Source organism: Tenrec ecaudatus (genome assembly GCF_050624435.1).
Source record: "Tenrec ecaudatus isolate mTenEca1 chromosome 2 unlocalized genomic scaffold, mTenEca1.hap1 SUPER_2_unloc_16, whole genome shotgun sequence".
Taxonomy (NCBI): Eukaryota; Metazoa; Chordata; class Mammalia; order Afrosoricida; family Tenrecidae; genus Tenrec; species Tenrec ecaudatus.
This window is the reverse complement of record NW_027457576.1, coordinates 592,165-736,343: the sequence shown is the minus strand read 5'-3', so window position 1 is coordinate 736,343 and position 144,179 is coordinate 592,165.

Genomic DNA, 144,179 nt, shown 5'->3' with positions numbered 1-144,179 from the left:
TGTATTCTGTAAACCTTCACCCAACTCACAATAAAGAGATTTTTTGTCAGCCTTGGAAACCTATGAGGCAATACTATTCTGTCCTATAGGGTACCCATGAGTTGAAATCAACTCAGTGGCAATGGGATATTGATACTGATGCTTTCTGCCGATTCTAAAAAATAGGGTTATTAGCAATTATTGTGGAAATAGCATGAATGAGACTATGTAAATGGGGTTGGTTACAGATAAATTCTTGCAAATGTTAAAGGATAAGTGATTGAGGATGGACTTACCCAAAAAGAGAAAATTATTGCAAGACTTTGTTCCAGGGATAAAATAAAAATAGGTTTCCTGTGGGTAAGACTTAAGCCTATAGATATGGAATTTAAGGAACTGGTATTCCATGATGGTCACCTTCCCGACACAATCACTCAAGACAAAAAGTGGGTGTATAAACAAATGAGGTGAAGAAAGCTTATGGAGCCTAGCTATCAAAAGATAAAGAGTCTAGGGTTTTAAAAACTAGAAGGTTCACAAGTGGCCATCTAGCTTAGAAGCAATAAAGCGCACATGAAAGAAGCACACCAGCCTGTGTGATCACAAGATGTAGAAGGGATCAGGTATCAGGCATTAAAGAACAAAAAAATCATATCATTGTGAATGAGGGGGGGTACAGTTAGGGGATCCAAGATCTATCTGTAGGCAACTGGACAACCCCTTACAGAAGGGTCGCTGGGAGGAGATGAGCCAGTCAGGATGCAGTGTAGCAACGATGAAACATATAACTTTCCTCTCATTCCTAAATGCTACCGCGCCCACTATCATGATCCCAATTCTACCTTACAAACCTGGCTAGACCAGAGAATATACACTGGTCCATATAGGAACTGGAAACACAGGGAAACCAGGACAGATGAACCCTTCAGGACCAGTGCTGAGAGTAGCAATAACAGGAGGATGGAGGAAAGGTGGGGTAGAAAGAGGGATCTGATTACAAGGATCTACATATAACCTCCTCCATGAGGGAGGGACAACAAAAAAGTGGGTGAAGGTAGATGTCGGACAGTGTAAGATAGGACAGAATAATAATTTATAAATTATCAAGGGTCCATGAGGGAGGGGAAGGGGGAGGGAGGGGAAATGAGGAGCTACTACCAAGGGCTCAAGTAGAAAGCAAATGTTTTGAGAATGATGATGGCAACAAATGTACGCAGTGGATGTATGTATAGATTGTGATAAGAGTTGTAGGAGCCCCCAATAAAATGATTCTTTTTAAAAACCTCAAAGAGCAAAACACACTATGGTTTATTATACATCAATGATACTTCAATAAAATTACATAAAAAAGGGGAAAAAGAAATGGAATTTAAGGTAAAGAAAGTATTCCCTTTGAGGACCATATTGCAAATATATATTTAGGCAGGCAATTAGATAAAGACATTTTAAGTCTGGGCTTCTATACCTGCCATCTGTCTGTTATGAATAGTATAATTAGCAACTAGATTCTCTCACACAAAATCAACTCAATATGGTATTTCTGGTCTGACCTCCGTGGTGTTCTACTCTGCTTTGATGGAGCTCATCATATCATGACTCTATAACAAGATTGAGGAGTTATTTGCATTCTTATGTGGAAGGTAAATCTGTTTGGCCATTCTGTTAGACTAGTTCATTTTCTTTCCTACCATCCCATCTGCCATTTTAATTCAAAACAAGGAGAAAAGCATGTATGTGCCTTTTGAGGAAGGAGAAGATTTTGGTGTGGAAGAAATTCTCTTCTAGACTGCAAGGTAAGTATTTACCCCCTCTAGCCCTGTTGGAGGAGGGGAAAAGGAAGAGAGACAAGGCAAAGAGAACAACATAGTTAGTTTCATGCCTCCTTACTTGACCTGGGGATTGAGGGGAATATCAGTGACTATGGACCTGTTGTGCTCCCCATTTGGAAGCATGAAGAATAGAGGCTGCCAGGCAGAGCAGCCCTCTGGAAAGTCACTGAAGACAAACATATAGAGAGTGCCATCAAGTCTACTGTGATCCATGGAGACCTTATATGAAATGGAATGGAGTGCTGTCTGACCTTGCACCATCGTCACACATTCCTGAATGTTGAAGTCCATTGTTGCAGCGATTAGGTCAATGTGCCTCAATAAGGATCTCCCATGTCCCTCTATTTCATCAAATATGATGTCTTCCTCTAGCAATTGTCCCCTGATAGTGTGTCCAAAACACATTAGTCAGTCAGTGTTCTCTTGTGATCCATAAGGTTTTCTTTCAGTAATTTTTGGAAGTGGACTAGCAGGCCCCTCTTCCTTGTCTGTCTTAGTCTAGAAGCTTCACTGAAACCTGTCCACCATGGGCAATCCTGCTAGTATTTGAAATTCTGGGAACAGAGCTTCCAGCACCATAACAATACACAAACCATTATAGTACAACCAACTGACAGATGAGTGGAGGATATCTATATCTATATATGGAGAGAGAGAGAGTAAAACTGGCAATGCAGTCTGATTAGGCAGTATTCTGATAATCTGCTGCTAACAGAAATTATCCCCACAAATAACATCTTAAAGTAATGATAATATCAATTTTGCTCACAAATCTGCAATCTGGGCAGAGCTCAGCGAGGACACTAGTTTTGGCTTCATCAAGCATTAGCTGGGGTAGCTCAAAGGACAGAGGCTGCAGCTCTCTTAAGACTCACTCCCTCACACGACTGATACTTCTATTGGTTGGAGCTCAAGAAGAACCCTCTATGTGACATTTTCATTTGGCTTGGTCTTCCTTGCAACATCCTGACAGGGTCCCAATGGTGAACAACCCAATACGACCAGGTGGAAGTCACAGAGCAACACTTCTGCCATAGTCAAAGGCCTGCCAAGATGCAAGGAAGAGGGAAAGCAGGCCCTGTTTCTGGAAAAATGAACACAAATTCATCTTGTAACAAGAGAATGTGCGATGTGCAACATTAGGACAGTCATCTTTGAAGGACACAACCTGCCATGAGCCAAGATACAGAGACAGATTTCTACGAAAACGAAAGGGCAGGACTTAGACTTAAAGATAAAGCCACAGACTTCATAGGACAAGAGCAATAGGGAGACAAGCAAAGGAAAGCTCTAGGACGCAAGCCTAACATGGCTAAAGATAGGGACAATGTCAGGACTGAACTGGAAGCAAGCAGACACCTGTGCAAGGCAGAACCCGTGAAGTTGTGAGTGCCTTCAAAGCTAAGTCAAAGTACCTTGGGGCGTGAGAAGGGAAGGAGCAGGAGAAGGAATTAATGGGTAGGTTTATGGAATTTGTAAGTCTGGAGACAGAGCATCAGGAATAGCTGGGTTCTGGCACTCAGTTGAGACCATCAGAGTTTGAACCTTTTCCTTTCAGAGCTGTTTCCTTTTGAGTTTCACGCAGGCTTCCTGATGACAGCTGTAGTTTTATCTAGAAGCTCAGGAATTCTATTAGAGAGAGGCTCTTTTCCTTTCTAATCATTGGTGGTACTATCAGGTAAGCATTGGATTGCTAACTGCAAGGTTGGCAGTGCTACCCTACCAGCTACCTCATAGGGAAAAAGATGGAACTTTCTGCTCACATAAATATTTACAGTCTGAGAAACCCCACAGGGACCTTCTATGATTCAAAATGGACTCATTGGCAATGGGGCAATTGTTTCTGGGGCATTTTTTGGGGTTAGATATCATTAACCTAGCATGAGTCTCATACTGAGTCTGACCCAGTCCCTTTGGACAGAGGAAAGTCATGCCCTGACTAGCCAGGCCTGGAGCTGGCAGATTGGGTCAATGCCAGCAGTAGCATGGAGATGGAGCATGGTGGAAGAGTGATCCCAAAGATACAAGCCATGTGCTGTGAGTGGAAGAAGGGCAAATGAATGCTGCATTAATTAACCAGTCATTGACAAAATGAGGTTGCATGACAAATGGCTCCAAAACCCAGCAGTTCAACAAACAGCCCAACCCCTTCCCTCCCACACACACAGTTCTTAAAATTCAGGATCAGGGAGATTAACTGGAACTTTGAACTTGGCACTTCAGGGCTTGGAAGAGGTGACAGTGCATGTAAAGGCCTTGGGGCAGGAGAGATCTTGGTGTGACTGAAAGCCCAGAAGAAGACTAATTTGTGGGAGGTGAGATAATAGGAATGGAGTTTTCAGTGAGCATTTCCTTGAGAGCCTTCAAGCGAAAGCGATTATTCTATATTCATGTTTTAGAAGTAGATCTCCACCCATTGGGTAAAGCTTTGGGTATTGGATTGGTGTCGGTATGCAGGAAAAAAATAAATGGGCTTGTTATGGATTAGGAACCTGTGGTAGTCACCTAATCTTGTGTCAAGTTAAGGATTAGGAGTGTAGGCGTGGAGTTTAGGCTGCCAATCTGGAGAAAGTCAGTGAGACTTTTATGTGGGCATAGCCTCCTTCTGAGAACTCTGAGAAATCTGGTACTTCCTCCTTGGAGGTGGAAGACACCTCTCGCTCTCTCTCTCTCTCTGCTACTCCTTGGGAGACATTGCAGAAGGCAAGCCAAATGGATGCGACCAGACCTCTGAAGCCAAAGAAGCCTCAGAGAGATCGCTGCCAGCACTGAGATGCTTACAATGCCACTGGATCCACAAGACTTTCCACCCATTGGCCTGTGAGTATCCTGCATTCAGCATCACTGCACATGTTTTATGGGTCTGAAAAGGAATTTATAGATTGGTATCAGACATATGGGCTAATATCAGACTTATGGATTTGATGTGCACTGGGCTGGGACGTTTGCTTAATGTACAATTACTGTTTGATATAAAACTCTCTCTCTGGATTTATAAGGTAGAATTAGACCAGAACATGTACTCTGGTACAGAGAGGAGCTGGAAACACAGGGAATCCACGACAGATGATCCCTTCAGGACCAGTGGTGAGAGTGGCAATACCAGGAGGGTGGAGGGAAGGTGGGGTAGAAAGGGTGAATCGATTACAAGGATCTACATAAAATCTCTGCCCTGGGGGACAGACAACAGAAAAGTGGGGGAAGTGAGATGTTTGACCTGTAAGATATGACAAAATAATTTATATATTACCAAGGATTTATGAGGGAGGGGGAGGAGGATGGTAGTGGGGAAATGAGGAGCTGATACGAAGGGCTCAAGTAGAAAGCAAATATTTTGAGAAGGATGAGGGCAACACATGTACAAATGTACTTGACACACAATGGGTGGATGGATGATGGATGGATGGATGGATGGATGGATGGATGGATGGAATGACTGTGATAAGAGTTGTATGAGCCCCCAATAAAATTATCAAGGGTTCCTAAGGAGGGGGGAGTAGGAAGGGAGGAGAAAAATGAGGAGCAGGTGCCAGGGGCTTATGTGGAGAGCAAATGTTTTGACAATGATGAGGGCAATGAATGTATAAATGTGCCTTATAATGGATGGATGGATGGATGGATTGTGATAAGAGTTGTATGAATCCCTAATATAATGATTAAATAATAGGGAAATGATTTTTAAAAACCACCAACTCTCTCTCATACACATGCGTCTCCCTCGATTTTCCTCTAGCATACCCAGACTAATACACAGTTCGCCCCTGTCCTATAGGGCCGCTATGAGTTGGCATGGACTTGAGGGCAGTGGGTTTGTTAGGGCTTTGGAGTTCAGCAGGCCTTTGTTGGTGTGTTTGAGTCTATTTTTGTAGCTGTTGTGTGCAGGTCAGTGGCTCATCTTCCAGCACTCTATAGGACCATATTTTGTTGTGACCCATAAGGCTTTCATTTGTTAATATTTGGAAGTAGATCACCAGGTCTTTCTTCCTAGTCTGCCTTAGGCTAGAGCAGTGGTTCTCAATCTGTGGGTTGTGACCCCTTTTGGGGTCCAGCGACCTTTTAACACGAGTCACCTGATTCATGGCAGTAGCAACATTACAGTTATGAAGTAGCAAGGAAAATGATTTTATGGTTGGGGGTCACCACAACATGAGGAATTGTATTAAAGGAAGGTTGAGCACCACAGGGCTCGAGGTTCCACTGAAGCCTGCCCATCATTGCTGACCCTTCTGGGGTTTGTCATATCGGTGGCACAGCTTCCAATTTCACAGCAGCACTCTAGCTACCACTGCACCACGAACTGATAGACAGGTGGTGGACTGTTCTTAAAAGCCACCTGATTTACGATGCTTTGTTTTGACAGCCCTGGAAAATGGATACAGAATCTAGTTTCATAGTCAATGCAAGACACACCTTGGGGCAGTAGGGATGGCATGAAGTGAATAGATTCAAAGTATATTTTAGGGAGAGGAAGGATGACAGTTAATGCCTGGGGGGTGTGCAAGAAGGAAGGAAGCAGAGACACCATTGATATTAAGTGCCTGAGTTAAGACAGGAATTTCCAGGGAAGCTGGTGGGTCATGATGGGAGAATTTCACACTCCCCGGGGACAGGGGGAGCATTGATTAGTTCATATGTCTGCGCATCTTCTCAGACAATAGAGGCTTTGTCATCCTCAAATGAAGCATGCAGTTGGAGCTCAGAGAGGGCATGCAGTGCAAATGAAGACTGGCTTGGTTGAGATGGGTGGACCAGGGCCACTAGTCAATTCTGAGGAGCTTCAGAAAACCTGCCCAGTGTCTCTTGGAGAGTGGGCATGTCTCATGGCCACAGAGGGCCTTTTAATGTTTCACCTCCCACTGCAGCAGCGAGAGGCTCTATCAGCTCATCCTGGAAAGGAAACATACTACCTGCCATCAGGTTCATTTCTTCAAAAAGGATGGAAGAATACAAATGAAAGACTACAGTTTGAAGGGGTCTTAGGCAGACTATCAGGCTCATTAAAGCTTCATTTATTAAAACTTCATTATTCAGAGACATTCTCCAAGTAGGATGTATGCTGGGGTGGGGGTGGGCATGAGGAGGAACGCTTGGAGCAGGGTAGGGGAACAACCCCACACCCCCAAAAAATACCTTCCCAAGAAGCAATTCCAGTGGGCACAGATTAGATAGAAGTTTCATCCTCTGGTCACTTGATGTTTGTCCCTCTCTTTTATCTGAATGCTCTTTCCACATTGCTCAGATGAAGCATCAAATTTATATTAAAATGCAAGTTAGGAAGCATCATCCCCAACCAACCTTGTTCATCAAAAAGGTAGTGCTCTCTCCGGGTACCCTGAGTTCAGTTTGTCAACAAGCTGAAGCAGTTGAGCTGGGGCTCTGTGAGGCCCAGGAGCATGAGTTCATTAATATCTGACCCATAATGCCTTGCTGGGTTTATGCCAACAAAGCCCTGTCACTCCTTACCTTAGGATTTACTCACTCTTTGAAACAGGCATTTATTTACACACAGTTTGACCTCATGATGGTGTTCAGCAGATGTGGATCTTACTTATTTGCATTGTTCTGTGACAGTTGCAAAATTCGTTAGTGGCTCAGGGATCAATCCTCTGTGGACTGCCCCGAAGCTAGATGAAGCAAGCGGGTTCTCCCTGATTCATCCTCCCTCCTTAGCAATGCTTGCTAGTCAGGATAACATAGTGCCCATTAAAGAAACTGCCTGTGTCACTTTAAATTTGTGACCTGGGCGGGAGGGAGGGTCATGATCACAAGTGACAGAAACTGACGCTTGACTAACTTAGGGAAAAAGGCCTAATGGTGGATAAATGTTGGGAAGACAAGAAAATGTGGCAAATGCCTGGGCAATCTCAGGGCTGTGAAGCAGGTAATGGCGAAACACTCCTCCTGAGGCCAAAGCGTGCCCTCTGTAGTACATTAAATCACATTCACACACACCCATTCATGTTCACATGGGACCTGAGGCTATGGCCTTACTTGGAGAGGAGGTCTTGGCAGATGTGCTTAGATAAGTATTTCAAGAGCTCCATCTTTCTGGGTTTAGATTTCAGATGGATACTACATGCACTGATTGGTGTGTTCTTATAAGAAGAGGAGTGGGCACACAGAGACCCCGTGTGAAGACACTGGCAGAGATTGGATCAGTGCATCTATAAGCCAAGAAATATCAAGGATTAGCAGCAGTGACCGGAAGCAGAGAGAGGCTACTTTGATTCTCCTTCAGAGTTCTCAGAAGGAATGAATCTTGCCCACACCTTAATTTTAACCCATTGTCCTTCAGAAAAGTGAGAGAACAAATGCCTGCTGTTTAAGTCACTCGATTGGTAGCCATTTGTTACAGCTACCCAAAAGAACCATTATGGATTGATCTGTAGCCCCCTCAAAATATGTGAGAAATTTGAACCTTGGTGGACATGATCCTGTTTGAAAAGAAGGGAGTTCTTTTGTAATATAAATGAGGCCGTATGGCCACTGGAGATCCCTTCATAGAGGGGTTTAGAAGAGGAGATGGGTCAGTCAGGGTGCGAGGTAGTACCGATGAAGAACACAGCTTTCCCCCAGATCCTGTATGCTTCCTCCCCCCAACTACCATGATCCAAATTCTACCTTGCAGGGCTGGATAGGGCAGAGGTTGTACACTGGTGCATATGGGGGCTGGAGGCACAGGGAATCCAGGGTGGATGATACCTTCAGGACCAAAGGTGTGAGGGGCGATGCTGGGAGAGTGGAGGGTGAGTGGGTTGGAAAGGGGGAACTGATTACGAGGATCCACATGTGACCGCCTCCCTGGGAGATGGACAGCAGAGAAGGGGGGGAAGGGAGACTCGGGATAGAGCAAGATATGACAAAATAACAATGTATAAATTACCAAGGGTACATGAGGGAGGGGGGAGCGGGGAGAGAGGGGAAAAAAAAAAGAGGACCTGATGCAAAGTGCATAAGTGGAGAGCAAATGCTTTGAGAATGATTGGGGCAGGGAATGTGCGGATGTGCTTTATATAATTGATGTATGTATATGTATGGATTGTGATAAGAGTTGTATGAGCCCCTAATAAAATGTAAAAAAAAGAAAATGATTAGGGCAAAGAATGTACAGATGTGCTTTATACAATTGATATATGTATATGTATGGATTGTGATAAGAGTTGTATGAGTCCTAATAAAATGTTAAAAAAAATGAGGCCATATGAGAATAGGCTTGAGCCTAAACCTAAACACTTCTGAGTTAAAGGCCAGGATAGACCCAGTAACACACAGTACGGGGAGAAAGATAGAGAGGAATGCCAAGGAACTTTCTGGTATCCACAAAGAAGGACCCTGACCTAGAGTCGCACCCCAAATTTGAACCTGTAAGCTCCAAAGCAGGGGGAAAAGTGTTTTAAGGCTACTGACTTGTTGGATAATTTTTGGTTAAGGAGATTAAGACAGGAACTTAAGACATCCTCCAATCCTTCCTCTGGCTTCATTCCATTTTTCTCACATTCAAGAGTCCTCCTAGAGGATTCAGTCAGGTTGTTGTTGTTGTTGTTGTTGTTGTTGTTGTTGTTGTTCAGTGTCATAGGGAGGGTTTGGATTCATTGTGACCATACATACAACATAATCATACACTGCCCGGTCCTGTACCATTCTCACCGTTGTTCTTAAGTTTGAGCCCATTGTTGCAGCCACTGTGTCAATCCCATTTGTTGAGGGCCTTCCTCTTTTCATTGCCCCTCTACTTTCCAGAACACGATGTCCTGCTCCAGGGACTGATCTCTCCGGACAACATGTCAAAGTTAAGGCGAAGTCTCATTATCCTTGCCCTGAGGAACATTCTGGCTGTACTTCATCCAAGTTAGATGGGTTTGTTCTTTTGGCAGTCCATGGTACATTCATTACTCTTTTACATCACTACTAATCAAATATATCTATTCTTCTTTGGTCTTCCTTATTCAGGTTTCAACTTTCACATGAATATGAGACAGTTGAAAATACCATGGCCTGGGTCAACCCGCCCCAGTCCTCAAAGTAATCTCTTGCTTTTCAACACTTTAAAGAGGTCTCGTGTAGCAGATTTGACTAGTGAAATGTGTCATTTGTTCTCTTCTCTGCTGCTTCCATGAGAATTGATTGTGGATTCAAGCAAGACAAAATCCTTGACAATTTCGATCTTTCCTCCATTTATCATGATGTTATCAATAGGTCCAGTTGTAAGGGTCTGGGCTTTCTTTACATTGAGTCATAATCCAAACTGAAGGCTTTAATCCTTCATCTTCATCAGCACGTGAATCAAGTCCTTCTCATTTTCAGCAAAATTGTGTCATCTGTATAATGCAGGTTGTTAATAGGCCTTCCTCCAACCTGATGCTCCATCAGGCACTACCCCTTAATGAGTTTAGGTCATGAAGGATAGTCCTCCATAGGCACATTGATTATTACACTACCACCCTCACATAATAAATTCAGAGAGAGAAAATTTCCCCAAAGCAATGGAAAGCTTACTAGAGAAGTGGAGGGTGCTAAAAGCCAAAGGTGACACAAACTGGAAATCAATACTAGTTTTCAATACCTGCAGTCATCTAATAGTTCACTGCAATATCTAAGGAAAGGTGAGGAGAACTGGGGCAATTCCATTAAAAAAAAGACAATGCAGGGTATATAAGTCCGTCATTCCTCTGGAGAAGAAAAACACATAGTTGGGTTGTAGAGCTTTGTTTGCTAATCAACCGAATGTAGTTGTAAGGCAGGGGTGTGTGTGTGCGCGTGTGTGTGTGTGTTGAAGGGAGGGGCTTGCCATTCTATTTCATAGCCAGGAGAAAGAAGAGCCTCTTCCCATATCTTTTGCTCTGTGGCAAGTTACTGATCTACAAGGAACTTTTATTTGACAAGGACATTGCCGAGCAAAAAACGGGAAGCTTGTGTTCATCTCTGCTGAGAGGTGGAGTCAAAGAGATGGGCTTTATGACAGACACCCTGATCGTGCAACCAAACTATGAAATGGCCTCATACATTCAACACACATTTGCTGCACCTTCCCAGTGTGCTGCCCAGATATTACCAGGCAGAGTGTTTTATGGGCAGCATTTTAGAGTTAGGCAGGCAGAGGGAGTGTCTTTGTGGGTGTTGCCTTTACCAGTCCTTGGATTGTTCTGGGACAGGCATGTCTTTTTCCTCTAAAGTAACTGATTGCGTGTAAAGAAGGAGTCTCCTCAGTAAGACGGGTTGAACCAAACCCAACCTATGACAATCATCTCAATTGGAACACATAGCGACCCTATACAAATACCTGTAGGGTTTCCAAGTTTGTAACTCTTTTGGGGGGGTCAACTACCATATCCTTCTCTTGCAGAACCACTACAGAGTTGAGTGTTGTGTTAGCAGCTGAATGCTTAATCACTGTGCCCATTTTGTTTGCTGAGCCGCCCTCAAAACACTGAACAGGTTTTCTGGGTACCAAGCATGTCCACTTCTATATCATGCCTAGGGTGTTTTCTCCAAGTTGATAGGAGGTGCAAATCAGTTACTAGGGGTTTGGCAGAGTCAGTATGGAAACTGGGAGGGTGTGTGAAATTTGAACCAGAGTAGAACAATTCCAAGAAACTTCCTAGGGATTCCTGGCATATAATATGCAAATGATAGTCAAGATATATAACTGTGTCTCTGTTCTTGGTTCTGTCAGTACCTGGTGTGGCCACAAAGGAGAAACCTGGTCTCCTGCTATTTTGAGCATCTAGTGTGAATGACAGGAGATAAGTCACATGCTAATGAACCCTGGTGGTGTAGTAGTTAAGCACCATGGTGCCCGGCTATCAAAGCATATAGCGTCTGGGGTCTTAAAGGCTGGAAGATAAACAGGGGGCCATGTAGATAAGAAACAACAAAGTCCACATGGAAAAAGCACACCAGCCTACACCAACATGATCGCTGAAGACAAAGCGGGTGCATAAGCACATGTGAGCATGTTTTCTTGATGTGCACTCACCCTTTACATACAACTCTCTTATACATACGTGTTTCTGTGGATTTGTTTCTCGAATGCACCCAGACTAACATAAGCAGCGTGGAACGCATTTTAGAAGCCTAGACAAGGGCAGGGCAGGATATTCAGAGGGACTGGATCCAGAATTAGAGAGGTAGGAGCCCTGGTGGCAAAACGGGCTGCTAGCTCCCTGTCCCAAGGGGGACAATGAGACTGCTGGCTCCCATGAACATTTACAGTCTTGAAAACTCCATACAGGGTCACTGTGGTTGGAATCCACTGGACGGCAGTGACCTTTTGGGATTGAAGGTGGAAGCCACCAATGACTTCCTGCCATTGAGCCAAGGAGCCTCCGGAGAGTGTGTGAACTTCTGGAATGCAGTGAACAACCTCTGCACATCTGCTTTTCGTGCTGCCCAAGTCATGCCCTTGGCCTTTGCTTAAACATATTCATCCAGAAGTGAACCATCACAGCTGCTCCCTCGGGAAGCTGGGGGCTGAGCTCTCTGGTTCCACTCTGTCAGCATTTCTGGTCCGGGTACCTCCCCTCTGCCCCGGCACAGGCAATGTGCTTTTAGAAGCAGTGCTCCCTGGGTAGTGGGTGTGATTTGCCTCCTCTGGCCTAACATGATGAATGCTGAGAGGGGGTGGATACTAGGGGGTTAAACTCCCTGAACTTTACCTAGCCCAGGGGAAAACTTATTATTTAAAGTAAGCTTTAGACAGAATCTTTAGAAAGAGAAATGGTTAACTTTATGTACACAATTACTCCCCAACACATAGGCTCAACCTCATAGGCTCTGGATGACCTTGAGCAGGTGCTCAGTCACAATGGGTTTCTATCAGGATTGAGAGTTCAGCTCTCTCAACTCTCCAACTGGTTATTGGCACCATAGTCTCGTTTCTATTTTTGTATTTACTTTGTTTTGAGGGGGAAAAGACTCCCAATCCAACTATATTTTATTAGGAACTCCTTTGCTAAGTTTTACACAAGAAAAAGGCACAAACTGCTGTTCTGGATGAAGGAGAGGATCCGCATGAGGCCACAATGGTGTCGGAAGGACCCACAGCCACAGTGACTTAAATAAAATGACACCCATTCTGTCCTGCTGACTCTGACTCATAGTGACTCTGTGTAGGGATCCTGAAGTTGCTACCTTTACAGGAAGCAATAACCTCATCTTTCTCCTGTGGAATGACTAGTGGCTTTGAACCAGCGACCTTGCTCTTAATAGTCCAACACTATCCAGCATTACCACCTGGGCTCCTGAAAACTTAAATAAGACATAGAAAACAAACAACTTTGTCACAAAATTGTGACTGAAGACAGATCAATTCATGGAGTTTCAGGAGGGCCTGTGAGAGCATGAGCGGGACCTTCATTGGGATGTGCACACTACCGTATATCGTTGAGTGTGGCCCGGGGAGTGGATGCAAGCACACTGCTTGAGGGACAAGCTTTCCACTGCCAGTCAGCAGTAAGAAAGAACTCAATGGTGGCTGAATCTGTGGCCCCTCAAAATGGATGTAGGGTCTCCACATAGACTCTCACTGTGAGCCACAGCCTATTGCTCAAAATTTAAGCTCAAATACGACTTAAACGCCAAACATTCTGTTTCCTTAAAATAGGGTACTGCCAGGAACAGCTAGAAGTCTGCATGACCTATCAGATCTCAACGCCGATCTCAAATCACTTCACATGATCCATTCTACCAGGCATGTCAAGGACAACTAGAGGTCTGCATGAGCGAGCCCAAATCGCCTCCTCACTTACCCATTCCAGAGGCTGTGCCTGTATAACCTATCGACTAACACATTCCCATATGCCGTGGTTATGAAACCAACCATCATGCTGGAATAAGGACCAATCACGATGCAAGGGTCAGGGTCAATGGGAAAGCAAAATAGGGGCTGAGGGGAGCCAAGAGGGGTCGCTTCACTCAATCCCTAAACCTGATCTAATGTCACTAGACTGGGGTCTTCCTCACATCTCAAGGGCACCTGATTCATGATTGAAGTGAATTGTGCTTATTCAATCTTTGTTCTGCTTGCTGTCCTGCTGTGCTGCATCCTCTTCTTGCTTTTTTGTGCATGGCTCCCTCTGTTGTGGTGACAAATGGCTTGAGAGGGATTTGACATAGGGAGAAAGCCCACCCACATCAACTGTCACCAGAAGCAGACACTAAGTCCATTTCTCTCACCTCACAGAACTATGCACACCAGACACTGGTAGGGCTGTCTGGGAGGGGAACACTTAGTGCAGTGGTTCTCAACCTGTGGGTTGCGACACCTTTGGGAGTCATATGACCCTTTCACAGGGCTCACCCAATTCATAACTGTAGCAAAATTACAGTGATGAAGTAGCAAGAAAATCATTTAATGGTTGGGGGAGAGGGGCATCACCACAACAAGAGGACCTGTATTAGGAAGGTTGAGAACCACTGCCCGAGTGTGTTTAGGACATTGCTGCCCTCAAGGTCATCAGACATTCCTGATGGCAGAGCCACTGCAGGAAGCCCTTCTGGGAAATGCCCTGAAGACAGGTCTCAACCAACTCCACCCTCACCCTCTGAGATCCTAATCATAGGATGCATGGAAATGCTCCCTGCCTCTTCGAAGGCTGTAAGTCCATGGGAGCAGAAAGCCTCCTCTTTCTCCCTTGGAGTGGTGGCTGGTGAGTTCAAACTGCTCACTTTCTGGCTAACATAACCCACAGACCAGCTCCCCCTGAGCTCAGTTTGGTTTGCCGCACAGCACACATTGTTTGGAACCTTCTGAAATAGCTATGCACATGTGCAGGTTGGGGGGATTTCGCACAAGATGCAGTTTTCCACCCTCTCTTGGCAAAAATAATTTTTGCAAAAGGCTTGTATTCTCTTCTGGATCTGAGTAGCAGCTACTCTCATGAAGTCATAGCACATACATTCATGCTACAGTCCTCCCAACTCCCTAATGTCTTACGCCGAGTCTGCTCCATGCTTTTCTGTGTCCTACATGGCAGCTGTAGGCACCCAAGGCATGGGCTCTGCAGCCTGGGTCCAAATCTCTCCTTCCCACTTCCTCACTGTGTGGTCCTAGGGTCATGACTTTAGAGTTGTATGAGCCCCTAATAAATTGTTAAAAAAAATGATCCTCAATTCTATCTGAATCCTTGCCATAGCTCCAAGTTGCCTTAATAAACACGAGCAAGAAAAGTACCTCTGGCAGCAGACCGCTCAGGTTCAAATCCAGGCTCTCTAACTTATTGACTATGCGACCTTGGGCAAACCTGGACCTCTCTGTGCTTCCAAAGATTCACTTTCCAAAAGGGAAGTCATAAGCCAACTTTTCTTATTCCTCACTGGGTTGCTTTGAAGATGAAATGAGACATCTGTCTAAAAATGCTTCTGACCATCCCTTGGTTCTCACAGCTCCACAAATGCTATGGATTATTGTTATAAGATTATGAATGATTTTTTTCCAAGGGTAGTGCAAAGATTAACATCAGTGCTACTTCTCTCTTGCAAAATATCAATCCAAATTTCTAAAGAGCAGGGTCTGAACGGATGCGCTGTTAACAGCATCTTGCTTTTCTCCCATCACTTGTCACAGTAAATCTGATAAGAAATGCTGGGCTAGGGCTGGCAGCCAAGCCCCTCACTGGCAGCATGCAGGACCTCAGGTTGTTGACAGGCCAAGGGGCATCACAATGGCAAGAGGAGACTCCACAAAGAGCCCCTGATTCCTCCCCCACGCCCTCCTTCCTCACGTTCAGGGTTAAACGTCAAAATACTATTTTTTTGTCACCTGGTGAAATAATGAGCCCCCATTCCCGTTGCCTTGGTATCATCAGAGCGCAACAGCCACGTGGGGTAATCGCTGTCTCCGTGTTAATGCTGCTCACTTCAAACATTTTCACAGGCCCTGGCGAAATGAAACCTGTGCTTTCTACCTAGGTGGAGTTTGAGGCGATTCAGCCCATTTGCTTCTGCTGAAGAGGCTACCTCAGAAAAACAGGAAATAAAAACATAGAGGGTGCCATTGACATTAGGTTTCTCATTCTCTTCCTTTCTTCCCTACCTTCCTTTCTTCTTCTTGCCCTTCTCTTTCTCTTTTCTTCCTTCCCTCCCTTTGCTCACGTGTTCCTGCCTGCCTTCACCTTCCATCTTCCCTCCCACACTCCTCCATTTCTTCTTCGCTCCTCTCTCCCCACCGCCACCTTTCTCCTTTCCTTCACTTCCTTTTCCCTTCAGCCTCCCAGTCTCCCTCCTTCACTCTCTCCCTTTGCTCCTTCCTTTCCCCACCTTGTTTTGATCCAGTGATTTGTACTCCTTTCTTCCTCTCATCCCACCCCTCCCCATTGCTGGAAAAACATCAGTTCCTTGTGGCGCTGGTTTCTTGGCGCCAGACCCTGTTCTTTGGGTGTTCACAAGTTTGCGTCCTGTGTGCAAACATAAGACAGACATATGATCAGGGTTGGACAGAAGATGGGATTTGACAGGTGTACTGCATCCCAAATCTCCAGGAGGCAAAGGTAAAGTCAGGCTCCTGCCTTTAAGGTTATGTCTCCCATTGTAACTGCATCCCACAGAGGCTCCTGCCTCCTGGCAACCTGAGGCCTGCTGCCTGCCTTCCTCTAGCTCCTGGGGAATTGGGGCAGCAGTGGCAAGAACAACAAAAATCCCCAGGAGTTGACAAGAAGGGAGGCTGCCTTGCTCGAGAGATGGCCCCCTCACCCACCTGCATGTTGTTGAGATGCAGGTTCTCATCCCTGTGGCTGGGCAAGAAACGCCCCCTCCCCAAACGCAGTGGCTTCAAACAAGGACCATCATCGTGTGGTTGCTGGGAGGCCACTGGGTGGTGCTTGGAGTCTCCCATGAGTTGGCAGTCACATGGGAGCTGGGGCAGGGGCCTCTGGTGAGTCCAGTGCCTACATGTGCACTCAGAGTGCTGGAAGCTGAAGCTGGGTGCTTAGCTGGGTTGTTGGTTGGAGTGTCTCCACGTGGCCTTTCCAGGCGGCTCAGGCTTCTTTCAGCATAGTGTCCGGGTGCTGAGAAGTGTCCTGAGAGGTAGCACGTGGAGGCTGGACATTCTAAGGGTGAGCACTCAAGAAGAAGTCTTTGAAGGGATTTTTCAGAAGCTGTGAAGCACTTTGTGGGAGGGAAGGGGGTTGCCCAAACTAGATGTCACAGTGTCATCTTCTCCATAATCTATTGGTCACAGAGGTCATGGAACATCCCAATTTAAGGGGAAAGGGCATAGACTCTACCTTCCTATAGGTAACCTGTCAAGGAATTTGGCGGTCACATACAAAGACTGGGAGACCCTGGGTGGCACAAATGGTTAAGGACTCAACGTATCAAGAGGTGGGCAGCTGCACCCCTCAGAAGAAATAACTAATGGCCTGCTTCTAGAAGCCCACAGGCTTGAGAATCCTGTGATGTGTAGTTTCTCCCTGGCACCCAGGGGGTCCTCGGGAACCAGAACCAACATAAGAGCAATGGGTTGGGTTTTTGTTGGTTTTGTTTGGGCTAATATTAAAACGACTAGTATGAAATTATATATGTATTGTGTTTAACTCTCAGGACTCTGATTATGCTGAAGTTGAACAAAACCATCTGCCTCTTCTATGAACACCAGCCGATGGAGGCAAAGGGTGAGGGTCTAGAGGAAGAATGAATGTCCCATTCCCGTCCTTATGTTTCAGTTGTCCTTAAAGGGCACAGGGGACAAACCAGACGTCTTTGATATGATTTTAGCCTAATGATGTGCTAGTATGATGATGAGCAGCCTGAAAAGTGGTTTTAACTAATGTGATCCAATATTTGAAAAGTTGACGATTTCACATCGAATTTTATATTCTCAGCATCTCAGTTACAAACAGAAAATCAGGCCTTAAAATCCTTGCATTTCCCCAAGGCAACAACAGTCTGGAGCTAGAATTTGAATGTCCCCTGTGGATGAGCTGACATGTGCCTGTTAACCACAGTCCCCAACCATCCCTATTGCCCCCAAAACAGAGGTTGGCTACAAGTATCCTTTATCTATATGGCTAAATAGGTTAGTTAGTTTGGATTGGGTTGCTAGTTTTTCCTGTTTTGTTTTGCTTACTTTTGATTTTTTGGGGGCTAGGAAATGGTGTGTATTTTGGTACCATGTCTTCCAAAGCGAGAAAACCAAACCCAGTAAGCCAAGAAGGTCAAACAGTCTAGATTAATGATGAAAGGAGGAGCCCTGTTGGTGAGGTAGATTATGAGTTGGACTTCTAACTGCAACATCAGAAGTTCGAAACTCCCCCCACCCCCACTCCACAGGAGAAAGATGAGATTTTCTACTCCTGTAAAGATTTACAGCCTTGGAAACCCACAGGGGCAGTTCTATACTCTGTCCAAAGGGTTGCTATATGTCAGAATTGATTCCAGGGTAGTGAGGTTGTCTTGATTGATATAAATAATTTTTGGTGAGTATTGAAAAATCCAGTCAATATTATTTTTAATACACATCAAAGAAGGTCCACATTAATTGTTCCCACAACCCTGCCACATTCTTTCTTTATTCCCTTGCCTCCCACTCTCCTTTCTTCCTCCCTATGGTCTTTTATCTCATTCATTTTCTTTCAAGGGTTAGCCTAGGAGTGGGAAAATCTGACTAATTCTTAACCAAAAGACTAAATTGGTTTTATTGTTGGTGTTATTACTTGGGTTAAATTTTTTTCTTTTCTCTTCTTCTATTGGTTTGCGTCATGTAACCCAGAAAATGGGGAAACATTTGGAACATCAAAACACTATCCTTTCTCAGTAGACTACAAGCATTAAAGGCAACAGAGATAAATACTCCAATAATAACAATAACATACAAGGATAGCTAGAGAGATAAATAGATAGATAGAAAAACCACAAAATCTGAGCAGTTGTGGGAAGGGGAATGGGAATAGCCCCATGAATAAATATAGGTTTGCCAGAGAATAGTTCTATATACATATTAGCATATACTACAAATATGACCATGAATATAATAGTGCATCCAGGAGGCATAGTTAGGAAATGTCTTAGCTAGAACAAAACCCCTTGAGGGAGCGTGTCCTAAATATCGGGGATCAGGAACATAGCTCTGAGAGACCTCAAGATCAATTGGTACAAACTAGCTCACAAAGACAATGTTCTGTATCCATCAGGGAAGTGACTGGGGTCTTCAAAAGCTAGTGAGTAGCAAACTAAAAGTCGGTTCTTGGTCTCACCCTATGTGTTGGACAGGGTTCTCTAGAGAGACAAAACCATATTGCTAGTAATTATATATAAATATATTTTTAAAGCTAGATATGCAATACAAGAAATGAACCACTAAATTAATTACAGATAGATAACACAAGAAACTAACAGTTAAATTATAAAACAGTGAGACACTAGCAGTCCTTTAAGGCTTGAGAGCCGCCAGTTGCCAGTCCCTTTCTGTAGAGAGAGCTGGGCTATATATACCCAGGCAGCAAACAGCAAGGCAAGTCACCAACTGTCACCAACTGTCGGTCCCCAGCTCCAGAGACGAACATTCCAATCCTGTGGGATTAAATGGACCTCAACTTACAGCGACAGAGTCCACAAGCTAGGCATCCCACAGGTAGTGTACCCCTTTAAATTGAGGCATAGAACAAGCAAGGCGAGGCTCACGAAGCCATTTATCCCTCTGTCCTTTGATTAATCCTACTTGTGTTTATCGGCCAGGCTGGCACAATAAACTATTGCACCCTGTCTGGAGCGAATAACATTGAAGAAGCTCAAGATGCCTGGCAACAATTAGTCCAAATCAGTAATGGACTATGCGTACCTCAGCCTCTATGATGCTAAGGTCAGAAGAACTAAATGGTGCCTGCCTATGACAAACAGCTGCTCTGAAAGGGATCATGGTACATGGTCCTAGATAGAGTGGGGAGTAATGTGTAAGACAACTGAAAGTCATACTACTACTACCAATAGTAATAATAATAATGGTAAAAGATGAGGTTTATTGGTTAGATAGACTAGTGAGCTCCCCACTACTATGGTCCTTCATCACCCTTCAGGTCTGGAACTGAATTCAACCCCCTGAAAAATAGACAGGTTTATAAAGTGAATCTTATGAGAAAAGATTGCAGCCCTCAGTATGGATTACAACTCAATGTCAAGAAGACACACATCCTCACAACTTGATCAATAGGTACCATGATAAATGGAGAAGTTTGTTGTTTTTTTTACTTGGTGTTATTTGTTGAAGTTGTCACGGATTTTTTGTCTTGATGAGGTCTATAATCAATGCTCTTGGAAGCTGCAATCATGAGATCAAATGACGCATTCCATATGGATACATTTGGTGCACAATACGTCTGTAGAGTGCTAAAAAGCAAGGATGTTACTTTGAGGACTAAGGTGCACCTTACCCAAGCCATAGTAATTTAAATTGCCTCATAAGTATGTGAAAGTCAGACATTGAATAAGGAAGGCTGAAGAAGAATTGATATGTCTGAATTGTGGTGCTGGTGAAGAATATTGAAAGTAACATGGACTGCCAAGGGAACAAACAGATCTGTCTTAGAAGAAGTATGGTCAGAGGGCTCCTTAAAGGCAAGGATGGTGAGACTTCCTCTCACATACTTTGGTCATGTTCTTAAGAGAGACTAGTCCCTGGAGAAGGACATCATGCCAGGTGAAGTAGAGGGACAGTGAAAGAGAGGAAGCCCCTTAAGGAGATGGATTGACAGTGACTGAAACAAGGGGCTCAAGCTTGGGAACAATTAGGAGAATTATTCAGGGCTAGGTAGTGTTTCTGTCTGTTTGGCATAGGGTCAATGTGGGTTGCAACTGGCTCAATGGCACCTGATAAGAACAACTACACCAAAATGAATCATAGCACTGAGGAGCACACATTCCTCAGAACCATCAACCATTCAAAAGCAAATAGGCAGTATTTTCCCAAGGCCAAATTCAAAAGGCAGGCAAGGTTAGGGGAGAAGGATGAATGAAAACAGGAAGCAGAGTTTCAATGGCATGAGTGATATTACATTGCAGGAGATTGTCATCAATGTCACATAACAAAACGTGTATAAATTGTTACGTGCAAAGCTGATTTTCTCTGTAAACCTTAACCCACCTTACAATAAAAAGTTTCTTTTTTTAAAACAAAGACACCATCGTTCATATTATAGACACAGCCAAAGAAAGATCTCCTGGACAATCCTAAAAGGATCTCCCAAATGATTTGGGTAGTTAGCCCTCCCCAGGGAGTTCTACCCATTGAAACGCTGGGCGGTTATGGCTGCAATTATATTTCAGGCCAGAAGAGGCAGCAGAGGCCTGGTTGTTCAAATGCTACAAAACTACCAGACAATGGGCAAACAGTTTCTTTCCACGGACGACTAGCGGCTCTGTCATATCCATGTCTGGTGTTCAACACTTGGCGACAGAATCCAGCCCGCTGGGTTTGGGTGGGGTCTGTTTCTCACCCATGCTTGGCTTGGGATTGTTCTATGGCATCCACAAAGTGGAGTCCTTTCCTTTCTGATGTCCCGAGAAAGCTGTTTTCTCCTTTTTCTCTCTCTGGCCCTCTTCCCAAGAACCCTGGGGTTCACTCTGCTTTCCTCTGGTTGATGTTTCTCAGGCAGTTACTTGACCTCGGTTCATCTACTGCAGGTGACCATTAGCAAGTAACTGTACCGTCCTTGGATGGTATTGTTCATGAGCTAGGCTGCGAACTACGGGTTAAAGGTTTGAGTTCACCCAGAGGTGCCTTCCAAGAAGGGCCTGGTGCTATGCCTCTGGAAAAAAACCCACCCCAGCCATGGAAAATTCTAGGGACCGGACTTCTCTACCACACTTGGGCTCTCCATGAGTCCGAGTTGACTCAATGGCAATTGGTTGCTGGTATTCCTGTAAGTAGAAGACAACAATCTTTAAGCAGTCCCTCTTGGATTCATGGGAGGAGGATGGCTTCCTCTGAGAGAACTTCTCAGGGCTCCAAGGGCTCAATGATCTTACAAAAAATGAGAGAAATGATGAGCCTGATGACAGATGATATTGCTATGCAGGCCTCGTTTCAGGATGCTCAAGTTTCCAGGTCTTTCCCTGACTCACAGTGTAGCCCTGTGAGGTTCCAAATAGAAGGGCACCCTTGCTCCCAGGACCTGGAGCCTTGTAGCTGAGCAGAGCAGTCATGATGAGAAAGAGGACCCAAGGGGGAAGTCAGGGGGCTGCTTCACTTGTCTCAGTGTCAAGCAAACAAATGTTTTGGCAGGAAATTTCTCTTCAAGAGTGTTCTGATTTCTTGAAGGAAATATTTTTCTGAACCATTTCCTCAGGGGAAAACCACTCAACTACCTCGGGAAGGAAGATTTTTCTCCTTCCAAGCTTACCAGGCTGTGCTAACTCTCAGAGGAGGTGTGACTAGCAGGCAATGAAACTGATTTCCAGACTCCTATGAAAATCAGCAAGTGCTCGGCTGCTAAGTGAAAGGTCGGCAGTTGGAAAACCCCAGCTGCTCTGCAGGAGAAAGTGGTGGCTGACTGTGTCTGACAAGATGACAGCTTTGGAAACCCAATGGGGCAGTTCTCCTCTGTGTTCTACAGTTGCTTTGAGTTGGAGTGGACTTGACAGTGATAGATCTGATCTTTTTCCCCATGAAAATCAACTTTCACGAATACATGTGCATTCATGGATGTCTGTGTCTGCTTTGGCATGCATGTGCACATATGTGCCTATTTGCACGTGGATGAATACGTCTGTGAATGTGGGCGTCTCTATTTACTTTGCCATGTGTGTGCACATGTCTGCCTTTGTCAGTATGCATGCGGGCTCAGGCAGCATAAAGAGATCACAGAGAAACTTGGAGAGAAAGAGAAAAGTAACCTATTTTCTCATGGGTCTCCCATACCTGACGGTCTACTGGCATCCACCGCCACGAAGACCAGAGGTCACTTCATGCCATGTGTCCAGCTGCACATTGCTGGTTGAGGTCAGTCACCAGGGAGGCAAGTGAGACTGGCCTCGCCAACCTACCACCCACCTGCAGGAGTGATTCCCACCATCTGTCCTGGAGCCCCTCCCACCTTACTCAGCCTCCCTAGACCTTGAGTGAAAGGCGTTTCCAACGTTTTTACATAAAGATTTCTGAGATTGACTGAAGAAATAATTTCATTTGACAAAACAAGAAGCTTTGAATTTAAAGATTTGAGGCAAGTGCCCTTCAGAGAGGGGCCACAGGACGGGGCCATGCTCCCTTCCGGTATGCACAGGGGTTGCTATGAGTTGGAACCAACTTGATGAGCACCTGCCAGCAACAACAACAACCAGAAGTTGTCCAAACTTCTGTGGCCTCAACTCGGAAATGAGAATATTATTATTGCCTCCTAGAAAGAACTCAAGGTATGTACAATTGGTTAATAGGCGTTTGGAAAGTGAGTACATTAAGTGGACTGATGACATTGATAAGGCAATAAGAAACTGAGAAGGCTTCACTAACAGGTGCTTTCACATCTGTAACCAGTAGATTCCTTCCTTCTTCATCTCTTGCCATCTTAATCAGCTCCCACACTTTCCAGGCAGCTTGAGGGATTAAATGTTCAGTCTGATCCTATTATAAGCCTCAGCCTCAGAATCAGAGGCTTTACCTGAGGTTTGAGGAGCTATGCTGGGAATGAGGGAGAGTAACCTGTCTTTTCTATTGCTCTCCTATCGCTCCCTCTTCCCTAGCCCTTCCCTGTCTCTGGGCCTGCCTTTCCTCCCTAGAGCATTGGCTTCCGGGAGAAGGGGATGGAAACAATGAGCACAATGAGCACATTCCTGACCAGGCCTCTTACCATGCTATGTTCCAACCCTCTCTTGGAAGGGCCTCCACGAAGTCCTCTTATGTCATCTCACAATAACTTGTTAGATACCATTGAGTGAGCTCCTGACTCATAGCAAAAGTACACACAAGAGATTGAAGCACCACCTGGTCCTGCACCGTCCTCACAATGGTCCTTGTGTGTGAGCCCATGGTTGCAGCAGTGTGGAGGAGATCCTGTCCAAGAAGGCTGCCAGTGGGTGGGAGGGGCTGCAGCTTTCAGAGACTTTGGAGGATGCCAAGGTGGATAGTTCACGGCGTATCATATGAGGTCAGCCAGCGGGCCTTGGGGGCCCTTCCCATTATCCATAGATATATGAAATAAATGGAGGCCCTCAGCAAGATGGGCTGCAGACACCTCCAGGACTCACTTGATCCTTGGCAAGCTCCCTTAGCCTTAGGACACCACCTGCTGGAACTGTGGCTTTGCTGCCTCTCCTGGCTCTCAACTTCCCTCCTAGAGGACTCCAGCCACCCTTCTCCTTCCAGATCCTTCCAGCAGGAGGCAGATATTGGTCTCTATGCTTTTGCATGTGGCCAGTTTTCTAGGGACAGATCAGCCTCTCCCAAGAATTTGGGTTCACCAGAGTGAGCGTGCCCACAAGTCTGCAGAGCGTACGGCCAGGCCTCTGAAGAGAGAACTGCTGGAAGATTTGCCCCTTTTCAAAAGCGCTAATTCCACAGTTGAGAGCTCGTCTCCTGGGGACTCAGCTTGAGTCTCAAGGAGCACATCCCCTTTGACACTGCTGGCAACTCGAGGTGCTGTGGGTCATTTTCTTGCCTTTGAGGAGTGCAAGGGAAATGCTACAATATGTCCCTTCACATGAACCACCAATCCTTATCTGGAGAACTCTCTGAGATGACAGGGATGAGAGGGAGATGTTCCTGGGGCACGCTTTCACCTGCACATCTCTCAGGTGAGTCAAACATTTGACCCCCAAAAGTTGAGTATGATGGTGAGAGTTCAGGCTGGGAGATAGAGTGTCTGGGTTCAAATCAAGAGACTGCACATCTCAACTCCCATGGTTCTCCTGCATAAAACCCAAGCCAAGCAGTTTATCACTTCCCGGCTGAGTATCCTACTGAGGCCAGCTAAACTCATTCTTTGCTGATGACAACGTTGCTTGTACCAAATGGCTTTGCCATGTAGCCCTTAGCAATGGCCAGAAGGGCTGCTCATCAAACCGCAGAGCAGGGCTTCTGGCGCACACGTTAAGAAGGGGGCTATTCACAACAAGGTCAGTAGTTCAGAACCCACTAGCTGTTTCTCTGGAGAAAAACTGTGGCTGTGTGCTTCCATAAAGATGCCCAGCCATGGAACCCCCCTGGAGAGGGCCATGATGAGCTGGAGTGAGCTCTACAGGAGTGGGATTTTTTACTGTGGATGTAATCCCACCTGGGCAGAGATTTTCTTTGTGACTTAAAGAGGCTGTACCTTACACCAATGACTTGGCTGATACAAAAGGATTCAATTCAACACTGAAGCAAACCAACTCCAAGGGAAGAAGGCAGCTGCCATGCAGAGAGCTCCAAGGACCACCAACCATGGAGGTCATTGAAGCCAAAACAAGAATACCGCCCACCAGCCCTCAGCCCCCAGGGATGGAAAAAGAGAGCGTGCCCATCAAGCTGGTGCACTGGCATGATGCTGTCAGCCTCCGGTGCTGTGAGAACATTGACTTTGGTGTGTTAAAGGCACCCACTTGCGGTATGTTTGTGATGTCAACGTGTGGAAACTATGGCAAGCCCCCCTCCCTGCCTCACCGCAGCAAAGCCTCGGCATTAAAACCCCGTGCCTTCTGTGGCGCTTGCCAGCTGTGAGAGGGCAGGAAATGCCCTTGGCTTTTCTGCTCCTTGTTGCGACCTCCCTCTGAGGCAGGGAGCAGAGGATGTGAGGTTGGAATCTGTTTTGTTTCATCACTACCCTTTGTCATCTCTCTGAACACTGTCATGTGCTCCTCACCAGTGCTTCGCCCTCTCTATCACCAAGCCATGTGCTCTTTAAAACATGCACACACACACACACACACACACACACACACCTAATGTTCACATTTTGAGGCACATTTGTCTTTAATTCACTAATAATAACAATAATTATTCAAAGTCACTTTACCATCTGAAAAGAAATCACTATGCATACACATAGATCATGGATGCCAACTGCCTTCTTAACAACATTTCCCAATGAAATATTCAGCAGCGATTATTTTAAGCCTGAAGCTGTTCATCCAGTTTGTGTTAATCAAAACAAAAACAAGAGACGAAGGGATCCAAAAGGACATGTAAGATCATAGACTGAAAGTAGCCCCATCGAGCACCAAAGGCTTGTCCAGAAGGGCAGAGCCACAGGTAAAAGCTATGTCTCTCTGGAGTTGCTGGCATTTAACTAGATGCAAAATGTCAGCGCAGGAAATGGCTTGCCCAATGCAAATACTAACAAGGGAGGCATGTGTTCCTGTGTAAATGGAGCTTTAGCCAATCCGGGCCTTCAGGATCCAGCTCCCATCGCAGCATCCACGGGAAGCACCAGGGGAATGTTCCGTTTGCTTATTTTCCCTCTCTTTGCTAAGAAGAAAAAGACTCTTTGTGGCCTAGTGGCTACAAGTTGGGCAGCTAATTTCTATATCAGCAGTTTGAAACTACCAGCTGCTTTGTGGGAGAAAGATAAGGCATTCTGCTCCCATAAAGAGTTCGAGTCTCAGACACTCACAGGGGCAGTTCTACGCTGCTCTATAAGTTGGCTGTGAGTCAGCATGGATTCGATGGCAGTGAGTTTTCTAAGAGTAAGAAGTATCTAGGGGTGTAAACAGTTAATGAGCTCTGCTATTAAGGGAAAAGTTGTCATGCCCAACCCACTTAGAGGAGCTGTGAAAGAGAAGCCTGGCAATCTTCTTCAGAATCCTCGGCCATTGAAAAGTTTATAGAATGTATTGACCTTGGTTGTTAAATAGATCCAGGTATATGGTGGAGCATACAGGGACCAATGTCATAAAACGGGGTGGGGGTGGAAAAAATCTCTGAGACAGATGCAAAAACTGTGAGGGAATGAGTTGTGAGGCTGGGGGATCAGGACCATCGTCTCTGGGATTTTCAAAGTTCCTGAGCAATCAGGAAAGGGGCAACAGTTGGTCTCTCCCCATCCAGAGGACAACAGAAGAGGAGAACTGATTGGGCACAATGAATCAATGACTAGTGACTCAAGCAACGATCACCCTCCACCACTGGAGACCAGAAGAACTAGATGGTGCCTAGCTCTCACTATCGACTGCTATGAAAGAGATCACATTAGAAGGGCTTGATTAGAGTAGAAGGGAAATGTGGGGCAAAACTCAAAATCATGATTGTCGCGTGCCAGGTCTCGCCAGCAAGAAAAGACGCACCACAACAGGATTCTTCCACAAGCATTTAATATTTCATAATGCGGTAAAAGACCCCGAAACCCCAAACTACTGCTGCTTATATATGCTCTATTGGGACGTGCTGTGCCCTGATTGGTGCATTTGCCAAAACCTCATGCATTGATTGGTGAGTTCGCCAGAACCTTCGTTTGCATACTCCAGGGTGGAGTTATGACTACGTCATCTCAGCATCACGCATGCGCTAAGTGGTTGTTTATCACTTAGTTGGACCACCGCCCTGACTGCCCGGCGCCATCTAGTAATGGCAGCGAGAGCTGCGGCTACCCACATCACGAGAGCTGTGGCTTCCCACATCTCGCGAGAGCTACGGCTTCCCACACATGATAAAACACCAAGCTTACTGTTTGGATAAAGGCTGGTGAAATTGCAAGACTATGGTGCTTAGTTACCCTGCAGGTCTAGAACTGAACTCATCATGGCTCGATGTTCAACCAAACAATAGACAGGTCTATAATGGGAACAATGACATTAGAGACATACAAATACCGTAGAATAATAGATCACATGAGATCAAAAGACAGCATTCCCCCAAGAACGAAGTTCAAAAAAGTTGAGAATGAAGGAAGCTTGGAGACAAGAAACAAGAAGATGTGGGGGAAGTGATGGTACATTGTGGGAATTGCTATCAATGACATGAAACAAAATGTGTATGCGTTGCTCAATGGACAGCTGAGCTGCTCTTAAACCTTCACCCAAATCACAATAAAAATGTTTTTAATCAAAGAAAACTTCATGGTTCACTTCTACTCTGACACACACGGGGTGATGAGGAAATAGTGTCAACCGGGTTTGCTGTGGTCCAACCACCAGACATGTGCTTATGGGAGAAAGAGCATGCTGACGCTGGCAATACCGAGCAGGACCAAGATGGTTTTATTTGCCTGCATCATGAAGATGGTAGCCCTGGTGGTGAGATGATTCAGAGCTCAAGTGCTAACCAAGAAGCCACCCAGTTTAAACTCACCCAGCCCTACTGAAGGAGATTTCCCTCCTCAAAGGTGTTGTTGGTTGTTATGTGCCATTGAGGCGATTCTGACTCCCTGTGACGGGAAGGAAAGGCACACTGTGCTATAGTGTAAGGGTTTTCAGTGGCTACTTCCTCTGAAGTGGGCAGTGGAAACCTTCTTTGTATTCTGTTCATAGCCTGGAAGTTTCCCTGACACCTCTTCACTTGAGGTAACCCTGCTGGCATTTGAAATACCAGTCACGTGGCTTCCAGCATCACAGTAACACACAACTCACCACAGCACCACAAATGGACAGACAACAACAGGATAGGAGTCTTCATGGGAGCAGGCAGTCACGTCTTCACTCTCTCGATGGGGATCAGTGAGTTCAAACTGCCAGTCTCTCTGTTACAGCCGCACATGCAACCACTGTGCTGCTAGGTACATTTCCTTAAAATTCTGCCTAGAAAAATCTGTGGAACAGTTCTTCTCTGTCACAGAGGGTCACTGTGAGCCAGGATGGGCTCTGAGACACACAAATGCAACACCATGAAGCCACCTTACTCTGTCCTGCTCTTATTTAACTCTATTCTTTTCTGAGCTATCTTTTCCATATATTGACAAGAGACTAGCACTGAGCAGTGTTAATTCCACCAAGGCCAGGAAGGAGGTCAAAGAGTCACAAAGGACTATCTCTTTGCTCTCATGCCACTGCACTAAGGAGGCTTGGGTGGCAGCTGGAAGCTGCACATTTCACTCCCTGTCCCTACACTCCTGGCTGAGTCTCCTCAGAGTGAGACTGCCCCTTTACCCAGCTCACTGCATTGGCTGTCTTGCTCTGAAAAGAGAATTCGCACATGTGAGTCTGACGGGGTGACAGATGGGAATCTTAATGCTGCTCTTTGGAATATGAAAGGCCTCGGATCAGAGTGCTGCAGGGGAGTGATGTCTGCAGAAGACCTGCTGGTCTCCCAGTTAGAAAGAAGCCTTCCCCTTTGCCTCAGAGGTGCGTTCACTGTGGGTGGCAAGTCAGATCCTTGGGCTGGCACTCTCAGTAAACAGATCATATGGGCACCTTGAGAAGCGCTTGCTCACTGACCCAGCTCCCCAAGGATGTAAATATACCAACCAGGATGACTAAGGACACCAGTGCCAAGAATGATCACATTCTTTGCATGTGTACAAATGAGGTGGGCAGCCACCTTCGCTGATGGTGGCTGCACAGTGAGTGTCTGGAATCACACCTGGCTAGGTGGACCATTGAAAGAGTTGGTGACATGATAATAGGGAGTACACCCCCTTGCCAGTAAAGCTGAGGAAATGGCATTTGAGGAAGCAGGGGCAGCCGGGTCGCCAGCATGAAGTCAGCGAGAACTTTGCTTGTGCCTCCTTTGTTCACTGGTGGCTGCTGGCATCTGGGTAGTGAGGACACCATGGCTACTGCCAGAATTCTCCACGGTCCCTGGTTCCACTCTCAAGTCGCTGGCTTCATCACTACCACTGCCATCGAGTCGATTCTGACTCACAGCAACCCGAAAGGACAGAGTAGAACTGCGGCTGGTGGGTCTGGGGGGCTGTGGATCATTATGAGAGCATTTCTATCTCGCAGTAGCTAAAGGGTCCAAAATGCTGGCCTTACGGTTAGCAGCCCAACATAACCCACTTGGTCATGAACCCTTGCCAGCTGATCCAGGGAGTCCATTCCCAAGTGCATATCTAAAAGAATGAAAGACGAGTACCCAGATGGATGCTGCACTAATCACTATGGGCAAAAGGTAAACAATAAGCCAACAATACCCATCAGTAGAAGAATAGAGAAAATATGATCTACACAGAGTGGGATATACATATAGTCTGCCACAAGAAAACTAAGGCCTTTGATTCGGACAGACTCTGTAACACAGGTGAACGCAAGACATGAAGTGAAAGACGCCAAACACCAAATGCCATGTATTGTGAGTCCATTTAGAGCAAAAATGCTGGACAGGTAAATCCCGTAGAGCCATAGAGTAGATTGGTGGTTTCCCAGGGTGGGGCGGGAGGGGCAATGGGGAATGACTGCTTAATGGCTGCAGGGTCGATGAAAATGTTCTGGAACTGGATGGTGGGAAGCTTTCACAGTGTCCTTAAAACTACTCTTAAAAAGGGGAGAGAAAGAATCTGCAGAAAGCACAGTTCTGATTGACTCACATGAATGCGGTCACCAAGAATTGGAATCCACTAGAATTGGAATGGCAGCTAGACTATTGTTTCCTTGGGAGGTGCCTCCAGGAAGGGCCAGTAGAGAAGGGTAATACTGATAGAGCAAAGGGAAGGGGCCGATAAAGAAATGTCATTGAGTAGGTTCCCAGAGACAGTATAAATCCTCTTGTAGTTGTCCCACCCAAAGGCTGAGGGAACTGGAGTGTGGCTCCACCTATCCCCATGTGTCATTGGTTAAAGTGGCATTAAGTTCTGGAGGATGTCAACTCCCCTGTCTGCTCAATGACTGTTCCCTGTGTGGGGAGTTACATGTGCTTCCTGTGAGACCATTGGCATTTATGGGAGTGGTGGGTGCCAAGTGCTAATACATGGGCACATTAGCAGCTGCTACAGCAAGTGCTGTACATTTTTAGCTGCTTGAGTGACAGGTGGGCCTTACCTCCTGCCTATATTCAGTGGTAGGGTGTTCAGATGGGGGCATCCGAAAAATAATAAGGCCCTATTCTTTGCAAATAGACATTATTATTATTTTAATCTGTCCCAACCCCCTTTCTTATCTGTCCCTGTGAACTACCTCACTGGCTGAAACATCAGTTCCCTGGGGAAGACACCACATTTCAATATGGTCACAAGGCTGTTTTCATTGGCCCAGTGGAGACACTTACATAAGATGGGTCAACTAGACGCTTTTTCTGGAGCATTTCCAACCAAAAAACAAAAAAAGATAGTCCCGCTTTTGCAAGTGGCCTGGCATCTAAGAAGCATAATTCAGAAGCACATGTCCCGCCATGTGGAGGAGGCGGTCTATGTTGCGAGATTACAGCATGTGCCCTGAGAGACAGACACAAAGAACACAGGAACATGCCAGTGGTGGTCAGGAACCGTCGACAGAGCCAGCTGTCCTCTTGTTCTCCCCACCTTTCCATTTTCCTAGGATTCTCTCTTCCAAGTATTGGTCTCTTTGCCTGTTTACAACCAAATGAGCCCCAAATAAGATCCAGATCATAGAAATAGAAGGAGGAAGTTGGATGGAGACTGCAGTTCATACTCCCCGGAAGCCATTCAGACTCGCTGGAAGAAGGAGACCCTGTGATGGAATTAGCTCTGGATTCCTGACATTTATTGAGGAATGCTCAGGGAATAAGCACCTGTGGGGGGAATCAAGGAAGGGCACAAGAGGGAAATCTCAACAGAGGTCTCAGCCCTGCCTATGGAGAGTGTCATAGTCAGTGTTCCCTAGAGAAACCAAACCAGTTATATAGCTGTAACTGGAGATATCGATATATCCACCAGGGCTCCTATGGTTAACCACTGCACCGGCCACTCATTGCCATCAAGGTGGACTCAAAGTGACTGTGTAAAACAGTATAGAACTGACCTTTTGGGCGTTGGAGACTGTAACTCTTCAGGAGATTACGAAGCTTCATCTTTCCCTCAAGGAGCCCTTGGTGTTTTCAAACTGATGTCCTTGCTGTTGGATGCCCAAAGGGCCACCCACTACGACACCAGAGCCCCAGAGAGTGAGGCTTATTTCTAGCAATTGGCTCACATAGGGGAATGGCAAGTTCCAAATTCATAGGTCAGGCAACAGCCTAAAGAGCTCTGTAGATGTTCATCCTAAAATCCATAGGTTAGGTGATGGGAAAAGACAAGAATAAGAATGGTCAGAACACACCCTAGGGTGTGCTGAAGGCCTTTGGCTGATAGGTTTACCCCTTCCCACATTATGGAAGGTATTCTATTTTGCTTGAGACCCACTCCTTCATAAGAGCAAATAGATGAGGTGAACAAGCGGCCATCTAGCTCAGAAGCAATAAAGCCCACCTGGAAGAAGCACACCAGCCGGTGCGATCATGAGGTGCCAAAGGGACCAGGTATAAGGCATCATGCAAAAAAATAGAATATATATATATCTGTGTGTATATGGATATATATACCATAGAAATGAAGGGGGAAGTGCAGAGTGGAGACCAGAGGCCTAAATGTCGACCACTAGAGATCCCCTCATAGAGGGCTTTAGGAGAGGAGATGGGTCAGTCAGGGTGCGATGTAGTACCAATGAAGAACACAGCTTTCCCCTAGATCCTGGATGCTTCCTCTCCGCAACTACCAGGATCCAAATTCTACCTTGCAGGACTGGATAGGGCAGAGGCTGTACACTGGTGAATATGGGAGCTGGAGGCACAGGGAATCCAGGGTGGATGATACCTTCAGGACCAGGGGTGTGAGGGGTGATACTGGGAGAGTGGAGGGTGAGTGGGTTGGAAAGGGGTAACTGATTACAAGGATCCACATGTGACCTCCTCCCTGGGAGATGGACGGCAGAGAAAGGGGGAAGGGAGACTCCAGAAAGGGCAAGAGATGACAAAATAACAATCTGTGGATTATCAAGAGCTCATGAGGGAGGGGGAGCGGGGAGGGAGGGGACAAAAAAAGAGGACCTGATGCGGAGGGCTTAAGTGGAGAGCAAATGCTTTGAGAATGATTAGGGCAAAGAATGTACAGATGTGCTTTATAAAATTGATGTATGTATATGTATGGATTGTGATAAGAGTTGTATGAGCCCCTAATAAAATGTTTAAAAAACAAGAGCAAATAGATGAATGCTTGTTTGACAAAAAAACTGGGCACCATAGCCTCGCCACATTGCTATGCAAAAGGAGCCATCACAGGGAGCTCTGTAACTGGGACCTGGCCAAGTGGTGACCAGTAGCCTGGGACTTTGTAGCCTAATACGTTGCAGCGAATTGCTTACTAGTTCTCCTCTAGCTATAGTCTTTGTAACTCCTACCAATGACAGGGTGGAACTATGCCACCGAGGGAAGTAGATAGCATGCTAATAATATCAGTAAAGTGCATGGCATCCTCGAAGAGGTGAGACCATTCAAATAAGACCTGTAGACCGCTAATGTGGGGATTGGTCGGTATGGTCATCCTGGGTGAGTTAACTCAGAAACAGAAAGTGGAGTTTCAAGAGCACCGAGAAAGACGAGCCAGCAGTGGAGTGTGCTCTTTGGACCCAGGATTATTACTCTGAGCACCACCTCTGTCCAGGAGACAGAGATCCCTGACACTGGATGCATCAGGAGACAATGAAAAACAGTGGCAGATAAATAGCTCATGGAAGCAGAGGCTGCAGCACCAAGACCCCAGAACAGGGAGCTCGCCAGCACACAGAATGAGAAAGCTGAGTGTCTTTGGGCCAAGGCTTCCAGACAAAGCGGGCTGCCTCAACGCACTTATCAGCAGAGCTGAAAGAACTTTGCACACGGTCCCAAGCAGAGCAGAGGTCAAGGAGCTGCAGGGCAGAGGCCAAGGACCAGAAAAAGTTCTGCCTCTGGGCACCACTTGGAAGAGACTGTCCTGACTGGAAGAACTATATCCCCAGTCATTTCTGATCCTGAATTGTCACCTGCTAGGTCCCCAATTAACCCCAGAAACATAAGTATTGTTTGCGAGTTCTGTGTGGCCATTGCCACTTAAGGATTATCAAACCCAGCAGAGAAGAAGAGAGTGTCATGGTAGGGATGGTTGGTGTCAGAAACTGTGAAAAGAAAGGAGGGCGGAGGCATTTTGATCTCTGTCTCATAGGAATCAGCCTTGGGTTGTTTATCTTGATTTTCCTCCATTGCCTTTTGTGAAGTTACAGGGGGGTCAAATGCCTCCACTATGCCATTTATACCCCTACATTGACAAGTCGTTGGATGAAGGTTAGTTTGGGGAAGGAGCAGACCTTGGATGAGCTCTCATCAGCTGAGGCAATCCTGATAGGGGCCAGACAGCTGGGACCTTTTCTATCAGTGGCTCTCTCGGCAGCTGGGGAAATCAGTCTCTTGGCCCTGAGAGGAATCTGGGTGACACACTCATCTATGACAATACCCTGAAGAACAAGCTCCCACAAAAACCTGGCTGAGAACTCTCGCCTAGATCACAGGAGTGCATGCCTAGCTAATAATAGCCATTTACTGAAGGCCCTATGATTGGAACTGTGCCTCATTTACAGATGGAAAACTAGAGGAAGGGATTTAAGGTGGCTAAGTTAATAAGTGACAGAGACAAGATTCAAATACAAGTTTGAAGCTGGTACTGTTAGCCTTTTTTCCAGGGCTGGGTTTTAGATGATGCAAATGAGACACTTGTCAGGCACACAAGGTAAAGAGGCCTTCCCTCTCCAGTGTGACTTTCCCCATAAGTCTGAATCATGGGCCTGGTGTGTCTTATTTGCCTTCCCTGAGTCTCAGAACCTGGTCTAGTCTGATTTGCTACTTTGAGGAATAAGCCAGAATGCTCAAGTACTCTGAGTCAAGACCCAATCTCCCCTGGAATTGTTCAGTGGGACTTACCAGCCTCTTCCTTCATGTTTCACTTTTCTAGAAACCTCCATGGAGGACTAGCTCTCATGAAGAGAGCTTCAAAAAGCTCATGGCAAAATTCCATTATTTTTTCGTATCATTTTTCCACACGCTTTTGGAAGCTCCCTCTTCATCCCTTTCCACAGTCTTTCTCAAGGAAAGAGACTGTTGCTGGTTGATGTCAGATGCCCCTGAGTCTGTTTTCTACTCAGAATGCTCTGCACAAACTCTATCAACAAATGACGTAGAGTCAAACGTGCTGTGTGTCTTTAAGTTGATGTCAGCTCATAGTGACCCTACAGGACAGAGTAGAACTGCCCCCAAAGGTGTCCTAGGCTGAGATCGTTATGGGACCAGCTCGTCAAGTCTTTTCCCCTTTAGAGCCCATGGGTAGGTTCAAACTACCAGCCTTTTGTTTAGCCACCCAGTCCTTAGCCATTGTACCACCAGGGCTCTTTAAAACAGGGATTAGGTTGATTAACTTTATAATCTCCAGGCACATTTGAAAGCTGCTTCCCAGAACACCCTTCCCCAGATTGTTGATTAAGACGGGCATTTGGGGACTCATTTCTTTCTCATTTGTGTAAGTGCACTCTATGAGAGGGGTTTCCCTTCATAGATAGGTGATCACATACTATTTTTCCAAATTGAACCACTCTTGGTGGTATATTGGGTTAATAGTTGGGCTGCTGCTAATGGCAAAGTTAATGGTTCAAACCCACCAGCTACTCCTTGGGAGAAAGATGAGGGTTTTCTGCTCCCGTAAAGATGTGCAGTTCTGAAAATCAGCAGAGCCAGTCTATTGTGCCATATATGAGGTCAACCCCATGGCAGTGGATTTGGTTTTGGTTTGGGTCTGTGGGGGAAGTCCTTAAGAAATTCTTTAGTCACATGGAGGAGTCCCTGGGTGGTGCAGTTGGTTAACATACTGGCAACAAAGCCCTGTCACTCCTTACCTTAGGATTTACTCACTCTTTGAAACAGGCATTTATTTACACACAGTTTGACCTCATGATGGTGTTCAGTAGATGTGGATCTTACTTATTTGCATTGTTCTGTGACAGTTGCAAAATTCGTTAGTGGCTCAGGGATCAATCCTCTGTGGACTGCCCCGAAGCTAGATGAAGCAAGCGGGTTCTCCCTGATTCATCCTCCCTCCTTAGCAATGCTTGCTAGTCAGGATAACATAGTGCCCATTAAAGAAACTGCCTGTGTCACTTTAAATTTGTGACCTGGGCGGGAGGGAGGGTCATGATCACAAGTGACAGAAACTGATGCTTGACTAACTTAGGGGAAAAGGCCTAATGGTGGATAAATGTTGGGAAGACAAGAAAATGTGGCAAATGCCTGGGCAATCTCAGGGCTGTGAAGCAGGTAATGGCGAAACACTCCTCCTGAGGCCAAAGTGTGCCCTCTGTAGTACATTAAATCACATTCACACACACCCATTCATGTTCACATGGGACCTGAGGCTATGGCCTTACTTGGAGAGGAGGTCTTGGCAGATGTGCTTAGATAAGTATTTCAAGAGCTCCATCTTTCTGGGTTTAGATTTCAGATGGATACTACATGCACTGATTGGTGTGTTCTTATAAGAAGAGGAGTGGGCACACAGAGACCCCGTGTGAAGACACTGGCAGAGATTGGATCAGTGCATCTATAAGCCAAGAAATATCAAGGATTAGCAGCAGTGACCGGAAGCAGAGAGAGGCTACTTTGATTCTCCTTCAGAGTTCTCAGAAGGAATGAATCTTGCCCACACCTTAATTTTAACCCATTGTCCTTCAGAAAAGTGAGAGAACAAATGCCTGCTGTTTAAGTCACTCGATTGGTAGCCATTTGTTACAGCTACCCAAAAGAACCATTATGGATTGATCTGTAGCCCCCTCAAAATATGTGAGAAATTTGAACCTCGGTGGACATGATCCTGTTTGAAAAGAAGAGAGTTCTTTTGTAATATAAATGAAGCCGTATGGCCACTGGAGATCCCTTCATAGAGGGGTTTAGAAGAGGAGATGGGTCAGTCAGGGTGCGAGGTAGTACCGATGAAGAACACAGCTTTCCCCCAGATCCTGTATGCTTCCTCCCCCCAACTACCATGATCCAAATTCTACCTTGCAGGGCTGGATAGGGCAGAGGTTGTACACTGGTGCATATGGGGGCTGGAGGCACAGGGAATCCAGGGTGGATGATACCTTCAGGACCAAAGGTGTGAGGGGCGATGCTGGGAGAGTGGAGGGTGAGTGGGTTGGAAAGGGGGAACTGATTACGAGGATCCACATGTGACCTCCTCCCTGGGAGATGGACAGCAGAGAAGGGGGGGAAGGGAGACTCGGGATAGAGCAAGATATGACAAAATAACAGTGTATAAATTACCAAGGGTACATGAGGGAGGGGGGAGCGGGGAGAGAGAGGAAAAAAAAAAGAGGACCTGATGCAAAGTGCATAAGTGGAGAGCAAATGCTTTGAGAATGATTGGGGCAGGGAATGTGCGGATGTGCTTTATATAATTGATGTATGTATATGTATGGATTGTGATAAGAGTTGTATGAGCCCCTAATAAAATGTAAAAAAAAGAAAATGATTAGGGCAAAGAATGTACAGATGTGCTTTATACAATTGATATATGTATATGTATGGATTGTGATAAGAGTTGTATGAGTCCTAATAAAATGTTAAAAAAAATGAGGCCATATGAGAATAGGCTTGAGCCTAAACCTAAACACTTCTGAGTTAAAGGCCAGGATAGACCCAGTAACACACAGTACGGGGAGAAAGATAGCGAGGAATGCCAAGGAACTTTCTGGTATCCACAAAGAAGGACCCTGACCTAGAGTCGCACCCCAAATTTGAACCTGTAAGCTCCAAAGCAGGGGGAAAAGTGTTTTAAGGCTACTGACTTGTTGGATAATTTTTGGTTAAGGAGATTAAGACAGGAACTTAAGACATCCTCCAATCCTTCCTCTGGCTTCGTTCCATTTTTCTCACATTCAAGAGTCCTCCTAGAGGATTCAGTCAGGTTGTTGTTGTTGTTGTTCAGTGTCATAGGGAGGGTTTGGATTCATTGTGACCATGCATACAACAAAGTCATACACTGCCCGGTCCTGTACCATTCTCACCGTTGTTCTTAAGTTTGAGCCCATTGTTGCAGCCACTGTGTCAATCCCATTTGTTGAGGGCCTTCCTCTTTTTCATTGCCCCTCTACTTTCCAGAACACGATGTCCTGCTCCAGGGACTGATCTCTCCGGACAACATGTCAAAGTTAAGGCGAAGTCTCATTATCCTTGCCCTGAGGAACATTCTGGCTGTACTTCATCCAAGTTAGATGGGTTTGTTCTTTTGGCAGTCCATGGTACATTCATTACTCTTTTACATCACTACTAATCAAATATATCTATTCTTCTTTGGTCTTCCTTATTCAGGTTTCAACTTTCACATGAATATGAGACAGTTGAAAATACCATGGCCTGGGTCAACCCGCCCCAGTCCTCAAAGTAATCTCTTGCTTTTCAACACTTTAAAAAGGTCTCGTGTAGCAGATTTGACTAGTGAAATGTGTCATTTGTTCTCTTCTCTGCTGCTTCCATGAGAATTGATTGTGGATTCAAGCAAGACAAAATCCTTGACAATTTCGATCTTTCCTCCATTTATCATGATGTTATCAATAGGTCCAGTTGTGAGGGTCTGGGCTTTCTTTACATTGAGTCATAATCCAAACTGAAGGCTTTAATCCTTCATCTTCATCAGCACGTGAATCAAGTCCTTCTCATTTTCAGCAAAATTGTGTCATCTGTATAATGCAGGTTGTTAATAGGCCTTCCTCCAACCTGATGCTCCATCAGGCACTGCCCCTTAATGAGTTTAGGTCATGAAGGATAGTCCTCCATAGGCACATTGATTATTACACTACCACCCTCACATAATAAATTCAGAGAGAGAAAATTTCCCCAAAGCAATGGAAAGCTTACTAGAGAAGTGGAGGGTGCTAAAAGCCAAAGGTGACACAAACTGGAAATCAATACTAGTTTTCAATACCTGCAGTCATCTAATAGTTCACTGCACTATCTAAGGAAAGGTGAGGAGAACTGGGGCAATTCCATTAAAAAAAAGACAATGCAGGGTATATAAGTCCGTCATTCCTCTGGAGAAGAAAAACACATAGTTGGGTTGTAGAGCTTTGTTTGCTAATCAACCGAATGTAGTTGTAAGGCAGGGGTGTGTGTGTGCGCGTGTGTGTGTGTGCGTGCGTGTGTGTGTGTGTTGAAGGGAGGGGCTTGCCATTCTATTTCATAGCCAGGAGAAAGATGAGCCTCTTCCCATATCTTTTGCTCTGTGGCAAGTTACTGATCTACAAGGAACTTTTATTTGACAAGGACATTGCCGAGCAAAAAACGGGAAGCTTGTGTTCATCTCTGCTGAGAGGTGGAGTCAAAGAGATGGGCTTTATGACAGACACCCTGATCGTGCAACCAAACTATGAAATGGCCTCATACATTCAACACACATTTGCTGCACCTTCCCAGTGTGCTGCCCAGATATTACCAGGCAGAGTGTTTTATGGGCAGCATTTTAGAGTTAGGCAGGCAGAGGGAGTGTCTTTGTGGGTGTTGCCTTTACCAGTCCTTGGATTGTTCTGGGACAGGCATGTCTTTTTCCTCTAAAGTAACTGATTGCGTGTAAAGAAGGAGTCTCCTCAGTAAGACGGGTTGAACCAAACCCAACCTATGACAATCATCTCAATTGGAACACATAGCGACCCTATACAAATACCTGTAGGGTTTCCAAGTTTGTAACTCTTTTGGGGGGGTCAACTACCATATCCTTCTCTTGCAGAACCACTACAGAGTTGAGTGTTGTGTTAGCAGCTGAATGCTTAATCACTGTGCCCATTTTGTTTGCTGAGCCGCCCTCAAAACACTGAACAGGTTTTCTGGGTACCAAGCATGTCCACTTCTATATCATGCCTAGGGTGTTTTCTCCAAGTTGATAGGAGGTGCAAATCAGTTACTAGGGGTTTGGCAGAGTCAGTATGGAAACTGGGAGGGTGTGTGAAATTTGAACCAGAGTAGAACAATTCCAAGACACTTCCTAGGGATTCCTGGCATATAATATGCAAATGATAGTCAAGATATATAACTGTGTCTCTGTTCTTGGTTCTGTCAGTACCTGGTGTGGCCACAAAGGAGAAACCTGGTCTCCTGCTATTTTGAGCATCTAGTGTGAATGACAGGAGATAAGTCACATGCTAATGAACCCTGGTGGTGTAGTAGTTAAGCACCATGGTGCCTGGCTATCAAAGCATATAGCGTCTGGGGTCTTAAAGGCTGGAAGATAAACAGGGGGCCATGTAGATAAGAAACAACAAAGTCCACATGGAAAGAGCACACCAGCCTACACCAACATGATCGCTGAAGACAAAGCGGGTGCATAAGCACATGTGAGCATGTTTTCTTGATGTGCACTCACCCTTTACATACAACTCTCTTATACATACGTGTTTCTGTGGATTTGTTTCTCGAATGCACCCAGACTAACATAAGCAGCGTGGAACGCATTTTAGAAGCCTAGACAAGGGCAGGGCAGGATATTCAGAGGGACTGGATCCAGAATTAGAGAGGAAGGAGCCCTGGTGGCAAAACGGGCTGCTAGCTCCCTGTCCCAAGGGGGACAATGAGACTGCTGGCTCCCATGAACATTTACAGTCTTGAAAACTCCATACAGGGTCACTGTGGTTGGAATCCACTGGACGGCAGTGACCTTTTGGGATTGAAGGTGGAAGCCACCAATGACTTCCTGCCATTGAGCCAAGGAGCCTCCGGAGAGTGTGTGAACTTCTGGAATGCAGTGAACAACCTCTGCACATCTGCTTTTCGTGCTGCCCAAGTCATGCCCTTGGCCTTTGCTTAAACATATTCATCCAGAAGTGAACCATCACAGCTGCTCCCTCGGGAAGCTGGGGGCTGAGCTCTCTAGTTCCACTCTGTCAGCATTTCTGGTCCGGGTACCTCCCCTCTGCCCCGGCACAGGCAATGTGCTTTTGGAAGCAGTGCTCCCTGGGTAGTGGGTGTGATTTGCCTCCTCTGGCCTAACATGATGAATGCTGAGAGGGGGTGGATACTAGGGGGTTAAACTCCCTGAACTTTACCTAGCCCAGGGGAAAACTTATTATTTAAAGTAAGCTTTAGACAGAATCTTTAGAAAGAGAAATGGTTAACTTTATGTACACAATTACTCCCCAACACATAGGCTCAACCTCATAGGCTGTGGATGACCTTGAGCAGGTGCTCAGTCACAATGGGTTTCTATCAGGATTGAGAGTTCAGCTCTCTCAACTCTCCAACTGGTTATTGGCACCATAGTCTCGTTTCTATTTTTGTATTTACTTTGTTTTGAGGGGGAAAAGACTCCCAATCCAACTATATTTTATTAGGAACTCCTTTGCTAAGTTTTACACAAGAAAAAGGCACAAACTGCTGTTCTGGATGAAGGAGAGGATCCGCATGAGGCCACAATGGTGTCGGAAGGACCCACAGCCACAGTGACTTAAATAAAATGACACCCATTCTGTCCTGCTGACTCTGACTCATAGTGACTCTGTGTAGGGATCCTGAAGTTGCTACCTTTACAGGAAGCAATAACCTCATCTTTCTCCTGTGGAATGACTAGTGGCTTTGAACCAGCGACCTTGCTCTTAATAGTCCAACACTATCCAGCATTACCACCTGGGCTCCTGAAAACTTAAATAAGACATAGAAAACAAACAACTTTGTCACAAAATTGTGACTGAAGACAGATCAATTCATGGCGTTTCAGGAGGGCCTGTGAGAGCATGAGCGGGACCTTCATTGGGATATGCACACTACCGTATATCGTTGAGTGTGGCCCGGGGAGTGGATGCAAGCACACTGCCTGAGGGACAAGCTTTCCACTGCCAGTCAGCAGTAAGAAAGAACTCAATGGTGGCTGAATCTGTGGCCCCTCAAAATGGATGTAGGGTCTCCACATAGACTCTCACTGTGAGCCACAGCCTATTGCTCAAAATTTAAGCTCAAATACGACTTAAACGTCAAACATTCTGTTTCCTTAAAATAGGGTACTGCCAGGAACAGCTAGAAGTCTGCATGACCTATCAGATCTCAACGCCGATCTCAAATCACTTCACATGATCCATTCTACCAGGCATGTCAAGGACAACTAGAGGTCTGCATGAGCGAGCCCAAATCGCCTCCTCACTTACCCATTCCAGAGGCTGTGCCTGTATAACCTATCGACTAACACATTCCCATATGCCGTGGTTATGAAACCAACCATCATGCTGGAATAAGGACCAATCACGATGCAAGGGTCAGGGTCAGTGGGAAAGCAAAATAGGGGCTGAGGGGAGCCAAGAGGGGTCGCTTCACTCAATCCCTAAACCTGATCTAATGTCACTAGACTGGGGTCTTCCTCACATCTCAAGGGCACCCGATTCATGATTGAAGTGAATTGTGCTTATTCAATCTTTGTTCTGCTTGCTGTTTTGCTGTGCTGCATCCTCTTCTTGCTTTTTTGTGCATGGCTCCCTCTGTTGTGGTGACAAATGGCTTGAGAGGGATTTGACATAGGGAGAAAGCCCACCCACATCAACTGTCACCAGAAGCAGACACTAAGTCCATTTCTCTCACCTCACAGAACTATGCACACCAGACACTGGTAGGGCTGTCTGGGAGGGGAACACTTAGTGCAGTGGTTCTCAACCTGTGGGTTGCGACACCTTTGGGAGTCATATGACCCTTTCACAGGGCTCACCCAATTCATAACTGTAGCAAAATTACAGTGATGAAGTAGCAAGAAAATCATTTAATGGTTGGGGGAGGGGGGCATCACCACAACAAGAGGACCTGTATTAGGAAGGTTGAGAACCACTGCCCGAGTGTGTTTAGGACATTGCTGCCCTCAAGGTCATCAGACATTCCTGATGGCAGAGCCACTGCAGGAAGCCCTTCTGGGAAATGCCCTGAAGACAGGTCTCAACCAACTCCACCCTCACCCTCTGAGATCCTAATCATAGGATGCATGGAAATGCTCCCTGCCTCTTCGAAGGCTGTAAGTCCATGGGAGCAGAAAGCCTCCTCTTTCTCCCTTGGAGTGGTGGCTGGTGAGTTCAAACTGCTCACTTTCTGGCTAACATAACCCACAGACCAGCTCCCCCTGAGCTCAGTTTGGTTTGCCGCACAGCACACATTGTTTGGAACCTTCTGAAATAGCTATGCACATGTGCAGGTTGGGGGGATTTCGCACAAGATGCAGTTTTCCACCCTCTCTTGGCAAAAATAATTTTTGCAAAAGGCTTGTATTCTCTTCTGGATCTGAGTAGCAGCTACTCTCATGAAGTCATAGCACATACATTCATGCTACAGTCCTCCCAACTCCCTAATGTCTTACGCCGAGTCTGCTCCATGCTTTTCTGTGTCCTACATGGCAGCTGTAGGCACCCAAGGCATGGGCTCTGCAGCCTGGGTCCAAATCTCTCCTTCCCACTTCCTCACTGTGTGGTCCTAGGGTCATGACTTTAGAGTTGTATGAGCCCCTAATAAATTGTTTAAAAAAATGATCCTCAATTCTATCTGAATCCTTGCCATAGCTCCAAGTTGCCTTAATAAACACGAGCAAGAAAAGTACCTCTGGCAGCAGACCGCTCAGGTTCAAATCCAGGCTCTCTAACTTATTGACTATGCGACCTTGGGCAAACCTGGACCTCTCTGTGCTTCCAAAGATTCACTTTCCAAAAGGGAAGTCATAAGCCAACTTTTCTTATTCCTCACTGGGTTGCTTTGAAGATGAAATGAGACATCTGTCTAAAAATGCTTCTGACCATCCCTTGGTTCTCACAGCTCCACAAATGCTATGGATTATTGTTATAAGATTATGAATGATTTTTTTCCAAGGGTAGTGCAAAGATTAACATCAGTGCTACTTCTCTCTTGCAAAATATCAATCCAAATTTCTAAAGAGCAGGGTCTGAACGGATGCGCTGTTAACAGCATCTTGCTTTTCTCCCATCACTTGTCACAGTAAATCTGATAAGAAATGCTGGGCTAGGGCTGGCAGCCAAGCCCCTCACTGGCAGCATGCAGGACCTCAGGTTGTTGACAGGCCAAGGGGCATCACAATGGCAAGAGGAGACTCCACAAAGAGCCCCTGATTCCTCCCCCACGCCCTCCTTCCTCACGTTCAGGGTTAAACGTCAAAATACTATTTTTTTGTCACCTGGTGAAATAATGAGCCCCCATTCCCGTTGCCTTGGTATCATCAGAGCGCAACAGCCACGTGGGGTAATCGCTGTCTCCGTGTTAATGCTGCTCACTTCAAACATTTTCACAGGCCCTGGCGAAATGAAACCTGTGCTTTCTACCTAGGTGGAGTTTGAGGCGATTCAGCCCATTTGCTTCTGCTGAAGAGGCTACCTCAGAAAAACAGGAAATAAAAACATAGAGGGTGCCATTGACATTAGGTTTCTCATTCTCTTCCTTTCTTCCCTACCTTCCTTTCTTCTTCTTGCCCTTCTCTTTCTCTTTTCTTCCTTCCCTCCCTTTGCTCACGTGTTCCTGCCTGCCTTCACCTTCCATCTTCCCTCCCACACTCCTCCATTTCTTCTTCGCTCCTCTCTCCCCACCGCCACCTTTCTCCTTTCCTTCACTTCCTTTTCCCTTCAGCCTCCCAGTCTCCCTCCTTCACTCTCTCCCTTTGCTCCTTCCTTTCCCCACCTTGTTTTGATCCAGTGATTTGTACTCCTTTCTTCCTCTCATCCCACCCCTCCCCATTGCTGGAAAAACATCAGTTCCTTGTGGCGCTGGTTTCTTGGCGCCAGACCCTGTTCTTTGGGTGTTCACAAGTTTGCGTCCTGTGTGCAAACATAAGACAGACATATGATCAGGGTTGGACAGAAGATGGGATTTGACAGGTGTACTGCATCCCAAATCTCCAGGAGGCAAAGGTAAAGTCAGGCTCCTGCCTTTAAGGTTATGTCTCCCATTGTAACTGCATCCCACAGAGGCTCCTGCCTCCTGGCAACCTGAGGCCTGCTGCCTGCCTTCCTCTAGCTCCTGGGGAATTGGGGCAGCAGTGGCAAGAACAACAAAAATCCCCAGGAGTTGACAAGAAGGGAGGCTGCCTTGCTCGAGAGATGGCCCCCTCACCCACCTGCATGTTGTTGAGATGCAGGTTCTCATCCCTGTGGCTGGGCAAGAAACGCCCCCTCCCCAAACGCAGTGGCTTCAAACAAGGACCATCATCGTGTGGTTGCTGGGAGGCCACTGGGTGGTGCTTGGAGTCTCCCATGAGTTGGCAGTCACATGGGAGCTGGGGCAGGGGCCTCTGGTGAGTCCAGTGCCTACATGTGCACTCAGAGGGCTGGAAGCTGAAGCTGGGTGCTTAGCTGGGTTGTTGGTTGGAGTGTCTCCACGTGGCCTTTCCAGGCGGCTCAGGCTTCTTTCAGCATAGTGTCCGGGTGCTGAGAAGTGTCCTGAGAGGTAGCACGTGGAGGCTGGACATTCTAAGGGTGAGCACTCAAGAAGAAGTCTTTGAAGGGATTTTTCAGAAGCTGTGAAGCACTTTGTGGGAGGGAAGGGGGTTGCCCAAACTAGATGTCACAGTGTCATCTTCTCCATAATCTATTGGTCACAGAGGTCATGGAACATCCGAATTTAAGGGGAAAGGGCATAGACTCTACCTTCCTATAGGTAACCTGTCAAGGAATTTGGGGGTCACATACGAAGACTGGGAGACCCTGGGTGGCACAAATGGTTAAGGACTCAACGTATCAAGAGGTGGGCAGCTGCACCCCTCAGAAGAAATAACTAATGGCCTGCTTCTAGAAGCCCACAGGCTTGAGAATCCTGTGATGTGTAGTTTCTCCCTGGCACCCAGGGGGTCCTCGGGAACCAGAACCAACATAAGAGCAATGGGTTGGGTTTTTGTTGGTTTTGTTTGGGCTAATATTAAAACGACTAGTATGAAATTATATATGTATTGTGTTTAACTCTCAGGACTCTGATTATGCTGAAGTTGAACAAAACCGTCTGCCTCTTCTATGAACACCAGCCGATGGAGGCAAAGGGTGAGGGTCTAGAGGAAGAATGAATGTCCCATTCCCGTCCTTATGTTTCAGTTGTCCTTAAAGGGCACAGGGGACAAACCAGACGTCTTTGATATGATTTTAGCCTAATGATGTGCTAGTATGATGATGAGCAGCCTGAAAAGTGGTTTTAACTAATGTGATCCAATATTTGAAAAGTTGACGATTTCACATTGAATTTTATATTCTCAGCATCTCAGTTACAAACAGAAAATCAGGCCTTAAAATCCTTGCATTTCCCCAAGGCAACAACAGTCTGGAGCTAGAATTTGAATGTCCCCTGTGGATGAGCTGACACGTGCCTATTAACCACAGTCCCCAACCATCCCTATTGCCCCCAAAACAGAGGTTGGCTACAAGTATCCTTTATCTATATGGCTAAATAGGTTAGTTAGTTTGGATTGGGTTGCTAGTTTTTCCTGTTTTGTTTTGCTTACTTTTGATTTTTTGGGGGCTAGGAAATGGTGTGTATTTTGGTACCATGTCTTCCAAAGCGAGAAAACCAAACCCAGTAAGCCAAGAAGGTCAAACAGTCTAGATTAATGATGAAAGGAGGAGCCCTGTTGGTGAGGTAGATTATGATTTGGACTTCTAACTGCAACATCAGAAGTTCGAAACTCCCCCCACCCCCACTCCACAGGAGAAAGATGAGATTTTCTACTCCTGTAAAGATTTACAGCCTTGGAAACCCACAGGGGCAGTTCTATACTCTGTCCAAAGGGTTGCTATATGTCAGAATTGATTCCAGGGTAGTGAGGTTGTCTTGATTGATATAAATAATTTTTGGTGAGTATTGAAAAATCCAGTCAATATTATTTTTAATACACATCAAAGAAGGTCCACATTAATTGTTCCCACAACCCTGCCACATTCTTTCTTTATTCCCTTGCCTCCCACTCTCCTTTCTTCCTCCCTATGGTCTTTTATCTCATTCATTTTCTTTCAAGGGTTAGCCTAGGAGTGGGAAAGTCTGACTAATTCTTAACCAAAAGACTAAATTGGTTTTATTGTTGGTGTTATTACTTGGGTTAAATTTTTTTCTTTTCTCTTCTTCTATTGGTTTGCGTCATGTAACCCAGAAAATGGGGAAACATTTGGAACATCAAAACACTATCCTTTCTCAGTAGACTGCAAGCATTAAAGGCAACAGAGATAAATACTCCAATAATAACAATAACATACAAGGATAGCTAGAGAGATAAATAGATAGATAGAAAAACCACAAAATCTGAGCAGTTGTGGGAAGGGGAATGGGAATAGCCCCATGAATAAATATAGGTTTGCCAGAGAATAGTTCTATATACATATTAGCATATACTACAAATATGACCATGAATATAATAGTGCATCCAGGAGGCATAGTTAGGAAATGTCTTAGCTAGAACAAAACCCCTTGAGGGAGCGTGTCCTAAATATCGGGGATCAGGAACATAGCTCTGAGAGACCTCAAGATCAATTGGTACAAACTAGCTCACAAAGACAATGTTCTATATCCATCAGGGAAGTGACTGGGGTCTTCAAAAGCTAGTGAGTAGCAAACTAAAAGTCGGTTCTTGGTCTCACCCTATGTGTTGGACAGGGTTCTCTAGAGAGACAAAACCATATTGCTAGTAATTATATATAAATATATTTTTAAAGCTAGATATGCAATACAAGAAATGAACCACTAAATTAATTACAGATAGATAACACAAGAAACTAACAGTTAAATTATAAAACAGTGAGACACTAGCAGTCCTTTAAGGCTTGAGAGCCGCCAGTTGCCAGTCCCTTTCTGTAGAGAGAGCTGGGCTATATATACCCAGGCAGCAAACAGCAAGGCAAGTCACCAACTGTCACCAACTGTCGGTCCCCAGCTCCAGAGACGAACATTCCAATCCTGTGGGATTAAATGGACCTCAACTTACAGCGACAGAGTCCACAAGCTAGGCATCCCACAGGTAGTGTACCCCTTTAAATTGAGGCATAGAACAAGCAAGGCGAGGCTCACGAAGCCATTTATCCCTCTGTCCTTTGATTAATCCTACTTGTGTTTATCGGCCAGGCTGGCACAATAAACTATTGCACCCTGTCTGGAGCGAATAACATTGAAGAAGCTCAAGATGCCTGGCAACAATTAGTCCAAATCAGTAATGGACTATGCGTACCTCAGCCTCTATGATGCTAAGGTCAGAAGAACTAAATGGTGCCTGCCTATGACAAACAGCTGCTCTGAAAGGGATCATGGTACATGGTCCTAGATAGAGTGGGGAGTAATGTGTAAGAAAACTGAAAGTCATACTACTACTACCAATAGTAATAATAATAATGGTAAAAGATGAGGTTTATTGGTTAGATAGACTAGTGAGATCCCCACTACTATGGTCCTTCATCACCCTTCAGGTCTGGAACTGAATTCAACCCCCTGAAAAATAGACAGGTTTATAAAGTGAATCTTATGAGAAAAGATTGCAGCCCTCAGTATGGATTACAACTCAATGTCAAGAAGACACACATCCTCACAACTTGATCAATAGGTACCATGATAAATGGAGAAGTTTGTTGTTTTTTTTACTTGGTGTTATTTGTTGAAGTTGTCACGGATTTTTTGTCTTGATGAGGTCTATAATCAATGCTGTTGGAAGCTGCAATCATGAGATCAAATGACGCATTCCATATGGATACATTTGGTGCACAATACGTCTGTAGAGTGCTAAAAAGCAAGGATGTTACTTTGAGGACTAAGGTGCACCTTACCCAAGCCATAGTAATTTAAATTGCCTCATAAGTATGTGAAAGTCAGACATTGAATAAGGAAGGCTGAAGAAGAATTGATATGTCTGAATTGTGGTGCTGGTGAAGAATATTGAAAGTAACATGGACTGCCAAGGGAACAAACAGATCTGTCTTAGAAGAAGTATGGTCAGAGGGCTCCTTAAAGGCAAGGATGGTGAGACTTCCTCTCACATACTTTGGTCATGTTCTTAAGAGAGACTAGTCTCTGGAGAAGGACATCATGCCAGGTGAAGTAGAGGGACAGTGAAAGAGAGGAAGCCCCTTAAGGAGATGGATTGACAGTGACTGAAACAAGGGGCTCAAGCTTGGGAACAATTAGGAGAATTATTCAGGGCTAGGTAGTGTTTCTGTCTGTTTGGCATAGGGTCAATGTGGGTTGCAACTGGCTCAATGGCACCTGATAAGAACAACTACACCAAAATGTATCATAGCACTGAGGAGCACACATTCCTCAGAACCATCAACCATTCAAAAGCAAATAGGCAGTATTTGCCCAAGGCCAAATTCAAAAGGCAGGCAAGGTTAGGGGAGAAGGGTGAATGAAAACAGGAAGCAGAGTTTCAATGGCATGAGTGATATTACATTGCAGGAGATTGTCATCAATGTCACATAACAAAACGTGTATAAATTGTTACGTGCAAAGCTGATTTTCTCTGTAAACCTTAACCCACCTTACAATAAAAAGTTTCTTTTTTTAAAACAAAGACACCATCGTTCATATTATAGACACAGCCAAAGAAAGATCTCCTGGACAATCCTAAAAGGATCTCCCAAATGATTTGGGTAGTTAGCCCTCCCCAGGGAGTTCTACCCATTGAAACGCTGGGCGGTTATGGCTGCAATTATATTTCAGGCCAGAAGAGGCAGCAGAGGCCTGGTTGTTCAAATGCTACAAAACTACCAGACAATGGGCAAACAGTTTCTTTCCACGGACGACTAGCGGCTCTGTCATATCCATGTCTGGTGTTCAACACTTGGCGACAGAATCCAGCCCGCTGGGTTTGGGTGGGGTCTGTTTCTCACCCATGCTTGGCTTGGGATTGTTCTATGGCATCCACAAAGTGGAGTCCTTTCCTTTCTGATGTCCCGAGAAAGCTGTTTTCTCCTTTTTCTCTCTCTGGCCCTCTTCCCAAGAACCCTGGGGTTCACTCTGCTTTCCTCTGGTTGATGTTTCTCAGGCAGTTACTTGACCTCGGTTCATCTACTGCAGGTGACCATTAGCAAGTAACTGTACCGTCCTTGGATGGTATTGTTCATGAGCTAGGCTGCGAACTACGGGTTAAAGGTTTGAGTTCACCCAGAGGTGCCTTCCAAGAAGGGCCTGGTGCTATGCCTCTGGAAAAAAACCCACCCCAGCCATGGAAAATTCTAGGGACCGGACTTCTCTACCACACTTGGGCTCTCCATGAGTCCGAGTTGACTCAATGGCAATTGGTTGCTGGTATTCCTGTAAGTAGAAGACAACAATCTTTAAGCAGTCCCTCTTGGATTCATGGGAGGAGGATGGCTTCCTCTGAGAGAACTTCTCAGGGCTCCAAGGGCTCAATGATCTTACAAAAAATGAGAGAAATGATGAGCCTGATGACAGATGATATTGCTATGCAGGCCTCGTTTCAGGATGCTCAAGTTTCCAGGTCTTTCCCTGACTCACAGTGTAGCCCTGTGAGGTTCCAAATAGAAGGGCACCCTTGCTCCCAGGACCTGGAGCCTTGTAGCTGAGCAGAGCAGTCATGATGAGAAAGAGGACCCAAGGGGGAAGTCAGGGGGCTGCTTCACTTGTCTCAGTGTCAAGCAAACAAATGTTTTGGCAGGAAATTTCTCTTCAAGAGTGTTCTGATTTCTTGAAGGAAATATTTTTCTGAACCATTTCCTCAGGGGAAAACCACTCAACTACCTCGGGAAGGAAGATTTTTCTCCTTCCAAGCTTACCAGGCTGTGCTAACTCACAGAGGAGGTGTGACTAGCAGGCAATGAAACTGATTTCCAGACTCCTATGAAAATCAGCAAGTGCTCGGCTGCTAAGTGAAAGGTCGGCAGTTGGAAAACCCCAGCTGCTCTGCAGGAGAAAGTGGTGGCTGACTGTGTCTGACAAGATGACAGCTTTGGAAACCCAATGGGGCAGTTCTCCTCTGTGTTCTACAGTTGCTTTGAGTTGGAGTGGACTTGACAGTGATAGATCTGATCTTTTTCCCCATGAAAATCAACTTTCACGAATACATGTGCATTCATGGATGTCTGTGTCTGCTTTGGCATGCATGTGCACATATGTGCCTATTTGCACGTGGATGAATACGTCTGTGAATGTGGGCGTCTCTATTTACTTTGCCATGTGTGTGCACATGTCTGCCTTTGTCAGTATGCATGCGGGCTCAGGCAGCATAAAGAGATCACAGAGAAACTTGGAGAGAAAGAGAAAAGTAACCTATTTTCTCATGGGTCTCCCATACCTGACGGTCTACTGGCATCCACCGCCACGAAGACCAGAGGTCACTTCATGCCATGTGTCCAGCTGCACATTGCTGGTTGAGGTCAGTCACCAGGGAGGCAAGTGAGACTGGCCTCGCCAACCTACCACCCACCTGCAGGAGTGATTCCCACCATCTGTCCTGGAGCCCCTCCCACCTTACTCAGCCTCCCTAGACCTTGAGTGAAAGGCGTTTCCAACGTTTTTACATAAAGATTTCTGAGATTGACTGAAGAAATAATTTCATTTGACAAAACAAGAAGCTTTGAATTTAAAGATTTGAGGCAAGTGCCCTTCAGAGAGGGGCCACAGGACGGGGCCATGCTCCCTTCCGGTATGCACAGGGGTTGCTATGAGTTGGAACCAACTTGATGAGCACCTGCCAGCAACAACAACAACCAGAAGTTGTCCAAACTTCTGTGGCCTCAACTCGGAAATGAGAATATTATTATTGCCTCCTAGAAAGAACTCAAGGTATGTACAATTGGTTAATAGGCGTTTGGAAAGTGAGTACATTAAGTGGACTGATGACATTGATAAGGCAATAAGAAACTGAGAAGGCTTCACTAACAGGTGCTTTCACATCTGTAACCAGTAGATTCCTTCCTTCTTCATCTCTTGCCATCTTAATCAGCTCCCACACTTTCCAGGCAGCTTGAGGGATTAAATGTTCAGTCTGATCCTATTATAAGCCTCAGCCTCAGAATCAGAGGCTTTACCTGAGGTTTGAGGAGCTATACTGGGAATGAGGGAGAGTAACCTGTCTTTTCTATTGCTCTCCTATCGCTCCCTCTTCCCTAGCCCTTCCCTGTCTCTGGGCCTGCCTTTCCTCCCTAGAGCATTGGCTTCCGGGAGAAGGGGATGGAAACAATGAGCACAATGAGCACATTCCTGACCAGGCCTCTTACCATGCTATGTTCCAACCCTCTCTTGGAAGGGCCTCCACGAAGTCCTATTATGTCATCTCACAATAACTTGTTAGATACCACTGAGTGAGCTCCTGACTCATAGCAAAAGTACACACAAGAGATTGAAGCACCACCTGGTCCTGCACCGTCCTCACAATGGTCCTTGTGTGTGAGCCCATGGTTGCAGCAGTGTGGAGGAGATCCTGTCCAAGAAGGCTGCCAGTGGGTGGGAGGGGCTGCAGCTTTCAGAGACTTTGGAGGATGCCAAGGTGGATAGTTCACGGCGTATCATATGAGGTCAGCCAGCGGGCCTTGGGGCCCCTTCCCATTATCCATAGATATATGAAATAAATGGAGGCCCTCAGCAAGATGGGCTGCAGACACCTCCAGGACTCACTTGATCCTTGGCAAGCTCCCTTAGCCTTAGGACACCACCTGCTGGAACTGTGGCTTTGCTGCCTCTCCTGCCTCTCAACTTCCCTCCTAGAGGACTCCAGCCACCCTTCTCCTTCCAGATCCTTCCAGCAGGAGGCAGATATTGGTCTCTATGCTTTTGCATGTGGCCAGTTTTCTAGGGACAGATCAGCCTCTCCCAAGAATTTGGGTTCACCAGAGTGAGCGTGCCCACAAGTCTGCAGAGCGTACGGCCAGGCCTCTGAAGAGAGAACTGCTGGAAGATTTGCCCCTTTTCAAAAGCGCTAATTCCACAGTTGAGAGCTCGTCTCCTGGGGACTCAGCTTGAGTCTCAAGGAGCACATCCCCTTTGACACTGCTGGCAACTCGAGGTGCTGTGGGTCATTTTCTTGCCTTTGAGGAGTGCAAGGGAAATGCTACAATATGTCCCTTCACATGAACCACCAATCCTTATCTGGAGAACTCTCTGAGATGACAGGGATGAGAGGGAGATGTTCCTGGGGCACGCTTTCACCTGCACATCTCTCAGGTGAGTCAAACATTTGACCCCCAAAAGTTGAGTATGATGGTGAGAGTTCAGGCTGGGAGATAGAGTGTCTGGGTTCAAATCAAGAGACTGCACATCTCAACTCCCATGGTTCTCCTGCATAAAACCCAAGCCAAGCAGTTTATCACTTCCCGGCTGAGTATCCTACTGAGGCCAGCTAAACTCATTCTTTGCTGATGACAACGTTGCTTGTACCAAATGGCTTTGCCATGTAGCCCTTAGCAATGGCCAGAAGGGCTGCTCATCAAACCGCAGAGCAGGGCTTCTGGCGCACACGTTAAGAAGGGGGCTATTCACAACAAGGTCAGTAGTTCAGAACCCACTAGCTGTTTCTCTGGAGAAAAACTGTGGCTGTGTGCTTCCATAAAGATGCCCAGCCATGGAACCCCCCTGGAGAGGGCCATGATGAGCTGGAGTGAGCTCTACAGGAGTGGGATTTTTTACTGTGGATGTAATCCCACCTGGGCAGAGATTTTCTTTGTGACTTAAAGAGGCTGTACCTTACACCAATGACTTGGCTGATACAAAAGGATTCAATTCAACACTGAAGCAAACCAACTCCAAGGGAAGAAGGCAGCTGCCATGCAGAGAGCTCCAAGGACCACCAACCATGGAGGTCATTGAAGCCAAAACAAGAATACCGCCCACCAGCCCTCAGCCCCCAGGGATGGACAAAGAGAGCGTGCCCATCAAGCTGGTTCACTGGCATGATGCTGTCAGCCTCCGGTGCTGTGAGAACATTGACTTTGGTGTGTTAAAGGCACCCACTTGCGGTATGTTTGTGATGTCAGCGTGTGGAAACTATGGCAAGCCCCCCTCCCTGCCTCACAGCAGCAAAGCCTCGGCATTAAAACCCTGTGCCTTCTGTGGCGCTTGCCAGCTGTGAGAGGGCAGGAAATGCCCTTGGCTTTTCTGCTCCTTGTTGCGACCTCCCTCTGAGGCAGGGAGCAGAGGATTTGAGGTTGGAATCTGTTTTGTTTCATCACTACCCTTTGTCATCTCTCTGAACACTGTCATGTGCTCCTCACCAGTGCTTCGCCGTCTCTATCACCACGCCATGTGCTCTTTAAAACATGCACACACACACACACACACACACACACACACACCTAATGTTCACATTTTGAGGCACATTTGTCTTTAATTCACTAATAATAACAATAATTATTCAAAGCCACTTTACCATCTGAAAAGAAATCTCTATGCATACACTTAGATCATGGATGCCAACTGCCTTCTTAACAACATTTCCCAATGAAATATTCAGCAGCGATTATATTAAGCCTGAAGCTGTTCATCCAGTTTGTGTTAATCAAAACAAAAACAAGAGACGAAGGGATCCAAAAGGACATGTAAGATCATAGACTGAAAGTAGCCCCATCGAGCACCAAAGGCTTGTCCAGAAGGGCAGAGCCACAGGGTAAAGCTACATCTCTCTGGAGTTGCTGGCATTTAACTAGATGCAAAATGTCAGCGCAGGAAATGGCTTGCCCAATGCAAATACTAACAAGGGAGGCATGTGTTCCTGTGTAAATGGAGCTTTAGCCAATCCGGGCCTTCAGGATCCAGCTCCCATCGCAGCATCCACGGGAAGCACCAGGGGAATGTTCCGTTTGCTTATTTTCCCTCTCTTTGCTAAGAAGAAAAAGAGCCTTTGTGGCCTAGTGGCTACAAGTTGGGCTGCTAATTGCTATATCAGCAGTTTGAAACTACCAGCTGCTTTGTGGGAGAAAGATAAGGCATTCTGCTCCCATAAAGAGTTCGAGTCTCAGACACTCACAGGGGCAGTTCTACGCTGCCCTATAAGTTGGCTGTGAGTCAGCATGGATTCGATGGCAGTGAGTTTTCTAAGAGTAAGAAGTATCTAGGGGTGTAAACAGTTAATGAGCTCTGCTATTAAGGGAAAAGTTGTCATTCCCAACCCACTTAGAGGAGCAGTGAAAGAGAAGCCTGGCAATCTTCTTCAGAATCCTCGGCCATTGAAAAGTTTATAGAATGTATTGACCTAGGTTGTTAAATAGATCCAGGTATATGGTGGAGCATACAGGGACCAATGTCATAAAACGGGGTGGGGGTGGAAAAAAATCTCTGAGACAGATGCAAAAACTGTGAGGGAATGAGTTGTTGAGGCTGGGGGATCAGGACCATCGTCTCTGGGATTTTCAAAGTTCCTGAGCAATCAGGAAAGGGGCAAGAGTTGGTCTCTCCCCATCCAGAGGACAGCAGAAGAGGAGAACTGATTGGGCACAATGAATCAATGACTAGTGACTCAAGCAACGATCACCCTCCACCACTGGAGACCAGAAGAACTAGATGGTGCCTAGCTCTCACTATCGACTGCTATGAAAGAGATCACATTAGAAGGGCTTGATTAGAGTAGAAGGGAAATGTGGGGCAAAACTCAAAATCATGATTGTCGCGCGCCAGGTCTCGCCAGCAAGAAAAGACGCACCACAACAGGATTCTTCCACAAGCATTTAATTTTTCATAATGCGGTAAAAGACCCCGAAACCCCAAACTACTGCTGCTTATATATGCTCTATGGGGACGTGCTGTGCCCTGATTGGTGCATTTGCCAAAACCTCATGCATTGATTGGTGAGTTCGCCAGAACCTTCGTTTGCATACTCCAGGGTGGAGTTATGACTACGTCATCTCAGCATCGCGCATGCACTAAGTGGTTGTTTATCACTTAGTTGGACCACCGCCCTGACTGCCCGGCGCCATCTAGTAATGGCGGCGAGAGCTGCGGCTACCCACATCACGAGAGCTGTGGCTTCCCACATCTCGCGAGAGCTATGGCTTCCCACATCTCCTCCTTTCTTTTTTATTTTAAGCCTAATCCATCGATCAGTTCCAGAGCCTCCAGCAGCTCCAAAAGATCAAGATGGATATAAAGTCCATCGATCCATCCCGGAGCCTCCAGCAGCCCCAGGAGATCAAGATGGATATAAAAACCCAAATCTGGTCACCCTAATGTGTGCAATGAGCAAAGCTCCACATGGTGCAAGGGCTGACCAAGATCCAATTTCTGTCACTCTTCCCAGTGCAATGGGACAATTCCCTTGGGGTGCAGGAGCTGACAACTTATGGGGGTTAATTTTCTCTTAACAAAGAAAGCCAAAGATCATGGGAACCACCGCGCTCAATCGCTAAGAGCGCCTGCGTGATGATGACTTTGTCACGTTTTTGCTGGGCTTTAAGCTTGCAGAGCAACCATAGCAACAACACTCCTCCACAGCACATTATTGCAGCAAATGTAAACACCCCCACCCACTCTTTAAAGTAGGAAAAGGCAGTAGAAAGCCAAGAAGTAAAATCTCCAACAGTTATGGGTTTCATTCTTGTGCCATTAAGAGTCGTAATCTGCATCCAGAGTTGTTCTTGAAGTTCTTCCAGCTCAGCTGTCCATTGTCCTGTAAGATACTGGGATATATTCTTGCTGCTAAAAGAAGACTCATTCAAGAATTTTAAAGGTGTTATGCACAAATTAGGTGTTGAAGAAACACAACTTAATTGCACCATGCTCGTAAGAGTATCCACTTGGTGTTGTAATAAATCAACTCTCTGGTTCACTAACAGTAAACCAGACATTAATCGAGCATCCAACATATGGACTGTAGATAAAGCTTCTGATGTAGATTGCGTAATATTGCTAATGACATTTGCTGTCATTACTTGATTAGACATAGCCAATCCTGCTGTAACCGCTGCTGCAGCTGAGATAGTAATAGCTGTAATAATTGCTGCGGTAATGCCAAAATCTCTTTTATATCTATAAAGTGTAGCAATAGGAAAAGTATTGGGATCTGCTTCAACCGGTACAGGTATCATAGTGGGAATCTTTACTATCAAGGCAAATGCCTCAGAGCCATTCCAACATTCAGCAAGCCAACACTGACTGCTAAATCTATTACATGAAGCTTCCCAAAATGTATCATTTGCATGACTAAAGTTGAATGTTAACAGAAAGAAAAATGGGGGCTGGACACAAACAGGTGATGGCTGAAATTGCACTCTTGATATATTAACCATAGTATTTACTTTCAGCCTCTTTGTAGTGGTATTGTATACACCAGTGACATTGTATAAAGTATCATTAATTCCAAACATTTTTGCAAAAGGAGTTACTATCGTAGATGCTCCACGTTGATTATATACCATCCATTCATACCATGGCCAGGTATTATCAGGACCAGTGGTATTAGTATTACTATTCCATTTTGCTTTACCTAAAGTCGGAGTCATATCAAAACCTGGTATAATAGGGTTGCTCCGATAATTTGGAGACTGACATTGAGTAAAAGTAGGCAGAAAACTTTTTTCAGGTGAGCAACTAGGTAATATGACACGTCTGGTCACATTAGGTGGCACTACTGATCCATTAATGGGCCCAGAGGGCCTGGATCCTTCACGAATCACCATAAGTGTTGTTGTATTTACACGTTTTCCTTTCTCAGAGGTGCCACTTCCACCTGTAGCACCTTGTGCAACTTTCATAAGGGTGGATATAATATTATTAAATGTAGAGTCTCCAGAAGGATCCACCCAATTGACTAAAGATCCATTTCTTACAGATATACAAGGTGCACTAGTATTGATGGTGGTAAAACACAAACTATATGCCAATGTAAAATTGCTTGCATTATATACTTTAGGAGGCTCCCCTCTAGGCGTAATACATGGTATTCCCAAATCACATTGCGTTGATAAGAATAAGGGTAATATTGACGCATTCGAGTGTATGGGAATAGGTACAGGCCAAGTTTTAGCTATGGCCCATAAAAAAACTCCTTTAACTATTGGGGTCCATATTACCATCAGTATCAGCAACATTATTAGGTTGATCATCGTCTTCTTCATTCTTCCTGCTCGCACGATCTTCATCTTCCTTAATTAATCTCACCAGTCTCTCTGGCACCCAGATGGGGTTTTCTTCTTTCTGTGGAAAAACACAAATTGCTCCCCTGGACCTGATTAATATGGGGTCCGGGCCATACCATTTGTTGTCTAGGACATTTTTCCATCGGGCCATTTCCTTTGGTGGCTTTGGCCATTGTCCATGTCTGTCTGCAGCTGATTGGCCTTTCTCATCCAGATTTTAAAAAATTTCAGTTTCTCCCTATTGAGTAAGATGCTGGCAGTTGGTTTTTCATATATGTCCCTGATTTCATTGAGAATTTCCCTTCGATTCCTATTTTTTAGTATTTGTATCTAGAATGGCTGTTAGATATTATCAAATACCTTTTCTGAATCAATTGAAATGCTCATGTGGTTGTTTTTCTTTTTTATATGGTAGATCACATTCATTATTTTTCTCATTTCAAACCATCTTTGCATCCCTGGAACCAATCTCACCTGCTGTGGTTCTTTTGCTTAGCTTTTTGATAGATTGTTGGATTCTGTTGGCCAGGATTTTGAGATTTTGCCCCTATATTCATAAGGGATATTGGTTTACAGTTTTGTTTTGTTTGAAATATTTATTTCTGTTGACAAATAAATGAAATTTTGTCTTAAAGCATGGTGCAGCATGGGTAACAATGTTCACTCACGGTACTCACATGTGGGTGTATCTGCATGTGGGCGGACCCACCTAGAGACAGATAGAGGAGCGGTGTCTTGGTTCCTAAGAACATTGGTAACACAGAAAAATATGAGAAAAAAGACAAAAAGGATGGTAATAGAAATAAATTAATAAAAATATCTATTAAAGGCAACAAAAGAGAGACAATGGGAAGAAAACATAAAATTTAAATTTACAAGACATATTTTTGTTTTAAATTCTATACCATTGGCTAAATTAACTACACCATCAATAAAATTGCCTTATGCCCAAGGGGATGATTGATAATGTTCTCTAACAGAAAATAACAATTATATCTCTGAGGTGAACCAGAGCCAGATGAACCATAAATATGTGAATGGATTTTGCGCTTGCACTTAATTCTAGCCTCAATCTAAGTACAATTAGTTCTTATGAAATGGCCCTATTTGATGCTCGTCCTCATGAAGAAATCACTCAAGACATGAATGCTATAGGAAAGTGTAATGAAGAAACTAGATGGTGCCCACCTATCAGAAAAAAATAGCCTCTGGGGTCTTAAAAACTGGTCTTAAACAGCCATCTAAGTGAGGGATCAACTAAGTCCATGTGGAAGAAGCACACCAGCCTGTAAGGTCCTAGGATTTTAACTCATGAAATTCAAATCTGAAGGAGGGAATGATATCAGCTTCAATTATGAACACCTGGTTTTAAGGTTGTGGATAACATTTGCAAGCTCTGGGGAATCCTCTCTGACCAGAGCCATGGGATGTGAACAGCCCTGTTATCAGACAGATAGCATTGTAAAATTGGTTATTGCAGATGTATTTAAGTTAAAATTTATACATCTCCCTTTTGACTCATTTTAAATATATTCCAGTTCTTTTAACCTCTGCTTTCTTTTCTAGAGCTTTTTTTAATCTGTTTTCTTTGTTATTGTTGTTAGGCTTTTAAAAATACATTTTTCTGTATATGAAATCCAGGATAACTAAATCTATATAGACAATGGTTTTGGGAGCTATGGCAGGGGAGGTTGGGGGAAATAACATGAATACAATAAAGAAAAAATGTTCTAAAATTGATTGTGGTGATAATGATTATTACAATTTATCTTAATATAATTGAGCTATTGTATGGCATGTGAGTCATATGCCAATAAAAGTGTTTTTGTAAATGAATTAAAACAATTTTTCCAAGCTGTTCTCAGCCTGCTAATTGTTTCTGTCTTGGAAATTTCAACGACAATATGTTCCAGTGTTTTCTTTTGGGATCTGTGGTGTTTTGGGTTCTCTCTGCTTCCTGGAGAATTATTTTCTCCTCCTCTGTTCTGTTAAGGAAGTATTATTCCGGAATTTCTTATATGGATAGAATCCCACTTCATTCTTATGTTTTCTTCAGATTCTTTTGTTCTTTTAGCTGATTGTATCACTCATAAATTGGAGTTAAGAGATATGCCTTCAAACTCACCAATTCAGCTTTCCATTTCTTCAATTCTCTTACTCTGTTCTTCTAAATTGTTGCCTAATTCTCTTATCTTAATATTTTCTGCATTTCTTTTTAGAGGTTTTTGTTGAAGATATCTAGCTTTTCTATTCTGACCATTGTTCTCGCAAACTCTTTGTTGAAAGTACATGACAACATTTTTCTGAATTCAATTTATGATAGTTTCAGAGCCTGTTCTTTTTAAGAAAATTCCTTGAGATCTGAGTGTTGTTCATTTGTTAATCCTTCTTCTGATGAATCAGGAGTGACTGCTGCCACTGCAGCATCGTGGCCGGGTATTACGGTTGGGAGGGCTGCTAGATTTTGTGGGAGTCGATGACTTTGTTGAGTAGTGCCAGAAATGAATAATAGAAGAGGGACGGGAGAGGGAAAAAAGGCTTTGGGCAGTAAAAGGCTGTACTAAGAAAAGTTGGGAGGGGGAGGAACACTGTACTTGAGTGTATTCTTCCCTAAGGCCAAGAGCTTCTTAACATAGTCCGTCAAAGCACAGGCAATCTTCAGGAAAACCATCATGGTGCCAAGTTTGTCCTTGGGATAGCCTAGGCTGGTCCTTTGGGACCTATGCTCCGGGAACTGTGCAGGCCAGCTTGCTTGGAGAGCTGGAAGCCACATGGGACCTGCGTGCTTATTACACGTGAAGCTTTGGACCCTGCTCACAATGATAGTCTTTGAGGAGTGGAGCTGGGTTGCTGTAGCCAGCAGTGCAGAATGGAGCTACAGATGGGTAGCAGGAGACCACTGGGCGCCTCTTCAGTGGACCTGCTCTTTCCTTCCCTTCTCTGCTTGCTCCCACAGTCTCTGATATATGGAAGCCTCCTTTTACTTCACTTTCAAGCCATTGTCTGAGATCACAGGCCACCTGTCTTTTCTTAGGGCCTAGTCTATCCTGGTTGTTACATAAGGATCTACCTGTGTGTATGTGTTCAGTTGGACATGTTCTAGTCCCCTTTCTTTAATGTTTTTAAAAGTTTCTATAGAACTGGTGTCAGCACTTCTGAATTTTTTATGAAATATCCCAGTGAAGCCATCTTGCCATTGACTTTTCTTTTTATATATATTTTTGGTCTTTTTTGAAGGGGTGGAGCAGGGGGTTAATCACATTCTGAATTGCTTATTTCATAATTACTCTGCTTAAACCTATTTCTATTCATATTAGTTTAGGTATGTCGTATATTTTCAGGAATTTGTCCCATTCATCTGCACTTTCAAATCTGTTGCAGTTCTTTTCATAGTGTTATGATTCTTTATTCAATGAATATGTTGTGTTGTCTCCAGATTCATTTCTTTTGATTATTTACCCTTCCCCCCCCCCCCCCCAGTATATCCAGTAGTTTGTTTCAGTGATTCTTTTCAAAGAACCAACTTCTGGTTTGATTGATTTTTTTCTGTTGTTTAACTGTATTCTATTTCATTTCTTTCTCACTGGTATTTATTATTCATTTCAGCTAGTATCTTTGGCCTCTTGCTCTTCCTTTCCTTTTTGTTCAAGTTTTCATTTAAACAATTGATTTTCATCCATCTTTTTAAATATGGGCATGTATTGCTATGAATTTCCCTCTGAGAATGGTTTGCGCTGTGTCACAAAGGATTTGGTATGTTGTGCTTTCCTTTATATTTGATACCAAGTATATTTTTATTTCACTTTTAATTTCTTACATAGAGAAATTGTTTTCTAGTCGTACAACATTTAATTTTGGTATAATAATAATTATTCATTTTTATTCTTCCTGTGATTGATTTCTTACTTCATACCATTATGGTCAGAAAGTATGCTTTGTATGATTTTAATGTTTTAAAACTTGAGATTTGTGGCATAATCTGTAGTTGGTTCTGGAAAAATTATCCTGTGAAAATGTCTGCTGATGATGGATGGAGTGTTCTAAGTTAAATTGGCTTATGATTTTCTTTATGTTCTTAATGTCCTTATTGATTCACTTTTTAAATGTTCTGTCGAGAACTGAAATTGAAGGTTTCAAAACTACAAATATTAATAGCGGCACTGTAATTTTTTTCTTTGATATTAGTGTTTGTGTCATGTTTTTGGACAGGTTAGGTGAATATATGCTAATAATTGTTGAATCTTCTTGAAGTATTAGCCCTTTTATTATGTAATAGCCTTTATCAGTATGACCACACTCCTTTTTTTGGGTGCTGGTTGCACGGAACATTTTTTCCATCCTTTATTTTCAGTCAGTTTGTGTCCTAATGTGAATGTGTGTTTTGTGTAGGTAACAAAAGATGAATCATGTTTTTTATCCAGTCTATCACTCTGCCTTTTGTGTAAATATTTTGGCTATTTACATTTTCTTCATTCTTTTAGCTAATTGGGTTTTGAGTTTCTTTTATCTGGTTTCTCTTTTTATCAATTTTCCTGTTATTTTTTGTATTTAGCATCTTTTGTTATGAGCTTTAATTCCTCTTTACATATTCTCTTAGTGGTTACTACAAATATTATACTATACAACATGCAATTACAGTAACATTTAGCATGCAATCAACAATGAATGTGAAATATTAAGTATTCCTGGTTTACTGTTCCCTCTCCTTTTTCTGTTGGTGAACCTCCAGTGACAGTAATGTGCACCCTACATCCAGTAGTCGTAATATGTACTTATTTTCTGAGATCTCTGTCTGACTCCTTCCTCCCCCTTTGTGTACATTTGAGTGTTTGATTAATGTTCTTTCCTTTCCATTTAGAAAACTTCCTTAAGTACATGTAGGGCTGGTCTGGTATTGCCAAATTCCCAAGGCTTCTGGTTATTTGGGACTCTTCTTCCCTGTTTCAAAGAAATGCCTTGACTTAGTGCTTTTCTGTTGTTTCCTTTTTAATTAAAGTAGGGCGATGGCATCTATCGGTTGGCGTGTGTCACATATTGGTATAAGGAGCCCTGGTGGTGCAGATTGGTGTGATACTGCTAACCACAAGTCAGCAATTCACATCCATCTTTCTCTGTAGGGGAAAGATCAAGCTATTGCTCCCATAAACATGTACGCTCTCAGAACTCTAGGGTAAAAAAAGAAACCAAGAAACCATGGGGAGCAGTTTTACTCTTCCCATAGGGACACGAACAGTCAGAATCAACTTGAAGGCAGTGGGTTTTTACCTGTTGTTATGGAATTAAAGAATTTCCGATTTATTACCAAAGGTTTATAATTCATTACTGTGCTTAGATTTCTGGTGTTCAAATTGTGCCAGACAGGTCAACCTATCTGCTAAGTTTTTGCACTGCACCATCATTGTTTTGGTTGTTTTATTACGTGGTTCCTGAGATACTCCAGATTTACCTTGTACATTGCTGCCATTTACCCCAGAATCAGCCATTTCTCCAATGACTGCCGGTTCATTTGACAAGAGAATGATTCTTGAGGTCGATTAGGTTACCAGATGGGCTCATTGCTACAGGGATATCCTTGCTTGTTGGCTGAACTCAGTGTCTTACACTCATTCTACAGAAGGAGAAATAGCATGACCTTTCCCCCTGCGTAGCGCCCATTCTTTTCCAAATTTTAGCGTAAAGTTTCACTGTAATTTACAATGCATATTGCAAAGCACAACAACCATGCTTCTTCCCTTTGTCGCTGAATTTTCCTCCAATTTAGCTATCATTTTAACTTTCTTTCTCTTTCTCTCAGCTGGTAATCTTTGTTTTCTCGATGAGGCTGCCCTTGGCAAATATAAGATTTTAGTCAGATCGCTTTCAGTGGCAGTTTTTACTGCTATTGTGGACACTACAATGGATTTATCAAATGTTCTTTCTCTTTAAGCATCATTTCAGCTTTTTCTTTTTTTTTCCCAACTGTCCATCTTGATTTTCCTGGTGAGGCTGCCTTTGATAAAAGGAAATATAAGATGGTAACCCGCTATCTTTGGTTTGATACTTTTTTCTGCTGTGTATTTTGCTGGACACCATAATGGCTTTCTGTGGCCTCTGTAAGAAACCCAGAGTCCTTTGTTCTTAATGCTGTGATAGACCTGAGTGGACTTGCTACTTCACAAGACTTTCCCCAGATTCCTTATCACCTTCAACATCCACAGCCACCCACTTAAGCAAGTGATAACTTAAAAACAGTAGTCTGACTTCCATCCTTCCAGAGAGCCACCAAGCAGACGTGCTAAGGCCCTGCTGCTCCAGCTCAGGCTCCACACATCTCTACCAGTTGTAATGGACTATGCTCCTAGGTTTTGTGTTACTAAATCTCAAGACAGAGAGACTTCGACTCGTTGTATATCAGGCATCAGCTTTCTCACACTGCTGAGTGGTGTGGATGTGTCTAAAGGAGTCCTAGTGTTACTTAGTGGCTATGTTTGGGTGCTGTTAAAATCTAGGTCAGTCGTTCAAACCCATCAGCCAGTCTGTGGGAGCGAGATGAAGCCGTCTGTTCCTGTAAAGATTTTCCACCTCAAAAACCGAAAGAAGTAGTTCTCTGCCCTATATGGTCGTTGTGAGTCAGAATCAACTTGTTATCAGCAGTGGACATTTTCAGAATACCTATTTGGAATATAAGAAGAACCACACAAGAAGCAGGCCACCAGATAAATATGACTGTGGATGTTGCTTCCAAGATCCGTGCTGCCCAGTGGAAAGGGAAATGAGCTGCAAGTGCACACAGTTGACGCATCCCACTGCCGACTGCGAGGCTGGCAGTTTGAGTCCACCCACATTGAAAGGGATATTGAAAGAAAGACCTGGTGATCTACTTCTGAAAAATCACCATCGAAAACCCTGTGAAGCACAGTTCTACCCTGACACCCATGGGATTGGCAGTACTACTCAACCGGGTGCCTAGCAAGACACCATTCTTTGTGGGATTTTTCCTATTTTAATTACCATCCATTGCTTTTTATTTTTTTAATCATTTTACTGAGGGCTCGTACAACATTTATCACAATCCATACGTACATCCATTGTGTCAAGCACATTTGTACATTTCTTGCCATCATCATTCTCAAAATATTTCTTTCTGCTTGAGCCCTTGGTATCAGCTCCTCATTTTTCCCCTCCCTCCTAACCCTTCTCCCTCATGAATCCTTGATAAATTTATAAATTATTATTATTTTGCCATGTCTTACACTGTCCAGCATCTTCCTTCACGCACATTTCTGTTGTCTGTCCCCCAGGGGGTGGTTATATGTAGATCCTTGTGATCAGTTCCTGCTTTCGACCCCTCCGTCCCTCCACCCTCCCTGTTTCGCCGCTCTCACCACTGGTCCTGAGAGGGTCATCTGTCCTGGATTGCCTCTGTTTCCAGTTCCTGTGTGTACCAGTATACATCCTTTGGTCTAGCTGGATTTGTAAGGTAGAATTGGGATGATGATAGTGGGGAGGAGGAAGCATTGAAACTAGAGTAAAGTTGTATGTTTCATCATTGCTACACAGCACCTTGACTTGCTCATCTCCTCCCTGCGACCCTTCTGTGAGGGGATCTCCACTTGCCTACAGATGGGCTTTGGATCCCCACTCTGCACTGCCCCTCATTCACAGTGATAATAATATTTTTGTTCTTTGATGCCTGATACCTGAACCCATCAACATCTCATGATCACACAGGGTAGTGTGCTTCTTCCATGTGGGATTTATTGCTTCTCAGCTAAATGGCCTCTTTATTTTTAAGCCATTAAGACCCTAGGTGCTATATCTTTTGATAGCCAGGCACTACCAGCTTTCTTCACCACATTTGCTTACGCACCTGTGTTGTCTTCAGCGATCGTGTTGGGAAGGTGAGACTTATGGAATGCCAGTTTAATAGAACAAGTGTTCTTGCATTGAGGGAGTACTTGAGTAGAGGCCCAATGTCCATCAGCTACGTTAATACTATAAATATATGCACATAGATCGATTATTTCCCCATTGTCATATATAAATATGTTTGCATATGTACATGCCTGTATTTAGACCTCTATAAATATCCTTTGCCTTCTAGTTCTTTCCTCTATTTCCTTTTACTTTTATCTTGTCCCACTATCATGCTCAGCCTTCATTTGGGTTTCAGTAATTCCTCTCAGTTACATTACCCTTGAACAAGCCCTACCAGGCCTTTTACACCCTCCTCATCACTGATTTTGGATCACTTGTTATTCCATTGTCCCTGGGATTTATTAACACCACTTCCTTTCCCCCACCTCTCCCTCTACTATGTCCCCTGGAACCTTCGGTCCTGTTGTTTTCTCCTCCAGATTGTTTATCCAGACTCTTTTATCTAGACAGACCTGCAGAGATAATACTATGCACAAACCAAGACAGAGCAAAACAAAGCAACAAAAAAGAAAATAGTTCAAGGTCTATTGACATTTAGGAGTGTTTTCTGGTGGAGTCTGATGGAGTGCCACACCATGGCCCCAAAGTCTATTTTTGGTATTCCCTCGAGACGTCCTTGCTCTGCTCCCCTTGCTGTTCTGTTGCACGCCTTTAGTGTTTTGCCTCGGTGTGGTGGGGTCTGATCAGGCATAATTCCCTCACTGTGTATCCAGTGTTGTCCCCTATAGGGCTATGGGCCAGTGAGGGATGTCATGTCTCATAGTGGGGTTGACCATATGGCCCTCTCTAGCTATTGGCTGCTCTGAGCAGGGATATCATCTTCAAGTCTTGGTGGGCCAGGATGTGCTCCACTCTCTCTTCCTCCCCCCTCATTTGCTCCTGTGTGCTCTGATCAGACATGTCCCTCTCCCTGAGCTGTAGCTTCAGTGCTGCCCCTAAGGTAAATTCTTCAGGGGGCAGGGGTGGTTGTCCACATAGTTGGGATTGGGGCCTGTCTCTCAGACCCCTCTACTGGTTCCCTGCTTCATGCCAGTATGTTGCATTCACATCTTAGAGCACCGCTTTGTAGTCTGGTCCCTCTTTCCCTGAGAAGATATGAATAATACACTCCCCTTGGGGGAGTTAGTGCCCTGTTCCCCAACTACTCATTTGTTTTTGTTTTTTCTCTCTTTCCCCTTCCTTTTTAGTTGTCTACCATATGTATTCCTGGATTTGGTCTGGTCCCTGCCATACTCCCTGAACCTGAACCCAGGAATGTTTATATACAATAGTTTTTTCCCTAAGCCCGTTTTGCACTTTTTTTTTTTAAGCTTTCCTCATCAGACTCATATAGTACTTCTCATTTTCTGCTTGGCTTACTTCGCTTAGTATAATTTCCTCCAATTCTTTCCAATGTGCTTCATGCATTCATCACTACTTTTTTTCTTATTTTTTTAATCATTTTATTGGGGGCTCATAGAATTCTTATCACAATATGTTCTTGATCCATTGTGTCAAGAACATATGTACATTTGTTGCCATCATCATCCTCAAAACATTTGCCTTCTATTTGAGCCCTTAATATCTGCTGCTTATTTTCCCCCTCCCTCCCCACTGTCCCCTACCTCATGAACCCTTCATCATTAATAAATTATGATTATTTTGTCATATACTATACTGTCCGATGTCTCCCACCGCCTTCTTCTCAACTGTCCCTCCCCCAGGGAGGAGACTATATGTAGATTCTTGTAATCAGTTCCCCCTATCCACCCCACATTCTCTCCACCCTCCAGGCATCGCCACTCTCACCACTGGTCCTGAATGAGTCATCTGTCCTGGATTCCCTGTGTTTCCAGTTGCTATCTGTACCAATGTACATCCTCTGGTCTAGCCAGATTTGTAAGGTAGAATTGGGATCATGATAGTGGAGGAGAGGAAGTATTTAAGAACTAGAGGAAAGTTATATGTTTCATCGCTGCTACCCTGCACTCTGACTGGTTCATCTCTTCCCCACAACCCTTCACTAAGGGGTGTCCGATTGGCTACCAATGGGCTTTGAGTCTCCACTCTGCACTCACCCACATTTTCAATGATATGATCTTTTGTTCCTTGATGCTTGAAACCTGATCCCTTCGACAGCTCGTGGTCACACAGGCTGGTGTGTTTCTTCCATGTGGGCTTTATTGCTTTTGAGCTAGATGGCCACTTGTTTATCTTAGAACCTTTAAGAACACAGACGCTATATCTTTTGATAGCTGGGCACCATCACTTTTCTTCACTACATTTGCTTACACACACGTTTGTCTTCATTGATCGTATCAGGGAGGTGGGCACCCATTGATATGATTTTTAGTTCTTTCATGTCTGATAACCAGTCCCTTCTGCACCTTGTGGTCAGACAGGCTGTGTGCTTCTTCCATGTTGGCTTTGATACATCTCAGCTAGATGGCTGCTTGTTTATCTTCAACGCTTTAAGATCCCAGACGCTTTGATAGCCACGTACCATCAGCCTTCTTCACCACATTTGCTTATGCACACATTTTTCTTCAGCAATCATGTTGGGAATGTATGCATCCTGGAATGCCAATTTAATAGAACAAAGTGTTCTTGCATTGAGTAAGTGGAAGCCTAATTGTTTTATTAGGAGTTCACACAACTCTTATCACAATTCATACATACATCAGTTGTGTAGAGCACATTTGTACATTCATTGCCCTCATCATTCTCAAAACATTTCCTCTCCACTTAAGCCCTTGGCATCAGGTCCTCATTTTGTCCCCTCCATCCCTGCTTCCCCCTCCCTCATGAACCCTGGATAATTTATAAATTATTATTTTGTCATATCTTGCCTTGTCCGACATCTCCCTTCACCCACTTTTCTGTTGTCCACCCCCTAGTAACAAAGTCAAATGCAGATCCTTGAAATCGATTCCTCCTTTCCAACCTACTCTCCCTCTACGCTTCTAGTAGTGCCACTCTCACCACTGGACCTGAAGAGATCATCCACCCTGGATTCCCTATGTTTCTGGTTCCTATCTGCACCAGTGTACATCCTCTGGTCTAGCCAGACTTGCAAGGTAGAAATCAGATCATGATAGTGCAGGAGGATGAAGCATTTAGGAACTAGAGGAAAGTTGTATTTTTCATTGTTGCTACATCACACCTTGACTGGCTCGCCTCCTCCCCTACACCCCTCTGCAAGGGGATTCCGGTGACTGACAAATGGGCTTTGGATCTCCAATCTGCACCCCGCCCCCCTACCTCATTCACTATGGTAAGATTTTTTGTTCTGATGATGCCTGATACCTGATCCCTTCAACACCTTGTGATCGCACGGGATGGTGTGGTTCTTCCATGTGGGCTTTGTTGCTTCTGAGCTAAGTGGCTGCTTGTTTGCCTTTAAGACACCAGACGCTATACCTTTTGATATCCGGGCACCATCAGCTTTCTTTGCCACATTTGCTTATGCACCCATTTGTCTTCAGCGATCATATCATGGAGGCAAGCACAAAATGTTATGATTTTTTGTTCTTTGATGCCTGATAACTGATCCCTTTGGCACCTTGTGATCACACAAGCTGGTGTGCGTCTTCCATGTGGGCTTTGTTGCTTCAGAGCTAGATGACCACTTGTTTATCTTCAATCCTTTAAGACCCCAGACGTTATATCTTTTGATAGCCGGGCACCATCAGCTTTATTCACCACATTTGCTTATGCACCCGCTTTGTCTTCAGCAGTTGCGTTGAAAAGGTCAGCATCACAGAATGTCAATTTAATAGAAGAAAGTATTCTTGCATTAAGGGAGTACTTGAGTGGAGGCCCAATGTCCTTCTGCTACCTTAATACTAAACGTATAAATATATGCACATAGATCTATTTACCCATCCTCATATATAAATATATTTGCATATATACATGTCTTTATCTAAACCTCTATAAATGCCCTTTGTCTCCTAGCTCTTTCCTCTAATTCCCTTGACTTTCCTTCTGTCCCACTATCATGCTCAGTCCCGACCAGGGTTTCAGCAAATCCTCTTTGTTACATTACCCTTGATCATGCCCTACCAGGCCTCCCAGCCCCTCCTCACCACTGATTTAGATCACTTGTTCCCTTGTCCCTGGGTTTGTTAACACCACTACCTTTTCCCCCACCTCTCCTATGTCCCTCCTGAACTGTCGGTCCTGTTGTTTTATCCTCCAGATTGTTCATCCAGCCTATCTTATTTAGAAAGACCAGCGGAGATAATAACATGCACAAAAACAAGACATAAAAATACCAAGGAACAATATACAGCCAACCAACAACAATAAATCAATGACAAAAAAAACACAAGAAAGAAAAGTTTGTAGTTAGTTCAAGGATTGTGTGTTGGCCTTTAGGAGTGTTTTCCAGTTCAATCAATTGGGGTACCACACCCTAGCCCCAAAGTCCACCTTCATCATTCCCTGAGGACCTCGCCGTTCCATTCCCTTGCTATTCTGTTGCACCCCCTTAGTGTTTTGCCTCGGTGTGGCGGGATCAGATCAGGCGTAGTTCCCACACTGTGTCTCCAGTGTTGTCCCCGGTAGAGCTATGGGTCAGTGAGGGGCGTCATGTCTCATAGTGGGGCTGGCCATGTGGTCCTCTCTGTGGACTGGCTGCTCTAATCGGGATAATCGTCCTCAAGACCTGGTGGGCCAGGATGTGCTCCACTTTCTCCTCCTCCCCCTTCATCATCACCCATGTGCTCCCATCAGATATGTCCCTCTCCTGGAGCTGCAGATTCAATGCCGTCTTTTGAAATAAGTTCTTCTGGTGGGAGGGCCAGGCGTCCTCTTAGTATTTGTCATCACTGCTTTTTAGTGATGTGTAGTACTCCATTGTATGTATATACCACTGTTTTTTAATCCAATCATTTGTTGGTGGAAATTTGGGTTGTTTCCAACTCCTTGCATTCGGATTTGTACCCTTGTGGAACTGCTGTTCAGGTCCTTTGCCCACCTCCTCGGTGGGCAATTAGTTTTTTTTTCTCTTTGGAAACTAGCAGAGTATTGTAGATTTTAGTAATAAGGCCTTTGTCTGATGTGTCAGGCTAAAGATGTTTTCCCAGTCCGTGGGCTCTCTTATTTTCTCTTGGTGAATTATTTTGATGTACACAGATGTTTTATCTTCAGTGTATCCCACATGTCAATTTGTGACTCATGTGCATTTGTGTCCTTCCCTGTTTCTGCTATCCCATGTATTCCCAGTGCCAAAATTCTCAGATTGGTCCCAGTTCCCTTATTGATGGACCTAATAGTTTGGAGTTTTACCTCAAGGTCTGTGATTTACCTTGAGTTTATTCTTGTGCATGGAGTCAGATAAGGGTCATGCTTCATTTTTCTGCAGGTAGATATCCATTTTTTCCAACACCGCTTGTTAAAGAGGGTCCCTGCTTTTGATATTTTGGGGGCTTTATCAAAAGTGAGTTGTCTGTATCCTGATGATTTTATTTCTGGGTTTTCAGTTCTTTTCCAGTAGTCTAAGTATCTGTCATTATACCAATACCTCCCAGTTTTGACCATGATGGCATTATAATATGTGCTAAAGTCAGGTAAAGCAAGCCCTCCCACTGTGTCCTTCTTAGGGAGTCTCTGCTAATTCTGGGCTTCTTCCCTCTCCATATGAATTTGGTAATCAGTTTTTCCATTTCTTTCAAGAAAGATGAGGGTAATTCTCTCAGGATTGCATTAAAGTTATATAGTGCCTAGGAGAGAACTGACATCTTTACTATATTGAGTCTTCTGATCGACAAAAATGGGATATTCTCCCATTTGTTGAATCACTCTTGGTTTCTTGTAATAGTGTTCCATAGTTTTCCTCATATAAATCTTTTGTTCTTTTAGTCTGCTATTTCCCTAGATATTTTAATTTGTGCTTGGCTATTGTGATGGGTACCACCTTTTTGACCTCCTCTTCTGTTATTTTAGCTGATATGTATAGCAGTCCAGTGGACTTCTGTTTGTTGATCTTGTATCCTGCCACTCTGCCCCTTTTGGATCTTTTGGGATTTTCCATTTATAAAATCATGTCATCTACATATAACGATAGTTTTACCTCTTCCTTCCCCAGACGAATACCTTTGATGTCTCTCCTTTGCCTTATGCTGCGAGCTAAAACCTCCAGTACGATGTTAAATAAGAGTGGGGACAAGGGGCATCCTTGTCTGGACCCTTTTTCTGTGGAATTGTGTTCCTCTTTTCTGCATTGACTACCATGTTGGCTGTTGGTTCTTCATATATAGCTTGTATTGTCTTGAGGAATTGTCCTTCCATTCCTATCTCCTGATGTGTCTTAAAAAGGAATTGGTGTTGGATGTTGTCGAATGCTTTTTCCACATCTATCAATATTATCATGTGGTTCTTAGAGTTTTTCATGTCAATGTGGCACATGATACTAATGGTCTTTCGTATGTTGAACTATCCCTGGTATGAATCTTGCTTGGTCATGGTGAATTACCATATATACTCGTGTATAAGCTGAATTTTTCAGCACAAAAAATGTGCTGAAAACTGGGGTTTAACTTATACGAGGTGTAATATCTCACAGGTGATTGTCGTTCCTCCGCTGTTCATTCAAAGCCCCACTGATACTGCAGGGCTTTGAATGTTTGTTACTCACATCTAACCAATCAGAGCCATCCTATGACGTGGAAGGCTCCAATTTGCAGAAGCACCCATAGTGATTCACTTACGCTGGCAGCTGAACTGGTCAGGATGTGTCCGTGGCTGCGCTCCGTCTCTCCCCTCTGGTCTCTGTGTTAATTCACATCCTGCATTTCCCACCCTAGGCTTATACTCAAGTCATCCGTTTTTCTAGTTTCCCAGGTAATAACTAGGTACCTAGGCTTATACTCAGGTCGGCTTATATTCAAGTATATATGGTATTCGTTTTATATACATTTGTATTCTATTGGCAAGTATTTTGTTAACAATTTTTGCATCTGTGTTCATTAAGAATATTGGTCTGTAGTTCTCAATTCTTGTAGGATTCCTGCCCTGTTTGGGTATCATATTTATACTTGCTTCAAGAGGTTGCCGTCTTTTCTAGGTTCTGGAAGATTTTGTGTAGGATTGGTGTCATTTCTTCCCTAAATGCTTGGTAGAATTGTCCTGTGAAGCCATCTGGTCCAGGGAAATTGGGGTTGGTAATCCCTTGATATCCTTGTCTATTTCTTCTATTGCTATGGGTCTATTGACATTCTTGATGTTCCTCTGGGACATTCGAGGGAGGGATTGTTTTTCAAAATTTGACCATGTCTTCCAAGTTGTTGAATTCATTGGAGTACAGTCCTTCGTAATACTCTTTAATTATCATTTTGAATTCATTAGAGTCTGTTGTAATGTCCCCTCTTTCATCCCTCATTCTTGCTATTGAAATTTGTTCCCGTCTTTCTTTGGTTAGGTTTACCCACGATATGTTGATTCTGTTTATCTTTTCAAAGAACCAACTTTTAGCAGCATTAATTTTTTCCATAGTTTTCTTATTTTCCCTCTCCTAAATCTCAGCCCTGATTTTTATTATTTCTTTTCTTTTGCTATTAGCACGATTGTGCTGTTGACTCAGCCCTAGTTGCTGTAAATTTTGTGCCAGCATATCAATCATATGGCTTTCTTCCTTTCTCAGGTGTGCATGTATTGCTATGAAACTTCCTCTGATAACTGCCTTTGCTGTGTCCCATAAGTTTTGGTACGTCTTATTCTCATTCTCATTGGTTTCTAGAAATTTCCTAATTTCATCTATGATCTGAGCCAGTACACACTCCTTTTTCAGTAGAGAGTTATTCATCCTCCAATTGTTTGCCTTGTTTTATTCATCTTCATTTTGCTGATTTCCAGCCTTATGGCACAGTGGTCAGTGAGAGAAGTCTATATGATATCAATGTGCTTAAATTTATGCAGATTTGACTTATGCCCCAGCATGTGGTCTATCTTCGAATATGTGCTATGTGGGCTTGAAAAGAATGTGAAATATTTTGTATTTTCATGAAAAGCTCTGTAAATATATATCAGGTCAAATTGACTAATTGTAGTGTTTAGATCTCTGGCCTCCTTGTTGAGTTTCTTTCCCTGTGATATTTCTTTCTCAGAGAGTGGTGTATTGAAGTCACCTACTATAATTGTTGAGGCTGTGACTTCCTTTTTCATATTTTGAAGCATTTGTTTGACGTATTCAGCAGGTCTGTCATTTGGGGAATATGTTTACAATGCTTAGTGGTTCTTTGCCTACTGCTCCCTTGAGCATTATATAGTGTTCCTCATCTCTTTTTATGGTTTGCACTTTGAGGTCAGTTTTATCCAAGATTACGATTGCAACCCTTGGTTTTTTTTTAATTGCTGTTTCTTTGGTATGTTTTTCTCCAGCATTTGATTCTCAGCCTAGTTTTGTTTGTAGTCTTGACATGTGTCTCCTGTTGGCAGCAGATTGATTAGTTGTATTTCTAAACTAGTCTAAACTAGTCTGCTAGCCTCAGTCTTTTAATGCCTGAGTTTAGTTCATAGATATTCAGGGGTATTATTTCCATCCGTGGACTCTGTGATGTCATCTTACACCTTTTGTGTTGGGTGTTTTCCCACCTCCCTTTCTTTTTAATGTAGTGTGTGTGTGTGTGTGTGTTTCATTCTTGACTTCTTTTCACCCTTAATCCAATGCTATCTTGGGGGCTGTTTTCTCTTTGTTTCCCTCTGGGTGAGGTTGTTCTCTGTGGCAATCTCTTACTTATGCTTGGTGAGTGCTGTTCTTCTGCCTATACTGGATCGACAAGGATCCAGGCTGGGTTTCTTCTAATGTATTCTTTGAATTTTTCCTTCTCTAACAAGACAATTACTTCTTCATCTATCTTGATCAGTAATTTGGCTGTGTAGAGTATTCTTGGGTTTGCATTATTTTCCTTCAATTTTTGCAATGTTACTCAACAACTCTCTCCTCTTCTTCATAGTGTTCTCTGATACCCTGTTTCCCCGAAAATAAGACAGTGTCTTATATTAATTTTTGCTCCCAAAGATGCACTAGGTCTTATTTTCAGGGGATATCTTATTTTTCCATGGAGAAGAATGTGGTACACGTTTATTGTTTATTGTTTTATTAAAAGAGACCTCGTACTACCTGTCTGCTCTGACTGCGCTGCAGCCAATAGTAAGCTGCGTGGTGGTACCCACCACTATGATCCAGAGTCCAGAGTTACGGTAGCTTCGGGGGTGCTGATTTTTGGGGAGGTCTTATTTTGGGGAGATGCCTTATATTTCAGCCCGAGGCAAAACTGTAAGTAGGTCTTATTTTGGGGGGATGTCTGACTTTTGGGGAAACATGATAGGTCTGAGCATATTCTTATTTGGGAAACTATGTGATTGCTTGTTTTTCCCTAGCTCTTCTCATGATTTTCTCCTTTTCCTCAAAGTTGGATAGTAAGTATGATGTGCCTTGATTTCTTCTTGGGTTTCAATCTGACTGGTGTTCTTTCAGCTTCCTGAATGGTTGCCAGGTTTTCATTCATTAAGCTCGGGAAGTTTTCCTCCAAGAATTTCCTCTCTGTTGCAGTTGACTTCTTTGTGGTGTCTTCCTCTGGTAATCCAATAATTCTAATGTTGTTCCACTTCATAGCATCAGACCTAGCTTTTAGGTTCTCTTCATCTTCACTAATGATCTTATTAGATTTTTGTTCGCATTTAAAGTCTCCTTGGCTGTCCTCTAGGTCACTGGTGCAATTATCTGCCTCCTCCAGTCGATTCTCGTGGTCTGCGTGTCTGCTACTAGTTTTTGTTATCTCTTCCCTGATCTCTTGTATTTCCCTTTGGTGTATGGACTTAATCTCCTCTTTCATTTCATCTTTTTTCTGTATTGTTTTTCTCATATCCTGTATTACAGCAAGAAGTATTCTGAAAAATTCTTTATGTGGCAGATAAATATCTGCTTCTTCTATGCATGTCGTTCGGTTCAGGACATCTCTGCCATTGAAGTTTGTTTCTCATGTTTTTTTGTTGAGGTCATTGGGCCTGATTGCTGTTTGTTTTAGAGGAGCCAGGTGCCATTTTTCAGGGAGTCAAAGAGCACTGGCTCTCTCTGGGAGACTCGTAGGAAAGCTTCTTCGAACTGCTACAGCTAATTTCACTATGGAATTAGCCAACCACTTTATCCTCCTGTGGCTTCACTCTTTCCCTAGTCAACAAGTTGGATGGGCCTCTCCGGAGATGCTGGTTGGGTTGTTGTGGATCCACGAGGATGGTGCTTTACTGGGTGATCTCACAAGAATCCATGATGGTGTGGCCCATGACGGCTTGGGTTGCCACAGGTGGCATGCAAAGGTGCCCGCTGCAACAGGAGTGTCACAGAAATCTGGTTGGTTGCCTGCTTTGGTATAGAGCACCGTGAATGGTGGGCGGAATTTCCCTGATCAGGTAGATCACTGCATAGGTTAGGCAGAGGTTCCCACTGCTCCGTGGAAAGCTGGTGAGTGTTTGATAAGCTTTCTTAGTCTGTGAGGCACTACAGCAGGCGGGAGGAAGCTCCCTCAGTAACGTGGGACCACAGAGGATGGATAGGAGCTCCCCAAGGCACACAGGCAGGATTTCCCCCAAAGAAGGGGTGCCGAATTTCTCCAGCCATGTCTTAAGCACTACAGAGGACCGGCAGGTGGGCTTTTCCAGGGAAGAAGTTGGGCAGGATATCCCCTGTTGGAGTGTGGGTGGGCTTTCCCAGCTTCCGGTTATGCTGCAGAGGGAGGAGCTCGCCCAGCAGGGTTGAGTGCAGGCATTAATGCCCTAGGCTAAGGGTAGTGGTCAGGATGTTGGCAGTGCTGTGTGAGAGAAAGGGGAAGAGAAAAAGAGATGGAAAAAAACAGCCCACTGAGACAGGGGGATAGGGGGGAATAGAGAGAAGAGAGGGAAACTGAAGCATCAATATAAATGAACCTGATCCTTGACCATGGGGCTGCAGGGGTTTAATCCCTGCCCTGAGATGGTGTCAAACTGTGGCTGTGTTGAGATAAAGCCCCTGTGTTGGCTACAAATGATCCTGGCTCCAGCCAAGACAGTGGCCGGGCCAAGGTAAGGTGACCAGATTTTAACATTGGTATAGCGGGACACCATTGATAAAACTCATATCCTGGTGAAATTGCCACATGGCAGCCGAAAACCGTACATACCCTCACTTGTTGTCCATTCTTTCCAAAAATTGGGACTTTTTAAAAACACCATAGACACGAGAAAAAATGTTTAAAAAGCGGTACGTCTGGTCACCTTAGGCTAAGGTCAAACCCTAGCTGGCCTCCATTGTGGTAAGCCAAAAGACCCAGCTCCTTAAAACCTATTGGATCTCTGCCTACTTATCTTTCTGATGCTCCTTCTGCGACCTGGCGGTGTGGAATTTCCCTCTTAGTGACTCTCCTGCACAGATTTCTGTGGAGTTCCTCTGCTATGTGTTACTCAGTCGCCATCTTCCTGGAAGTCTCTACCATCCATTTCTTAACAGATTTTTGTGAGAACTTTTTTTTCTCTCCCACTTAAAATTAATATACTTTTCCCCTCAAGAGACTGTAATTTACCTTTGTAAATTACAGAAAAAGGGCTTCAAAAATTCATGGAAAATTCCTTTACCTTTTAATCCTATTTCCATGAGCTATTTGTGACTCTCTCATACATGTTATTCCAGTTACTATGGCTCCATAAGAAATTATCGCCAACACTTAATGGCCTAAAATAGCAATTAAATATGCTCATAGATTTTATATTTTGTGGGAAGGAACTCAGACATAGCAAAACAAACATGTTTCTTCTCTGCCCTATGATGCCGGGGCCTCAGCTACACACCTTACTGGCTAGACCAGAAATGTCTGAAAGCTCGCTTACCATGTGGCTGCCTGATGGGCCAGTTTGGGCTTCTTCACAGTTCAATGTCTAGTGTCCCTCCAGAGTACGTTTCCTAAAGGAGAAACCAGGTAGAATCATACTCCTATAGTCCCTGGGAGCACTGCTGCCGTATTCATTAGGTCTGAAGAGTCCCAAGTCCCCCATCCCCAGGTGCACAAAAGGGAAAGTGACCACACACCTCACATTCCTTCACGAAGGGATCTAGGGTCCCTGAGTAAACCGCATGGAGTGCATAGCTGACCTCTGGCTACATCAAGGAGAAGAATCCTACGTAGCTCCATGAATCAAGGCCGATTGCCACAAAATAGAGATCAGGCATGCCTCCACCCTCCATCATTCTTTACCCTTTTCTGATAGTAACTGTTTCTTCCACAGCATTCTACTTTTGTGCTGTGTTCTATAATCCATTGCACTGGTCGCACAGAGCTCACAGGCAATACTCACAATTAAGGGAGCTTTTTAGAGAACTTAATGGGTTACTACAAGCCAAGATCAGAAAACACTAAGGATACACTCATTGGTCCACAGTATCATCTCGCCTCAATCAAGTCTTTCTCTAGTCCTTAGTCTCTGTGTTGCTCTTCAATTCTGTCTCGTGTCTCCTTGCCTCAGCCTCTGACTTTGTCTTGTTCTTTCAGTCTGTCCAGTAATTTCTGTTTCACAGCCTCTGGTTCCTCTTGTCTTTAGACAGAGATCTCATTTGTTCTCCACTGGTAGTTCTTTATCCCTTAAGTTCATGGGATTCCTCTCTGTTCCTGTTCTAAGATAACACATCCCTATGGCCAGGGAAGTGGCAACGAAAATGAACCAGTCCACTCTGTTTTGTGTTAGACATGCCCTATTTGCAAAGTCCCACCTAATCATCAATGGGAATCACAAAGACCTAGACAGAAGAGCCATGCCAAGAGACTTCACACCACGATAGTCCCACAGACAGGCGCTTCTTGCCTTCTTACCCTTAAATCTACAAGTGAGAGCTGTGTCTTGGGAGATTCGCCTCTAAACCCTGGCAACCAAGTGTGCTTTTTACAGTGCATTTCCTCAACTCCTGTGCAGACAGACCACTGCAGCCAGGTGCTGATTCAGGGCAGCCTCCCAGCATTGCCTGTCTGTCCTGCAGCCCCCACTCTATGTGCCTCATTGGGCCTCAGCCATCCATGTGGCCTTTCTGCTCTGCTGGGTGGCATTTTGTTTTAAGATGATGGCAACGCCTTGACAGTCAAAGCTGCAGAACCCTCTGGAGAAAGGACACCAGTGAGTTGCTTTTCTTGCCCACACCCCATCACTGTGGTGGACTTGCACACATTCCTGTTGAGTCAGATGTTGGTGATCTGCATTTCTCCTCCACATTCACTTCACTTAAAAAAAAATTTAGCCCCTGCTATGATTCTAGTGATAGAAGGCGATGTAGGATTTAAGAAAGCTGAATTATCCCTGTCATGTTTAACTCACTGCATAGTTGGAAACTTATAGTTTGAATGTTACATGTTTGCTGTCAGGAATTGAATTTCCTTTCCACTGGGCATCCTGCAGACCCTGCGGTGCTGCATTGCTCCTTGGGCCTTGCTGTGTAGCATGGGGATTGCAGGGCCATCTCTACTCTGCTTATGGGACCTGCAGGACCGCAATGATGAGTTGCAGGCTGCGCTGGAAGGCCTACAGACATGGATGCACAAGACACAGAGTAGCCCATCTAGTTTCCGGCCAGATGGATGCCTGCCCCCAGCAGATTGCTCCGAAGGTAGAGGATCTTCTTGGGGAAAGGGTGGAGTCCTTGTTCCAGCAAACTGGGCTATCTCTCAGACCTACCCGTAGTTTGTGTCATGGGCCACTTCCAAGCATCATAGGGTATATTGAGGCACAAACACCTGCCCCAGACACACTGGCACCACCCGGCTGAGTTCCTTGTAGCTGGGAATTTATGGAAGGGGATGGGGGCTTTATCAACTGTAATGAAATGGCAGCAGTTATGTGATCTCACAATGACCTCATGAGAGGCATGTCCATCACTCGTAGATGTTCCAAAGCCACCTCCAGAGTTGTGATTAAGATGAAGGGACTTGGTGGTGAGGTTTCAGCATAGGCTAGAGACAGAGAGAGTGAGGGTATGTGACAGTAAATAAAGGAGCTATATTTCCTTTGCCCAGGTCACAGACCAGTCCCTATACAGATTGTCCTCTGAGCTGTAAGCTGGTTGATGTGAAAACTCTTTTAATAAAAGAGATAAATTATATCTAAAACATATTAATGACTCCCTGATGTTCAGAGAGAGCTTGAGATTTGTCCCCTTGAGTGTCAGAATTCGTCAGAATAGACCTGTGCCAGCGGCGCCTGCGCAGGACACAGGTCAAGCACTGGAAGCAGTTGGGACCTGTGTGCATAGGCGTGCATATCTGCTTAAAAGTAGATATCTCTGGCTTCAGGATCCTCTTAGTGCTGAGGTTTATGACAAATTCCACCTACAGTGTAGACTGTGTTTGATTAATCTCAGCTCCTTCAAAAGACAAGAACAAGGAGGTAACACAGCTGCCCTAGAGTTTTGTCATAGTCCTGTATAGCCAGGGGCTGGTTCTTGGATCAGTGCCCCCAACTGTGCATCAGCAGACACCGTGGCAAGTCTCTCAGCCCTGCTGCCAAAGCTCTGATACACAGTGGTTTTGTGTGCTAAGTTTTGGCCACTCCCTCACCCCAGGGAGATCTGTGGACACTGACAGGCCACTCCCTCACCCCAGGGAGATCTGTGGACACTGACAGGCCACTCCCTCACCCCAGGGAGATCTGTGGACACTGACCTGTGGATCTTTGGCAGTCGAGCATTTTGCATCCTCCTCCCTCCCAGTTTTGTAGTGCTCTAAAGCTATTTATTTCATAAAATGTAAATGAATTATAGCTAAAAGAGCCAACCTGGGAACCTTAAGTTTTCTCTGAATGTGGGTACAGCGTCTTTGGACCCCAACATAACCTGCTCACCTGCAAATGGCAGATTGGTGTCTTGAAATCCTGTGAGTCAACAGCCAAAGGCCATTAGACTCATTTGGGAAATGTGGGATGGAGCCTGACACAGCCAGCTGCACCACATCCAGAGATGCCAAGGGTGCTGTGACATCCATTTAAGGCATCCTACGTATTCTTCCACACAACAGACAGGTCAGCCATCCCCAGGGAAATGGACACTGTGTCCCCTCAACTACACAGAATTTATGGCCCTCAGCACGAACCACTGACCCAAAACCTGGGAGACAAGGCCCTGAAGTCTTGGGTCTGCTCGAGACTGGGGACTGCGGCACCAGATCACAGACCTAGGCTTCATGCCATCGCTAATGAAACCTAGCAGTTTCACAATGTGGCCTTTTTATGTACTGTCCTCCCATCCCTCTGATGGAAACCATTTTAGAAGCAGCACCAAGGCTCAGTTGACCCTTCCGATGTTTGTCTGCTGCTGAGAGAATAGTAAGAAGCTGGGTTGCAGTAAGCCTAGTGATGTGGACTGTCCAGCCTCACGGACCTCCTGTCAGCCCAGGTGACTGCGCAAGTTGACAGTTCTCAGTTTCCAAGGCAAAGTAATTCTTTCCAGAGGTTCTCATTCAGGTTTTTGTCTTGTCCCTTATGTCAAAGTTTGTCACCATTTTCAGGGTGACAATGAGAGTAGAGGATGACTTTGCCACGTCCCATCCTTGACACTGCAAAATGAAGACGGAGTCATGGCATAAATGCAATTCTGAGTCTCAGACCAGCTCTCTTCCAAGCCCTAGCAACACACGTAGTTCAAAGATGTGCCTTGTGTGCCTGGTGTGCGGAGTGGTGATTCAGGTCGGAAAGCGAGTCCTTGCAGTGCTCTCAAGCACCATTCCTCATTCCACACGTATGGAATGTGCCTGACTGCTTTATTTATTCATTTATTATTATTATTATTATTATTATTATTATTATTATTGTATTTTAAAATCATTTTGTTGGGAGATCTTACAAGTATAACATTCCATAGTTAAATCACATCAAACAGTGTTGTACAGTTGCTACCACAATCCGTTTCAAAACATTTTCTTTTTCTTGAACTCCTTGATATCTGCTCCCCATTTATTCCCTCCTTTGCCCACCATACCCCGCCCCAGGAAACCTTACTTTATTTTTTTCCATATCTTGCACATCCAATATATCCACTCACATACAATTCTGTTGTTCAATCCCATTGAGTGGGGTTATTCAGTCATCAGTGCTCTCAGCTCCCTGTTATCTCCTCCCCCCTTCCCGTACCCTCAGGGAACCGTTACTCCATTTATTGTTTCTGAAGGGTTATCTATCTTAGCTTTCATGTATCAAATGATATTAAATATACGATGAACCTACATCAAATCTGATATGATTAAAGAGGCAAAACAAATAAAAACCATAATCATAAGGGGAGGGAATATTAAGGAACTAGAGGATAATTATGTAGTTCATCAGTGCTATACCACACCCTGGATTTATCATCCCTTCCTGTGTCCCTTCTGAGCGTGACTGTCCAATTACCAGAGGGGCTGTGATTTCTGGGTCTCTACTACATCCATGCCCCTTCACATCAATTTGGTTGCTTATCTTTTGAACTTCTGATACCATTTCTCCTCAACACCTCATGATCACACAGGCTGGTGTGCTTCCTTGTGGGCTGTTTCTTACCTGCTAGTTGGGCACTTATTTAACTGCAAAGCATCTAAGACCCCATATGCTATTAATAACCAGGCACCATCAGCTTTTTTCAACCACATTTGCTTATGCACCCATTTTGGCTTCAGCAATCATCTGACCAGTTTATCGAGCAACACACAGACTTACTGCCATCAAGTTGATGCCAACTCATAATGACCCTATAGGACATGGGAGACCTGCCCCTGTGGGTTTCTGAGACTGTAACTCTTGATGGTGGTTTCAAACTGCTGACATTTCAGATCACAGTCCAATGCATAAACACCATGCCACCAGAGCTCCTACATATCTTGAAACCCAGCATTATTTGTGTGATATAATAATGTGGAGGAGGAGGAGGCCAATTTGAAGTCTTTAGCTAATAAACAGGCCATGAGGTGTGTCTGGCCACCTTCACACACAGTGAGGCTCATTCCCAGGCATCACACTGCCCAGAGGCATGTGTCACCAGGTCACCCCACTTCTTCCATCTCCCTACCTCCTCTATGATCCTGGCATCACCAGGGAATAAACTTGAAGTGAAGTACAAGGGGGCCTTACATTCATGGACAATTCCATTATCTTTTTCTTCCGTGTTCTGGAGGTTTTTTGAAGTCCCTTCACACGATATCACTGCCACTTTGTAGGAACTTGAAGGGTGTGATGGGCTGCAGGAGCCTCCTGAGCAATCTGTTCTGGTGAAAGTGTGAAATGGTTCTAAATGAGTGTTTCCTAACGTGGGCAATGCTGCCCCCTGGGGGGCACTGGAATAATCCGTGGGAGCTGCCAAAGCAAATAACCTACACCCTATCCTGGATTAGGGATGGGCTATTGTATAAAAGTTAATTGCCAGAGGGTTGCTGGGTAACTATTTTTCTGAAAATTGGACAGCTGACCAAATAAGTTTGAGATCCTTTATTCTACATGGATACAACATAGCAGATCACCAGTGATGCGTGCTGTTGTACGCCAGTGTGGCAGGACTCCACCATCACTGCCTTTCCCTTGAAAAAGCACATGTAGAATCTGTGCTTTGTTGTCCCTTGGGAATAGGAAAGCTGTAAGAAACCTGTAATGTCCTCACTGAGCTAAGCTGAGATTTCCTCTTCTTCGCAGGCTTTTTCACATGCGTTACAGCTCCTACTCCAGTGAGCCTCGAAACGGAACTCATGATGGAGCAGGTGAAAGAACGTTACCAAGACGTCAAGAGCCAGCTGGAGACAAAGGTAGGTGTGAGGGGTGCCCGAGGGGGCGCCTGGGGCTTCCTTTTGTGCACAGAGAGCCGTGCTTAGTGCTGACCCTTCTCCAGGCAGCTGCCTTGGATTTCTCTGGTTGGTGAGCGGGGGCACTAAGAAGACAGTTTGAGGGAAATACAAGCAGAAATGACTGTCAGTGCCTGGCCCAAAGTCGCTGGGGGCTGGCATGCTGAGTGCAGCCCTGCCAACTGCTGTGCGGGAATTCACACCACCTACCTCATTCTTAGCATAACTTATCCTTGGCTTTGCCTCTCTTGGGATGCTGCATAGTTTCTCAGCCAGGATTACCCTGGCTCACAAGGTCTTCTCAGATGAAGTTAGCTCCTGCCTCTCCTTAGATGGTGACTAAGAGAATGTCCGCACACAGTTTCCATGTGCCGCGTTCTTTCTACTTTCAGGACTCAGAGAGCCAGCCACCCTGTTTCCACCGGGACCTCTGAGCTCCTGGGTGCAAGTTACTTACCTAAACGGAGCTTGCCAGCCAACGGCCAGACAATATCTTCTCCCACGGGAGGTTATCCAACTGGTCCAGACAAGGCTGTGCCTACATCTTGAGCACTGAGTCTTGGGGATGTCACCGCTGCCTTTTCATCCCTGACTTCTGCAGGCCTCAGCTCCTTGGCATGCCTGACAACCTTGCTGTTTCCATGTCATATTGTCAGGGGCTAATGTTTCTCTTTCCAGGTAAACTACAAGCAGGAAATTGAACTAATGAAGAAAAACTTTGAGAAGGAGAAAAGGGAAATGGAGCTTATGTTCAAAAGTGAAGTCAGCATGCTAGAGAGCCAGAGAGCAGACCTGGAGGCGCTCCATGCACAGTCTCAGGATGCCCTTTGCAGCCTGCAGGGGCAGCTGTGGGAGATAAGGAGTGGGGGCCCACATTGCCCCAAGGAGTTGGCCACCTTAGCTCAGTGGCCAGACGAGAAGCTACGCCTGAGACACCAGCACGGACTACCACAAATCAGGTCTGCTGCCCTGTTTTCTTCTGGGTCCTCCTTCAGTCTGAAGTTCTTCCCAAAAACCCACATAAGATATTTAATTCAGGAAATGACTCAACTGCAGTGCATGCTAAGTGGGTAGTTTTTCTCTGGCCACAGAGAGGAAGGTAGGAAAAAATAGGGCTTTGTATGAGTTGTTTTAACTTAAATTAGAAATATATATATTAAAACTTAAGTTATGAAGTAATTTAGTTTGTAGACTACTTTTAACACATTCATATTTATTTTCTGCCTCAGACTTCTCTGTAGCAAAGGAACAAAGTAGCAAAGCATCTTCCTTATTTAATGTCATGTTCTAATTTTCCAGTGCACGCGGTAGCATGTGGGCAAATGGAGAAAAAGGCTAAAAGCTCCTTTGCAATAGGGAGGCCAGTTATCTGCGAAGGTAGCTTTTCAAAGCTGTCCTAAGCGAAAGGAGCCCTGCTGGGGCTTTGGGTTAGCATCAGGCTGCTAACTACAAGATTGGTGATTCCAACCTCCCAACTGCTTTGTGAGAGAAAAACAGACTTGCTCCTCCAAGAAGAGGGACCATCTGAGAGCCTCGGCAGCAGTTTGCTCCATCCTGCAGAGCATAGGAGTTAGAATCGGTTTCATGGCAGCGAGTTGCTGTGTCATCACAAAGAAAAGCAATGAAAGATTTCTTTGGAAAACTGAGCGTATCAAGTAGGTTTCACTTAGTGGAATGATAACTGGTTGCTGCCAGCCCATGCCTATTTATCATGACCTCACTCTCCCACAGAGAATCTTGGCCCTTGCCAACTTGGACACCAAGCGGGCTAGAGCCCTGCTGACCAGACCTGCAAAGCCTCCTTGGGAAGCATTCTTAGCTGGGAACATGGCTCGGGTTAGAAGTGGCACTACGATGACCACAGTGGACCAAGCCATCTCCCGTGTCCTGTGACCTGGGGAGGTTGATGATCCCAGAGCCAGTCTGCCTTTCTGTCATGGTGCAAGGAAATTGAGGCAGCTTGAGTATGGGCGGTAAAGAAAATCCTGGACTACTGAATTGTACCCTCTTCTGTACCCTGCCTTTCTGTTCCCCAAAAGATGACCACACAGTGGCCTCAGACCTGGGCGTTGCAATAACACATACTGCCCGCTAGGATGATCCAGAGCTTCCTCCTGAGAATTTTGCTTCATAGTATCTGAACCTGTGAACTGTCTGGTAAAGGGCGGGCTACTGTCCAGAACACCTTATAGACCATTGCCACTATTCCCAAGCCCTCTCAGGCTCTAAGAAGCAGCAAAGGGACATGTCTGGTCCCAGGAGTTTCCTTAACTGGCTGGAAGGCTGCTCCCACCCCCATTCCCACCCCATGTCATGATTGTGAGTCGAGCCATATTGCATGACTCTGATGAGCTGAGTTACTCTTGTTCTCCCAGGCTGACTGCTCTCAGCTGGGCCTCACTCCACCGCAGTGTTATTTTCCTGGGGCTTCTAAAGGCCTCTTTCCTAGATGTTTAAAATACTTTTTAGAGTAATTTCGACTAAAGGTACTTTTTTTTTTCACTAAACTTTAGGCCAGTACTGCCCAATACAGCTTTCTGTAGTGATAGACATATCTTGTGTTTGCCTGCCCATTACAGGAGCCACTGGCCACATGGGGTCACTGAAAGTGACTGATGTGACCAAGAATCTGAGCTTTGATTTTATTCCATTTTAATCCGTCTAAATGTAAATTTAGTCCCATTTGACAAGTCGTGTCTGCTGCATTATCAACTAGATCCTGTGCATGCACTCTCTGAGCGCAGCTGGCACGAGTAGCGAGGAGTTGTGCACTTAGAACGTGCGCTTGGGCAGGCCTTTCTAACCCTGTGATACATGTGACATTCGTGTTTCTGAGCCAGGTCCATGTGAAAGTTTCTGTAGAAAGGGGGCAAAGGCTGAACTGAGCCAGAAACTCCTGTGGATGGAAGCAGCGCACTTGTTACAGCAATGGGACTGTAAAAAGAAAAAGATGCTTCAGAGGCAACTGCAGCTAGTGACAGACATGGGAGCCCAGCTGGACTTGGACAAGGGATAGAGAAGAGAGGCAGAAGGAGATGCTAGCCCAGTGCAAGAAGCAGCAACGCAAGTTGGGTGGGGGGTGGAGGGTGGAGGGTGGCAGGGAGGGCTGATGAGTAAAGAGCAAGCTAAAATTTGCAAAGTGTTTGCACTTGAAAAGTTAGAAACCACATATAGGAAGCAATTAAAAGGGCTTTCCCTGGAGGCAGAGGGGCTGAAAGCCTTCTTGAAGGAGGGAAAGGCAACTGCCTCCAGGCCTGCTGAGGTCCACAGAAGTCAGAAAGGAGACGGGACCAGCAGGGTCAGAACGTGGAGAGGCTGAGTTCCTGCGTATGCCAGGGAGGCATCTCACTGCAGATCCTGTCCAGAGCCCGGTCCCGAGAGCAGCCCCACAGCCCAGAGGACCCTCTGCATAGCTCACTATCAGGGCCATCCCATCTTGGTGAATGATATAGAGGTGGCTCCTGCTCCTTTAGAGACATGGGTGATCTATGCTATCCCCTAGAGGGGCAAGGCCCATGTTCCTGGAGAAACCCGTACCTTTGGCTAGCAGCCTTGCTGGTCAGAAGCAAAGATCATCTGAGCAGCAGGAGTCCAAAGCCACAGAGGAGCCCTTACTGGACATGGCTGGACACAAGCTGCCCCTCTAGGAGCCTCTGTGTCTTGGAAGGTGAGCATGGGGTAGGGACCACTAGGACAGGACAGCAGAAATTAGAAGATGCTGTACCGATAACAGAAGGTAGAAACTGTGCTGGAGAGAGAAAAGAATGACATGAAAACCAGGCTCCTACAGCTGGAAGATAAGCTTCTGGCTAGGGAGAAAGAAGCAGACTCGAGAGAGAATAACAGGTTTGCCCTCTATCCATTCTTAAACAAGTGGAACTGAGTCATCTCAGTCCCTGATGACTTGATTGCATAACCCCCTTTCCTCCTAGCAGGCTGGTAGACTCGGCACCAGGAGAATACCACGTAGCCCAGGTGTGCCCAAGCTTACAAGCCCAGTCTGGCCTGTACTCGGGCCGTGGTGTTGCTAGGTGCTGTGTGAGTGCGAAAAGAGAAATTTTCCATACAGAAACCCCCAGAACTTCACCAAGAGGACTGCTGTGGCTTAGACTCAGGTTTTCACTATCTCTGTCGGCAGGAAATCTGTGCTTGTCTCACGGGGCCCACGAAAGACTGCCCTGAACCCCATTTCATTCCTTTGGGGTCTCTGAAGGTCTCTGCCTGCCAGCTCCAAGCACCTTCCTTTAGTCCCACTGTGTGTATTTATTGAAAGTGTCCTTGGCGCAGATCTACTGCTTCGTGAATTCTGTGAGAGCCCCAAGAACTGACTGGGACACTCGGATGTTGGCCGCAGAAGCCAATGCCTTCTAGAGAAAGCTGAGCTGAGAGGGAGTTCTTAATTCCACCAGCTGGGCAGGCTGCTTGAAAGGCCACAGGTGGAACTGGCCTTCTCGCTTGAGGACTTTGGCTGGCAAATGCTCTATCTCAAAAGCCTGGGATATAGGAAGGCCTTTCCCAATATTTTCCATAGATGGACCCATGTCCCTGAGTGGCTTAAAACAACACAGATTTAATATCTTACAGTTCTAGACGCTACAGGTCAGAAATAGGTTAAAATTTAGCTAATTTCTTGACAGCTTAGTTGCATGTTAGCTAGAACTGAGTGCTAAATTGTACTCTAATCGAGGAGTCATCAGGGTTGTGCCCCTTCCAAGGGGTTCTAAGGAGAACCCATGTACTTACTTTTTCCACCTTCTAGAAGCCACTCACATTTCTTGACTCGTGGCCTCTTCCACTTTTCAAAGCGTCCAATGGCTGGCTGAATCTAAGGCTGTGCCTCTTCTGCCTCTTTCATTTAAAAGGACCCTAGTCTGTACAATAGGCCCACTAGAATAGTCCAGAATAATCTCATTATCTCACAGTCAGCTGATCAGCAGACTTAATTTCATCTTCAACTGTAATTCCCCTTAGCCATGTAACATAATATTCACAATCGGGAATTAGAACATGAATAATGTTTTACCAACTGCCATCGAGTTAATTCTGACTCATATCCACCCCAAAGGGCAGAGTAAAACTGATCCCTAGGGTTTGTGAGGCTATAAATCTTGATAGAAGCAGAAAGCCCCATCGTTCTCCTTTAGAGCAGTGAGTGGGTGGGTCTTTTAGCTGCTGGCTTTCCAGTTAGCAACCTAGAGTGAAATGCAGATGAATACAATACCAACTGCACCACCATGGCTTCCCAGAACAGTCTTTAGGAGGTCATTAATCTGCCAACCACAGCAGTGATCTGGATGTTTTTTTATCTCTGATACATTCATGATCACATATCTTTGGTGTATTTAGGTGTGTATTTTTAAAAATATTCTAATGTTATATGCAATAAAAAAGTGTACTGCTATGATTTTATAAGAAATTGATCAGATCGTTTTACCAGCACCCAAAACAAGAAATAGAACCCTCCTGGATTCCCCACACATAGCCAGTATCCTGACTTCTAACTCCTTAATTTTGCCTGTTTTTGCACTTTATATAAAAGAAGCATACCATCCGTCCTTTCTTACCATATGTTGTTTGTGAGATTCTTCCATATTGTTGCTTAGAGCTATAGTTATTTCATTTGCACTTTATTTTTCATTCTCTTGCCTGCATTTTTCTACTGCTATGAAAGTTCTGGGTCAATGCAATATGTTTGTATGGAATGGAATTTTTTAGATTTTAAGATATAATAATGTTTACCTTTTTATTGACATAAGAAACAATGTGTCTTGTGCAAAACTCAACTACAACTCTTTTTTTAATGAAGTTTTTATTGTGAATTAAGGTTTACAGAGCAGATCATACTTTAACACTCTGCAATTCATACATATTTTGATGCCATTCATTCATTCCAGTCCCCTTAATGTGCCCTCCCTTAGTCCACGACTTCCCTGTTTTCTATGTCCTTTTCTCCTCCTTTCCTAGCCTTCTGTCTTTGGGTGAATGCTCCCCATCTCATTTTAACGGTTGACTTTTCTAACACAGTAGTGAGTTGAAGTCCAGACCCAAGGGAGCACGGTCTTAGGGGCCCTACCAGACGCTGTCTGACCAGTAAGCCTGGTTTCTTTTAGGATTTTGATTGACAGGTTATTCTTCTCTTTCCAGGACTCTCTAGTGTGATTTTATGCAGAGCTGGTGGTGGTGGCGCCAGGTATCACCCCGTTCTTCTGGGCCCAGGATTGTGGAGACCGGTGTTCTCACTGTCCCTTCGACTAAGTGTTTTCCCTGTGTCTGTTTAACTGCCACCCCGCTGCTCTGCTCTGGACAGGGAGAGATCAGTCCTTGCACCCTAGACGGCTGCTCAGAGACCTTTAAGACCGCTGCTACTTACCAGATTAGAATGTAGAGCACTGTCTTTGTGAACTATGATATGCTAATGGATCATTTTGTCCCCTGCAACTATTGTGATACCACTCCCCCAAAGCCCAGTACCTTATTCCTTCAGAGTATCTGCTTATATTTAAGAAGTTGTCATAATTTTGTCCTCTGTTCGCCCCACCACATTCATGGATATATTTGCAGTAAAAGTAAATATACAAATACTCTCTTTTAAACACACACACACACACACATATATATATGTATATATATATATATATATATATATATATATATATATATATATATATATATATATGTTTGTAAAAGTCTCCTATCTGTTCAGCCTGTGTGTATGTCCAAGTACTCACTTGTAGATTCCCCAATCCCCCACTGTTGTAGGACTTTGAATCTAACAGTGTTTGCGTCTGTAGTTTCTCACTCTTGCAAAATACCGGTGTACTCGCCTGCCTGCCTCCATCGTTTCTCCTGTGTGTTGCATTCCCCTCCGCCCAGGCTATCACTTGCCTGTGTTCTAGCCGCACCTCCCCACCCTCCTTTCCATCCTCTGCAACCATCAAAGAATGTTTTTATTTCCATAAGAAAACTTACTGTTGATTTTTATAGTGGTGGTCTCATACAATATCTGTCCTTTTTGTTTTTGACTAATTCCACTCGGCGTACTGTCCTCCGTGTCCATCCCTCTGTGAGGGCTTTGCAGGTGCATCGTTATTCTTCGACGTTGCATAGCATTTCATTGTGTGTTTATTGCACCCAAGTTTGTTCATCCATTCTTCCACTGCAGGGCATTTAGATTGTTCCTGTTTTTTGCTATTGTGAATAATGCTATGATGAACATGGGTCTGTATCTATTTATTTGTGTCATAGTTTTTATTTCTCGAAGACACATACCAAGTAGAGGGATTGATGTGTCATGGTATTTCTCTTCCCAACTTTCTCAGGGTGCACCATACTGCCTGCCACAGTGGCTGCACCATTTCCCAGTTCCTCCGGCAGTGTATGAAAGTGCCAGTCTTTCCACACCCTCACCATCATTTGTTGTTATCTGTTGTTGTTTTTTTAACCTTCCAGTTAATTTGGGGGGTGAGGTCGTATCTCATTTTGATGTGTATTTCTCTAATGGCTAATGATTAAGAGCATTTCTTCATATATTTTTGCCCCCCTGAATGTCTTCTTTGGTGAAGGATCTGTTCACATCCTTTGACCATTTTTTAAATTAGATTGCCTATCTCTTTCTGTTGAGATACTCAATTTTCTGTAAATTTTAGAGATGAGTCTCTTGTCCAGTATGTCATTGTCCAATATGAAGTTCCACAGCCTTTGGCTGCTCTTTTGACTCTTGGTGGAATCTCTTGACACACACAATTGTCTACGTTTTCGGAGCCCCTAGTCATCCATTGTCTTCTGCTCTGAGTGTGTTCTCCATTACTTCTGTGAGGGCAGTTACATACTTGGCTTCACATAGTCTCTTAATTGTTCAGCAGATAGGATGAGCAATCTTCAGTGTATCTGCGCTCCAAGGAGCCAAAAGTAGAATTCCACCTCCACCTAACACAGTGTACACACCTAGAATCAGTCTGTTTCCCATACTAGAGCCAGAGTGACCATTTCAAATTTCATGTCCCATTTATTTGACAGCCCTACTCTAAACCCTTTGCTGCTTTTAAAGTTCCCATGACTTCTTTTTCTCTATTTTTCCCTTAGTGCCCCATGAGATCAAATGAAGTCAGATGAGACATACTTGTGCTTGATACTAGAACATAATGCATAAGATAAGCATGGCAAGGTTATATAGTACCTTGATTACTTAGATTGGGAAAATTAGAATCTAACAAGATGCCAGACAAAGACGTAGTTGGGGGGATAAATATCGACATGTGTTCAGGACAGAAAGTATGGGTTCAAAGCTCATTAGGGATTTTTTTGTTGGTAAAAATACTTGCCTGTCATAAATCATTTGTGTTGTCTTGGAAGAGATTCTTTAAGAATTGTTTGTCAGGAAATAATGTGGCCCAGGGTAGCCTTGGTCATGGAGTAGATAGTGACACCTGCCTTTCTCTGCTGAGGTATTCACTGTGCATCAGGCCGCTCCATAAGTCAATATGTATTCTTCCTCAGTTTTTCCTTCCAGTGATGACCTTGGAGTATAGCAGGTGACAGTCTCACTAAAGAGGAAAATGTGTGCATATATTTTAAGCTCTGGTCATTCTTGTTTCTTAGATCCCTGCCGGGATTCACTAGCTGGGAATAGTTTTTGGAATGCCCCAAGGTCTCACATTCAGTATTACGCATTGATACCAACCATGGGCACATGGTTCCCAACTTACTTCTGATTGTCAATTGTGCTTGCAGAGCCGAGCTACAGAGGCTTTCTGAAGAAAACACATCGTTGACAAATGAATTGGGAAGGATTCAGCAAGAACTTAAAGTTGCAGAAAGAACAAATGATGTACAGAGGTAAAGGCTTGTCCAGGTTCAACTTAGGACCTTTGAGCTTGTGACCCAGTTTTCACATAGCAGAATGAGTGGTTTCCTCTCAGTAAAGTGAGTGTAGAAGTTACTGAGATAGAAAGTGGGGCGTATTCTCAAATCAACCTCACTTTCCAGAAAGCCAAGAGTGGATGAACCTAATTGGTCTCTGACCATGACATGACACATATGTAAAGGGCCCTGGCCTACCTCCACATGCAGGCAGCCCCTCTCATACTTGAATGCCTGGTCTCAGACGTAAAAGGTAGAACACGTATGTATGTGGCAGCATTGCCCACCCCACAGTGAGCAGCTGCTACACCCATCCTTCTTACTTCTGCCATCGTGGCATACCACCTTATTCCCTGTATGAAAGTACTCCGCATCACACCTGATGGTGAGGACAGGTGGACATAGTTTAGTACAGTGAAATGATCCTAGGGCCTTCCTAGACAAATACAATATCTATGTTCATAACTCAGTAATAATTTCAGGTGGACTTTTCACCACGGTTTATATTTGTATGTAGATATCGGCATTAGGGGTAGGTCTGGGCCCTAGGACACTGAGGCAGGAACAAGGGACAGGGAGTGGAGTGCTAACACTGGTCAGTGAGTTTTCACTGCTGTAGCCATATCCAAGGGCAGTCTGCCTTTTGATTTTTCTTCCAAATAAGAAGTTCAAGATAAAGTCAACTCTGACCTGCTGCGAGCATGGAGCATAGTTGATGGAGTAGCCATGACGGTCAGAATATGGATGGCAGGGGAAGGGACCAGCGGGGATTTGCATCATTACAGTTCTGAAATCCAGGAGGTCTTCCCTTGAAACCATTTTCTCCTAAGTTTACTACCAGACTCCATTCCCAGCAGATCGCAGTGAGGGTAAGATGGTTTGTGTTTGTGTTGCTGGGTGGCTAGTTCCATACTTTGCTAAATCCGTAGTAATTTGCTTGACTAAGGATTGCCACGGAGAATGCTCCTTTTGTACAATCTGGCAAAATCTTGCAAGCGAAAACTAAACCCACTCTCATTGAGTCTGTAGAGGGTTTCTAAGACTGAATCGTTAAGGGGTGTGGGAGGCTATACCATTGACCTTGGCAGTTACCAGCACAAACCAAGGTGACACCTGGCTTTGGTTTCACCCTCCCTGCTGAAAATTTTCATTTCCGCCTCAAAAAGAGTCACCTGACGAATCCCATCTGACCCTAGACCAAGGATGGGACCAGCCTTGTTCTCATGTAAAATGCATTGGAAAGGGGATTATTGGAGATGCAGTTAGTTTAAAATTTGGCACCTTGTCTTTTGATCTCTCTTAAGTTCCATTTTTAATTTGTTCCAGTTTTTAATACTTTCTGCTTTCTTTTCTTAAGGTTCTTGTCTGTTTTACTTTGTTATTGTTAGTTGTTTCTGTTGTTTTTAAAGTATGTTTTCCTATAGATGAAGTCCAGAATAGGTGCATCTATACAGACCCTAACTGGATTAATGGTTCTTTGGGAGTTTCACACAGTTGGTTAGAAGGAAATGGGAAGCTAATAATGACGAGTACAAGAATGAAGAAAATGTTCCAAAACTGATTGTGGTGATGATTATACAATCTTGATATGATTGAACTATTGAATTGTATATATGTGAATTATGTATCAATAGAACTTTTTTAAAAATTAAAGAATCGCCTGAGAACTTTGCTAAAATATTGATTGTGATTCAGTATATTTAGGTCAAAAATTCAAATTATCAACAGGGGTTGGAACTGGAATGAATCGGTTTGAAGTCCTAAGGGTAAACTTTCCTAAATTCTTCTGGCTTTAGGAGCTTGGGATCAAGATTGAACCATCACCACTATTATCAATCATAGCAGTAGCAGTAGTGTAGAGGGATCTGGGCCGTAGAATATGAGGGGAGGTAGGGGTGGGCCTTTTTGTCCAAGCCATGGTGGACTGTTACTAGAAGAAGAAAACTCATTAATTGGCAATGATATTGTTAATTTTGCTTTTTCAACAGGAAAGAAATTGATATTTTAAAGAAAGAGAAATATCAGGCCTGCCTTGAAATGGAAATGATCAACAGTCAGGTTTAGCATTACCACCTGATGTGAAGCTAATGAACGTTTCTTTCTCTCTTTCTTTCTTTCTTTCTTTAAAAACTATTTTCGAATATTATAGAGGACTTTGTTCCTCAACGATTTCAGAATGCAGTAACTACCTCCCTTGTCAAAAATCAGAAAGTTCGTGTGGATACATTACTGCCGTCAGGGACACCGCATTTTGGTGCTGCCAGCCATCCTGATAATTCTTAGAATCACATGTGGCATTTATATCATGTCTTCTTGTCTCTTTCTCTCGGTCTATTCTTTATTTTGGAGACCATGGCACTTTTGAATATTACATGCAATTGTTTTGTTCCGTGTCTTGAAGTTTGGGTTTGTCTAGTCATTGATAATAATTAGATTGAGATGAGGCTTCTTTGGCAGAAGTACAAGAGTAAGAGTTGTGCAGTCATCAGCACCATCAATGTCAGAACTCTTCCTTCTTCCACTCATTGTTAGCTTCCCACTTCCCGCATCCTCCCTGCCATGCCCCTAGCCAACTATCACTCCAGTTACTGTCTCTAGAGATTTACATAGCCTGGATTTCATACACAGAAAATCACACAAAGCACAAACAATGACAAAGCAAAACAGAGAAAAACCTCAGCCAAAAGAAAATATAAAATGTTAGAAACTGCCACCAGTTAGAACCTCCTTGGGAATTCAGCCAGTCTCAGCCAGAATCTTAACAGTGAGACACACTTTCACATAAACTAACAAGTACTAGCAGACCCCTTAAAATCCCCTTTTTTAATTTATCAGAAAACCACTATAACCAGAACACCACTTATGATTATTTCTGTAACCTAAATCCTATTCATGTATTCCTATCTCCTATTCCTTCTACCCAGTCAGCTCTATCATTTCTTCCTCATCTCAACAGAATACATTTCCAGCCCCTATCTGAACTTTCTCCACTAACCCAAAGAGCAAGTCCTGTCCCTCCCTCCTCCACCTACTCACACACAATCCAGAACCTTACATACCATCTACAGTTGGATCACTATGCCATGCAAACAACAGTCAGCAGTAGTAACCACAAAAAATCAAGATAAACAAAAGTCAACAACTGAAGATTACGCAACTTCATTGGAATACACAGAAAGTGAAGACCTTAAATTACCAGAAAGAGAATACAGGTGAATGATGTTTGTGACCATACAAGAGATTTGGGGATCAATTCTGAAAAAAGGAAGAAAGTGTGATACTAAAAACCTCACACCCCAAAGAAACCGAGAAACAAAACAATGAGATAACAGAATTAAAAAACATTGTATGAGAACTGAGCAATACCGGTGTTCATCGCAGCACAGTTTACAATTGCAAGGAGTTGGAAACAACCCAAATTTCCATCAACAGATGAATGGATTAAAAACCTATGGTACAGATGTGCTTTACATAATTGATGTATGTATGGATTGTGCTAAGAGTTGTATGAGCCTCTAATAAAATGATTTAAATAAAAACTATGGTACATACATACACTGGAGTACTACACATCACTAAAAAGCAGTGATGAATGCATGAAGCACCTTGCCACATGGGAAAAACTGGAGAAAATGATGCTAAACAAAGTAAGCCAAGCACAAAACACAAATACAACATGAGTCCGCTGAGGTAAACTTAAAAAAAATGCAAAAGAGACATAAGGAAAAAGCTATTGTATACAAACATTCCTGGGGTGAGGTCCAGGTAGTATGGCAGGGGCCAGACCAAATCCAGGGATACATATGGTAGACAATTAAAAAGGTTGGGGGGCGGGAAGAAAATGAAATAAATGGGTAGCTGGGGAACAGGGAACTAACCCATCCAAGGGGAGGGTCTTGTTCATATCGTCGCCGGGAAAGAAGGACCAGACTTCTACCCCATGCTCCAAGATGTGAATGCAACATACTGGCATGAAGCAAGGAACCAGTAGAGAGGTCTGAGGGGTTGGCCCCAATCCCTACTACATGGACAGCAGCCCTTGCCCCCAGAAGAAAGTACTTCAGAGGATAGCATTGAAGCTACAGCTCCGAGAGAGGGACATGTCTGATCAGAGCAAATCGAAGCAAATGAAGGGGGAGGAAGAGAGACTGGAGCACATCCTGGCCCACCAAGCCTTAAGGACAATATCCCCACTAAGAACAGCCAATGCACAGAGAGGACCATATGGCTGGTCCCACTATGAGACAGGACATCCCCCACTGACCCATAGCCCTATAGGGGACAACACTGGAGGCACAGTGTGGGAATTAGACCGATCTGACCCCACCACACTGAGGCAAAACATGAAGGGCATGCAACAGAACAGCAAGGGGAGCAGAGCAAGGAATCCCGAGGCATTATCAAAAATAGACTTTGGGTTCAGAGCATGGCACCCCATCAGGCTCAATCAGCAAACACTTGCAAATGTCAACAAACAGACCTTGAACTATTGACAGGCTTTTCTTTTTTGTGTCATTTGTTTTTTGGTGGTGTTGTTTTGTTTTCTTTTGTTGCTTTGTTTTGTTCTGTCTTGTTTTTGTGTATATTATTATCTCTGCAGGTCTATCTAGATAAAATAGGTGGGATAAACAATCTGGAGGAGAAAACAATGGGACTGACAGTTCCGGGGGGACATGAGAGAGGGGAAGGTTGGGGGAAAAGAAGTGGTTAACAAACCAAGGGACAAGAGAACAACAAGTGATCCAAAATCAGTGGTGAGGAGCGTGTAAGAGGCCTGGTAGGGCTTGATCATGGGTAATGTAACCGAGAGGAATTACTGAAACCCTAATGAAGGCTGAACATGAACAAGAGCAAAGTAAAAGGAAATAGAGGAAAGAACTGCAAGGCACATAGCATTTATAGAGCTCTAAATATAGGCATGTACATATGTAAATATATTTATATATGATGATGGAGGAATAGAACTATGCATATATTTATAGGTTTAGTATTAAAGTAGCAGATGGACATTTGGCCCCTACTCAAGTACTCTCTCAATGTAAGAACACTTGTTCTATTAAACTGGCATTCCATGATGCTCACCTTCCAGACACAATCACTGAAGGCAAATGTGGTGAAGAAAGTCAATGGTGTCGGCTATCAAAAGATATAGCATCTAGAGTCTTAAAGGTTTGAAGGTAAACAAGTGGCCTTCTAGGCCAACCAAAGCCCACATGGAAGAAGCACACCAGCCTGTGTGATCATGAAGTGTCAAAGGGATCAGGTATCAGGCATCAAAGAACAAAAAATAATATCATTGTGAATGAGGGGAGTGCAGATTGGGGACCCAAAGCCCATCTGTAGGCAACTGGACACCCCCTTACAGAAGGGTCACGGGGAGGAGATGGGCCAGTCAGGGTGCAGTGTAGCAATGATGAACATACAACTTTCCTCTATTTCTTAAATGTTTCCTCCCCACCACTATCATGATCCCAATTCTATCTTACAAATCTGGCTAGACCGGAGGATGTACACTGGTACAGATAGGAACTGAAAACACAGGGAATCCAGGATAGATGAACCCTTCAGGACCAGTGGTGGGAGTGGCAATACTGGGAGGGTGGAGGGAAGGTGGGGGTAGAAAGAGAGAACCAATTACAATGATCTACATATAACCCCCTCCCTGGGGGATGTACAACTGAAAAGTGGGTGAAGAGAGACGTTGAACAGTGTAAGACATGACTAATAATAATTTATAAATTATTAAGTGTTCATGAGAAAGGGGGGCAGGGAGGGAGGGTAAAAAATGAGCTCATACCAAGGACTCAAGTAGAAAGCAATGTTTTGAGAATGATGAGGGCAACAAATGTACAAATGTGCTGACACAATGGATGTATGAATGGATTGTGATAAAAGTAGTATGAGCCCCCAATAAAATAATTACCCCCAAAAAAGAACTGAACAATAGAATGGAAGAAAATGAAAATTGAATCTATGAACTTGAAGACAACCATGCAGACTTCAGCAAATGAGAGAAACAAACAAAAAAGTAAAATAATCTGAAGTAAACCTGAGGATGATGTGAGAAACCATGAACAGAAGTAATGAATGTCTTGTTTGGAATACTGGAACGGGAAGAAACAAACAAATCTACATATAAATTAGTAAGAGAATTTGTGGAGGAAATTTTCCCCAGTACTATAAAGGAGGAGATAATATCCATTCAGGAGACAGAGAGAACTCCAAGGAGGTTAGACCCGGGGGGTGGGGGTAGGGGACATGTATAGGAGGGCATCAGGACATATGATAGTCAAAATATTCAACTTCAAGGAAAAGGAGAGAATCTTGAGAGCAGCTAGAGAGGGAAAAAGTCACCTTCAGAGGTAATCAGATTGGAATAAGCTCAGAGCTCTCAGCAGAAAATATGCAGGAAATAAGAAAATGGAGCAACATAGATCAAACTTTCAAAGTAAAAACCTGCCAACCAAAATCCTGTATCCAGCAAAGCGATATATCACATATAAAGAAGAAATAAAGGTATTCCCAAACAAGGAAATAGTTAGAGAATTCATAAAAACAAAACCAGCATTGCCGAAAACACTAACCATATCTCTATGGTCAGAAAATCAACAGCACAAAAACATTATGAGATCGCCACAGTCCGTGCTACTATCCAGAAGTCAACACACTAAAACAACACCCAAAACAGTAGATCTAGACGGGAAACAAGGACATGAATAGATTCCTCCCTCCCAAACACAGATAATACAATATGATAGTAACTCACCTGCATTTGGAATTAATACCAATGAAAATCAATGGGCTAACTACCCCAGTCAAAAGACAGAGTAGCAGACTGGATTAGGAAACAAGATCCATCAATCTGCTGCCTTCAAGAGACACACCTCAAACTCACAGACAAAAACAGACTGAGAGTCAAAAGATGGAGAAAAATTTACTAAACCAATGACAATGAAAGGAAGACCTCACACAAATAGAAAACTACAAGCCAATATCTCTCATGAACATAGATTCTCAACAAAATCCTGGCCAGTAGAATTCAACAACATATCAAAATAATAATAATACTTCATGCCCAAATGGGATTCATACCACCATATAAACAAAATATAGAACAACCAGATGATCATATTGATGGATGTAGAAAAAGCATTTGACAATATCCAACACCCATTCCTAATAAAAACAATAATTAAATATAAGGAAATTCTTCAATATACTAAAGTCCATATCTTAATATCCAACAGCCAGTATCATACTGGATGGAGAAAAGCTGAAATCATTGCAATTGAAAATGGGAACCAGACAAAGATGCCCATTATCCCCACTTTTATTCAGCATTGTGCTAGATCCTAGCCAGAATCAAAAGGCAACAAGAGATTAAGGGAGTGCAATTAGGCAAAGAGAAATTAAGCTCTAGTTATTTGCAGATGGTATGATTTTATAGAGAGAGAAAAACCCAAGGTCTCCACAAAACCCTGTTGGAAATAATTGGAGCTTGTTTCAAATAAGCACCCATCTAAGTGAGATGTCAGTAAACTCACCTGGAAGAAGCACACGATCATCGATGATCCAAGGATTATCAATTATATAAACCAGATCTGAAGAAGGGAGTGCTGTCAGAGCTGAAATTTGTGACATTCTGGTGTTCACAAAGCTATGGCTGACAGTGGGAGCCCAAAATACATGTTCAGGTTCTCCACAGGGAATAAGCCTCCAGTGGCCCCCCTCTGACTATCACTGAGAGATAGGAATAACCTGGTTATCAGGCAGCTGGTATTGGAAAGACGATTATAGTAAATTAAAATGATAAATAGGGCTTGAATGGTTAAAATCTTGTTATTTGAGCTCCCTTTAGATACACTTTGACTTTTATCTAGTTTTTAATATTTTCTGGGTTTTGCTGTTGTTTTCTAGATTAGGTCTTATCTCTGCTGTATTTTGTTATTTTGGTACCTTTCTTGATTCTCTGTTATGTATCTTTCTGTGTTTGGGGGTTTATCAAACCCAGATTGGGTGAATCTGTAGAGGTAATAACTGGAGTAAGAGTTCTTGGGGTGTATTGATGGGGAGGAAAGAGGTAATGGGGAGCTGACATCACGTAGTATGAAAAGGAAGAAATTGATTATATGCAGTAATTGCACAACGCTGCTTGATCTGATAGAGCTATTGGTATGATGTCTGGATTATGCCCTAATAAAATGATCTGGGAAAAACATAAATTTTAAAAAATCAATTTTCATTTACATCAGGGCTATCACATTTTTAACAAAACTCAAGTGAATATTCCCAAATTAATTAAGTTTTCCCACAAGTTTACAGGAATGCTGCTGCTCCACATAACACAATACTATTTAGCGTTTTAATGAAGGTCGGGAAGACCTCAAAGATGAATTCAAGGCAAGTCACCTCAGAAGGCTTTGGAGACTCTCTTTCTGGGTTTCAAAGGAATCCTCTTTATATTTTCTCAAGGATGATCACAGAGACTTCTCAGGAAGACATCTGAAGAGAATGGAAAGCTGCGCTGGGGAGGAGGAAGAAGGACAGGAAAATGTACCACGGCGTGTGTTCTGTTACGGCGCCATACCTGCTCCTCCTGGAGGGTAGCAAGGACTGTCTGACGAGCTCCTCATTGGGAACGACCCATCCACCTGACGCAGCCTTATCTGCCTTCCACACTGCTCTGTGTTCCCAAGCTCAGAGGACATTTAAAACGAACATGATTTGCATCCCTTGAACATGACAAAACTCCCATTTGACATGACATAAATTGAAGAGTGAGAATTCTTTGGGAAATGAATAGAAAGATGAAAACACTTCAGAAGCATATAGGCATAGATAAAGATATGACATGAAACAGTAGCTTCATATTTTGATAGTTTTGTTTAATTAAGGTTTCTTTTTTTAATCCTTTTATTGGGGGCTCATACAACTTATCACATTCCATACATACATTCATTGTGTCAAGCACATTCATACATATGTTTCCATAATCATTTTTAACAAGTTTCTATTATACAATGCTTTTATACTTACCCTTGTGTGTGCGTATTAAACCTACAAGATAAAAATGATATGATTCTGCTCATTGCTGAACCATAGGTATTCACACCAACGTGGGAATACCTTGGAACTGTGGTTGATCTCTCCCCTGAAAACTAATTGTTGTGAGAAAAAAAGAAAGGCAATCCAACAAAAATGTAATTTGATTCTTTTAAATTGTAATTTATTGAAAGATGCTCCTGACCAGTGGTTGACAGTAACTGAAATCTCTATGGTGAAAAACTGAGAAATTTTCTAGCAACTGTTGGAACACACGGCCATTTGTGTATACACCAAGAGGACATCTGTCAGACACTCTAATTTCCTGGCCCAGTGGTACTGAGAATATCAACAACTTACTGCCAGATAGATTTGGATATCAGGGACAGGTCAGAGGTCCTTTTGAAGAGATTCATATGCTTTAAGTTTCTTCCTCCCCCCCCCTTAACACGATGTTTTAAATAACTTAGATAAAAGTGGGAGGCCTTCAGAACAGTGGTTTGAATGTTCTTAATGGTCTAGATGTATTCTCACTTCTTCTCAGGAATAAAGCAGAGTTCTCAACTTCAGCATCATTGCTGTGTGAGACTGGATAAGTCTGTATAGGGGCTGTCCTATACACTGTAGGATATTTAGTAGCATTTCTACATGTCAGTAGCCACCCCTACCTACCCCAATTATGACAATGAAAAATGCCTCCAGATGTTGCCACGTCCCACAGTGAGACAAAATTACCCCTCATTAACCACTGAAAGGATCTGCTGGGGCTTCGTTTTTGTTTTCAATCATTGTTTTACCCTTTTTTGCTCTAGAGTCAGAAATACAAGGATCAGTTATCTCAGCTCAACCATAGGATCCTTCACCTGGGTGAGGAGGCCTTTGTCCACAAGGCTCAAAATGAGAAAAACCAAGTACCCGTTCAGTTGCTGACACTGAAGATGGATCGGGCTGGTCACCAGGTGAAAGAGCAGGTGAGTGGGCAGTGCAGAGTGGGAATATGAGAGCAACAACTTAAAGATATGGAGACATACACTGCCCCACACATAGCCAGGAAGCCTGGGGGAAAAGAACATGGAATATCATAGTTTTTTATAAATCTGCTTTATTTAGAAGAGTAGCATAAAGGAATTAAATCTTAAAAAGAGAGTAAATTCCTACAACCTTTCTGAAAAGACAAGTTGAAAATATAGATAGCAAGAGCCTCAAGAATCTCATTATAAGAAGTGAAACTTCACTGTTTGCAAATAATATGATTTTATATATTGAGAATCCTAAAGGGTCCACAAGAGACTAGCTGGAAGTCATAGAGGAGTTTAGTAGAGTAGCAGTATACAAGAGTAACAATTGACTTCTTCTATACCAGGGATGGGGGTACAGAAAAAGATACCAAGGAATCAGTATCCTTTGCAAAAGCTGAAATACCTGGGAATAAACTTAACCAAAAACCAAGACTTGTACGAAGAAAACTATAGAACATTACTATAAGAAGCCAACCGGGATCTACACAAATGGAAGCATATTCCGTGTTTGTGGATCAGAAGACTCAGTATTGTGAGAATGTTGATACTATCTAAAACAATCTACAAATAAAATGCATTGCCGATCCAAATTCTAACATCATTCTTCAAAGAAATGGAAACACTGATTATTAACTCCATATAAAAAGGGAAGAAACCCAGGATAAGCAAAGAACTCCCCAAGAAAAAGAACAAAGCAGGTGATCTCACATTACTTGACCCCAAAACCTACTTATACAGCCACAGTTGTCAAAACAGTCTGATACTGGTATACTGATACATGCTCCCTGTCACTAGCCACCCAGGAAATGCGAGTCAAAATGACCATAAGATCCCACCTAATGCCCATAACTAGCCCAATTAAAAAAAACCAGAATGTGAAAGGGAGGATAGGGCGGAGGTAGGGGGAGGAATGAGGAGCTGATGCCAAGGGCTCAAGTAGAAAGAAAATATTTTGAAAATGATGATGGCAACAAATGAACAAATGTGCTTGACACAATGGAAGGATTACAATAAGTTGTACAAGTCCCCAATAAAATGATTTTTCAAAAGAAACAGAACAACAAATGTTGGAGAGTGTGTGGTGAGATAGGAACTCTTATCCCCTGCTGGTGGACTGGTAAATATGTACAGGCACTCTGGAAGGCAGTATGGCGATACCTAAAACAGATGGCAACTGAACTACCATATGATCCAGCAATACCATTGCTGGTATGTACCCCAAAGAAATAAGAAGCAGATCATGGACAGATGTTTCCCTCCCCTATGGTCATCACAGCAGAGTTCATAGTAGCAAAAAGCTGGTGGGTGGGCAGGAAGAAGCTGGAAACAGCCTACATTACCATCAGTACAAGAGTGGATAAAAACTCTGGTACATACATACAATGGAATACATCCCTAAAAACAGCAATGAAACACCTCAAGTTGTAGAGGCATCTGGAAGATATTATGCGGAGTGAAGCTAGTCAAGCACAGAAGGATAAACACTGTGTGAGTCCACGATAATAGGAACATGCAGCAGAACGGGCACAAGTTCAAGTGTGCAGGGCATCCAGTCGTCTGGCTGGGGACCAGGCAGGCCGCTAAAGAGCCACACATCATCTGCTCAAAGTAAGTATCATGTAGGTCACTTGGCCGAAGGTCACCTCATGAGAGCTGGAATCAGATGGATGGGGTGGGGTTGATGCTGGTCCCTGAGAGGTAGCCATGTGGATTTGGGGTGAGGTCTCCCAGAGAGGGAATCAGCCCTGTCAGAGGAATGGGGCTTACTGATGCGAGGGGCAGCACAGGAAAGAAGAAAGGCAATGGTCAAATTTGGGGGAACATAGGTGCATGCCTGTTGAGGGGAGAAGAGGGAGGGCTGACATTGTGGGGGGAGGGGTGTCCAGTGAGGTTGCTCTTGGGAGGACCTGATGCAGAGGGGTTAAGTGGAGAGCAAATGCTTTGAGAGTGATTAGGGCAAAGAATGTATGGATGTGCTTTATACAATTGATGTATGTATATGTATGGATTGTGATAAGAGTTGTATGAGCCCCTAATAAATTGTTTAAAAAATAATAATAAATTTTTTTAAAGTTGTATGAGCCCCTAATAAAATGATTTTTTAAAATACTGTAAAAAAAGAAACCAAACTTGACCAACAGTTACCATGGGTGAAGGGGAAAGATCTGTTGCTTTGGGAGCATTGAGTGTCTGTCACTGTGGTCGATAGTTTGAAAAAGGATAACAATGATAGTTGTACAACATGAAGAATATTATTGAGCCTCTTCTCGCTCTGAATTATACAACTAGAAGTTGTGCAATTGGAAAATATTTCTGTATATTTGTGCCACAGTTAGAAAAAAATAAGTACATGAATTACAATGAGTACAAGGAAGAAGAAAAAGGTTTTGAATTAAATATTGTAACAATTGGACAACTTTTCTTGATCTGATTGAATTGTATGACGTGGGTGAAGTGCTAATACAACTGTTTTAAAAGATGTGATGCAAAACAATAATATGGATTATTCGGGAGAACATGATGCTGAGTGAAATTAGTCAATCACAAGAGACAGATATTGTATGAGACCACTACTGCAAACGGTTTTCATATTGAAAAATAAATAACGAGATAGAAAGAAACTCCATGTGGTTACAGATCAGATCAGGTTTTCTGGGATGTTAGAATTACAGAGTCAGATCATGACCAAGAAAGCCCCATGGAGCACTTCGACTCTGACAAATACATGTGTTGCCGTGAGTTAGAACTAACTCCACAGCATCAGTTTTCGTTATTAACTGCTGTCTCTTGTTCCCATTCAGGATGACGCTTAGGGTTGCCCGTAGGCATGCCCTGTACCCAAGATTAAAGTTTCATGCAGAATAATTTCACTGCCCTTAAAATTCTCTGCTCCACCTGTTTGTTCCTCTATTGTTCCTTGAACTCCTGCTAGTCGCTGACCTTGTTTCTGTCTCTTTAATTTTGCTTTATAATTGGAATCATGCATTATGTAGCTTTTTCAGACTGGTTTCTTGTACTTAATAAGTACTTAAGTTTCCTCCATATTTTTTTCATGGCTTGATGGCTCATTTATTTTTTTTGCTAGATAATATTTCCATGATACAGATATGCTCGTTTGTTTAGCCATTGACCTGTTGAAGGACCTCTTGATTACTTCCAGTTTGGGGCAATAATGAATAAAATTACGATAAATATTTGTATGCAAGCTTTTATGTGGATACAGATTTTCAACTCATTTGAGTAAATACCTAGGAACACAACTGCTAAAACATATGACAGGCCTTTGGAATAGTGGTTACATTACCAGATAAGTATTGGACTGCTGACAGCGAGATTGACAGTTCAAATCCACCAGATGATCCGAGGGAAAAAGATAAGCCTATCTATTCCCATAAAGAAATCCTGTCAGAAACTCTATAGAGGGACGCTGTGAGTCAAATTGGCTTGATGGCATTGTTTTTGTTTTTTTGTAAGCCTATGTAAGAAACTGCCACTGTCGGATTCCTATGCAAAACACTACGCCCTGCGCCACACCTATACTCCTGACAGAGCTTGTTAGCATCCCATGTTCAGACAGAGGCTCGTAGCTAGTAACTTGTAGATGTGTACATTTCGCCCAAATACCATTTTAAATGTCTTCAAGTTAGTTCTTTTAAAACATAATTTTTTGATTGGTAACCTCCTTTTGTCAGGAAATACATGAAAAACAACTTAATACCACAGAAAAGCAAGTGGATAAAGTGGAAATGATCTTAAAGAATATGGAAATGCTTCTACAAGAAAAAGTAGATGAGCAGAAGGACCAGGTGAGTGATAAGTTCTTGTCATTTCCTCACAAACATCTTATATCTGCACACTTCTACCTCCTGGGTATTCACACAGCTGGTGTAGTAAGAGACTGTCTGGTCACAGACTCCGAGAGGCCATGTTCATTAGTTACCCCTCAGACTGAGCCTCTGTCAACACCTTATTCTTGAACATAAAGTAATTTGCCACAGGATTCATAATTGATAGCAGTCAATAAAAGATTCTATTATATATATATAACTAGCTTGTTTATTGACTTATTTTCTTTTGGGTATCATTTTAAGGTTTCTTTTTTGAGATGGCCACATAACCTCAGGAAGGTTATGGATTTATTCATGCATCCTTCATTCAGCACATTGCCTACTGAGCACCTACTGTGTAGGAAAGCATTTTTCTAGGTAGACCTGAGATAAATAAGCCCTCATGGAACTTAAATTCTAGAGCTGATGAGAGCTATTAATAAGATTGTAGTTGGCCAAGGGCTTTGAAGAAAACACATTTTCCTGGACTGTAGAGTCAGGGTGTTAGGGGAGACTATACTGCACAGATAAGGTATCTGAGCAGCCCCTTAATCATGACCTAACATATATGAGTGAGTAAAAAAGAAAAACAGGAAAACTCCACTCTGTGGAGCTTTCATAGGATGCATTGTTCCTACTAGCTGAGCATCGAGCAACTTGTTCTGAGTTAGTGCACCCAGCGGCGTCGCCTGGGAAGGTTCTCTGGTCACAGTGAATTTTTTCATAAAAGCAGTTTTGCTCACACCTTGTTTTTTTGTGATGGCTCATTTAAGAGAACTGCGTGTGGCTGTGAAAGTTTGCTTTCTGCTCCAGAAAAATGTCACAGAAACTGTTGTGATGTTGAATACAACTTACAAGGATAGCACTCTGAAAAAAACTCAAGTGTACCAGTAGTTTTCTTATTTCCAAAAAGGTAAAATGTCGATCGATAACAAACCTTATTCTGGATGTCCATCAACTTTCCAAACAGACAAAAATGTCCAAAAAATTCATCCACTTTTGCTTGAAGACCAATGATGGACCATTAAAAAGATGGGGAAGTTATCTGGACTATCTTGGAGCTTAGTTCAGTGAAGTTTAACAGAAGATTTGTGACAGGCCACCAAGAAGGAGTGTCAACTGGAAACAAGTCATTCTTGGAAAGAACAACTCTGAAGTGATCCAGACTTTTCTCAAGGTCATTACTGGTGACAAGCAAACTTCAGTCAAGCCAGGGGAAGACACCATCATCACCTTGCCCAAGAAAAACTCGTCAAGTGAAATTAAAGATCAAGATTATGCTCATTTGATTTTTTTGATGTCCATAATATAGTGCATTTAGAGTTCCTTCCACTAGGTCAGACTGTTAATCAAACTTTCTATTTAGAGGTTTTGAAAATATTGTGTAACAATGTGCAACAAAAAAGACCTGATTTGTGGCAGATGGGGGACTGGTTTTACCATCATGACAATGCAACTGCTCACATGCCATCTCAGTGTGCCAATTTTTGACAAGAAACAGCATGCCTCTCTTGTCCCATGCACCTTACCTGACTTCACTCCATGCAACTTCTTTGTGTTTCCACCAATGCAGAGGAACATGAAAGGACAGCTAGTTGATGATATAGAAGAGATGAAGCAAAAAAATGAGAGAGGTGCTGTCAGCCGTCCAAACAGCTGAATTTGAAAAAAAACAATGTTTCCAAGAATGGAAGCGCAGAATTGACAAATGTATTAGGTGTAATGGAGAGTACTTTGAAGGTGATAAGGTTGTTTTGTAAAAAAATTTAAATACAAAGCTTTGAAACAAAATTCCAGGTTTTGGGGGTACCCCATCGTATACCTCAAGTAGAAAACAGATTAGCATTGGGGGAAGCATGTTGCTCACTGGTGGAATATCACATGTGTTGTACTTGAGAATCCTTCCTGACAGGTGCTAAATACCGGTAACATTTCCTGATCACCAGACAGCCATAAATAGGCACCCACACACTTACACTTCCCTGTTCGTGGTTGTGGGAAAATAGTCTCGGCCCTGTAAAAGGTTTTGCTCTACCGAGTGCCAGGCACCATGCCTGTCACTGTTCTACTGTTCCTTTACTTCCTCCTGCCCCTCCCCTACTCCTCTTAAGTCCCCTTTCTCCTCTTCTTTCCATCCTGCCTTGCTCTTTTTTATTCCCCCACTCACTGGGAGCCCTCCTTGCCATAAGTATGTAAGCCCATTGTAAAGAAGCCTGGCCCTCTGGCCTAGCCCTCAGCCCTCCTCTCTGCTCTTTAAATGCCCTTCAAAGACTCTGTGCTCACAACCCTGCTTCTCTCCCTTCCATGCTCCTCTCATGGCTCAACCACTGTTCGTCCCCCCTGCCTGGGTCTACACCTAATTCGCAGCTCAGCTTTCAGAATGGATATAGACTCCAAGCACTCATACCCCACTGATCTCACTCTGGTCCACACCCCCTCACTTTATGCCCTCTCTCTGGCCTTCCTGGTTCTGACTTGCATACCGGCCTTGATTTCTTCTTAGCACAGGCGCTGCAATACCTCTGAGATCTCAGCTCGCCGCGCCTCACACCTTCCCATCTTCTTCAAAGTAAAAGTCAACCTTGTCACGGTGTCCTTTAAGGCTCTCTTAGATTTAGTGTCCACTCCTGCCCTGACTTCCTGTCTATGTTTCCTCAGGAGCACACACCTTCAGCTATGGTGGCTGCCTGCTGCTACCTAGTCACCCGAGGCCCTGACCAGCTGCAAGGTCTTTGTAATCTCTCTTCTTGCTACCTGGTGTTCACATAGCCCCTAGATTCCTAAACTTACTTGGCCTACCACCCCTTTTTACAGGAAAAAAAAATTACTCATTGTCCACCTGACCACTAAAATCTTTTGTACTATTGCCCCTAATTCAGGATACAGTTTGGGTGTCTGCTTGTGTAGCGCCCCTGGATGCTTTGAGGCCCAGACATCGTCACTGGACTGTTTCACTGCTACCCAACGGGCAGTACCGCCCCCTTTGGGAAATACTGGGATAGTCTCTGGACTCTCATTTTACTCAGAACTCCGTTCACATGTCATCTTACAGGAACAGCCTCGGGGTTTCTGTAGACAAGCAAAACCAGTAAAACATGTATGTAAATATATTGAGAAAATTGTACTTCGTGACTCACACACATGGGGGGGTTAGCACGTCCCATATCCGTGGGTCCAGTGGCAACTTGGAGACCTCTGCTGGTTCATGGGGTAGCAGAGGAACAGATGTCTGCAGGTTTATGAACTAGAACTGCAGGCCAGGCGTTAAGCAAAAACATAACAAAGAATCGAGACGGCTAACCACGATGACAAAATACAACAGAAATAAACCCCCATAGTTTTAACTGTTCGAGATTTTAGCTATTCAAGTCAGAGTTATCATTTTAATTTCCTATAGTCATCTTCAGTACTCTCATCTGATAACCAGGTTCTTCCCATTCCTCAGTTTCATCGGAAAATCACTGGAGACTTATTCGCTGAGTAGCTCCTGCAAATGTATTTTGGCCTTCCGCTCTCATCCATTCCCTTCTGAAAACCAGAATCTCGCCTGCTAAGCTTTGATACTATTCCCTTCTTCCGATTTGGATTATATAATTTACAATCCATGGATAACAGATGTTGGTGTGCTTCTTCCATGTGGATTAGTTGACATCTCACTTAGATGGCTGCTTGTTTGGAAACAAGCCTTTAAGATCCCAGATGCTGTTCTGTCTGATTAGTGGGGCACCATCTAATTTCTTCACCAATGCTACCCTTAAGGGACCTGATCTCATTCAAGAACTTTTTGAAGCCCCCTTGTATTCTTGACCTTGATAGCTAAAGGTACACTGCTTCTGACAGGTATCAAGAAAAAGACATTGATTAAAGCAATAGCTATGTGCTGTCTTCCAGGAAATGTACTAATGTGTTCAAGCAGTGAAACCACATCTGGATTAGCAGTTACAATCAGAGCCACCACTGGTTAAGTTTATATCAATTCACTGTCACTCTCTTAAGATCCTTTTTTTTTTTTTTTTTTGCACAAGACAGATAGGTAAGTTGAATGAGATTGTGGTGGAAATCATCCCCCTCCATTCTTCAAGTCTTTATGGTGACATTAATCTCTGCAGGTTCTCCAGCAATGTAATACTGCTTTTGGTCTAATATTTCTTTGAGGAAAGTTCTAATGGCTTCCACTTGGCCTTTCTTACTGTAATAACCCTTTCTCCATGTGTCAGGGATCCAAAATTCTGCCAATTGCATATTCTGGACCTGGAGAGATTATTACAGGATTATTTCAGAGACCACTGTACCCACTGTTGGATAGGCATGAGCTGACATTTGGGCCTCCTAGAATGAGTGTCAGTTTAGTGCCATAGGGATCCTTTGAGAAATATTAACTATCTATATTCTGACAGTGTAGTGGATTTCTACCTCAGAGGATTCATAGGAGTTGTGGGCCTATACACTTGCTCATCTTGGAATTGATAGAGCCCTCTAAGCATCCCCTGCATGTGTGGGTATGTCCATCTTGATAAATCTACTCTAACATTCCAATTTACTTCAGCTTTTAGATCCCTTTTCCAGTATATAAAAGCAATTCAACTTCATTCAGTATAGGCCACTTCATAGTCCTCATTGTCGTCCCGCAACAATGTAACTACTAGGTACTTTTCTGACGCCGTGAGCTGAAACATCGAATGAAGACTTGCCACTTGGCAGGCTCATAGCACTACACTCAGACTGACACAGTTCCCACACCTAATCCCGAGGCCTTTGTTTCTCCTTGTGTTCAGTAGGAAAAGCAAGCAGTCTCTGTCTGGAGTATGCCATACCTCCTCCTGGGCCACACTTTATGCCTCAAAGAAGTCGTGTCACGGGACAGTGGACTTCACACTAGTTATTGTTCTAAAAGCAAAAAGTGCATCTTGCAAAGCATTTGCCTCATACAAAGATTCCTGGGACACAGCTGTGGGACTATGGTCAGATGAGGATAAGAGGGCTGATTTTACTCTCGAAGGTGATTCAGGCAAAGAAGGTGGGTTAATCCCTTCAGATGGGGGCAGGAGGCTGGTCCTTCTGAAAATAAAAAAAGGTAATTCAACAATAAGGGCTCCATGTCCCTAGCTTGATCCTTTTATTGTCCACATTTTCCCATCTCAATTTTCAGGATCTCACATCTTCCCTGTCAAACCTTTCAACATAAGGGATTCAGTTGATGGTGTAATTAGCTATTCTTCAGCTAGGACTCAGGAATGATGGTGGTGTGTGGGTTACAAACTGGACTGTTAGCTAAAGGTCAGCGATTTTAAAAGCACCAGCCATGCCCCAGGTAAAAGATGAAGTTTGTGCTCCGATAAATATTTATAGCCCCCAGAGCCCTCGAGGACATTCGATTTTGGCTTATGCAGTCACTGCGCATTGCAGCCAACTCAGTGGTAGTGAGGATAAGACTCTGGATGGGTTTTCAGCAATCTCAACACTGCTACAAGAAATAAGACTTTATTTCAAGACCCAAATAGCAACTTTCAGGTCCTTTATGTACTGCTTGAGCCAGGACTTTGAAGCTCTGGACTCATCATTTTCTCTTTCCGCGTTGTGTATCTGAAAGCTGAACCAGCCAGCTTCACTATGCTTGTGGGTGTAACAAAAATGTTGAAAGATAATAATGAAATAGTAGTCACTCACAGCATTGTCTCTCACAGATGTTTGATCTAATGGGGGGGATATTATGCTTGTCTTTATTGCCACCTCATGCCATGGATTACTATGCCTCTTTACTATTGGAAGTCGAGCAATTAGTACTTTTAAATCCAGCCAGACTTGAGAATAAGTTCAGAAAGCATGCTGTAGTGGAGTTAACAAACCCAGGGACAAGAGAACAACAAGTGCTCCAAAATCAGTGACGAGGATGGTGTAAGAGGCCTAGTAGGGCTTGATCAAGGACAATGTAACTGAGAGGAATTACTGAAACTCAAATGAAGGCTGAGCATGATAGTGGGACAAGAGAAAAGTAAATGGAAATAGAGGAAAGAACTACAAGGCAAAGGGCATTTATAGAGGTCTAAGTACAGGTGTGTACATATGTAAATATATTTATATATGATGATGGGGAAATAGATCTATGTGCATATAGTTATAGATTTAGTATTAAGGTAGCAGATGGACATTGGGCCTCCACTCAAGTACTCCCTCAATGTCAGAACACTTTGTTCTATTAAGCTGGTATTCCATGAAGCTCACCTTCCTGACATGATCGCTGAAGACAAATGGGTACATAAGCAAATGTGGTGAAGAAAGCTGATGGTGCCCAGCTATCAAAAGATATAGCATCTGGGGTCTTAAAGGCTTGAAGGTAAACAATTGGCCATCTAGCTCAGAAGCAACAAAACCCACATAGAGAAAGCACAACAACCTGTGTGATCATGAGGTGTCGAAGGGATCAGATATCAGGCATCAAAGAACAAAAAATCCTGTCATGGTGAATGAGGGGAAGTGCAGAGTAGGGACACAAAGCCCATCTTTAGGCAACTGGAGATCCCCTCACAGAAGGATCATGGGGAGGAGACAAGCCAGTCAGGGTGCAGTGTAGCAATGATGAAACATACAACTTTCCTCTAGTTCTTAAATGCTTCCTCTCCCTCCCCCGCCATCATGATCCCAATGCTACCTTACAAATCTGGCCAGAGGATGTAGACTGATACAGATAGGAAATGGAAACACAGGGAATCCAGGATGGATGAACTCCTCAGGACGAGTGGTGATACCGGGAGTGTCAAGGGAATGTAGAATAGAAAGGGGGAACCAGTCACAAGGATTTACATAAAACCCCCTCCCTGGGGGACAGACAACAGAAAAGTGGGTGAAGGAAGATGTCGGACAGTGTAAGACATGACAAAATAACAATTTATAAATTATCAAAGGTTCATAAGAGAGGGGGTCTGGGGAGAGGGGGGAAACAAGGAACTGATGCCAAGGGCTCAAGTAGAAAGCAAATGTTTGAGAATGATGATGGCAACAGATGTACAAATGTGCTTGACACAATGGATGATTGTGTGGATTGTGATAAGAGATGTAAGAGTTCCCAAGGAAAGTATATAACTAAAAAAGAAAGAAAGCATTCTGTGTTGGGCCAGGTTGACTAGAGAAACAAATCCAGAGATACTCATATATGTATAAGAAAAAGTTTTATCTCAAGAAGTAATTATGGATCAATAAAACATTCCATCCCAGTCCAGCTCTTCAGTCTATAAGTCGCTCTTCAGACTCATTAAGTCACATGCAATGATGCAGAATGCAGGACAATCACAGGCCAGTGGGTGTAGTTATGTGGATCCAACTGACCGTATCGTAGTGCTTGCAGCAGCCAGGAAAGTGAAGGCACAGAGAGTGGGGGAGGTGCCCAGGACCCTGCTTATGAGAAAGTCTCGCCCACAGAGAGTCAACATCAGGGTGTGACCTGATTGACAGACTAAACTCTACCCTTACACTTTCATATATCTTCAAGTTGACATGAAATGATGTAACTACCACTTATTCTTTGAGTTTTGTTCTTCTAGAATCACTCTTGGTGCCAAATAGCTAAGTCTGAGTTCTCAAGAGGGGTGCATCAGTGAGATGCACACATACATATAAAGAGATTTGCTGCATGGTAGGGGTTTATGCAGTTGTAGAGGTTGGCAAGTCCCAAACCTACCGTATGTGTCCAGTGGAAGCTAAGGATTTCTGATGACTTGTGGGGTTGTAGGACTGGTGAATCCACGACCTGCTGGTTAGGATGGAGACTTCTTCAGGTTTATAACACAGGAACTGCAGATCAGGCAACTAGAGTGCAGGTCAAGAAAGAGAGCAAACTTTGCCACAACTTCCACTTCGATAAAGGAAGCTGGCCACACTCCCGAGGCAATTTCCCTTTCAACTGATTGGCTATTCCTATCAGATTACAAAAATGAAAGTTGATTCCATTATGAAAAAGCACCTGTCAGACTGATGAGAATCACAGTCTAGTCAAATTGAGGTTTACATTAGTCGTTACAGTTCCCTCAACCAACTAGCTGCCCCCCTCTTGCTCCTTGCTTGGTTTTCTCAGCACTTCCCCCATATGGCATACTAAGTTTGGTTCTCATTAGCATATGTGGTGCACAGCCCAGAGACTACGTTCACCACTGCTTCGCTAGTGCTAGAGCAAGACCTGGCATGTGGGCGCTTACTGACTATGTTCTACAAGTGAAATTTGGTGTTGACTGAACCCCATGCTGGGATTCTTGTGCCCTTGTATTTTGAATGAGGTCATTGCTAGTGTTTCCTGTCATTCACATCTGTGAAACCGTATGGGTTTGGCAGAAAGCTCAGACCCAGGAAACAGCAGTGGGGGTCAGGGCCACAGTGATTCCTAGGGCAAGGGGCAATAAAGAACCAAAAATTGTTGTCATTCTTTGCAATTCATTATTGTATCGTACAATAGCCTTTCTGAGAACTGTTGATTTGTGACTCTTGGGTCTTCCGGTTAAACTGATTCCCACAATTTCCCTTAAATTTTCTCCAGTACATAATTCATCACACCCTCAGTTGGAGGTCTCATTTCAGGGTAACAAGAAGTGTCATACACGCAATATTTTTGTTATATCCTTAAGAACCTAAAGTTATCATTTCAACGACCGTGGAATGAACAGGGTCGGGAGCATGTACCCCTTCCCTGCACTCACAGTAATGGGTGGCTCTCTTCCCTCTCTAGTTTGAAAACAGCGTGAAGTCCAATTTGCTGCTCAAGGAGCTTTATGTGGAGAATGCACACCTGCTAAAAGCCCTCCAGGTTACTGAAGAGAAACAAAGAGGAGCTGAGAAAAACAGCCTCATCTTGGAAGAAAAACTCAGAGCTCTCAACAAATTAATCAGTAAGATTTCTACGGCATCCCTCTGTGTGTAAAGACTGCTTGCTTTCTTGGAATTCATTCTGAAAAGAAAATCTTAAAACCTGAGCCACTGTGATGCCTTAATCACTTGCAGCTTATTGGCCATGGTCCTCAGAAACAGGGCGACTGTGGTGTCTGGCTTGTTCCAGCAGCATCTGCTCTGTGCCAGATCCTGGGAACATACACGTGTTGGACAAGAGCACATTTTTATAAAACTCCCAATTTTACCACTGGGAAAACATGATGGAAACACTTGGTCAGGCCTGACAGAGAAAGTGGGTTAAGATAATGCAGTTCCAATACTGCATTTTCGACTTAAGCTCTCATTGCCATCGAGTCAATTACAATTCGTAGTGACTTTGGCTTCAAAGATTAAAATGTAAAGTAGGGCTCTAGACAGCTTTATCATATTTTTCCTTTTAAATTTCATTTATGTTTTCTTAAGCAGACACACAACAAAACATACATCACTTCAGCAGTTTTTAATGTATACAGTTTGCTGATACGGATTTTATTCCTCCGGTCTGTAGCCATTTTCAGCTTTTTTGAGTTGTTGCTCATCTGTTAGCATAAATTCACTCCCCTTAGAGTTCCAGGGGAGTCCAGGTGGCATGGTGATGACAGCGCTGGGCTTCTAGCCACAAAAGCAGCACTTTAAATCCAACAGACTTGGGAGAAAGACATGGCTGTCTGCTCCCATGAAGAGTTGCGGTCTCAGAAACGCACAGGGGCAGGTCTACTCGGTCCTGTAAGGTCATTGTGAATCAGAATTGATTTCATGGCAGTGTGGTTGGCTTTGTTTTTTGTTTAAAGTCCCAGGCAAATACTTCAAGTTGTTTTCCATTTTATTCCACATACATAGTTGTTAAAAGATCATCAAGCTCAAAGCAGACTTTTTTTTTTACTAGTTAAGCCAAACTATTACTTGGTTTCAAGAAGACATTATGGTACATTTCTGGTTTAAGGCAATAGTTTTACGAGTTCAGCCACCCTCCATGGCTCCAGAAAGTTGGGAATTATGAGAATTTTCTATTCTTGTCTGTATTTTTGCCCCATTTTGTTCAGGATCCTTCTCTGAACTCTTTGATCAAAATGCTCAGCAGTGGTAGCCAGGCACCATGCAGTTCATTTGGACTCGTGACAAAGGAGGGCATTGTTTATGGAGGCAGCTAATTAGCCATGCATTCCAGAATCCTACTCTATTCGATTCTGTTGTTCCACATGAATCGACACCAACTGTGCCTGACAACTGAAGGAGGAGGTAGAACAGAAGCACCAAACATGTTAATAAGCCAAATAATGGTATGTCCCATGAAACCATTACCCTGAACCTAAGAGCTTTACTGTCTGGTTATTCAGCTCTGTCCTCTGTTACACTTCCCAATGGCTGCTGAGTGCAGACTTTCCAGAAGGGCTTCCCTCTGTAAGCAGAGTGTCCTCTAGACAATAAAGGGGAGGACTCTTGTTCGTTTGGAACCACTTTACCACATGTAAATATTGGTACTGTGGTTACATCTGTAGGCTTGTATTTATTGTACATTAATCTTTTTTTCATTGGAGTGTTTTTGCACTGGGAATTGAACTATATGTTAAAAAAGATAAAAATATAGTTTTATACCAAAATTGATGGTCATTTGTTTATCTGAATGTACTACTGTAATGTGAAATGAGTCACTGTATTTGCAGTTTTTCAATGAAAAATTTTCAATGTTGTCCTTTGTTCTTCAATTATAAAATATCTCAAATAATTAGAAAATACAGTTTTAGGAGAAAACCCATATACCCATCAACTAGATACATTTAATATAATATTTTGAAATTTTTCTTTTTAAAAGGTATAAAATATTTTAGATAGAGGTGAAGGTCGTATTCTATTGATTGCAACCTTTTACTCGTCCTAAAGGCACGCACTATCCCAAAGATGGTAAGTAAGTGTCCTGGTCTCTTTGTACATTTATTATATATGCATTATATAGTCTTGATTAGTGTCCACTCTTTTACTTTTGCATGTATCCATTGCAACGGCTACACAGAAACTCACAGACAAAATGCGTGATGAAAGAATTTAATAACTCAATAAGTTATAGTGCCAAGAGAAATGCTCAGGGTAGGTGTTTAACAGGACACATTACAGAGTTTCAGGTATCCTAATAAACACCCGAAGTGGCATACAACTCTGCTATGAGCCTCAACCCAAAGACATTCAGCTCAGGCTCTGGTCAAACCCAGGTCAGCAAACCCAGGTCTCCGAATTAAGTGCCCAGACTGAAGGACCAGGAAAACGTCAGTCTTCACAACCTAGAAATTGAAAACATTGTTCGGCACCCAGCTACCATGACCAAGTGTTATGAAAAGGATCACAACAGAAGGTTCTGTCTAGAGTGTGGGAGAAGTTAAGAACATAACCCTAAAGGATGCCAGGTTTACTGATCGAACAGAGATAGGCAGGACCTCCAAGATTTGCACTCTTCCCCTGCAGATCGGGAACTGAACTCAAATGGTACATTGACGGTATTGCTGCAATTAATGGGTTGAATCAGAATGCATATGAATTGTGGTAAATGATGTAAAAATATCACCTGATCTTTTGAGGGCAGGCCAGGTATGAGTGATAGGCTTTTTCACTGGGGTCAAGGAGGGGAGCCAAGCCCTTCTTTCAAAAGATATTTTTAATTAAAAGTTTCTTTTTTCATATAACACTGTTTAGGAATGAATAAAATGTAGCACAAAACCTGTCTCTTTCAGCCCTGCCATGTTCCCAAACATGCTCCGCAGTGTTCCCCTTGCTCATATGATAAATATGATTATATCTATCCATACTTGTTTTATGAAAAATGCTCACACTGTACAAGTTGTAAAGCGGTCCTTCAAAAATTAAGGACTGTAAAAATTGTCCTTCAAAAAAAAGTTAAGTATTCCAAGATAAAAGCTGAGCGTTCATAGCTATTAGACTCCCATACAAGAAAACTTAAAGCCAGTCCTCCAACGTGAGAAATGTGAAGGAATGATACAAGAAAGTCACTCAAAGTTGAACACAAAAGGGAAAATGATGAGAACAAATGTACAAATGTGCTTGAAAATTGATATATTTATGGATTGTGATAAGAGTTATACAAGCCCCCAATAAAACTATTTTTTAAGTTGTACGAGCCCCCCAAAAACTGATTTAATAAAAAAGAAAGAGCTAGATCTGGAAATGGTGGAATGTCACCTGGCTTATATTCTTTTCTTATTTTTTGTACAATGACTAAATTCCTTTCTCTCTTTTTTAATCATTTTACCACAATCCATATCTACACCCATTGTGTCAAGCACATGTGTACATTTATTTCCATCATCATTCTCAAAATACTTTCTTTCTACTTGAGGCCTTGGTATCAGCTCCTCATTTTTCCCCTCCCTCCCCACCCCCTTCCCTCATGAACCCTTGACAATTTATAAATTACTATTATTTTGTTATGTCTTACACTGTCCAACATCTCCTTTCACCCACTTTTCTGTTGCCTGTTCCTCAGGGAGGGGCTTATATTGTAGATCCTTGTAATCGGTTCCTCCATTCTATCCCACCTTTCCTCCACCCTTGAATTATCGCCACTCTCACCACTAGTCCTGAGGGGTTCATCTGTCCTGGATCCCCTGTGTTTCTTTCTGTACCCGTGTACATCCTCTGGTCTAGCCAGATTTTAAGATAGAATTGGGATCATGATAGTGGTGGGGAGGAAATATTTAAGAACTAGAGGAAAGTTGACTCATCCTTCCCTGTGTTCCCTCTGTGGGGAGTTTGTTCCACTATCTACAGATGAGCTTTGGATCTCTGCTCCAGCCCTCTCGTTTTTATTTGTTATGTGTCTGCTGATGCCCAGTTCCTATGACTCCTCATGATCGCACCAGCGATGTGCTTCTTCCATGTGGACTTGTTGCTTCACTGCTGAATGGCAGCTTGTGTGACATCAAGCCTTTTAGACCCCAGACACTATATCTTTTAATAACCGGGCACCATTTGCCCTCTTCACCACATTTGTTTATGCACCTATTTTGTCTTCAGCGATTGTGTCAGGAGGGTAAACATCTCATGCTGCTGACTGGTTAGAACAAAACTTTCTCTTTTTAAAAAAATTTATGTATTGGGGCTCATGCAATTCTTATCACAATCCACACATACATCAATTGTGTAAAGCACACTTATACATTCATTGCCCTCATCATTCTCAAACTTCGCATTCCGCTTTGGTTCCTGGAATAAGCTCCTCATTTTCCTTTTTTCTCTCCCTCTCCCTCCCCGCTCCCCTCTCCCTCATGAACCCTTGATAATTTATAAATTATTATTTTATCTTATCTTACACTGCCAGGCGTCTCCCTTCACCCACTTTCCTGTTGCCCATTCCCCAGAGAGGAGGTTATATATAGATCCCCGTGATTGGTTTCCTCTTTCTACCCCTCCTTCCCTCCCGGTATCACCACTCTCACTGTTGGTCCTGAGGGGGTTCATCTGTCCTAGATTCCCTGTTTCCAAATCCCAACTGTACCGCTGTGCATCCTCTGGTCTAACCAGGTTTGCAAGGTAGAAGTGGGATCATGATAGTTGGGGGGAGGAAGTGTTTAAGAACTAGAGGAAAGTTATGAGTTTCGTTATTGCTACACTGAAGCCTGAGTGACTCATCTCCCCACTACCGCTCTGCAATGGATGTCCAGTTGTCTACAGATGGGCATTGGGTCCCCATAGAACAAAGTGTTCTTGAATGGAAGGAGGATATGAGTGGATGCCCAAAGTCCATCCCCTACCTCAGGGTATTGCCATATAAATATATGTACATGGGCCAATACCTCTATTTTTGTAGATTAATGTATTTACATATGCACACCACTATGTTTATACCTCTATCCATTGCTTTGCTTCCTTGGTCCTTCCTCTGTTGCCTTTTACCTTCCTCATGTCCCACTGCCACTTTCCCCTTATTTCTGCCTCTTGGTAACCCCCTTAGCTAGTCTGCTGTTGCTCCAACATTACCACCACCCCCACCTTGGATCCCTATATCCTCATTACTGGCTCTGACACCCCAGTTGTTCCCCTGTCCATGGCGCAGCCTGCTCAGCACCCCCTTCCTCCACCACTCTGACCTCCCAGGTCTCCCTGGAACTGTTGGTCCCAATGCTCTCACCTCAAGCATGCCTCCCATACCTATCCTATATAGGTAGGTACACCGACTATGACATAGCCCAAAATGATTTTTTAAAATAAAAATAGTAAATCAATAAGAAAAATTTTTTAAAAAGAGAAAAGAACTATACAAAAATCCTGGGTCTCTTCGCTGGCCTTCAAGACTGTCCAGGAGCTGCCTCTCCCAGCCTGGAGTGCATGTAGACCCTACTATGAAGCACCAAACCATGAGGACAGCATGGTCACATGGAAGGATGCATGAAGAGAGAGAGCTACAGGCTAGGGAGAGGAGCCAGCATGCCACACCCACACAGAGGCAGGCCAGGAGAGAGGAAGAGAAAGAGAGCGGGACTAGACCCCACGCTGGCACGCCAGGCTCGGAGGATGACGTCCCTGGGGGAAGCTAATGGGACACAGAGGGAACTGGACAACTGACAACAGCTGGTGGCATGCTGTCCCCTTGCTGGAGCAGACTGCGACAAAGTATATTTCTTGATCACAATTGAATGTAAACAGAATTTGGTAACACAATGAAACTGAAATACACAATTATATGGAAATTAAACCATTATACAAACAACCAGTGAATATTTAGAGTCAAATGAAAATGAAGATACAACACACGAAAACATTTGAGACTCTGAAACTGTTAGGGTGGGGGAAGGGAAGTATACTTATTACCAATTAAGTGAAGGTTTACAGAGAAGTTCATCAGTTTTACATCGAAAAATTCATACACATTGATTTTGCACATCCACTCCAATACCTTCCATGTGCCATCCTACTTCCCCACTGGGCTTTCTCTTACCATCACTCCTTCTTTAGTAACCCTCTGGACTTTGTCATTGGGTAAATGCTGCCCTTTGGGTTTTAAGCTGTTGATGGTTTTAAAAAAGGTCATTTCAGTTCCACGCCTAGAGGACATTGGCTATATTCTTGGGGTATGCTACTAGACTCCATTCAACCAGTAAACCCAGTCTGTTTTATGATCATGAGTTCTGTTCCACATTTTACCCCCATTCCATTGAGGACCTTCTAATGTGATTGTGTTCAGAGTAATAGGTAGCGGTAGTCAGGCACCATTTAGGTTTTCCAAGCTCAAGATTATAGAGACTAATGTTTGGGTTGTTCATCATTCTATTGTAATAATTGTATTCAACATGTCTTTTGACTTCACTCTTGTTTCCTCCGAGTGCAGAGAGACCAATAGTTACTACTGGCTGCTCATGCACAGTTTTTCTTATTTAAGTCACTTTTTTAAAAAACAAAAATTTCAAAAGAGGACCTGATGCAAGGGGCTTAAGTGGAGAGCAAATGCCTTGAGAATGATTGGGGCAGGGAATGTATGGATGTGCTTTATACAATTGATGTATGTATATGTATGGATTGTGGTAAGAGTTGTTTGAGTCCCTAATAAAATGTAAAAGAAGAAAAGAGAAAAAAATGATTAGGGCAAAGACTGTACAGATGTGCTTTATACAATTGATGTATGTATATGTATGAACTGTGAAAAGAATTGTATCAGCCCCAATAAATTGTTAAAAAAATAAATTTAAAAAAATTCCTTTTATTTTTTTTGTACTGTCCGACGTCTCCCTTCACCAACTTTTCTGTTCTGTTTTAATGTAATTTTTATCATTAAACTGTGAGTCTAATGGTAACAAAATAGAACGTGTGTGTGTCTGTGTTAAAACAGTCATTAAAGAATAGAATTCAGAGACAGAGAATTTTTTTAAGTTTTTAAAAATATTTTCTATTGTTACTTAGGTGAAGGTTTAAAGAGCAGACATCAGTTTTAGACATTAAATAAGTCGTTAAATCTACCATTGTCTTTTCATTTCCAATATTTTTTGCCAATCTCTTGTTTTATATTGTCTTCCCTTCACAAAAATAACACCTGTCTACCCTCTAGCTTCCACAGACAGAGAACTTATTGTTGACAAAGGCCTAAAAAACATTAAATGGGAAGCAGACACCTCTTCAATAAATGCTATTGGAAATACTGGCTATCCACTTGCAGAAGAACAAAAAAAAAGACGACTGCCTCACCCATGCACAGAAACAAACTCAAGATGGATCAAATTCCTAAATGTAAAACCCAAAGCTCTCAGGATCAGAAAACTGGGACAAAACTAGGAACCCTAGTGCAGTAGATGGGCTATCAGAAATAACAAAGCTGACACAATCCATAGAAAACAAAATAGTGGGACATATTAAAAAATAAAAAACTTGCATACATTAAAAGACTTCATTGAAAGAGTAAAAAGACCCATAGACTGGGAAAAGATATTTAGTAATGACATAACAAAGGACTAATTACTAAAATCTACAGAATTTACAAGGTGGCAAGAAAAACAAACTAGTAGCCCTATGAAAAAGTGGGCAAAGGACCGGAGCAGATAATTCACAAAGGATGATACGTGAATAACTAATAAACATATGAGTAAGTTCTCTCAGTCATTAGCTATCCAGGAAATGCAAGTGAAAGCAACCATGAGATACCACCTAACACCCATAACTGTAGCCCAGTTAAAGTAAAAAAGCTGAGAACAGCAAATGTTGGAGAGTGTGTGGTGAGATAGGAACTCTTATCCTCTGCTGGTGGACTTGTAAATATGTACAGACACTCAGGAAGGCAGTATGACGATACCTAGAACAGATGGCAACTGAACTACCATATGATCCAGCAATACCATTACTGAACATATACCCCAAAGAAATAAAAAACATCATAAGCAGACATTTGCTCCCCCATGTTCATCACAGCACAGCTCACAATTGCTAGAAGCGGCCTCCATTCCCAACAATGGATAAAAAACCTCTGGTACATAAACATGATGAGTACTGCGCATGCCTGAAGAACAGCAATGAGACCCCTCACGTCGTGGAGGGCTCTGGAAGACATGCTGAGGGAAGCGAGTGAAGCACGAAAGGACAAGCACTGTGTGAGTCCAGAGCAGCAGGAACAAGCAGCAGAAGGGGCGCAAGCTCAAGCGTGCAGGCCATGCAGTCGTCTGGCTGGGGTCAGACAGGCCGCTAACGAGCTGGACCAGTGCCAATGACCTACACATCATCTGCTCCTGGTGAGTATAGTGTAGGTCACTTGGCCGGAGGTCACCTCACAACAGCTGGGATGAAATGGAGGGTGCGAGGGGGTAGTGGCTGTTCGCTGAATAGTAGCCATTTAGATCTGTGGTGAGGTCTCCCAGAGAGGGAGGTAGCCCTGTCGGAGGAATGGGGTTTACTGATGAGAGGTGCCGCACAGGAGATGAAAGGGAATGGTCAAATTTGGGGGTACATAGGTGCATGCCTGTTGAAGGGAGGGGAGGGAGAGCTAACCTCCAGGTGGGGGACAAAAGACTGAGGATGCTCTTGGCAACAATAAATGGGAGGTGTCTTCAGTGGCATGCAATGGGTGGGCAGAACTGGTGTAGGGCATCTGGGGGGGGGTATCCCAGGAAAGCAGACCAGGTGCCATAAAATGCTGGGACACCAAATCCTGGATCTTTGGGGTGCATGCATGCTCCAGAGGCTACATCAGTGAGCCCCATATGGGAATCCCACTGGGTGAACTAGACTCTACCTCAGACACACTTGTAACATGAGGACTTAAGCGGGAAATACATGGTGCCTGAGGAAGCAGAAAACAGCTGTACCAAGAGTGGTGTACTGATGGTTGGTGGACAAATAAGGTCATGTTACATCAACCCCCTTTATGCTGGGTTAAGATATCTAGTATTCTGGAAATCTTGTGACAGCCCCTCTACTGTGTGTTGCATGTGCTTGGGTATATTAAGGTGTGTCTCAGGGGTGCAGCACCATGGGGGTCACTTTCTTGAAGCTGTTATTTGTTTCTGCTTTTTAGTAAATGAGACCCAGAGACTTTGAGAAAGAAAATATAACAATAGTTTGGGGGGGTGAGGATAAAGTGGGTCGGGGGAAGTAAGAGGGAGATGATGTCAAGTAGTCTAGGAGGGAAATGTATGTGTGGAGACTGATTATGGCAGCAATTTTACAATTCTGTTTGATGTGATTGAACTATGGAATAATATGACATTTGTATTAACTCCTAAGTTAGCAAATTTTTTAAAAAGCATAGATTCAGGAATGGTTTGGGGGCTCACACTTAAAAAGAATTATCATGGCCCTGCTCAGTACTCACCTTCATGAAATGGTCACTGAAGATAAAGGTACTACAGCGAAGTGTCGCAAAAAAGTAGATAGTAGCACTCCGTCAATGTATGAATACTTTCTTTTATTAAATTGGCACTCTGTGATGCTCACCCTCCCGACACAACTGCTGAAGCCAAAGCGGGTGAACAAGTAAATGTGAAGAAAGCTGATGGTGCCCGGCTATCAAAAGAGATAGTGTCTGGGGTCTTAAAAGCTTGAAGATATACAAGCGGCCATCTAGCTCAGAAGCAACAAAGCCCACATGGAAGAACACACCAGCCTGTGTGATTGCATGGTCCCGAAGGGAACAGATATCAAAGAACAAAAACTCAAATCATTGGCTGCACACCTCCATGAAACAATCACCGAAGACAAACAGGTGCATAAGCAAATGTGGCGAAGAAAGCTGATGGTGCCCGACTATCGAAAGAGATAGTGTCTGGGGTCTTAAAGGCTTGAAGGTGAACAAGCGGCCATCTAGCTCAGAAGCAATAAAGGCCACATGGAAGAAGCACACCAGCCTGTGCAATCACGAGGTGCCAAAGGGACCAGGTATAAGGCATCATGCAATATATATATATATATATATATATATACACACACACACACACACACACACACACCATAGTGAATGAAGGGGGAAGTGCAGAGTGGAGACCCAAAGCCCATTTGTCGGCCACTGGAGATCCCCTCATAGAGGGGTTTAGGAGAGGAGATGGGTCAGTCAGGGTGCGATGTAGTACCGATGAAGAACACAGCTTTCCCCCAGATCCTGGATGCTTCCTCCCGCCACCTACCATGATCCGAATTCTACCTTGCAGGACTGGATAGGGAAGAGGTTGTACACTGGTGCATATGGGAGCTGGAGGCACAGGGAATCCAGGGTGGATGATACCTTCAGGACTAGGGGTGTGAGGGCCGATGCTGGGAGAGTGGAGGGTGAGTGGGTTGGAAAGGGGGAACTGATTACAAGGATCCACATGTGACCTCCTCCCTGGGAGATGGACGGCAGAGAAGGGGGGGGGGGCGGTAGACTCTGGATAGGGCAAGATATGACAAAATAACAATCTATAAATTATCAAGGGCTCATGAGGGATGGAGGAGCGGGGATGGAGGGGGGGAAAAAAGAGGACCTGATGCAGAGGGCTTAAGTGGAGAGCAAATGCTTTGAAAATGATTAGGGCAAATAATGTATAGATGTGCTTTATACAATTGATGTATGTATATGTATGGGTTGTGATAAGAGTTGTATGAACCCCTAATAAAATGTTTTTTTTAAAAGTACTAAATCTAAAAAAAAAAAAAGAGTGGCTGAATTACAACACTAACTGAACCCTCTACTTAGAATGATTTCTGATGTTAATAGGAGAGCATGGATTGGGACTAAATGGGAACCTGAAAGTTACGGTGGAGAGGACTGTGCTACGCTGAGTTTTCTAGAGAAATAAATCAAACTACACTCAAATAACTTTATAGCAAAAATAAATTTACATCAGGAAGCCCAGCCCAGTTCAACTCAAGTCCATGGGTCAGATGCTAGATGAAGTCCCCTTTAGACTCACCCAGCTTCCAGCCAATGAAGCAAAGGCAAAGCAGGAATCGGGAAAATCACAGGCCAGTAGGGGCAAGAGCATCTGGATGTAAGGTCAGCAGGAAGAGGGCAGGGCACTGCAGCTCCTATGATCAGCAGGCCGGCTCGGCCATGAATCCTAGAGATGCAGAATCAAGGTAAGCAGGATGGAGGGAGAGGGAAGGAAAGTTGTCCATGGCATGTCTCTAAATTGGGCACCTCCTCCAAGGAGAGGGCCTTATTGAGATTGAACTCTACCCATACTTTCACACAGATGCATCAAACTGATATAAAATCGAACCATCATAGGGACACACGGAAAGATTATTCTCAGAAATATCAGAACATGGATCCTTGACATGCCATTGAGTTACTTCAGCCAACAACACTACCACTCACATCTGAAGAGTTTAATCCATCATTAGTAAAGCCATTGTCCCCTCCACCTGCACTTGAGCTTAGCCCAACTTTCCCTGCTGATAGGGAACCTCGAGTTGTATCTGGAGCATTCCCTGCAGCAGATGCCTTGCAAGATAATGCTGACACTTGCTGGGAAACACCTTCGACACTCATGCCTGCTTCGACACTGCCTCTAAACTTGTCTCAGTAATCCCAAAGGTGACCTCCAAATATTGATCCAGAAAGAGCTGTGCTATCCTCTTAAAGGACTGCTAGCATTTTCTAGTATGTACAGGCAGAGACCCGAGGAATGTGTGCGGGAGTGAGATGATGATGCAAGGAGCGAACGGTTGCATCAGTCTGAATGTGTTGACGTGGACCAACTAAGCACTGATCCTTCAGTCAGTGTTTCAGCACCAGACGTTAGGACAGAATCTAATAGTTTATCTGTTTGGTTTACTGAAGCAAAGCTTCTGCAGTGGCTTAGAGCAAGTTAAGTTGAAGTACCAGACCTAGCTTGGTATACTTTAGAGGATTAAGGGAATGGGCGTGTTTCAGGGCAGACCCATAGACTCACAAATGGAATGCACTGAGGACACACCTTTTCTCTCAGTGGGAAACAAATTTCTGAAGGGATCATAAGTATCTCTAAAGACTGCTGTGATTGATATTTTATTTTGAGCCAGTTTTGACAGTGGAAAATACCCTAATTAAGACGTTTGCACATAACATGGCTGATTGGGTCCCATGGTAGTAGGCGGTAAGCAGTAGCATTTAACAGAGACAAGGTGGGTGTGGTTGCCAAATGGTTAGCAGAGTCAAAGTAGTAACAGAATAGCCTGATTTGTATGGCATGGATACCTAAGCAGAGTGTCCCTAGGAGTGAAATAAATGAGAAACCTACCAAATCTATCATTGATCTGTACAAGTTCAAAAATTCTAGGCCAGTTGAATAGCAGTCTAATTCAAATAGCCAGATATAGAGTCGCAAATGCTCGATCAATTCCCAAAAATTGAGCCAGTTCACAAACGCTTCATTTACGGGGAAGCCAGGACCCTTTGAGGAAGGCACCCACTACACTAATAAAAAAAATGCATAGTTAGCCTTTCTCCCAGGCCTGCCCAGTGGAAACTGCGCCTTTTATAAGTGACAATTCATTGGAGAAAGGAAATAATCAGACATTGGGGATGCTTACTGGACATTGGCTCCAAACTGACATTAATCTAAGTGACCCTAAATTTTAAGGTCCCACAATCAGACTAGGAGCATATAAAGGTCAAGTTATAATGGAGTCTTAGCTCAGGTTGATCTCACAGGGGATCCAGTATGAGCCCAAACCTATCCTATAGTAATTTCCCTGTTCTAGAACACATAAATGGAATAGACAGACTCACTGACTGCCAGTACCCCATATGGCTACCTGACTCTAGAACATGGACTACTATGGCAGGGGCAGGAGTGGAAGCTAGTAAAGCTACCTCTACTTAGGAAAATGGTAAAGCCAACGCAATTATGTTTTCCTGGAGGGATTGCAAAGATCAGGGTGCAAAGATTGCACCATCAAGGAATTGAAGAATATAGGGCTGGAGACCATTACTTCCGAACTGAGCTGTTGTCTATGGGGGGACTAGCAAACTGTAGACCTATGTGGTTTGTAAGGGTCCAGGTATAAGCTGTGCTTACACACACACAAGCACCAGCAGCGGTTAAGCCAGTTTTTAGTGTGGGGTTTTTTAATCACTTTATTAGGGGCTCTTACATCTCTTTTATAACAATCCATACATCAGTGGAGTCAAGCATATTTGTACATATGTTGCCATCATCATTTTCAAAACATTTTCTTTCTACTTGAGCCCTTGATATCAGCTCCTTTTTTCCCTCCCTCACCCACCCTCCCACCCTCAAGACCCTTGATAAATTATTATCGTTTTCCTATCTTACACCATCTTCTGTCTCCCTTCACCCACATTGCTGTTGTTTGTCCCCCTCAGGGTGTGGGGGTTATGTCTACATCATCATTGTAATCAATTCTCTGTTTCTCCCCCTTCTCCCCCTACATTCCCCCTAAGTGGCCTACGCTGATAGTATTGCTACTCCCATTACGGTTCCTGATGTGTTTATCTGTCCTGGATCCCGTGTGACAAGAGCTCTTATCTGTACCATCTGGTCTAGCTAGATTTGTAAGCTAGAACTGGGATTTGTAAAGTAGAAGTGGGGTCATGATAGGTGGGTGGGGTGGGGTGCGGGAAGCACTAAAGAACTAAAGAAATGTGTGTCTCGTTGGTGCTGTACTGCACTCTGGCTGACTTGTCCCTCCTGTGAGGGATGTCCAATTGTCTACAGATGGGCTTTGAGTCTCCATCCGACTCCCTTCATTCACATCATATGATGGTTTGGGGTCTCCTGATGTCTGATACTGTTAGATTCCTCAGGTGGAAATACCTGGGTCATTGGCTTCCCATGAGAATGAATTCACACCGAAGCCTGGTTTGTGATCCAAGTGAATTTTTATAAAGGATAGAAGTGTAAAGGTGAAACTGAGGTACAGGGAGGAAGACAGACATAACTGACAGGACAAGGAAAGCAGAAACAGAAATAGCTTTATTAGGTGGGGCAGTAGGGCGGCTCCTGGGGCTCCCTGCCGAGGTTTCGTGACCTAGGCGGACAGGTCAGGGAAGTCCCATTCAGCAGCTGGGGGCGAGGGTTTTTACAGGGGTAGTGAGGAATGTATGGCGATTAGCATATGGGGTCTGGAGACCTGGAGAATTGCTTGTCATCTCCTTGCAATTCTGACTTTTCAGGGCCCTCCACTGGGAGGCGTGGTTGACAGTACTGGTTGACTCCATTGACTCAATTAAGCTCACCTGGCCTAGATTGAGGTCCTCCCAAGAGTACTGGCTTCGTCTCAACTGCCTGAATTTATTCATGCCATCCAGCCTGGAGCAGCTTCCCACAGTCTGTAAGGGTGGAGGGAGGCCTTGGCAGGTATAGGTAGAGGTTTCTGCCTCTAGCTCCCTAACACTTTCTGATCCCATCTACACCTTGTGATCACACAGGCTGGGCAACAATTTTATTAAAGCATAGATAGAATCATTTCCAAAGAAAGTATGTGAGTCCTTCTGGCATGGTGAAAAGGATACCTTAAGCATAGATAAAATATGCTTTGCTCCCGGAATGTAGTGGGGGCCCCTTTCACAAATTAAGAAGGGTCATTCATTGCCTAGGAGAAGACTCCTAGTTTCTAAAAGACAGTTTTAAAGGGGAGGAGTTTGCCACTCCACAGATGTACAATTAACTTTCTAATTAGCTATTTAGACCACCCTTGAGGCTCTTTAAATTGCAATCTCAGCTTTTGTCTCTGGATCAGTGTGCTGTCAGATTTATCTCCAGCAGCACTGCTGTGTGAGGACATTCATTAGGGCCTAGCTTCAAGGTTGACCTGCTTACTAACCTGTTCTCACAAGGTCTTCTGTTAATTCACATATTGCATGCAGAAAATGCCTCTTCTGTCCCTGTCAATTTGGTCAGTGCAAAAAACAGGTGGATCTTTGAGAATGGCAGGGGGTGCCTGGAAACTTATCCAGGTGGTGACTCCAATTGCAGCTGCTGTCCCAGAAATGGTTTTATTGCTTGAGTAGATTAATATCTCTTCTAGTATCTGATAGCAGCTACTAATTGGGCAAATGTGTTTTTCTCAATTCCAGTTTTAAAGGAGCAGCACAAGCAGTTTGCCTTTAGCTGTTGTGGCAGTTAGATGTTATGTCAACGTGACCCTGTGGGAAACTGTAGCACTAGTCCCACCTATCAAACAGGTTACAGCCTGATGACTCCTCCTAGGGGATATGAACTTTCAAATAAGAAAGACAATGAGAGCAGCAAGAGGAGATAAGCAGCACTTGAGAGGGGATTGAGGGGCAGCTGGGAGGAGGAGGATGACCAAGCAGCACACACTGCAGAGAACAGCGCAAAAGAGTTACTGAAAGGGATAGCACTTCCAGACCACAGGATTGTCACCATAAAGATAGGTAGACACAAATAGACTACAACGAGAGAGCAGAAACACCAGCCAATTAGAACCGCTTAGGGCATCTCCTCGGCCGCCTGAGGGGAGATTCCCGGGTCTTTGAATTGGGAAGCTAGCTGAGGGGGTGGGGGGTACGTGCCAGTGGGGTGTGATGGAGCAAAAGGATCATAATTCGAAGTGACCAGACTGGGACCAGGGAAAATAAAAATATAAATTTCTTTGGCTTCCTGCCAAGACCAGAAGACTGCCAGTGGAGATCCCCCATCTAGGACTCACTCCTAGTAGTGGGTACTTCACAGCTTACTGAGCCTCACAGGGCTGAGAACAGGGCAGCTGAAAGCAGGTGTTAAGTGATTAACACCAAGAGCTCCAGCCCCCTCCTGAGGTACCACTCAGCACAACCCCTGATCGGAAGACACCCCAAAGGCCTGGTACCTTAAATAATTGGGCCACTCTGAGGATTTATTTTCATATTACTTGTTACACATACCTGGATTGCATACACCTGACTCATTGACTAAGTATTTGCATCACAAAACAAGAAGCTGGAGCAGGTTTGGCAGGCAGAACAGGTTTTACAAGCCCAGGCAAGGAATTTATATAAGGGAGTTTATATATATCATTTGTATGATATGTTACTTTACGTTTTTTCCTTCCGATCTCATTGGTTTATTTCCTAGACCCCTAACACCCCATCTACCTACTAGTTCGCACCCACAACAGAGACTAAGCTCTGTGTGAAGCTTAGTGTCCCGGACAAACATACATTAACAGCTCTCCTGCATCTTATGCTAGTATGATTTTTCCTATTACTATTATTAAAACTTTCATCTCTTACCCCTTTTCTTTCATTTTCCTTTCTTTAGTCTAAATATCCAAAGTTTTACTTCACAACATCATTAACCTGTCTTTTAGTTTCACTGTACTGATCATCAAAATTTTTCTTACATTTTCAGACTCATAAAACCAAAGACTAATACTACTATCACAATATTTAAAATTGTTTTTGCTCTCAAATACTAGCACCCATTGATCCATCGTTGCAAATGAAGCATTTCAGGCCCAAATACCCCTTCCTTTAACCTACTATATAACACTACCTGATCCTCCACCCTCTTTTTTAACCTACTGCTTCCTTCACTCTCCCAACACTCATAACATTTCCTCCCCAAATTTCATATGACTCCCTTAACACATAAATTAGCAACCTCCCTCAGACACTTAATACAAACTATCCATTAGCCCTCTACTGCACCACCTAATAGAGTTAACCAGTTCCAAATAACATCGCCTACATAACACTCCCAATAGACTCCAAGATGACAAGGAAACAACAGAAGATATTAGTCACACACACACACACACAAAACAAGAGAAACATAAACAAATAACCAAATAGCAATCAGACTTAAATGTAATACCTGAAACTGTACAAGTTATGGATTTCCCAGAAAAAGAATGTAAAGAATGATGTTTGTGCTCATGCAACAGCTGAAAGAAGTCTGAAAGGAAAAATAAAACAATAGAAAAGCTATAACCTCATTAGAGAAACAAACAGAAACACAAAAATCAAACACTATAATAGCAGAATTACAAAGCAGGGGTGTCAAACTCAATTAAAAAGCGGGCCATTTGGTGCAACAGGCAAGATTCACATGGGCCACATCACATTTACAAATTTTGTTCAATTTCTATTTTGAAGTGAGGATTCAGGAATATGGATAGGATAATTAAAATACTATAATAGCTTTTATTTAATGTATTTATAAAACTAAAATTATTGTTTTACCCTTAACTTGACAGTGCTTTCCTTCTACTAGTTTTCACTACATCTTATGTTGTGACCGGAAAATATAACAAGGTAACTAATAAAAAACACCAAGATTTGGGCAGCTGACAAACGTGATGCACAATTGTAATGGCTTCCCTCTAAAAATGTTCACTAGCACTGCTGCTAGGTATGATCATAACAGCACAACCCAGAGTGCTATTTTTCACCTTTTCACTATTGGGATCTCTTTACATTATGTGACACTGAGAGTGGCAGACAGATCGCTTCCAATCATCACTGGAACTAGGTCAGTGCATGTATACACATCCACAGGCCCCCCAGAAAGCACTGGGCCACATGTATACTCATCTTCAGATAAAGGGTTAACGAGGGAATTGTGTGTACGATATTGCCTCGATCTCCCCTAAGTGCTATTTTTTCATAACAATTTTTTCTATTTTCATTTTATTTCAGAGCATCGCAGGCCACAAAAACAGCTCCTCAGGGGCTACATGCGGCCGACAGGGCCAGTTTGACACCCCTGCTATAAAGGAAAAGCGGGAGGCTGTAAAAAAAATAGAGATACAGAATTGAAGAGATAGAAACCCAAATTAGTGAACTGAAAGACAAATCTATAGATTCCAATCAAAAGGAAGGACAAATAACCAAAAAATGCAAAAGAGACTGAGAAAAGCTTGATAATAATGTGGGACACCATTAAGAGGAACAACCTGCATCTTGTAAGAATTCCAGAAGAGGAAGAAACAAACAAAGTTACATCCACACAGAGAATAGTCCAAGAGCGCCAGCCAAAGAACTTTGCTCAATGTCTAAAAGAGAAAAAGACGATTGTTTAGGAAGCCAAAAGAACCCCAGCCAGGAGATATTCTAAAAGGCAAACTCCACGGCATATTGTAGTCAAGATGTCGAACATCAGAACGGAAACAACAAATAATCTAAAAGCACCTAGAGAAAAAGATCAATTACACACAAAGGTTCAGCAACTAAATATGGTGGTATAATACAATTATTTCAAGACAAGAAAAGCCAAAAGCAAGACCACCATTACAAAAAATACTCAATGAAGTACTGTGGCCAAAAAAACCAACAGCAACAACACACAAACCTGAAACCAACATTCAAGACAATTCCTCACAAAAACCAGCACACACAGAACAACACCCAGAGCAAGGGAACGACACAGGAAGAACAAAGAAACTGAACACAATACACATCCAAACACACAACACACGCATATATAAACCAAAATGGTGGAAACAAATACACATACATGTCAATAATTTCACTGAATGTTAATGTACTAAATACACCAGCACAGAGACAGAGAGAAGCTGAATGGATAAGAAAGCAAGCCCCATCAATATGCTGCCTACAAGAAAAACACCTCACAAACAGAGACTTGAAGACATTAAAAATCAGAGGTGGAACAAAAGCATACCCAGCAAACAGCAACAAAACTCAGCAGGGGTAACAATATTAATCTCCAAGAAGATAAACTTCAAGGTAAACAACATAACGAGAAAAGATTGAATACTACATAATGATAAAGGGAAAAATAGCTCAGAAAACCATAACTTTAATAGTCATCTATGCACTCAATGAAATACCTTTGAAATACATCAGATCCTCATAGAATTGAAAAAGGACCAAGACACATCGACAGTAAGAACAGAAGACTTCAATACACCACTCTCAAAGAAAAAAAAATGTCAAGAAAAAAGGCAATGAAGACCAAAAAAAGTTTAATAACACAATCAATAAAAACTATCTTGGATGTATGAGCCCCTAATAAAATGTTTTTTAAAAAAACTATCTTGGAGGGAAGATGGTGACTGAGTAACACATACCAGAGGGACTCCACAGAAATCAACCCAGGAGAGCTACTAAGAGGGAAATTCAACACTGCTGGGTCACAGGAGGCGCATCATAAAGATAAGTAGGCACAGATCCACAAGGTTTGAAGGGATTGGCGGGCCCTCAAAGTTTAGTATTAAGGTAGTAGATAGACATTGGGCCTCCATTCAAGTACTGCCTCAATGCAACACTGTGTTCTATTAAACTGGCATTCCATGATGCTCACCTTCCCAACACAATCGATGAAGACAAATGAGTGCATAAGCAAATGTGGTGAAGAAAACTGATGGTGGCAAAAGATATAGTGTCTAAGGTCTTAAAGGCTCAAGGTAAACAAGCGACCATCTAGCTGAGGAGCAACAAAGCCCACATGGAAGAAGCACACCAGCCTGTGGGATTATGAGGTGTCAAAGGGATGAGGTAGGAGCCATCAAAGAACAAAAAATATTATCATTGTGAACGAGGGGGGTGCAGATTAGGGAACCAAGAGAGACTCATCTGTAGACAACTGGACATCCCCTTACAGAAGGGTTGGGCGAGACAGCCAATCAGGGTGCATTGTAGCAACAATGAAACTTACAACTTTCTTCTAGTTCTTTAATGCTTCCTTCCCCACCACTATCATGATCCCAATTCTAATTTACAAATCTGGCTAGATGAGAGGATGTACACTGGTACAGATAGGAACTGGAAAAACAGGGAATCCAGGACAGATGATCCCTTCAGGACCAGTGGTGAGAGTGGGGATACCAGGAGGGTGGAAGGAGGGGGGGAGGGGAAACCGATTACAAGGATGTACATATAACCTCCTCCCTGGGGAATGGACAACAGAAAAGTTGGTGGAGGGCGATGTTGGACAGTGCAAGATATTACAAAATAATACATTGCCAAGGGTTAATGAGAGAGAGGGCAGCGACGGGTGGGGGGGGGGAATGAGGAGCTGATGCCAAGGGCTTAAGTGGAGAGCAAATGTTTTGAGAATGATGTGGGCAACGAATGTACAAATGTGCTTGACACAATTGATGTGCTATGGATTGTGATAAGAGTTGTATGAGCCCCCAATAAAATGATTAAAAAAAATAAAGATTTATTTGAACATAAAAAATAGATATAACTGATGGCATATATTCAATCTTGTTTTGTTAGGTGCCACCCAGTCAGTTCAGACTCGGTGACCCTATCGACAACATAAGGAAACAGTGCTTGTTTCTTGTGTCATCCTTACACACGTTTTCTCTTTGAGCCTATGATTTCAGTCATGTCAATCCATCTTTTTTGCTGTGCCTTTTCTGTAACAAGCATTCTTTCAGGGACTGGTCTCTCCTGAAAACCTGTCCAATGTCCAACATCTTGCCATCCTTGTATCTAAGGAGCATTCCGGCTGTACTTCTTCCAAGACAGATTTGTTGTTGTTTTTTGGCAGTCCAATTACTTCCAATATTTTTCACAAGCACCATAATTCAAATACATCGATTCTACATTGATCTTCCTTAATCAATGTCCAATTTTTACATGTGAATGAGATGATTAAAAATGCCATGGCCCCCAAAAGACTGGACTGGAAAACGCTCCTAAGGGCCAGCAAACGATCCCTGAACTAACTACAAGCTTTTCTCTTGTGAACAGTTTTGTTCTGTTCTTTGTCAGTGGTTTGTTTTTGTTGTTTTGTTGCCTGGTTGTATACTGTTGCTTTGTTTTCCTCTGTCTTGTTTTCGTGCATGTTAGTGTCTCCACAGGTCTGTTTGAATAGGACAGGCTGGATGAACTATCTGGAGGAAAAACAACGGGACCGACAGTTCCGGGGGGACTTGGGTTGGGGGGTAGAGGGGTATAAGGAAGTGGTGTTAACAAACCCAGGGACAAGGGAAAAACATGGGACCCCAAATGGTAGAGAAGGGGGAGTGGCAGGCCTGGTGGGAAATGATCAAGGGTAAGGTTGATTAGAGAAGAGGTATACTCTAGCCCAGGTGGCGATGAAGCATGGTAGTAGGGCAGGAGGAAGGTCAAGGGAGATGGAGGAAAGAGCTAGGAGTCAAAGGGCATTCATGGAGGTCTAGACAAAGACAGGTACATGCAAATATATATAGGAGGATGGGGAAAATAGATCTATGTGTCTATATTTATAGGTCAAGTATTAAGGTGGCGGAAGGACCTTGGGCCTCTACTCAAACACTCCCTCAATGTATGAATACCTTCTTTTATTAAATTGGAACTCTATGATGCTCACTTTCCCAACACAACGGCTGGAGCCAAAGTGGGTGAGCAAGTAAATGTGGTGAAGAAATCGGATGGTGCCCGGCTATCAAAAGAGATAGTGACTGGGGTCTTAAAGGCTTGAAGATAAACAAGCAGCCATCTAGCTCAGAAGAAACAAAGTCCACATGGAAGAACACACCAGCCTGTGTGATCGAGTGGTCCCAAAGGGATCAGTTACCAGGCATCAAAGAACAAAAAATCATATCATTGACTGCACACCTCCATGATAGGATCGCTGAAGACAAATGGGTGCATAAGCAAATGTGGTGAAGAAAGCTGATGGTGCCCGGCTATCAAAAGAGATAGTGTCTGGGGTCTTAAAGGCTTGAAGGTGAACAAGCGGCCATCTAGCTCAGAAGCAAATAAGCCCACATGGAAGAAGCACATCGGCCAGTGCGATCCCGAGGTGCCCAAGGGACCAGGTATAAGGCATCATGCAAAAAAAAAAAAAACATATAAGTGTGTGTATGTATGTGTATATATGTGTATATGTATATATGTATGTATATATGTATATATATATATCATAATAAATAAAGGGGGAAGTGCAGAGTGGAGACCCAAGGCCCAAGTCTCGGCCAATGGAGATCCCCTCATAGAGGCGTTTAGGAGAGGAGATGGGTTAATTAGGGTGCGAGGTAGTACCGATGAAGAACACAGCTTTCCCCCAGATCCTGGATGCTTCCCCCCCCCCCAACTACCATGATCCAAATTCTAACTTGCAGGCCTGGATAGGACAGAGGCTGTACACTGGTACATATGAGGGCTGGAGGTACAGGGAATCCAGGGTGGATGATACCTTCAGGACCAAGGGTGTGAGGGACGATGCTGGGAGAGTGGAGGGTGAGTGGATTGGAAAGGGGGAACTGATTACAAGGATGCACATATGACCTCTTCCCTGGGAGAGGGACAGCAGAGAAGGGGGGAAGGGAGACTCCGGATAGGGCAAGATATGACAAAATAACGATGTATAAATTACCAAGGGCACATGAGGGAGGGGAGAAAGGGGAGGGAGGGGGGAAAAAAAAGAAGACCTGATGCAAGGGGCTTAAGTGGAGAGCAAATGCCTTGAGAATGATTGGGGCAGGGAATGTATGGATGTGCTTTATACAATTGATGTATGTATATGTATGGATGGTGATAAGAGTTGTATGAGTCCCTAATAAAATGTAAAAAAAGAAAAGAGGAGAAAAAATGATTAGGGCAAAGACTGTACAGATGTGCTTTATACAATTGATTTATGTATATGTATGAACTGTGATAAGAATTGTATGAGCCCCTAATAAGTTGTTAAAATTAAAAAACAAAAAACGTGGCTTACACTCAAGCATATATGGTAATTGGTGTTTTCAGCTATCTCTTCTCCTTTTGAGTCATGTCCCATCAGTAAATGAAGGTCCTGAAGGCTTTACTCATGTAGGGTGTATTCCACCCACATCACAATAGACTCTACTTTGTGAAGGCAGTTCTCCTGGAGTCATACTGAGTGTCTTCTGGACTGAAGGCTCATCTTCTGGCACCATCTCTGACAATGTTGTTTCTACTCTTAAGGTTTTCTGTATCTGATTCACTCTGTTTGTCTCCCTGTGAGACATTCCTGTTGACAAGCCACTGGGAGCTACACTGATGGAGCCAGGGCCCTGGAGATGGAGGAGTCATATGGAGACCCATGACATCGCTCAGATGCTTCCACCACCACTGGATCCCGATTTTTCACCCACTGGCCTGTGATTTTCCTCATTCAACCTCATTGCATGTGTTGCTTGAGTCTGAAGAGGAATTTATAGACTGGTATTGGACATATGGACTAATATCAGACTTATGGACTTGATCTGGACTGGGCAGGGATGTTTTCTCAATATACAGTTGCTCTTTTATATAAAGTTCTTTTTTATACACGAGTGTCTCCCTGGATCTCTCTACCTGGACTAACACACACAACCACCACAGTAAACCTGAGTCATGAATATCCCCGGGAGAAGCAGCTAGATTATGGGCCCCAAATGAACTCTAGCTCCAGCCCAAGAATAGTCAGTTCTGAAAACATGGCCCTGCTCAATACTCACTCACATGAAAAGATCACTGAAGAGTGTCCTACGCATTGTGGTGAGAAAGCAGATGGTGCCTGGCTCTCAAGTGGAATCGTGTTTGTGGTTTTAAGGTGTGTATTCAAATAAAAAGCCATCTAAATAAGGAGTCCACTAAGCCAACATGGAAGAAAACCAGCTCGTATGAGTCAAAGATGACAATAAACTCAAATATGATGAAAGAAGTAATATCAGACCTAAAATTATGAACACCTAATTTAATTTGTGGAAGGCTATGGAGGACAGTGGGAGCCCAAAATCCATCTGCAGAATATCAAGACAAATTAAGCCACTGGCAGATCTCTAGTTACAGGCAAAGGTCTGAAATACTTACTACCAAACAAAAATCATTGTCAACCTGATTATGCTGGATCAAACTTGGGATTTGATCAGTTGACCTTCTAGATCCATCCTGAATTTGTTCTAGGTGTAAGGATCTCTTGCTTACTCCATGATAAAAACTTCTTCCCTGGCCTTTAAAATATTGATGGTGGTGGGTTAGGAAAAAAAAAAATGATGGTGGTGCTTTTTATTTGTCTTTATATATTATTGTCTTATCCATATCATTTTATTTTTTGTTATTATTTCTGTTGGATTTACCAGTTGAAGCACAGGAGTGGATAAATATAGTTAACTGATGAAAGGGTTTCTAGGAGATATAGGGGTGGGTGAGCAGGGATTGGGGAGGGTGAGGCTATTTCGGGAGTAAACAATGAAGGTGGGAGGGGGAGTGAGTACTAGGACTCAAGGTGATTACACAACTCAATTTAAAGATGATTTAACCATGGGAGTGGGGGGGTATAGAGAAAATATTCTGAAATTGTGGTAATGATTGTACAATTCTTCTTGATATGACTGAACTTTTGAATTGTGTGAATGTGGATTAAAGAGAATTTCAAAACTTAAAGTACAATGCTTTCTGTAATATGAAAATATCTATATACCTACAAGGAAGCCCAATTAGTATGACTATTATTCTAATTTAAGAATAAAGAAATTGAATTCTACCAACTTCAGTCTGAACTGATCACAAATATAATCAAGATGCATTATTGATAATTGGAATGAGAGCTGGAACAAAGAGGGACAATAGTTTGAAACTATGGCTTCAGAGAAACAAAAGTTGCAGATTGCATGATAGAATTTTCTGAGATGGACTTAAATGCAATACCTTTTTCAACAACATAATGTGTACTTGGATAGACAGCATACAGAATGTATAGATAGGTCTCATACTGACTACCTCCATGGGAAGAGATGACAGAGAAGCTCAGTAATAGCAGCCAAAAGGCTGACTGTGAAACAGAACATCAATTGCTCACATAAAAGTTCAGGTTGATGTTGAAAATTAAAACATGCCCACAAAAGCCCCAATATGACCTTGCATATATCCCACCTCAATTTTATAGACACATCAAGAACAGCATTAAATATTAACAACACTGATGACAACTGATATGCTGTGGGATGAAATAAATGACAAGGTTATATAATAAGAAAGCAATATGCCAATAAAAATAAAATAAAGCAGATATCAGAAGAGACCCTAAAACTTGCAGTTGATCATAGATCAACTGTAATAAATTTAAGAAATGAAGTTCACAGAAAATCACAAAGGGCAGATTAATGAGACAAAGTATCAAATATGCAGACTTGAAGTTAGAAAACCAAAAAGGAAGAACACACTCAACATATCTCATGCTGAAGGACTGAAAAAAAAAATCCAAGCATTGAGTTAAACATTAAGGATTCCTATGGGCAAAATATTGAACAAAGCAGGAAGTACCCAAAGATGATGGGAAGAACACTCACTGTACTGAAAAGTACATTCAGCTATTTTAAGAGGTAACTTCTGATCACAAACCAATGGTATTGAAGGAAGAAGTCCAAGCCCTATCAAAGGCATTCGCAAAAAATAAAGTTCCTGCAATTGGTCAATGGAAATGTTTCTTCAGCGAAGTAATATACAGGCTCGTCTATGCCTAAGAAATTTGGCACAAGGTTACAAGGCCAACTGAAAATCTGTGCCTACGTCAAAGAAAGGTGACACAACAGACTGCAGAAGTTATCAAACTTCTTATATTAATATCTGTTAAATCAACTTTTGCTGAAAAAAATTCATCAATGGTTACAATCAACAGAGTGCTGCCAGAAATTCAAGTCAGATTCAGGAGAGGATGTGGAACAAAGGATTTATCATTGATTATATGAGATGGATCTTGGATGAACAAAGATAACAACTGTTGCTACTTGCGTTGTAAAGGTAACAGGGTACATAGATCATAACTATTGATCACATTTGGAAAAATGGGAATTCCTCAACCCTTGATCATCCCTGTACAAACCAAGTAGTATTTGAGGCATTCATTGGAATAGAACAATATGGGGCTGTTTAAAAGCAGCTAATATTCATGTCAGAGCTGCTTTATTCCGCCATATTTAATCAAAATATATGGTGAAGTAATAATCTAAGAACATATGAAGACAGGCCCAGGATTGGAGAGAGTGTTTATTAACAACTTACAATATACAGATGACACCTCAACTGCTACAGGTGAGGACCTGAAACACTTGCTGATGAAGATCAAGGGTTGCAATCTTCAGTATGGAATACAACTCAATGCAAAGGAAACCAAAACCCTTATAATCAGTAGTCAACATTATGGTAAAGACTAATATTATCTAAAATGTCATTCTGCTTGGATTGACAAGCAATGCCCATGGAAGGAGCAGTCAAGAAAACAAACAGTATTGCACTGGACAAATCTGCTGCACAAGACATTTTAGTGTTGAAGAGCAAGGGAGTCACTTTGAGACTGAGACCTGTCTGACCCAAGAGAGTGTGGCATTTGGGCATTGAGACCAGAGAAGAATGGATACATTTGAATCATGGTATTGATGAAGAACAGTGAGAAGACCAGGGACAGGCAGAACAAGTATTCTAGAACAAATACAGCTAGAATGATCCTTAATGGTAAAGATGACAAGATTTCATTTCACATACTTTGAGCATATTGTCTCAAGATGTTGGACATCAGACTTGTTAAAATAGGGTAGTAAAAAAGATTCTCACAATGGACTGATAAAATGGTTACAAGTTCAAACCTAATTGTGAAGAGGCACAGGACGGTAGTATTTTGCTCTTTTGTACACTGGGTTGCTATGAGGAACCAACTAAATAGCACCTAAAAATGATCAGCTTAATGAGCTTTGTCTTCTCTTGATGAATGTTTCTTCTTGATTACATTTCATTGACTTACCTTCAATGCTACCTACTTCTGTAATCTTTTGGATTTTAATTTGCTGTGTTGGTATAATTTCTAATGTTTCATTTATTTTGTTATTGTAGTCGTCCCTGAATTTTCCCAAAGTTTTGTTTGCCTTGCAATATTCTCTATGTAAAATGCCCAATTATTAACTATTAGGAAGTTCCCATGACATTTCTTCCTTAGAAAGGGTTTCTAGATCTTTATTTTGGTGAATTGTTTCTTTGGGTGAAATGAAATTGAATTCTTCAGTGTACTGTAATGGTACTATTTGTACTTAATTGGTGATTATATGTTGTTAGGTGCTAAGCACCTGTCTCCTTATGGGTGTGACACAGAACGGGAATGACTATAATTCTCTGTTCACTGCGGAGTGCAGTTGAGAACAGATTTAGAAGATGTTGGCCACTATCATTAGTCAAAAAGTGGCCCCCACCTGTAGGTAGAACTCCTATGGTAAATGGGTGGGGGGAGGGGGAGGGCTGGGCACCTGGGCTGCCAGCTATTGATATGGGGCAGTTGTCAGCTCATTGTTCTGATCAAACCCTGTTCACAAAACTTCATAATGTTCAACAGCAATGGGTACAAGAAGAAAATCTTCCAATGTTGATTATAGTGATGATTTCACATTAAACACAAATTTCATAATGGATGTGTTGTAATGTCAGTTGAGAATTTACTAGTCTCGTGTCTTCATATTTAGATTTTATTCAGCTTCTTGTAGTCAGCATTCAAATAATCTCTCTATCCTCTCCTCTAAAACTGAGGGTCCCTGGATTTTCATTCGTGTTTTATTTGGTCTTTCACATATTTCTTGTACAGGATCTTGGTAGTGTGTCTGTTTGGGCCAGGTCCGGACCAGGCAGCCCCTTGCACCAGCCTCTCAAGAAGACAAATGACCTGCTGAACTTCAAAGCAGCTGCCTCCAGCATGTCACAAAGCTTACCCCCGGGCAGAACACAGACTCCCCCCCAGCGTGCCAGGAAGCAAGTTTGCTGAGAACAAGATGATTTATGGACAGGTCATCTCCTGCTCCGAAACTTGCAGCCGCAGTACAAAGAACCTCCCTTCCCCTTACCGGCCCATATGCCTTTAAGCTCATATAATATGTATATATCCTGCCACCCTAGCACCATGCGCGACTTCCTTAACCTATTCTTGTTGGGTTGCGGAATCCATCTGGGAGTTCTTTTCCCTCAATAAAATCTTTTTCTTTCACTCATTTTTGTCTGAACCCTGCCTCTGTTCTGTGACTCTGTCTCAATCTCTCGGTGTCTATTTAATCTTGGCAGAAGTCCTTCTTGATTATCTTTTAGTTCTATTTCCACATGACTTTTTGGAAAAGCTTTACTCACTTACTTAACATTTCATCATTTCATAATTTAAAATATAGTAGAGATGACCAAAACTACAGCCCCAACAAACACTTATGGGGTTGCTGAGTTGAAAATCTTAAACAGCACCCAACATGCACAGCAACAACAATCTAATACTAAGTTTTTATTTAATTAAAGAACACTTCATCATTGTACCTGTTTACAGAATTAGTTTCGCATTCAACAATTCTTAATTTGTTTCTTTTGTGACATTAGTTGTAATCCCTTAAACATCCTTTTTGGGTTCCCATTTCACCCTCTTCCTGCCTTCTGAACTTGGCTTTTAGCAACATTTCTTCTCATATGATTGTCAGTATACTTTGTTCTCATGAGTCCTCACAAGTGTTACTATTTTACAGGTCTGTCCAGTATGGCATAAAAATGATCTCTGGGAATAGGTTCATTTTCAGGTTTGACGGATGTTTAAGGGTTATAGTCTTAGGGGGAGAGGGGATTCTCTACCTGTCTTTATCAGACCAGTGAAGCTGGTCTTTTCTCTCCTACTCTGTTCAGGATCTTCGATTTTTACTAGAGTGGTAGCCAGGAACCTTCCAGTTCTCCTCGTCTTAAGGTTAGAGAGGTTGTGGGATACAGAAAGGTTTTCCCCAGGTTGTCACAACCTTATTATGACACATGGTAAATGACTGTACACTTGGAGGTCAGCTGCTTAGAGGGTATCTTGTCACAGGTGTATCCCCAGTGTTTCCCCCTTCCTATTGTGTGTGTATTCCTAGCTCGTCCCCTTCCTGTCACGCATAAACCTATTGTACAGCCCCTTCCTGTTACGCATATGGTTACCTGTCACTAGGGGGCTTGAATGTCCTCAAAATGTATATACAGCATGATTAGAAATATGATACATTTTCTCTCTGTGTGTGGACCTGGCTGTTGAGATCATGGCCGTCCTGAAGGTGAGCAATTGTATACTTTATTTTGTCTGTTGTCTCTTTAATTTTACCCCTCAATTACACAACTGGACCCGTTTGATTGTGGGAGTTGGTACCCCTCAGGAGGTAGGAGTTCATGTGGTCCAATAGTTCTTTAACCTAATTGTTTGGGTCTTTGATTTCAACTCTTTTCCAAATGGAAAGAGACTAACAGTTGGAACTTAACTGGTCACCACGCAAGCTTATAAGACTCCCTGTAACTGCTACTCATCCAAATAAAATGCAAAACATTCGGTTTAAAGACTGTTACACCAATTGCCCTAGACAGTCTCCAAACTATGGTCTTTACCCTTC